Below are 133,544 nucleotides of genomic sequence, written 5' to 3'. Positions count from 1 at the left end.
ATGACACTGTCGACGACTGACTCGTTCAGTGGTAGCTTCGGTCGAAATTCAGAAGAACTTGAGAAAACAAATCCAAATTCCATCAAATTGGATGTTTATCTTGAGCCGATGCCAAAATAAAAGATGCCAGGCTCGAGATTATCTTCCAACTCTGTTAAAGCACGGGAGGCCGTTGGATTGAGGATCGACCACCAGATGCTTCTGAAGATCACGGGCGGGAGGAGCGGTGACAGAGCACCCAGACGTGTCGCCGCCGCCGTCGTCGGTAGTCCGCCAGCATGACTAGCTAGGCCACCTCCTCACCACGCAAGCCTAGAGGTAGACCACGGTGGCAGCCATGCGCGCGGTGAAACCCTTGAATGTTTACTGTTCCCGCGCCACCGTTTCACTGCTCTTCTTTTTACCGCCGCCCACTCTCCTCTGATCAGTATCACCGCCGCGCAAAATTCTACCACCTCCCAGTAGCTTCCGTTGATTCCTCTCGCCCACTCCTCCACAGACACCCCAGCTACACCCTGAGCCAGTCGTTGTCCCACATCCTTGCCGGGATAGCCGTGCTCACCGCCGCTTCTGTCCGCCACCGTCGCGCCGCCCGCTCACGGTGAGAACCATCTTGCGCCACCTCTTTTTCTTCCTAAGTAGTTGTAATCGAGTCCTTAGGGTCCCAGAAGGGTGTAAGGGTAGTTGTTGGAGTAAGTTTTGCCGTTATCGCAAGTAACCACGGCCGGCCGAGGGAGTCGTCGCCCGTCGCCGTGGAGGGGATAGCTCCGGTCATCTCCGGGGAAGCTGTTGCCGCGCACGGGGTCGTGTAGGTCTAGGGTTGGTGTCGTCGCCTGGTCCCGCCGCCGGGAGGGCGCCGGCCGGCGAGCCGCACCGCCCCCTGTCACGGGCACTTTTGGCGGGAGGAAGGAGAAGAACCTGGACGCCGGGGCCCGCGGGGCAGTGAGAAGATAGAGGAGGAAGAGGGCCAAAGCGGTGCGGCCAGCTGATGGGCCAGCGCAGCAGAGGCCCAGTAAACGCGCGCGCGGTTCGGCTGGGAAAAAAGAAAAGAGGCCGGCACGATTCGTGGGCTGATGTTGCGGGGGCCCAGGGAGTCACGCGTGCGGGCGATGGAATAAGAGAAGGGCCGAAGGCCCAGTGGAGCTGGCCGGTGTTCGCAAAGAAAAAGAAAAAGAAAGAAGGCCGTTGGGCCGAAGCTGGGCCGCAGAAAAAGAGAGAAAAAGAAAAATCGGCCCGCGGGGCCCGTCGGGGGAGAGAAAAGCCGGCGGGTAGAAATGAATAGGAAGGTGGGGTCCGCGCTGTGGGGTCCAGTGGTTCGTGAGAGAGGGTAGCGCGTGGGTGAGTAAGAAAAGTTTTTCCGGGGGAAATTCGGGAAAAGTTAGATTTCCTTAGCAAATTAATTCGTTTAAATTCGTTTTATACCATTTTAATCACAGAAATTTGTAGGAGTGTCCAAAATTAGTGAAACCAATTTTGTTAGGCTTATTTTATTTTCCTTTATGCATTAAAATTTTTACACCCTAGGAAAATAATAAAAATTTGGGTATTTATTTAATGCCTTCCTTTTAAGGTAATTAAATAAATACTTAATATTTATAAAATGTATAAAAATATGAATAATACTTTATCAATCACAAATAATTCTTAACCCATAGGAAATTAGATTTTCAAGTTAGAAATTATTTACCACCTTTTCTAAAAATTAAAGGAAAAGTTATAGGAAGGGTTAATTAAGAAAAATAAAAACATAGGTTAATCTTTTTAGATTTTGTGTGTTGACTTACAACTTTATCATGATAAGTCGTATAGTCCTTGTTGGCTTGCAACTTTATCATGAAGGAAAGTTGTATAGTCTGTTATTTAAAAAGTTTGCATTCTAACCCCTGCATATATTGTGCCGTAGATCCAGAAGCACCAGAAGAAGATTACTAGGAATTTTCAGAAGGACCCTTGGAGTCCGACGAAGTGTTTGAATTTGTTCCCTGTGAAGCAAATCCGCCGGCTTCTACTAATCTTTTTAACGATCAAGGCAAGCCCCGGTGCATTTATACCTATCTATTTTGGAATCGTTATTTCATGTGACTAGTTATAGGTTATTTGTTTATCGCATGCACTAAGTCTAGGAGTTGAATGAAACCTATTCTTGTGTATGATCATGCCTTGATTTAAGGACATCTTTGCCACTTGTTCAAATCTTAGAAACTACCCAAGTCTAGAAATGCTTATTTGCTTACATGATTGGTTTACCAACCTTAAGGAAAACTCTTAAGTCATACATGTTGCTTATGAAGGATAGTTTGGAATATGAAAACGGACAGAAGCTGGAGATGTAGTTCTGTCTGCTAGATTAATCTGGTTAAGGCCCGATTCGTGTCTTAACCGCTGATCAAGTGATAACCATCTGATCATTTACTGGGTATGGGACCAGTAAAGCCCAGTAGATTAGTAAATTCTATGACCAGGAATGTTTCGTACCCGCGCTTGACGTGCTGGAGATTGGCAGGGGTGTAGCCTGAAACTCACATGGAGATCAGGCCAGACGTGGGGTCCCATGTGGGGGTGCATCCCTGGGTCCGGGTAGTTGTATTCCTAATCATTGACTTTACTAATCGAGAGGTTGTTAGTACGACCTGGACAGTCGTATGATGCTGGTGATCGGGGTGCTCTCCTGCAGGATGTAAATTGATCCGGATCGCCGCAATTCTCGGTCATGAATGCACTTGATCACTGTTGAGCAGCGTAGTATAAACTCATGTGATATAAAATCTCCTGTTGCCAAGTACTGTATGATTTAAAAGCTATGATTGTTTTACTTCTGTTATCATCTAGAATGGTTAGGTAATGACTTAACTAAAATAAAAGATAAAACTAAGGCCTCACTCGTAGTAAGCTTTTTCGGCAAAATTGTGTCAACCAAGCACACCCAAAGGCTGACATGCATTCCAAAGAAAAACTATTATATTGGTTAGTCGGGTAAGACTTGCTGAGTACCCCGTACTCAGGGTTTTTCCCCTTGTGGTTATCTTTCAGAAGCTCCACCGGAAGCTACCGAGGAGGAGACCCCGAAGACCTAGAGTATTGACCTGAGTCTCACAATACTCTAGAAAACAGTTTATCGACGCATCTTCTCCTGAACTATTTATGTTTAATCTTAGAGCTTGTCTAACACTGCATCACTAAGTTTGCCTCAACTTATGTCTTGTAATAACTCGTACCTCTTAATTATGTATGTAAAAATGTAATATTTGTTGATATTATCCCATCGCGGATATTATCCTGATGTATGGTAATGAGACACGCCGTGGATTCTTCGAGGAGTCCCAGGGACACTCGACGGACTACCGGACTTATGCTGTTTTAAGTGCGTTTCGGGTAATTGCCATTCCAACGGCGATTAGGCGCACTTAAACCAACTTAAGTTGGGCGGTTCCGCCACAGCTGGTATCAGAGCCGTAGGTTGGGATAATCAACAAATATTACCTTTTAAATGCTGAGACTCTATTTTAAAAATAATAAAAACAAGAGTCATAGGTGGCAGTAGTATTAACTGGTTGATTGTTTTGCAGATGCTAACTGTTTGCTGTGTGTCGCTAGTATTCGGTAGTTTATTATTTAGGGAGAGATTACGATGCCACCAATTTTTCTACGAGTGTGTATATGAGTCTGAAGGTACGTAGGAATCGTTGCATCATAATTGCATTGCATGTTTAAAACTTTTGGGTTTGGTGAGTGCCGCTAGACCTGACCTCGTTTCTTTTATAGGATGTTCGAAGAAGCTTACACGGATAGGGATGGGTGGACCCGTGGTCGTTATCTGGACAAACCGGGGTTCGTGCAGTTACTCTGGAAGACACTACAAGAGTTGGGTTTTCATAGTCCCCCAGAGTATTATTGGAGAAAGGAAGATACCGGCCATAAGCAATATTGCACGGTGTATGTGCATATCCCAGATGATGATAACCGATCTAACTGGCGTTTGGAGGAAGTAATGGAATCGGGTTTTGAATTCAATGATACTATAGAAAGGGTAGCCATGACAGCTCTTACTGAGCTGTGTGAGAATCATAAGGTGGAAATAGGGTCGAGCTCTGCTCGATTCTATCCAATTAAGCATCAAGATGACGGGATATGGAAGCGGAGGATTAAAGCCTTGAAGAATACATCTCGTGTGGAGCACGATGTGTTGGTGGCTGCTGCTTCTGATTACATGACCGCTATGTACAACTTACATCAAGCTTGTATCCGGGAGTATTATAATCAGAGGCAGAAGAACGAAGATACTAGAATGGAAGCGATGGGTGCCCGGTATGACAAGGAAATGTATAAGAAGGCGGCAACGGCAAGGGAGCATGAGATGGAAAAGGCAATGCGAGAGCAGTCCAGGCGGATTGAAGATTATGAAGAGAAACTTCGGGAAATGCAAGGGTTCATCGAAGCAAGTCGAAGCATGGCGGATAGAGCAAGAGAAGAAGCTGAATCCAATGTCCATAGGCTGGAGGCGGAAAGATTTCAGCAGCTAGACGAGATTCTATCACTTCGTCTAGCCCTGGAAGAAATGCAAGCTCAAGCACCTGCGCAAAATATTGTCAATGTTCCACCACCTCCCCCACCAGAAGAGCCTCAACCACAGAACCCGGAGGAAGCGGATCAACTAGCGCCTGTGATAGAAATGGAAGAAAATCCAGTGCCACCGGCAGATCCTGAATTAGATCTTTATGCTCACGAGAATCTGGAAGGCTTTGATGTGGACATGGAAGATGATTAGGGCGAAGTCCCTGCGGGCAATCAACAGTTTGCGTGGGCCAACGCCAATGCCGATGGACTAGATCCTCAGGGTTATGGTCCCATGCAGCAGTGGGGAGAAGAAGAACAGGAAGGCGAAGAAGAAGAGGAGCCAGAAGAAGTGGAAGGAAATTCTGGAATTAGCACCTCTGACACTTCCCGCACTTGGAGTGACTACGGACCGGAGTCCGGGAGTGAAAATTCTGTCAATCAAGCTCCACCTGTTGCTCCCCCAGGGCAAACTTTGATGACCGTGGACCAAGACGTCCTGCAAGAAGCCATGGCATGACTGGGATTAAATGCCGAAGAACTGGGCATTTTCCCTTATGACGGTTGAAATGGACTTGGTTTGAAAGTGTTGTAATATATTCTTGTAAGATCTGGGTGATGGACAAGTGGCACTAAGGGATTTTGTAAATATTAACTCCTAGGCATGTAATATAAATAAGTATGTATATAAGTATGGTTTGTGTGTGAGCATGCTGTGATGTGTGATATGTTAGTATGCCGAAAGTTGTTGATAAAAATGCACCGTAGATATTAATGTCTTGTTACTCTTGGCAGCATGACGGATCCCAGAGAACCCCGAGCTTCAGGTTCCGGAGGACAGGAAGAGGATTTACCCAGAGCACCTACATTGGCTGACGCAATAGCCAGTTTGATGAATTCCGGGGCAGAGCAAGCCCGATTACTTCAGATGATAGTGCAGAATACCGGCAACGGTGGACGTAGGAGGGATCCGGAGCAGGGGGTGTCCTACACTCAATTTCTGGAAACACGTCCCCCAGTCTTCTTAAAAGCTGAGCATCCCTTGGAGGCTAACGAGTGGCTTCAGGCCATGGAGCAAAAATTTCGAGTAATTCCCCAATGTACTGCCGTTCAGAAGGCCGAATTTGCGGGGCTTCAGCTTCAAGGTCCCGCAGCAACTTGGTGGACCAGTTATCTGGCCAGGCAGCCAGTGGGAAGGGAAGTCACATGGGAAGATTTCAAGGAAGCCTTTCGGATGCAGTTTATACCGGAAGGTGTCATGAGAATGAAGTTGGAACAGTTCTTGGGACTGCAACAAGGAACTCGCAGTATTCTGGCATATACCAATGAGTTCGATCACTTAGCTCAATATGCTCCAGAGCATGTTAATACTGAAACCAGAAAGAGGGATTGTTATCTCCGAGGACTTAATACAAGAATGCAGGAAAAGTTATCCACCTGCACGTTCGCTGATTACAGTTCCGCGGTAAGTACAGCCATTACCGCAGAAGAAAAGATGAAAGCATTGGATGAAACATTGAAGAAAGAAGAAGCATTAAAGAGGAAGGCTGTTCCTTCTGGAAATTTTGGAAATGCTCCTCAGAGGATGAGGATGGTATATAGAGGTCCTCCCCGACCCATGTATCGTCCTTCATTCCAGCAACGGCCTTTCCAGTCCTGGAATGCTAGAGCTCCCAGTGCTGCCCCTCGTCCTGGAACTGCACCACCTTTCGGGTTTCGTAACCCTACTCCTTCAGGAACCCCACAGGTTTGTTTCAACTGTGGGAAGCCAGGACATTTCGCCCGAGACTGTCGTTTTCCCAAAATTGGGGGAAACGCGAACTTAAAGGCTCAGACCTCGGGCCAAGGTACTGGACAAAAGTTTGTCCGTCGCAAGTTTGTCAACACCAGGACAGGACAGGCTCACTATATGACTGTAGAAGAAATTCCAGAAGGGGAGCCAATCCTAGCAGGTATGTACCCTGTTAACAACTATCCTGCTATGGTTTTGTTTGATTCCGGTGCATCGCATACTTTTATAAGTAAAAAGTTTGTTACCCAACATCAACTAGAAGTTCATACCTTAGATGTTAAATATGCTATTCAAGCTACTGGTGCCACACAGAATACCAATCAAGTAGCTCGCAATGTGATTTTAAACCTAGAAGGAAATAGAGTGGGAGCTTATCCTTTAATTTTGGAAGATCAAGGAATAGATGTTATTTTGGGAGTAAATTGGATGAAAGCACATGAAGTTCAAATTAATGTGGTTACACGGGTTGTTAGCCTGAAAGATGACCAAGGCCACTTTTTCGAACTCCAATTACCCGTTCAACCTTGTTTGGACCAAATGGTCAAAAAGACTAGAGCAGTGACTCTAGAATCTATTCCTATCGTTAATGAGTTTCTAGATGTATTTCCAGAAGATTTGCCTGGGCAACCGCCTGACAGAGCGGTAGAATTCACTATTGAATTAGAACCCGGCACCGCTCCTATCTCTAGAAGACCGTATCGAATGCCACCTAAGGAGCTAGCAGAATTAAAAACACAACTCCAAGAATTGTTGGATAAGGGTTTCGTCCGACCCAGTACTTCACCATGGGGCTGCCCAGCTCTCTTTGTTAAAAAGAAAGATGATACATTAAGGTTATGTGTGGATTATCGCCCTTTGAATGCGGTAACCATCAAAAACAAGTATCCACTACCACGGATTGACTTGTTGTTCGACCAGTTGTCTGGAGCTAAGGTCTTTTCAAGACCTTCGGTCAGGGTACCACCAGATTAAGATAAAACCCGAAGACATACCAAAAACAGCTTTTTCAACCCGATATGGACTATATGAGTATTTAGTTATGTCTTTCGGATTGACAAATGCCCCAGCGCATTTTATGTATCTCATGAATTCAGTATTCATGCCGGAACTGGATAAATTTGTGGTTGTCTTTATAGACGATATCCTTGTCTTTTCTAAAAATGAAGAGGAACATGCGCAACACTTGCGCATTGTCCTAAATAGACTCCGGGAACACCAGTTGTATGCCAAATTTAGTAAGTGTGAATTTTGGTTAAAGAAAGTTCCATTTCTTGGGCACATACTATCCGAAAAAGGAATTGAAGTAGATCCCGGAAAAGTCAAGGATATACTGGATTGGAAATCACCAACTTCTGTTCATGAAGTAAGGAGTTTCTTGGGAATGGCTGGCTATTACCGTAGATTCATTCCCAATTTCTCTAAGGTTTCTAAGCCAATCACCAAGTTATTAAAGAAGGACATGAAATTTGAATGGAAACCTGAGTGTGAAGAATCATTCCAAGTCTTGAAGAAATTATTGACTACAGCCCCAGTGCTAGCTCAACCTGACATAGAAAAACCCTTTGATGTATACTGCGATGCCTCAGGAACAGGCATCGGGTGTGTTCTAATGCAAGAAGGCAGGGTTATTGCTTATGCTTCTCGTCAGCTGAAGCATCATGAAGAGCATTACCCTACTCATGACTTAGAGCTTGCTGCCGTAGTGCATGCACTAAAGATATGGCGACACTACCTTTTAGGTAGTGAATGTCGTATCTTTACTGACCACAAGAGCTTAAAGTATATCTTCACTCAGATGGACTTAAACATGAGGCAAAGGCGGTGGCTAGAACTGATTAAAGACTATAAACTAGAGATTCATTACCATCCTGGTAAAGCTAATATGGTGGCCGACGCCTTGAGCAGAAAGGCCCAATGCCATTGCACTACCGTCCAGTCTAACCTGAAGACCCTGTGCGAAGAAGTAAGAGAATTAAGTTTGGAAATAGTAAAACAAGGCACCCTCCAAAATGTTATGGTTCAAGATACCCTAAAAGAAAGAATCATAACAGCCCAAAAAGAAGACCCATGGATTAAAGCACTTTATCAGCAAAAAGCCGAGGGAAAGATTCCTGAACTTAATCAAGAAGAAGACGGAGGACTATATTTCAAGAACAGGATAGTAGTTCCGGAAGATGAGAACCTGAGAAGATTAATCCTAGAAGAAGCACATTCATCCAAGTTCTCCATTCATCCCGGAACTAATAAAATGTACCAAGATTTAAAACAAAGATTTTGGTGGGCCAAAATGAAACCGGAAATTGCAAGATATGTGTCAGAATGTGACACTTGCCAAAGAGTTAAACCCATATTACAGAAGTCGGCAGGTTTGTTACAACCCTCAAAAATTCCTGTCTGGAAATGGGAAGATATTTCTATGGATTTCATAGTAGGATTACCTACTACTTCAAAGGGGTATGATTCCATCTGGGTTATTGTCGACCGCCTTACTAAGTCAGCTCACTTTATTCCAGTTAAGACTACTTACCACGTGTCGACATATGCCAAACTCTATATAGCCCGGATTGTATCCTTGCACGGAGTGCCAAAAACCATTATCTCCGATCGAGGTTCCCAGTTTGTCTCTAGATTCTGGGAACAATTACAAAAATACATGGGTACTACCCTTATTAGAAGTTCTGCTTATCATCCGCAAACTGGAGGACAGATAGAGAGGGTCAATCAGATTTTAGAAGACATGTTAAGAGCATGTGTCCTTACCTTCTCTAAGCTTTGGGATGAATGTTTACCCCTAGCCGAGTTCTCCTATAACAATAGCTATCAAGCTAGCATTAAAATGGCACCTTTCGAAGCCTTGTATGGTCGAAGATGCCGAACTCCTCTAAATTGGTCAGGAGTAGGAGAAAGGACACACCTGGGATCGGACTTGGTTATGGAAACCGAGGAGAAGATCCAGAAAATTCGCAAGCACTTGGAAATAGCTCAATCCCGGCAAAAGAGCTATTCAGACAAAAGAAGACGGTTCTTGGAATTATCTGCCGGAGATTTTGTATACTTAAAGGTATCCCCAATGAAAGGCGTACAACGCTTTGGAGTAAAAGGTAAGCTAGCCCCGAGATATATTGGTCCCTATGAAATTCTGGAACAAAAAGGTCCCGTGGCATATAAGCTATCATTGCCAGACCAACTTGCTTCTATACATGATGTATTTCATGTATCCCAGCTTAAGAAGTGCCTCAGGGTTCCTGAAGAAATTTTAGAAGATCCAGAAATCGAGCTCGAACCAGATCTCACATACGAAGAGAAACCTATTAAAATTCTGGATCAAAAGACACGCGATACCCGAACTCGGAGTATCACGTTTTATAAAGTGCAATGGAAAAATCATACTCCGGACGAAGCTACTTGGGAAAAAGCAGAAGACCTAGAGTCTAAATATCCGGAGTTATTCGAGACTGTCAGGGACAGATGAACAAAGACCCCCACCCCACTATCCTTGTACAGAAAAAGAGGGAATAAGTGACCTGACGCAGTTTCCTTTCCATTCCAAAAACCAAGGATTTAACCCCGGGAATCTCGGGATGAGATTCTGTTAAGGGGGAGAGGCTGTAATAAGTGCCATTTGAAGTATTACAGTGACCATAAAAATTTAGAAAGAAATCCAAAAGAAAAAGAAAGGAAATTGGCAAAAATTCCAAATTCGGCCAAATTTTGACCGAAATTTGAATTTCAAATTTGAAATTCAGAAAAATGTGACAAACATAGGGGATACAAGTGTAGGAGCATTTAGAATTCAGGAATCAAAAAGTGGGAACTAAATCAGTGCTAATTATCTCAAAGAATCAGAAAAAGGAAAAGAAGAATGACGTTTACTGTTCACCGTCCGAAAACAGCAATTCAGAAGAACAGCCACAGAGTCTGTTTTCAAAATTCCTTTCTGGAGAATTTTGCAACTAAGTGCACTATGACAACTATATCATATTGAAGTGTGAACTTTGGACTACAATAATCATGTGTTGTTGGTCAGGAACAGTAAAGGGAAGGAAGCCAAACTCGAGCTCAAAATCAGCACAAAATCACAAGTGACTGAAACTCTGAATTTTTGCTAAGTCTGAATGACAGTATGACCTCAACTTTGGGATTAAATTCATAGCAATGTAGCTAAAAGAGGGTACTCGTTCATGAGCAAAATGGAACATTGGGACAATATAGAACATGTTTGAGGAGAAGTTGGACTGAGGGCAGAAGAATTAGATCACGAAATCGAGTCATTAAGTGAGCTCCATGACACTGTCGACGACTGACGAAACTGAATAAAGGTTTCGATCGAAATTCAGAAGAACTTGAGAAAACAAATCCAAATTCCATCAAATTGGATGTTTATCTTGAGCCGATGCCAAAATAAAAGATGCCAGGCTCGAGATTATCTTCCAACTCTGTTAAAGCACGGGAGGCCGTTGGATTGAGGATCGACCACCAGATGCTTCTGAAGATCACGGGCGGGAGGAGCGGTGACAGAGCACCCAGACGTGTCGCCGCCGCCGTCGTCGGTAGTCCGCCAGCATGACTAGCTAGGCCACCTCCTCACCACGCAAGCCTAGAGGTAGACCACGGTGGCAGCCATGCGCGCGGTGAAACCCTTGAATGTTTACTGTTCCCGCGCCACCGTTTCACTGCTCTTCTTTTTACCGCCGCCCACTCTCCTCTGATCAGTATCACCGCCGCGCAAAATTCTACCACCTCCCAGTAGCTTCCGTCGATTCCTCTCGCCCACTCCTCCACAGACACCCCAGCTACACCCTGAGCCAGTCGTTGTCCCACATCCTTGCCGGGATAGCCGTGCTCACCGCCGCTTCTGTCCGCCACCGTCGCGCCGCCCGCTCACGGTGAGAACCATCTTGCGCCACCTCTTTTTCTTCCTAAGTAGTTGTAATCGAGTCCTTAGGGTCCCAGAAGGGTGTAAGGGTAGTTGTTGGAGTAAGTTTTGCCGTTATCGCAAGTAACCACGGCCGACCGAGGGAGTCGCCGCCCGTCGCCGTGGAGGGGATAGCTCCGGTCATCTCCGGGGAAGCTGTTGCCGCGCACGGGGTCGTGTAGGTCTAGGGTTGGTGTCGTCGCCTGGTCCCGCCGCCGGGAGGGCGCCGGCCGGCGAGCCGCACCGCCCCCTGTCACGGGCACTTTTGGCGGGAGGAAGGAGAAGAACCTGGACGCCGGGGCCCGCGCGGCAGTGAGAAGATAGAGGAGGAAGAGGGCCGAAGCGGTGCGGCCAGCTGATGGGCCAGCGCAGCAGAGGCCCAGTAAACGCGCGCGCGGTTCGGCTGGGAAAAAAGAAAAGAGGCCGGCGCGATTCGTGGGCTGATGTTGCGGGGGCCCAGGGAGTCACGCGTGCGGGCGATGGAATAAGAGAAGGGCCGAAGGCCCAGTGGAGCTGGCCGGTGTTCGCAAAGAAAAAGAAAAAGAAAGAAGGCCGTTGGGCCGGAGCTGGGCTGCAGAAAAAGAGAGAAAAAGAAAAATCGGCCCGCGGGGCCCGTCGGGGGAGAGAAAAGCCGGCGGGTAGAAATGAATAGGAAGGTGGGGTCCGCGCTGTGGGGTCCAGTGGTTCGTGAGAGAGGGTAGCGCGTGGGTGAGTAAGAAAAGTTTTTCCGGGGGAAATTCGGGAAAAGTTAGATTTCCTTAGCAAATTAATTCGTTTAAATTCGTTTTATACCATTTTAATCACAGAAATTTGTAGGAGTGTCCAAAATTAGTGAAACCAATTTTGTTAGGCTTATTTTATTTTCCTTTATGCATTAAAATTTTTACACCCTAGGAAAATAATAAAAATTTGGGTATTTATTTAATGCCTTCCTTTTAAGGTAATTAAATAAATACTTAATATTTATAAAATGTATAAAAATATGAATAATACTTTATCAATCACAAATAATTCTTAACCCATAGGAAATTAGATTTTCAAGTTAGAAATTATTTACCACCTTTTCTAAAAATTAAAGGAAAAGTTATAGGAAGGGTTAATTAAGAAAAATAAAAACATAGGTTAATCTTTTTAGATTTTGTGTGTTGACTTACAACTTTATCATGATAAGTCGTATAGTCCTTGTTGGCTTGCAACTTTATCATGAAGGAAAGTTGTATAGTCTGTTATTTAAAAAGTTTGCATTCTAACCCCTGCATATATTGTGCCGTAGATCCAGAAGCACCAGAAGAAGATTACTAGGAATTTTCAGAAGGACCCTTGGAGTCCGACGAAGTGTTTGAATTTGTTCCCTGTGAAGCAAATCCGCCGGCTTCTACTAATCTTTTTAACGATCAAGGCAAGCCCCGGTGCATTTATACCTATCTATTTTGGAATCGTTATTTCATGTGACTAGTTATAGGTTATTTGTTTATCGCATGCACTAAGTCTAGGAGTTGAATGAAACCTATTCTTGTGTATGATCATGCCTTGATTTAAGGACATCTTTGCCACTTGTTCAAATCTTAGAAACTACCCAAGTCTAGAAATGCTTATTTGCTTACATGATTGGTTTACCAACCTTAAGGAAAACTCTTAAGTCATACATGTTGCTTATGAAGGATAGTTTGGAATATGAAAACGGACAGAAGCTGGAGATGTAGTTCTGTCTGCTAGATTAATCTGGTTAAGGCCCGATTCGTGTCTTAACCGCTGATCAAGTGATAACCATCTGATCATTTACTGGGTATGGGACCAGTAAAGCCCAGTAGATTAGTAAATTCTATGACCAGGAATGTTTCGTACCCGCGCTTGACGTGCTGGAGATTGGCAGGGGTGTAGCCTGAAACTCACATGGAGATCAGGCCAGACGTGGGGTCCCATGTGGGGGTGCATCCCTGGGTCCGGGTAGTTGTATTCCTAATCATTGACTTTACTAATCGAGAGGTTGTTAGTACGACCTGGACAGTCGTATGATGCTGGTGATCGGGGTGCTCTCCTGCAGGATGTAAATTGATCCGGATCGCCGCAATTCTCGGTCATGAATGCACTTGATCACTGTTGAGCAGCGTAGTATAAACTCATGTGATATAAAATCTCCTGTTGCCAAGTACTGTATGATTTAAAAGCTATGATTGTTTTACTTCTGTTATCATCTAGAATGGTTAGGTAATGACTTAACTAAAATAAAAGATAAAACTAAGGCCTCACTCGTAGTAAGCTTTTTCGGCAAAATTGTGTCAACCAAGCACACCCAAAGGCTGACATGCATTCCAAAGAAAAACTATTATATTGGTTAGTCGGGTAAGACTTGCTGAGTACCCCGTACTCAGGGTTTTTCCCCTTGTGGTTATCTTTCAGAAGCTCCACCGGAAGCTACCGAGGAGGAGACCCCGAAGACCTAGAGTATTGACCTGAGTCTCACAATACTCTAGAAAACAGTTTATCGACGCATCTTCTCCTGAACTATTTATGTTTAATCTTAGAGCTTGTCTAACACTGCATCACTAAGTTTGCCTCAACTTATGTCTTGTAATAACTCGTACCTCTTAATTATGTATGTAAAAATGTAATATTTGTTGATATTATCCCATCGCGGATATTATCCTGATGTATGGTAATGAGACACGCCGTGGATTCTTCGAGGAGTCCCAGGGACACTCGACGGACTACCGGACTTATGCTGTTTTAAGTGCGTTTCGGGTAATTGCCATTCCAACGGCGATTAGGCGCACTTAAACCAACTTAAGTTGGGCGGTTCCGCCACATGGCGGAGGGCGAGGGTGGCGGGGGCAGGCGCTTCTGGGCGGGCATTGGGGTGGCCGCGAGCGGGGTCGCGTGGAGCGGCGGCGAGGTGGAGAGGCCGGGGGTGATGATGCGCGGAGAGGCGGGGGTGATGATGCGCTCAGGAAGAATGGCATTGCTGTTGGAGGGGATGGTGGGCTCCCACTCCCAGCAGAACCAAGGCTTGTCGTAGACGTGCGTGGGCTTGGACGCCAGTCCGACGACGGTGAAGGTGTAGGGCCTGCCGCAGTAGGCACCCATCTGCACGAGGAGGAGGAGGCGGTGGAGTTGGGAGCGTGAGCATGATGAGCACGGCGAGGAATGGCTTGACGTTGAAGCAGAGCAGCGCGGGTATGCAGAGAAAGAGCAGGGGTAAGAGGGAGGGCACCATGGTCCTTTTGCCACTGTATTTATTGCCTTTAGTCAGTTTAGGAGGTGGAACCAAATACTCTTTTAGTAGCTTTTAGAAGGTTGCCTAAAATTTTAGGAGCTTGGAACCAAACAGGCCCTAAGGTGCCAAGCGTAAGATAGAATGCGTTGAAGGTCATAGATCGCGCCTAGTTGCATCAAGCATTCTGCTTCTGTTTCTTGCTCTTGGTTGTTTCGATGCTAAGCGTCTAGTGGTTTGATCCGATCATCCGAGCGAGGTGCAAGGTGGACGCCTGAAACTTTGTCTACTTCATTTCAGTCGATGGCACCACCTAGGCTCAAATCGTAAACCCAATTCCTAAGGTTTTGGTAGAATTCAAATTCAAATATTGCGTATGTATTTAAGAAGGCAAGATCATTTTGAAGTACCTAAGGTAACATTAAACAATACGAGTACTAAGGGGGTGTTTGGATACCACGTGTTAAAGTTTAGCACATGTCACATCGGATGTTTGAATACTAATTAGGAGTATTAAACATAGGCTAATTACAAAACTAATTGTACAGATGGAGTCTAATTCGCGAGACGAATCTATTAAGCCTAATTAGTCCATGATTTGACAATGTGGTGCTACAATAACCATTTGCTAATGATGGATTAATTAGCCTTAATAAATTCATCTCGCGAATTAGCTCAAGATTCTGCAATTAATTTTATAATTAGCTCATATTTAATTTTTTTAATTAGCATCCGAGTACTCGATGTGACACTGCTAAAGTTTGGCACCATACAAACTAAGGTATCGGGGGAATTCATAAACCCAGTCATTCAGTGGGCTCATGCTCTGCTTTCTGATGGCATGATTAGCTTGCTCATTGCGAGCCTGCAAACCGAGGGAAAAAGGCCATCATTCTGGTTGCAGGCGGTCAAGCACGCGCACGGGACAAACGAAAACGCACGAGCCTCAGGCGTGCTTCCCTAGCCAGCTTTACTCATGGCATGGTTAGCTGTATAGTATAGGTATACGCATTAAAAATTACAGGCATACAAGTTACATTAGCGAACTAATCAAATCAAATCGGTTCAAAACCAAAAAGAAAAACCAATTAAGCTACTTCTGTTCATTCGATTCCACTGTCATCCGAGAGCACACCATGAGTGGTCCTGCAGTGTGCTGCCTGTAGGTGCCGTCCATCGCCGTGGCCCGTGGGCGGTGGGCGTCGTCTGAGGCCGAGACGAGACGCCGAGCAGTGGTGGCTCTGCAGGAACGAAAATATTCTGCCCTTGTCGGAGCGAATTCCCGACAGCCATCACCACGGGCTGCATGCCTGCGTGGCTGTCGGCTCGGCAGGCGCAGGCGCAGGCGCGCGCGACAACTGGTTGCAAGCGCAGTAGAAAAGCAGCTAGCTGCCTAGCTCCACGGCAAAGCCGAGCAAGCAGGAGCTAGAGCTAGCAGAGGAGGCGAAAGAAAAGCGATAGAAAGGAGAGCGAGCTGAGCTGAGCTGAGGATGGCGGAGGGGAAGAAGGCGAGGCCGAGGGAGGAGGAGCTCGTGGAGGCCGCGCTGGCCGCGGCGGCGGCGGCGCTGCTCGTGTCGGGCGTCAAGAGGCTGGTGGTGGCGCCGGCGGCCGCGCTCGCGGCGCCGTGGTGGTGGCCCGCGCCGCTCTCGGTGCCGTCGCCCGCGCTGTTCCTGCTCCTCAACGTCGTCATCGCATCCATCGTCGTGGCGTCTGTGCAGCCGCGGCGAGGCGGCGCGGCGGCTTCGGCGGGCGCCGTCCACAGCCAGGAGGAGGCAGAGGCGGCGGCGGCGCGGCTGGGAGACGGCGCGAAGAGGCTGAAGAGGAGGAAGAGCAAGAAGCGGACGGCGGCCGTGGCTGCCGTTGCGGATGGCCGCTGCATGGCGCTGGTGGCCACGGACGGGGCGGTAGAGGCGCCGCCGGCGGCGAAGGTGGTGGAGGAGCTGACGGCGGCGGATGAGGAAGCGGCCGGCAACGCGGAGGAGGTGAACAAGCGGGCGGAGGAGTTCATCTCGGCGTTCCGGCACCACCTCAGGGTCGACTCCTTCTCGTCGGGAACCGCCCGGCGAAGCAACGCTAGAATGGAATCATGCCTTTGACTGGAACGAATTGCATGCATTTTGTGTTGTGAGCTTGCAAACATATGTTTTCATCCTGGTTTCAAAGAACCTTTTATTTTTCCATTCCAGGATTTCTTTTTTCATTTGAGATGTAGTTACTCTCTTGAAGTCGTTTGATGGGAATTGGCTTCCTCAGTGAACTGGGGAAAATGCTCAAGAATTTTCCATCATTATGCATAGTTCTAGTCTGTATCAAATCATTAGGATTTCGACCCCGGAACTGCCACAATATAAGAGCAACTCCAACGGATTGATTGATTTTTCCCTTTCTCCCCCTAAGGGGAATCCCCTTTGACAAATTCTGCATTTTGAAGATGGATGCTACGGCAGATCCCATTTCCCCTTTCTATCCTCTAACCATGCGGGGCCCACCTGTCAGCGACCAAAACATCTTCTTCCTCCTCTTCCCTCTCCCTCCTCTCCTTGCTTCTCCCGTGACAGTGGGGCAGTGGCGGCCGCTTGGTCTGCTCGCGCGCGTGGGATGGCCACGGCGGCGCTCGGCCTGCGCGCACGCGTGGGAGGGACCAGGCGCCGCTCGGCCCCCCGTGCGCGTGAGCAGCTGGCGTGCGGGGAGGACTGGGCGGCACAGAGCGGCTGGCGCGTGTGCGAAACTGCGAACGGCGCAGCGGCGGCTTGGGACAGGGTGTCGGCGCCCGAGGCAGGACTCGCCGGCGTGCGGGCGGACGGCGACAACAGGGCCCGCCGTTGTTGGCGGCGCTTACCGGCCCGCACACGAGCGGATTGGGCAGCGCCCCCGGCGGCGGCCCAAGCAGGCCGGCGAGCTCACGGGCAGAGGGGCGGCGCGGATGGCAGGCGGCCGGTGGTGGTGCGGATGGCTGGCGGCCGGCGGTGGCGCGGACGGAGGCCGGCCGGCGGTGGTGCGGACGGAGGACGGCCGGTGGCGGCACGAACGGATCGAACGATCCAAAATGGATATGTCGAGCAGATCTTGTGGTTGGAGAGGAAGGGGGAGGAAAGGGAGACGGTAAGGGAGGAGGGGCAAATCAAGGGTGGACCGGGAGGATAAAGGTGATTGACAAAACATAAAGGGGAGAGGGAGATGGAAAGGGGATACGTTAGGAGGTTTCTCTCATCTAAATTTCCTTTAGGGCTTATTTGGCAGTCCATTTTCCTACCGGATTCTTAGCCTTTTTCTTGCGGAGGAAGCCCACGCGGAAAGTTTCCACGAGCTAATTTACCGACGCTTTTGGAAGGCTGCTAGGCGGGGCAATCCGGCCCGTCTCAGCCCAATATTCCGCAGAATACCTCCCGGCCTCCAGGCATCGGGCGCCCATCCCCATCCTCATCTCGCCCGCCTCCCCCTCCGCCAGAAAGCCGTTGCCACCACCCCACCCCCCTCCCCCCGTCTCCTCCTCCTCCTCCGCCCCCCGTCTCCTCCGCCGCTGCCGCCGCCGACTCGTCCGTCTCCCCCGCCGAACGCCACCGCCGCAGTCGCTCGCTCCTCCGCCATCGCCCTCCCGCCTGCTTGGCGCCGATGACCTACCGCGCCTCCACCCTCCCACTTGCTCGAGTAAGTCCTCCGGGGTTTCCAAACACCAACGGGGAGATCCTCCCAGGAAATCAGAAATCCCCACCGAGAACTTGATTTGCCATCAAAATCCCTAGCGTGGGAATTCTTCCCTAGTTTTTTCTACCCTCGCTCTCAAACTAGCCCTTATGGTTTAAAGGACTAAAGGGGAAAGGAGAAAAGGATATGCCTCTATGAAGATTTTTATAAAATAGAATGAAAAAGCGCTCAAATACAATGAAAACAGCTAAGCCCATGAAACTTTACGGGCCACATGATCCACTGCTCCAAGGCCCAAACACGGTGGCATGGTCTAAGATGTTTTAACTGGGTTTCCCTCCATTTCTTTTTGGAAAAAGTCCTCTTTGACGTCCCTCATCTATCGCCTTAGTCTGAGTTTCGTCCCCTATGTGCAAAACCAGGTATCGACTGTCCCTTAACTTTAAAATCCGTTTAGTTTTGGTCCTTCGGCTATTTTAAGAGTGGTTTTGCATGATGTGGCGCTAGGTCCCACATATCTAGCGGTGGGCCTCACATGCCAGTGGCTTTCTTCTTCCCCCTCTTCCTACTTTCCCTCTCTCTTCATCCTCTCTCTCTTCTATGAGCGGGCACGATAGCCTGAGCTCCGCCACAGGGTGCCGGTAGTTCCCATCCTTCCAAGCACTTGGTGAGCATCGGGCTAGCCACAAGAAGCCCCACCTGGTGGACGGCGATGCTAACGGCGCCACGGTAGAGCTGCCCAAGGCCAAGGTGCTCGGCTACTGCATCTGCGGGCTCAAGTTCGTCATCGACCAAGTGCTCAGGCTTAGCTTTAGTCGCGGCAGCGGGTTGGGCAGAAGTAGATAGACGGCTATCTTTGTGCCTCCCATTCTTCTTTCTTCTTCCTTCTACTCCGCACGGACCAAAGCCGAGCATGAGCTGAGCTTTTCCGACCACCCTACACGAAAACCAACTTGCCCCCACCAAGGCCACCGTGGCCCCATCGCGCACATGCCTGAGCCGCTCCTCGGCCAAGCTGAGCCTTTCCACGCCGACAATCAATGGAATTACAACCGCTGAGCCTGCTCACACCACCATGGCCACCTCTCCTCCGCCGACCAAATTCGTCACCAGCGCACCACCGATTCCCAATCCCCTGCACCCGAACCTCTCTCACCTAGCGTTCTACCTCTCCGACCTATTTGTTGGCCATGCGAGCTCCACCTCGTTGGAAATCGGCCTCTTCCCCGGCTGCTTGTGCACCACCGCCCGCCATGGCCACCCTCCTGTGGACAGCCCGCCTCGTGCTACCTCCACCCTAGCTCCGCGCCGCCAGGTACCTATGCATGAGCCGCATCCCCGACACTGACACCGCCCCATACAGCATCCCGCACGCCTCCAGTGTGTCCCTCGTGTCCCGGCCGCTGCCCTTGGTGCCACACGCCATCGCTGCCGCCACCGCACCATGTGTCGAGGCCCCGCTCGCAGCTGCCATCGGAGTTTGAGGATGACAAATCGAGATGGGGATGACGAATTGGACGTCGTTGTATGGGAGGATGAAGAGAGAGTGGAAGGAGGAAGAGAGAGGAGAAATAAAGCCACCTGGCATGTGGGGCTCACCGTCAGACATGTGGGACCTAGTGCCATGTCATGCGAAACTACTCTCAAAACAGCCAAAGGATAAGAAATAAACGGATTTTAAAGTTGAGGGATACTGAGGCGATAAATGAGGGACATCAAAATAACTTTTTCCTCTTCTTTTTAGATAGACATGCACGGATTCTAATATTCAGATTTCTCAAATATATTTACCAATAATCAACTTAAGAATTTGTGGGTTACAGCATAAGGATTAGTGTAATTGAATGCAGATTTCATAGTGTCATTTTGGTGTCAATTTTGTGGCCATGACCATGAGCATAAAATCGCAATACCCATGAACTATATGGTACAAGAACTATCAATCATTGTTCAAGTTTGAGGTATCATCTAAAAATTCATTTATTTTGTTCGTACCCATGTACTATATGGTACAAGAACTATCAATTATTGTTCAAATTTGAGGTATCATCTAAAACTTTATTTATGTTGTTCATCCACTATGTTGCTATAATTTGTGCATCATATTAATGTGATTGGGGGTGTGTTTGTACTTTTTGTATAGTTTTTTTTGCTACAATTCGGCCCACCTATAAAATTTTTCGGGTTCCACCACTCATGAAAACATGAATACCTTTCTCTTTGGTTAAAGGAGTAAAGGAGTGGTTATTACACTTAATATATATGTGCATGAGCATGTAAAACTATGCATTTTCCAATCTAAGTGCAGTAAATTTGAAAACCAAACGAGCATGTGCCCTGGTGGTTACTCGGGCTATCGTGCATGCCCGCGACTCCTGTCACTAGTGTCTCTCACCGTACTTGTTCTGAACATAAAAATATTGCCTCATATGAAGCGTCCCTACATAAGTAGAGACTAAATGTGACACAATTATTAGTCCCAGGAGACTGATAACACATTTATTCAACAGATGGTTCAAATATCGTACAACTCCTGGGGGAGTGGGCGCGAAAGCCATGCCAAAACGATAAGTAAATAAACAACAACAACAAGCCAAGCTACTGTCAAGAGACAGCACTCAAGACTACACGGCAACAGAAGCATCCTGCAAAGGATAACACCACAAGCAGCGTTGGGTGCGGAAGCGACCTCCTACTCGAAATCCTTGACAACGAAGTTCGGGTCTTCCTCTGAAGCAACAAAACAAGGGTGAGTACAAAATTACTCAACAAGTCCAACCCCATCCACGGAGGGGATACAATCAAGAATATGCAAAGGATATATTAAGGATAAGGCTAAGGTTTATTTGCAATAAAGCTAGATTTTCAACACTTGCAAGGGTTCATTTTTTAAAAGGTTTTCACAAAGTATTTTGTTTAGTAGCCAAATCAATAGGTGGGGTTGATCCTACAAAAAGGATCCAAGTTTTAATGCTACCAGACTCCCCGTCCGCAGTAGCTCATGGCACAACTACCGGACACTTCCAAAATCCAACACACGCCATGAAAATTATCCAGCTCCAAGCACTAGTTATGTGACCAAGCCGTAACTTATCCAATACCATGGTCACGGCTACCCGGATAGGTTCTTAACTCTGCAGAGGTTGTACACTTTTCCCACAAGTAGGGTACCGCAGCACGATCACCTTAGTGCCGGTGCAGATCCTATCAAAGCCATTACCCACCTTAGCTAAGCTTGACTAGCCAACACGGAAGCAACCAAGGGGTTAATGACCTACCAACGAGGTCTTAATCGAGACCTAAGTCACAAAGATCTTACTCCTTCTCCGTGGTCTCCCGTTGCTCACCAGCTCTCCTGATGACTAACAGACTAGCTAGTAGGATTTATGCTAAGCTGTTACCTCATGGATATCTCCCAACCTTTCTCAACTACTCACACAAGAAACACCCACCCATTTCATCTAAGCCTTTCCTTCCTTTATTTTCAAAAACCCATTTTCCTTTTTTTAAAATACTCACATATTTATTCTTTCACAAAACACATTGTAGTCACGATTGAATTGTGTAACAAGATCCTAAGCATTCTAGCAGTAATTATCATCCAAATAGAGCAAATCATATTTAGAGATAATTATAGTACATCAAGGAATAATCATAACAATCAAGGGGTGGCTATCCAACCATGTTTCAGCAGTAAAACAATATGCAATTTTATAAAATAGGCTAATAGGTTGTGTTTGAAGAATTAGGATAAATATGCATCAAAGGGTGAGATTGGACTTGCCGTCCTCAAAGCCTTCTGGAAGTCCTTGCTCGCGGTGCTAGTCTTCGGGCTCGGGGTCGCGGTCAAACTCCTCCTCAAGCTCCTCCTCAGGTACTCCACGATCTACAGCACACACAATCGGGCACACAATAAAGAAAATAAAAATAACATTTTACCTATCGAGCTCGAATAGAGAACGCGAACGAAAATTAGGAGGAACGAGCATTTTTATGGAATTTGGAGATGACTCGGCGGGAATATATTGGAGGATGCCGTGGTCAAATTTGGGATTATTTGGAGGAAGTTTGGCGCATGAAATAACAAGATAACCATGTATTAGGGGCGTAAAACAAGGCTTAGAACTAAACTGCGAGAATCAAGGACTTGTTTGTAATGATTTCTGGGAGGTGGAAGGGTATATCTGCGAGAGAAACTTTGAGAGAGGTGGGAGGGTTGTTTCACGAATAGGAAGAAGTAGGGGGTTAGATCGAAATTGGGAGGTTTCTTCTTCCTCTATACCGTGCGTTACAGGGATTCAATGCTTCAACCGCTCCTCTATCAAGACACTGCTTGATGTTTGAGTCGGCTTGAATCAAAGAATCTCTAGTGTCGCTCTTCACCGCTCCGGCGAGGTGAGCACAAACCCCTCACAAGAATAGCCAGGGCTCCTTCACAATCTTCCTTGAAGGGCTCAACGGCTCCACAATCTCCAAGCTGTTTAGGAGGCGGTAACCTCCAGGAGTAATAAGCCAATAACACTTGCTTGAAGACTCTCTAGTGCCACAAAGCTCAAACTCTTGATGAATGCACTAGGATGCTCTCAATCTCACAAGAATGCAATCTCTAAACAAAGTGAGTGAGTGAGAGGTGGAAGAAAGTTTAAGAATATCACAAATGCTTTCCAAAGTGCCAAGAGAGCTCACCCATGCCCGGGGGTGAAGTATATATAGGCCCTCTTCCAAAAGCTAGTTGTTAGGTTCAAAACTCATGAAAATAGGGGACTGGCGGACCGTCCGCCTCCTAGGGCCTGGACTGTCCGCCGTTCAAGTCCAACGGCTACTTCAGCATTTAATGCGTGCCAGACTGTACCATTGTAGGGCCGGACTGTCCACCTTTATGCGGTCAGCACTCTTTTAGAACATGTTTTTCTTCTCATTTCTTTCACTTTCTCAAACTATGTTGGTCCATATGCATGCAATGCAATTGTTTGAGCAAAGTGGCATTATAGAACCGTCAAGTAGATGAAATTGATCCCTCTTGATAGTTGTAACGACCTTGGTTAAAAAAATCCTTCGCGTCAATCTTAATCCGAGTCCCTTATCACCTGTCTCAGTTTACCAAGCCTAAGTGCTCAACCTCCAGATCTCCCGACCCCCTTCGATCCGACCCCTCGCCGTGTTTCTCCCAGTTCCGACCCCGCCGACCCCCAACCCACCGTCGGATCTTTCTAAGTCACCCCACAACGCCGCCCTTCAATTCGAGCCGTGGACCACCGAGACTGACAGAGGGACCCACAAGATCTTTCTCCCAGATCTCCCGTGATAGGCGCACTCGAGTTGCATGCCCGCTTCAGAGTCCCCTAGCCGCGTGGTTCAACACCTCCGACGCCCGCCGCTCCGCCTCGTCGCCGGCCACGACCGGATGGATTCTCGCGCCCCCTTCCCCAATCGCGACGGAAGCTCCTCTGCTACCCTTTCTGCAGCACCTCGCCGCCCGCGCCCATTATCACATCACCAGATCCCGGCTGCAGAGCCCGATGCCGCTCGTCTTTTCCGTCACCTCTCCACAGTCGCGCCGCCCCGGTCCTCGCTACGCGATGATTCCTCCTCCGCCAACCCAGACTGCGGCAGCGATAGCTCCTTTTTCACCTTGTCAGAAGCCCCGCCCCGACAATCTGTTGCTCCGCGCTCGCCCGCGCGACCGCAGCCGCCTGTCTTCTCACCTGTGCGCCCTCGTTTCTAGCGCTGTTTCCCCGGTCACTTCCATTAGATCCACCGCACGACGACGCCCACCTCCACCAAATCTCAACCACCGGCAAACCCGCGCCTGCGCCGCCCTGACATCGGTACCCAATGACCGCCGGTGTCATCCCCGAAGTCCTGCTCCACCGCCCTCGTCGCTCAATCGCCGCCCCGACAGAGCACTCCATCGCTTTTTTCCCGGCCTTCGCGCCGCTCCCTCTTCTCGCTTGCGCGTAGCTATAAAATGGAATGCCGGAGCCCCGCTGGAGTTCCCCTTTGCCATCGCTGCCCTTCCGTTTCCTCCCTGTTCGTGCTTACAGCACCACCGCCTAAGTCTGAGGAACTCTCCTCTCCGCTCAAACACCACCTTCCCCCAATCCACCAGCCACTGCTCCCCGTGCTGCACAAGAGTTTGCTTGTGATCCACCAGAAGCACCGCCGCCGCCGGAATACCACCGGACATCCTCACCGTTGTCCGAAGCCCCTTAGTTTTTCCGCTTAAGCCTCATCTGTAAGAAGGTAAGCTACCGACCCTTGTTCGCCTCGTCCGACCCCTCCTATCCGCCCGACCCCGGTTCCATCTCGCCCGACCCTTGTCTGTTCCGCCGACCTTTTTCCGCCTCGCCCGAGGGCTCGGCTGTATCTTTTTCCTTGAACCGAGGGTATATGTATAAAACTTGGGGACTTTTCAGCGTTACGTCTGAGGACCCCTAGCACCTCTATTCCTCTAAATTAAGGGTCAGATCATAAGTTTCTCCCCGTCCGACCCTTATATCTTGATCTCCATCAACTCCATCGAACCTCCCCACCCTCCTGTAGCTTGCCGCAAGTTTCTGGGCTCAAACTTGCAAGTGTTGCTGTTGAAATAACCGTCTAAATGCTAACCAATGCATTGCATTCATGTAGAGTTGCGTCTCGCCGACGGCTTCTACGAGCTGCACTCGGTGCCAGAAGATGAAGGTGTAGCCAAGCTCCTGCCTCCAGAAGCCAAAGCCGCCCAAGCAGACGAGCAGTTTCCCTCCTCCTTGCTCGAAGGCAAGCCCCGGATGCATGAATCCCCTATGTTTTACCAAACTTGCGCATGCCTTCTTTAACATGCTTGTGCATTTACGTATAGAAATTGTTTGGAACCATAGCTTGCATAACTTAGCTCCCTTGATCTGAACACTAGCTGTTGGACCGAGTAGATGCTTTGCTTAAATAGGAAACGGTAAAAGCCGAGTGATTTCCTGTTACTCACGAGTTGTAGGAGTTGGTTGTTTCCCTTCTGTTACAACTATAAGGACGATGGACGGGGCAGGAATTTGGGTAATTTTTTGGTGGTCGGCTGATCGCCCCGTCTATCTATGAAACTTGCTAAGGCCCGACAGTGGTGGTGTTCGTGATCAAGTGTTTGAAAGTACTAATCTCATACCTAGTATGGGATGGGGAAGCCTAGTACCTGATTGAACTAGGGCGTGGCTTATACCCCTGCTATCCCTGGAACGAGGTTCCCATGGTGCATCATGTGGGTGCAAGTGCGGTCACAGTACGGTAGAGACCGGGACTGTGGAGCATTGCATGCCAAGGGAAGCTTGGACCTGACACGCGCCTAGGAATTGATGGGGACGGCCGACACAGGAAGCGACCATTGTGGTGCGCGGATGTCGTGAGATTAGGTTCGCCATGCATGGTTAAGAAACCCGAATCGATTCGTCTGCCTCTCACAGTTTGAGACTGCTTGATCGCTATGTCACCCTGAGTAATAAAAGAATCTGATGATGACATGGTCTTGATGATGATGTATATATCTTTGGTTGGTTCTATGTTTGTTTAGAAGTAGGTTGCAAACTTAGACCGGATAGTGAACTTAGAACCTGAGCTAAAACTTGAAAGTAGGAATACGCCTAGCGCTTTTGGCAAACAAACCCCTCAGCCAAAAAGCCTTGCATGTCTAGAAGAGGTGGAGTAGCGTACTCCCTGTCGGTTAAGTTTTGTTGAGCTTAGTAGCTCAGCCTTGTTGTGGCTCTTCTTTTTCAGGTGAAGTTGCTGCCTCTGAGCCTCCCCCTGCTGGCACTTGGCCGCCCCAACTCCCTCCGGGTTGGACGGTTGAGTGGGATCCCTCCTCGGACGGCGAGAAGAGGGATCACTGATGTCCCGGTGCCTCACCAGGGATGTCCGACCCCGACGAGTTAGCTTCCGCTAGTTGTTTTACCTTTTGCTATTTTTTTTCTTCTGAACTTGTAAACTCTGATGTTGTTTTATGGCCAAACTAAATGGTTAATTTGTTAACTCGGTGGACTTGTTGTATTATCTGAAACCGCTCACCTTCGTGTGGGTTTGCTATTTGGTCCTGTTCAAGTGGTTAAATCGGATGGAATCCGATGGCACTTCGTGTTTACTTGGTTTAGGCATGAGTGTCGCGTATCATGCGGCTTAATCATGTTTAACCAAGCAAATCCGAAGTGGATCCGCCACAATAGTACGGCTATCTAGCCTATTAATCCGGTCAATATATATCCGCTAAGCACCTCTTGACCTGTAAAATAGAAAACCCTATCATATACCTTGCCTTGAGCTTTCCAACGTACAAACCATCTAAGTTATCACCATAGTGTCCTTTGATGCTCACTTCAACTATGGGACTAACCTATACTCATATTATTAAAGAAATTATTAGTCCACCAAGGCTATCATTAATTACAAAAACACAAGTTAGGAGCCTAGAGCCGGTGCCCTTGCGCCATCCCGTCACCGCACGTATCCCCATCGGTGCCGCCCCCTGCGCATCCCTACCGGCGTCGCCCCCTGCGCATCCCCGCCGGCGGACGCCCCCCCCGGATCGCACCGATAAATCCCCATTCGCCACCCCCTTCTCCATCCACTGCCACCCCCTAGCCGCCGCCCCCTAATCCACCACCGCATGCTCCATTTGCCGGTGCCGTCCTCGAATCCGGCCACCCCCTGTTCAATCCCCATCCGCCACCCACAGCTCCTTTCGCCACCCCGTGTCCATGGACGGTTACCGTGATTGGTTTTCGCAAGGGGCTTCATCCTCGACGACTCCATCCTTCCCTCATTCCGCTGCCGTCCCTGACCCCGACGGGTTGGAGCTGCTGTCCCAATTCCTGGCGCGGGCACCGGCGGCTCCAAGTGTATCGGTTGGGAGGGTTGGCATGGAAAACCTTGATCTAAACTCCCAGGATGAGGTATCCCCCTACATCGATGAATACTCGGGATTACTTGTGGCAGAAGGTAAAAATCCAGGGAGTTGGGAAAAAGGGAGGGGTACCAATTATTAGGGGCAAATAGGTTATTGTTCAGCATAATAAATGATGTTTAGCTCATGAATCCAAACAGCTAGGACTAAACTTTAGCCCATAGAGTTTAGCAACTTTTAACCCCTAATGTTTAGTAGGCCAAACCAAACACGTCCTAAGTCCGGTAAGGAGAGCCAAAAACCTAAACCCCCTCCCTCGAAACATGGCTTCCTATGTCTCTATCGCCATCAGCCAGAGATGGAGGAAGAACGTTGAGCCGAAGCTACCTACCCTCCTTGTTGTACGATCAAACGTCGCGACATATGCCGACCGGGTTGAGGGGAAGATTCAATCGACCGATGCTTAAAATTTCAGGGATATTTGTGCCTTTTCCGAACATTGCCACACCATTAGAAACACCATAATTTCTCATACTGCTATTTTGTTTGCAATTTACTACAGTTTTTTAGCATATATCTCAGACGTCATAGACATAATTTGTTGCTAAACTTTTGCAAGATTACGGTTTTAATTTTATTGGCCACACTTCCTTTAAAAACCACAACTTAGTTAAAAAATAAATTTGTAAGAACAAGTTTTTTTAACGACTTGTATTTTTTTTTTGCAAAGAATGACTTGTAATAATAATATTAGACACTTTTTTTTTCTCTTTCTTTACTCAGCCTTACGCAAACCCAAAAAGCCCAGCACTCCAGCCCGTCCGAGGCCCAAACAGAACATACCGGCCCAGGAACAGGTACCGTCTTCTAGAGCCTTCTTCCCCTCCGCAGCGCCGGCAATAAAGCCGCAACCCGTCCCCATTCCCCTCCATCGCGATCGCTTCGCTTCCGCCGCCTAGGGTTTTGCCTTGCAGCTTCCACTCCACACCAATCGCCCCCCACTCCGACACCTCTTCAACCCGGCGATCGGATCGATGGCGGCGGCGGCGGCGGCGGGTAAGGACAAGATGCTGATGCTGGTCAGCTGCGACAAGGAAAACTTCGAGGTGGAGGAGTCGGTGGCGAGGGAGTCGCGCACCATCTTGCACATGATCGAGGACGGCTGCACCGACAACGGCATCCCGATCCCCAACGTCAACGGCAAGATCCTCGCCAAGGTCATCGAGTACTGCAAGAAGCACGTCGAGGCGCGCCGCGGCGCCGATGGCGATGGGGACGCCGCCGAGCCGACCGCAGCGACCAACAAGGCCTCCGAGGATGAGCTCAAAACCTTCGATGCCGACTTCGTCAAGGTCGACCAGGGCACCCTCTTCGACCTCATCCTGGTGAGGCCCCCCTCCTATTTTCTCCTCCCGTCCCTACCACTTCGATCATTGTTTAGATCTGTTTGTACCCTCTACTGAAAGGTTGATGATTGGGTTGCTGCCTCCTTGTTGAGAGTAGGGTTATTTTGTGCGGAGATTGGCAAATACTTGGAATTATTGCTATGCTATTCTGTGCTTGTGTTGCTACTGTTGCCTTCGGGGTTTATGTGCGCAAATGACTAGTATAGTGGTGATGACTAGGGACGCAAGTGGGCTCCGAACCCCCTTAATTAAGCCTATATGTGAGTTTGTTGGCTGACCCACTTTTATCCCTAGCGATGGTATGTCTGTCACATGCTTCTGGCATGTTTTAGGTCAAAATTCGGTTACATTATATCTGATTTTGTTGAGTTTTGTTAATATGCTCCTTCTAAAGTTGTATCATCTTTCAAATTAGTTTTGTATATTATTGGGTCAAATTCCTGTGGTACCTCAATTGCTATTATGTAGGTATGAGAAGAATTTGTGCACCAGTGCCTATTTAAGGGTCTTGAACTGTCCAGAATGAGTTCAGGATATCATCATCTGTTCCAATTGCTAGAATGGTTTGTTATGATAAGTTTGTTAGAGATTATGAGGGGCATTGTTGTGGGTTTGGTGCAAATTGTTTGTCTGTCTTACTGCTATTTACTTTTTATTGTTTCCTTTCAAACAGCATATGTTATGTTACTGTAAGCCAATGTTTAATATGATTGTCCTGATTTGTCTCCTTGTGGTATTGATTTCTGTGCTGTTTAATTAAGATTTTGAGTAAGTATTAAATTCGTGATACTTTTATGGATGCTGCAGCATGTTTGAAATTATTGGATTGGTGCATCAGACAGTTTAGCTTATTGCTTGATGCTTTGATGCCTCTGCTGTACTTGCTGAATGGGTATACATTGTAGGACTGGCACACATCATTGATTTGAGGTGCTCTGGAAACTTGGTTGTTTAAACTTACCATCGTTCATTCATGTTGCTATATAGTGCATATATGATCCTTTCTTGATGTCACCATGTGCAATATTGCAAGTAGATTAGAACTGAGTATGTTTATTCTTCACTGTTGATTGTTTTCCTTGAGATGTATGATTTTTTAGACATGTTCGGCTGTTTTCAATGTTTAGGTTGTCTTCTATTTGCTTGATCTGTATATTTTTTATTAGATATCTTATTATGTGATATTTGAAATTGTTCAGTTGGTAATTATGAATGGTTTGGCTGGCACTTAACTGTTAACTGTAATTTTTCTATGATTCTGCCATGATTGCTATACTTGCACAGTAGAAGGCATGGATAAACTTTAGGTACTGTTCAATGCTGGGATAATACCAGCTTTGCCTTGGATTGATATATTTAACAGGTTAAATTTGATGCACGTTGTAGGAATGTATTGTGTACTTGTAGATATATATTTATCGACTTCATTGTTTCATTTTATCAATTTGTCTGGCTTGTCCATATTGCTGCATTCATGAATGTTTGACAAGAACCCCTGACATATGTTGGTCTTGACAGGCTGCAAACTACCTGGACATCAAGGGGCTGCTGGACCTGACCTGCCAGACCGTCGCGGACATGATCAAGGGGAAGACTCCGGAGGAGATCCGCAAGACCTTCAACATCAAGAACGACTTCACACCTGAGGAAGAGGAGGAAGTGAGGAGGGAGAACCAGTGGGCCTTCGAATGAGGCTGAGGCTGAGGCTCTAACAACAGCAACCTCCAATAACCAGGCCAGCGGGAATGTGCTTCGTCAGGAACTCAGGATGTCATGAGTTTGGAGCAGCTATAGACTGTCGCGGGTTTAACAAATCGCTTAGAAGGTGTATGTAGGTTCGGTTGGTTGTGAGCAGACTATTTTGCTGACTCCAGTAATTTTGGTGCATTGGTGGATGCTCTCTGGATCGTTAAGAGGCCGGTTGGTTATCAAGCATTGCTGGCTATTCCTCGTTCCCAGTTTCGCTTTCGCTGGTTGCTTTGCATTGACTTGCCCCTCTTGTTTTTCCTTTGTGGTGTGCTAAGGGGCTGTTTGGTGTCCTGCACCGGTGTGAGCCAGGCTCACCGTATGCCAGCCTCCTTTAGTTTGGATGCCAGCCTCCTTTAGTTTTGGTTGCCTGTTTGGTGAGGGTAATTAATTATGGGTAATTAACCATCTAATGATATTATTAATGTATTATTAGCACATATTAAATGATATTAACATATTTTGATTAATATTAGAAGTAATAAGATAAACTAAGAGTTATAAGATAAAGTTTCTCGTAATAAATATCATTACGATAATTATTTATATATTTTAATTTCATGTAACCCGTCCTTATATAAGCAACCATCTGGCTCTTGCGAACAGGTCCTTATACGAGCTCCTACATGCATTAGGTCTGGCTCCTGCATTGGGTCTGGCTCCAGCATGTTTCAGAGCCTCGCTGGCTGGTGCAAACACAATGCTCCTACGTACATTAGATCTGACTGGCTGGTTCGAGTCAGGCTAGGCTCCACAAACAGGCCCTAAAACATGCTGGATCGCAGTCTACCTCGGGCGTGCAGCGGTTTCGGTTTGCACGGCTCTTCTGGTTGGAGGCAGTGGCTGCGCGGTCCATGGTGCCTTGATTTGGTTTGGTGTCAGGCGTTGCTTCGGGATGTGTTTGGTTCATGGTTCTTTCGCGATGCTGGTTCTCTTTTGTTTGGTGTTCACGGTGCGAGTTTATCGCATCTAGTGATTAGTGATTGGTTGTGTTTGGTTTGAGTATATGTGACTTTTAAATAAACTATCGCGTGGACCTGTGTCATCCACGGTTTATCCCCTCAACTCTTTTCCTCTCTCATGAGAGGGTCCGCTTTGTCAGCCCCTTCTTCCTCCCGCTAGCCATCATTAACTCCTGCCAACCTTAGCCGTCTGGCATCTCTGGACAGCTCAATCCTCGAAGATTCAAATCACAATGTAAACAAAAACGCACGCGAGACGAATAAATCGAGTTGAAATCGAAATCATCGATCGATTTCATTTTTCCGGCTCCCGTATCCAACAAGCCTGCAAAAAAGAATCCTCTGAGGTCTAAACGCCGTGCACCAACCGCGCCTGCGCGTTGCTTCTGCTCCTCCTCCCCGCCATGGCCGTGCTCCTCCACGGACAAGCCGCCGCTCGCCGGCGGCCAGCAGGCCACCGTGCGGCTGCCTCCGGCGCCGTACCAGCCGCGCTTCGCCGCGACGGCGGTGGTGCTCGATGATGCCCGGGGCAACCGGCGGCCGCCTGGCTTCGTCGCCGCCATGACCTCGCGCACTTCCAGGCATCCTCCCCGTCGGCATCTGCCATCACATGCTGCTCGGGCGGCGGGCGGCGAGCGGCGGCTGTCCGGGGGCGGCGGGAGGAGGCGTTCCTGTGCGGGCGAACGGGTACGTTCGTAACCAGGCAGGTGGATAGTTTTTGGTAAATTTTGCCCCAAAAGTACTGGTCAATCTCAAAAGACGGACGGTTCATGGTTGGCCTCCTCTTTGGCCGGTCATCAAGGCACTCACAAGCGATCTTCAGGTACTGGTAGAGCTCAGCTTCCCCTGACTTTGTGTTTGTCAGGGTAGGATCGAAAGATCCCACAGCTTCTGTTCTCCTTCACCATCTGCTTCACCCACCCATCCAACAAGGTTGTTGTCTCCAAACTCATTAGGATCAATCGGCTTCTTCCCCGATAGGAGCTCCAAGAGCACGACACCATAGCTGTAGGCATCACCCTTGGTCGTGCACCGGAACCCCCCTGCCGCCGCCACTCTCCCTGCCCGCGGCGGCGGCGGTTTCGCTCTCCATCCCGAGCGCCGGCGGCGCGCCCAGGTCGAGGCCGCGTGCGGAGGCGACAAGGAGCCTGTCCGCGCCTACTTCAACTCGACGGGCTTCGAGCAGTGGGAACGGATAGCACGCAGAAAGGAGCAGTTCTGGCGATTGGGGAAGCACCGATCTGTGTTTTTAACGTCTGCGTATTTTTACTTTTACGGGAAGGATGGAGAGGCTGTTGGAGGTAAAAAAAAATTAAAGATTTTGAAGTAATTTTAAGGAACTTTTAGAGTTGCTTTAAGATATGTATTTACAAGTCGTGCTCAACGACTCAACGTAACGTGTACTCCTAGGTAATTCATGAATCCAAGAGACCATGTAGCACAACGAAAATTCGATCGCAAAGTCAAAAGGCAAATGCACTTGTTCCGAAAGGGGCGCACCGCCCAATCAATTATGGCCGCCCAATGGCCAAACGCCGGGGGTCTACCCGAGCACCCTTGTTGCTGTTCAACAGACAAACAGGTGAAAATGACGAAAATTGACGAATCTTGTACAGCACAATATACTATACAGAAAATGATGGTTATCTGATAATCTGTCTATTCCCTGGGTACAGCATGTGAATGAAATATTCCTGAAAACTCTTGCTTATACCATTTTTAGTTTTTTTTGGAAACTTTATACCATTTTTAGTACATTGCCATTCCTAGTACATGACTCGACAATCAGCGTCGCAGTACTATATTGATCTCATCATCGTCTGAGCTGACTGCATCAAGCTCAACGATATTCTCTGGTGGATTATTCACTTTTCGTCTCTTGAAATCTTGTTCTGGCTTACCCAAACCCTGCATGGGTGGTCCTTTGGCGCCAGATGATGACGAACTACAAATCACAAGCTTGTTTATTTTGATGTCACTGATGACTAATAGAAAATTGAAGACCATTTTAAGCAAAGCACGGCATATTGTGACTGACCTTTTGTTCAAGCTGAACTTTGATTTCTGTTGCTGTTGGTTTGTAGAACCATTGCTTTGGACAGTTGATCTCCTATTGTCCATATTAGCTGATTTATTATGCAGATGGGAGTTTATCAGTCAGTAATAGGCGCCAATCTGATGACAGTTTCTTTCATGAATTTGGTGCTAAGTTCAATTCTAATTACTTGTGAAGGGGAAAAATAGGTTACCTGTAACATGGGAAAGAAATCTTATACCCTGAGACTGGTTCTTAGTAGTTACTCTATCTGCATTGCTGCACAGAAAAATCAGAACTTAAGCATGACAACATCAATCATTTCATACTATTTCGAAGGCTACTGCAGTCCTGCATACTTTAATCAGAAGCTGGATTACATTCATCAAAGAATCCTGTAAGATGTCACAAATTTAGGCATAGAATTTCGTTCACAATTATATAACACTAGATAATCTCCAAAAGGTGTAACTGCAGAATTGGGTTCTGTTTATATTTCCTTTTGAATGACAGGCTCTAAATCCAACTCCCTCCATTTCAAATTGTAGGTCGTTTTGACTTTTCTAGGTTCACAGATGTTTATATGCATCTAGACATACACTATATTTAGGTGCATATGCACCTAGAAAAGCCAAAACAACCTACAATTTGGGACGCAGGGAGTATACCACAATCCAAATGCAAATAACCAGTGCAATGGCCATGATGGAACAGTGGTAAATTGGTCTTTTAAGGAAACACGACAGCATTCATTTTTTTTAGTCATCACCAAACAGAATTGAAAAGAACAGTAAATACAAACTAGTCAAATATCAGGCGCAGGTGAACAACCAGTAGATTAGGTAGACGGAGCAGCTAATGTCAAATAGCTCTTTACAAGTTTACATACCTTAAAGCCCTTTTTAGCCCATCGATTGACATTACTTTAACTGGTTGGAATGGCTTTCTTGGGTTGGGTTGTTCTGAGGACCGGTTGACCATGTAAATCCCTTCAGATCGAAGTTTGGAAGCAAATTGAAAGTTTCTGAAAGGAAAAAGTCATCGTATATAATGACGCATGGCCCAAAATGATACTGTGTAATTATATCAGGACGAACAAAAGAAACATAAAATGCGGAGCCATCAAGGAAAGGACTAGTACTCCTTTTTAAGGTTTTCCTTACCCGCCCTTAAGCTCCACTCTGCCAGTAGTGTACTTCTGTGATGTCTTCTGCAAAAATGAAAGAAGCATGATGAATCATGCAACATGCATATCCAATTATTCATATCAGTTGCTGAATGTTGGGTATATCCTTACCGACGAATGAAATTTGCAATATGCTCCTTTGCTCCTGGAAAAAGAGAGGAGAATCTAGTCACATAATGGCAGCTTTGATACATTCTTGTAGTTGAGACATAATATGCAGGAGATGCTTTAGGCAATAAAAAACAGTAAAGCTCATCTTGCTAAGAGTCTGAGTCCGAGAGCAAGAAGACAATCACATAGCCACATGCTTGAAAATGTGCCACATTAGCGCATTATACCTTCTGCTGATATCTGTGAAAAGCTGTGGCAATCACTGATCACAAAAGCTTCTCACTACTTTTGTGTACATCGTTGTTTCGGAATTTTCCAAAGTTTACTGATAGGAAGCTACTGAAATGACAAGACATTCCATGGGTTTGAAGACACTTACTTATTTATCGCCATGGTGCAAGCCACCCCGTCTTTCCTCTTCCCTTTGCAGAGACTGAAGTCCGCTGCAACTCCCATCTTGAACATCTGCCCCACTGAAGCAACACTCACAGAGAACCCTTTGCCCTGCACAGCAACATCACCAACACATTGAAATCAGCAACAGAACAGCTGACAAGCGACCAAAAACATCAAAATGCCAGCCGAGAAGTACCCCATTGTCCATGCGAACATTTCCATTCAGCAGCGCGAACACGGAGCCAACGGCAGCGCCGGAGTAGTGGACATGCGCATCCCCAAACAGGAACAACGATACCTCGGTCTCGTCCAGGGCGCCCATCTTCCAGATGCTGTAGCTGGTCCCCTTCGCGCTCACCCGCGGCACGCCCTTGTCTAGCAACACCCCCGCCGTCGCCCAGCAGCCCGAGAACCTGTCGCTCCCCACAGAGTTCCTGCACACACGCACAGGGAAAAGAAAAACGCCCAATAAATCGATGAGCTAAAAACCTGAATAACCCAGCAGCGGGGTGGATCGGGAAAAGGAACCTCACTTTATCGCGGTGATGCGCACGAATCGGATGTCGGCGAAGCGGTTGCTGATCTCGAGGGGCGAGAGCGTCAGGTGCTTGATGCGGAGGCCGGAGTACTTGTCGACGAGGGTCTCGGTGGCCTTGGGCCGCTTGGGGCGCTCGGGGAGCCGGGAGGTGGATTCGGGGGCCGCCTCGAGGTAATCCTTGACGGCGTCGCGGAAGACGGACATGTCGGTGCCGCCGGGCCGCGCCGTCCTCGGAGGTGTGAAGGCGCCGCCGGACCCGGGGCCATCGGCGGCGCGCGGGGAGGAGGGAGGGGTCTCCGGGACGGCCTCGCCCAGGGAGAGCAGGAGGTCCAGGTCGTCGGCGGCGCTCGCCATCTGGTTATGGCGAGGCGGGTGGGGGGCAGCGGGGTACTGGGGAATCTGCGTGTGCGAGGTGACAAGGGCAAGAGATGTAGGTGGAGGAAGCGAGGGAAACGAGAATTCGTGAGGAAAAGAGGGAATTTTTGGAGGGAAAAGGTACAATTTGTAGTTATGTTTGTGTAAATAGAATACAAACCATAAAATATCATCTGAGGGCGTTTGGTCTAGTGGTATGATTCTCGCTTTGGGTGCGAGAGGTCGCGAGTTCGATTCTCGCAACGCCCCCCCCCTTTTTTGTTCGTATTTTCCAACGTGCCCACGTGCAATAAATCAATTACAAAAGCAAATCTTTTGATAGTTAGCTCATTGCAAGAGGTAATACAGATCATTTGTCCTTCATTCATTGTTCAATAATTTAAAAATTGACATATTCTTTTTTTTAAACGATGCCCACGTGCAATAAATCAATTGCAAAAGCAAATATTTTGATAGTTAGCTCATTGCAAGAGGTAATACAGATCATTTGTCCTTCTTTCATTGTTCAATAATTTAAAAATTGACATATTCTTTTTATATTAAAAATAAGATGAAACCCAGGCTGCGCGAAAACAACAAATGGGAACAAAGCAACACAAACACATAGCGCACCATACCATCGCAAATCAACTTAACTCAACAACATATCACCCGATCAGATTGGGACATCAACACGCGTCGAACTCAACTCATCTCAAGCGAATTTTACTCCGCCTGACAACGGCAGTAGAACCGAAGCCTTACCGCAGCCCCCACCAACATTCTCACGCTAATGTAGTCACCAAAACCTTCACACATGGCCCTGTGTCAGCAGGGAACCGAGAGAAACAGACCGCACCGCACCGAGCAGGCCACGCCATGCGGGATCCTCCGTCGTAATGCCGCTGCAACACCACACTCCACCTGACAGGGTGATACTACCGAATCTGGACCTTTCGCAAGCTGCCTCGCAGTCGCCACCACGATAACATAACGCGCGGGACCTCGTCACATCCGCCATTGGACCCCACCTCGCTCTCATCGCCTCAAAGAAACACCGCACGTGGGGGTCTCGCCACACCCGCCACAGTACTCCACGTCACGGATCCGTTTCTTTTGTTACTGTCAGAGTGGTGAGCAATGTTGCCTTACTCCCTAAGATCTCCATCAATCAACCAAGCCGCCACCGCAGGTCGACATCTCCTCGTTACTTCACCCGCGCACATAGCCTCCGCCACCGTGCTAGCAAGCTAAAGAAGTCGCTTTGCGCCGTCTTTGAACGATGTACCGCATTAGATAGCCCAGCGAAGCTGAGCAACCCGCCACGGTCCGCTGCAAGCTTAGTCGTCCCACGATGCCATTACTGCAAGCGTCGTCCTCCGATGATGTCCCTCATCGCACTGACCGTTGCCAGGCAACGCCAACCGTCGTGATCCGCTACAAGCAGCCAAATCCAACAACCATGTGACAACCCCTGGTTGCGACCATAACTGCGACCGCCTCCACGTGGGCTCGGCAACACCTGTCCAGCTTGCCACGCGGCGGAATTGCCGCCACCGGATGCGGCCACCCATAACCAATGGACCAACAATGCTACAAATCGAGTTGGGTCTCTAGAGACGATGCCTCCAAGGAGGGCACAACGCCAATGGCGCCACCGTTGCTCATCCAAGATCTAAAGAACGTTTTCACCCAGAGAACCCCGTGCAGCAGGGTTGAGGCTACAACATGACGTCCCCAACGGGGAAAATTATGCCCTATGGCTCCGCCGTCATCTCCACGAGCAAGAACGTCGGCGAGGGCTTTTGCCCGGAGCATCTCGACCCTCACTGCACGCTCCACTCCCGGACCACAACCACGGCAGCTCATCCGGGGCGGTGCCGCCGCCGCGCCTCCACACGCCACGCTGTTGTACCTCCACCTCCGTTGTTGGGGTCCTCGCGTCGTCCCTGCTTCTGTGGCCTGCTCGCTCCGCGCCTGTCCGCTGCTCGTCCCACGCTGGGCGACCGGCCTCACACCGCACCAACCGCTGCCGCTGGCCGGTCGTGTGCACCACGCGCCTTCACGCACGCGCAGCCACCTCTCGCGGCCTTCCCCCAATCGACCACCGCTCCATGTTGCATCGCCGTTCCCGCACTGAGCCGCCACCGCGCCGTCGGCCCTCCTTCTGCTGCAATTGCCTGCGGCCGCCGCCTCCGCAGCCTCCCCGATCCGCCAGGGGTGAGCCGCCAAGGTCGCCGCGTCCTCCATCCCACATCGGCGCGCGGCTGGGCCGGCCACCGCCGCCTCGCCTCCGTCTCCGCCTCGCGCTCAGGCCCGGTCGCCGCAATCCGCCGCGCCGCTCTTCCATGGCCTTTGCCTCCGTCTCCGCATGGATTTAGCCTCCAAGGCGCCGGATTCGCCACCCCAAGCCGTCGCTGTCACTAGTTCCGGTGGATCCGCCATGTCCCCCGCCTGGGACAGACACCCACAGCCAAAGCCGGCAATGAAAACCCCGCCGTCGCCGTCCTAGGGGCCGACACGGGCTTCCAACAGGCCCCTCCGACAGCGGCGAGGGGAGGGAAGGAGAGGAGGGGGGTGCATGGTCGCTGCCTGAGTTGCTCAAGCGGGAACGACGCGGGGCCGGTTCGTCCGGTCCGTTACGTCAAAGTTGTAAAATTGACATATTCTGTATACAAAGTGGAAGAAAGGTCAGCATGCACAGCATTTGCAGTATCAAAGTTGTCGGATTAGAGTCACAGCACTCATCTCCATTTTTTTTTCTGAACGGGAACACTCATATCCCCGTTGCAGGAAGCAATCCAGTCAGTCCAATCTCGAACAGTCTTTTGCTTAAAAGTTGGAATGCCCTAAGATCTATACTATCAATCATGATTATTCAACATCTATATATTGTGATGGTTACATTACATGAAACAACATGACGCGGAAGGAAAAGAGGGGGAAACACACATCTTCGGTCTGATCAGCATCTACCCTTTCACTCGTTTCATTTTAGCTCCCAGATCAAGCAATGTTCCAATCACATTTCAATCGCAGCGGCAGACCAATGGGGCATAAGCGTCATTGCTGAACCGAAGGGGATGAACAAACAAAAACGCTGAGGCATCAACTGGCAGCATCCATCTCGTTATTCTCAAGCACCCTTCTTCTCCCAACTGCATCTCACCTGCACCCCCAGTGTGGCAGTTGTTGATGGGCAGTTGATGTCTGCTCCGTACAATGTGTGCTCCACCGGCAGCACGCAAGACGGCTTGCCGAGGCATTCCTGTCCATTCCATTCCACAGGTCAGTATCAGTCAAGAGTCGAAAACGTTGTTTGTGGTTGTGGGTGCGATGGAGTAGGTTTAAGAAACACTACAGATGGTAACATGCATCAGCACGAAGAAGTGTGTACCTTCTCAACGACCTGCTTTGCATTGGGAGTGTGGCAAGTGCCTACAGTGAAGTTGCCGCACATGCCCTCCGGGTTGCCAAAGCTGGCAAAAACGACCTCCTGGATTGTCTTCTTTGGGGGGCACGACAATGTGCCCCGCGTGCTGTGATCTTCTGCAATGAGCTTGATTTTGTCACCATCCGTGTCCCACGTCTTGATCTGCGCTGGGTTGTGCTCCGAGAGCAGCACGCAAATGTCGTCTCTCGTCACCGTCTGGACAAGGATGCCATCCGGCTTGCCCATCTCCTCCTCGAACACAACCAAGAGGTTGTCCTTGGATTTCAAGAAAGGACGAGGAATATGGTACCTGAAGGGAGGGTGGGAGAGGAAAATGAAATGAGTTTTGTTTCTGCAGGTTTGTAGGCCAAGAACTGTAGGCCTGCTTCAACTGAAGGTGAACTTGCTTACAGACTTACAGTGCTTGAGAAGGAGTTCCATCAAGAGTTCTGTATGAGACCCAGTATCGACCTATGCCTTCACCATTCACATAAATCATGCCCTTGCTCATTGAGCTCATATCAAGAACAACCGGGTCATCTCCATCTGGCTCATCAAAGTATCTCTAGCATGGCAGTGAAGATAGTAACACTGAGGATTGCAACAAAAATCGAAATGGATGTTTGATGTTTCCAAAATCTGAGGTGTTCCTATTCGTGATTCAACTTACCTTATACCAAGTGGCCGGCTGGTCATTCTGGGCCGGTTTCCACTGAACTTTGCCCATACCTTTTTCCGAATAGATCTCCTTGTCCTCACCTTCCAGTGCAGCCTATTTGGAACCAAGTGTGTGGAGGATTTCAGGTCTTACCACACGGTCGCATTGTCCTTCCAAGGAAATGAGTATCTTTTCAACTTACCTTATGGCCCCAGCCATTGACCTGTAAATCCAACGTCCCAGTGTTGAGACCTTGGATTAGGCACTCCTGAATGCCTCCCTTTACTTCAGCAAGTTCGCCACCACTGTCCTGCAGAAGATAGCGAAAAAAATGCAAATTTGGAGCTGATGGCTCAGGATTATTGCATTAACTGAGCACACCCATCCCCTACCAGTTATGATATAAATTACATATGCCCGCCTTTAAAGAAAAGTGTCTGTCTACCTCCATTAGACCATTACAACCAAATCAGCCATTCCAAGTTGCAAACTGTGACCAAAACTATGAAATTTGTTTGCAAACATATTTCATAGTTTCGACAAATTCTTACCTTCATTCCCATCGCTGACGACAGCAATGTGATATGGTTCACACCTACTTTCAGATCAACAGGTTTTTCGAACATGAAACCCTTTACCTGCTTGCTTCCACGCCCACTTCCTACGAAGACGGTGATTTTGATCAGTACAATAATTTGTACTTGCAACAGGCAAGTGTCTTTGGAGGAACAAGATTGTTACAGAGTTGGTCCAAGTTACCTACGAAGGCATCATTGGCAAATCCAACCATCGAGTGTGCAGTACTTTTGACCTGAAGCACAGGCCGGATATCACCTCTAAAGGGCAAATCGTCTGACTCCAAACGAAAGCTGCACATAATAACAAACAAAAATACAGCCAAGTGAATTTTCTGCACGTTGAGCTAAAACTCTAAGCACAATAGACGGACTGATACCTTGTGGTGTACCACAAGTAGTCACTAGCGTCCTTTGTTTGGTTATATTGCTCCAGAGGTTCCTTTGTCCTGACTTTAGTCTTGTGAAACTTCGGAATCTGTTCTGAGTACATTTCCCACGATTTGTTCTTGCTCGTCACCTCTGAGGTATGGAATGACCTTTCACTGTGTTGTACAAACACCTGCCAAATAGTCATAATATGAATCAAAGCCCTATGTTCACCTCAAACCTAGGTCCTAATTCAGTTGCGGCTAAGTGTAAGCAAACATACTCTCTTGGTATTGTAAACCACGTTCTTGCACCCTGCAAGAATGGAGACAGAACGGCTAGGCACATAGTGCTTCTCCCCTCGGAAGGTCACCGTACCATCTTCCCCTGTGTTGTTGTTGGAGAGGAAAGAGAGGCACAGGTTATCTTCAGGCAACTCGAAGGTGTGTGCCTGCAATAATCACAACATGGAAGATTATTGATTTATAGGCCATAAAACAGTGTCAAACAATAATCTATGTTTTCAGGTTCTGAGATGATGGAGGAAGTTATTCCCAACCTCATACCCATGACCCAACTTCTCAGATGAATGTTCTCCCGTGAGGAATGCTTTCTGGTATGACCTTATTACATTGTGCAAGTCCCTAAGATGCCCAAATTTGGGCTCCTTGCACATACCTGTGAAAATACATGGACCATATTAGATATTTCTTAAGAGGACCATTAATGAAGAATATAAAAATTAATACAGAAATGTTATGGTGATACGATCTAACCATATTCATCCATGGGAGCTTCATCATAGTATCCGGTCAGCACATAAGAAGCGCCAGTCCTTCCAAAATTTGTTCCACCATGATACTGTTGACAAGTTAAAATGAAATTCCGTAATAAATCTCCATACTTCCCTGTAAGTATTTGAAAATGTATTCAAAAGTTAAATGAAAGTACGTACCATGTAGTAGTTAACCAATGACCCACCCTTTGCAAAAAATCGTAAGACAGCATATGCAATGTCCTCAGCTGAACGCATAGCTAATTGATCACCATATGCTCTGAATCTGCGTATGCCAAGGAAAAATAGAAGAAGATATTACTTCTTCATGTATGTAGCTTTCGTGTGTGCAGGGATGGGGGACCCATTGTTTACAGAACAGAGAATAGCCTTTTTATTTTAGGCAGTGCAAAGCACTTATTTTTTTCCTAATTTAGAATGCACTTGTTAGTTAAGAGGACCATTTATGGAGATTAACAGAAAAATGTGCTAGAATTAGCAAACATTGCACTAACTATATCCTAAAGCACAGCAGACCTTTAGCTTTCAGGTTATTAGTTTTGCTTTAGTTGGTGCATAGGGCAGTTTACTTTGTTGTTTATATGCAGTCCATCTGCTAACTGGTGGTGCAATGGTGCTTCATTATTCAATTATATCTTTCTTACTTCCTATATTCTAATATGTAAGTATGCGTACAACGGTTTCCTCAACGAAATAGGGGATGGAACTTCTGATTCGGAATTAAATACAGAGTGGCCAGTTCTTAAACAAAAAGGGAACATGGCTCAAGGATAGGATGCTGCAAGAACCTAATGGTAACCACACAGATGAAAAAGTGCAACATGATTGGGTGGTCATAAATCATTTCATTACAGCGTTAGAATTTTTTTTATTAGCAGTGCGACATATTCCATCCCACTCCATTCTTTCCATTGTGCAATTCCATTGTTAGTTGTGTTGGCTAAAATAGTACTTACACAATTGGTGAAAAAAGAATGTTGAGTGTGAATTACTTGAACTTACTGTGCAGTCCAGTTCTCAGTCCAAAGCATAGGCTTATCTTTGTCAAGTAGTGTCCATGTGTCTCCACAATGCCTTCCGTTGCAAGTAGGGATCTAGTGAGAGCGAGAAACAAATTAAAAGATTAAACTGAACTAATTCAACTCTTTCAATAGAAAAGAGCATGCCACTTCTAAGTGATTTAATGTTTTTTTAAGGGAAAGCGATATAATGTTCTTCCGGTTCTGAATAGTATTCATTAATACTTTCAAGATAGACTTGCAGTAAAAATCTTCTGAGCCATTAAAAAAATTATGTACAGATATTCACCACTGATCAGAAAGTTACCACTTCACCAGGAGCTGAAGACTGCTTGCACATTATCCATGGAACTCCGGTTTGTGTGCTAAGGGCCATTTGAGCCGCCCATTCAAGGTATTTGTCACCCTCTGTTTTATGATCTTTTTTTATGTTCCCATACTCATTCTCGATCTGTGCATACATGCAAAGAGTGAATCGTGGCATGTGTTGAACATATGTAAATAGAGCCTTTTTACAGTCCATCAGAAGGTAACAAGAGCTATCAAAATTATAACTTTGATTTTGGTACGTAGATACCAAAAAATGATACCTCGGTACCAAAAACTGGTACCTCCTATGTTATAACCAGTGGTGCCCATTGGTACCTTCCGATGGACCATAAAATTAGTTATGTGAATAGGGTAACGATAACCATGTTTAACAAATGACGCGACTGAATTGGAAATTAGTGGACCTGTGTTAGAATGATGGGTCCTCCTTGAGATGCAAATAGCTCAGCATCCTTCAACTTTTGCACTATGAATCTCACGAATTTCTCCATTTCTTTCTGCATGAAAAGTCCAAATCCATCAGTCCACAACTCCTGAGTGCATTGTTACAACCATTAGATTCTTTGATTACCTTGAATGCTTCATTGTTTGCCCGGAATATTATGTGGCCTATCTCTCTGAGCCAATAAGGCAAACCACTGGGAGAGAGTAGAGAAAATAGAAGACACACGAAACAATCAGATGATATGAGCATACTGGACAGCAGAGTGACAATTAGTTGGACGCACTGACCCGTGGTTCCATTCTGCCTGGATGAAAGGCCCAATGCGCACAATTGCATACATGCCGTGGTCCTGGATCATCTTGATGTACTTGATCAAGTCGAGCCTGCCTTCGAAATTGTACTGCAACACGTGCAACAGATGAGCTACAATTAGCATCTGACTGTCTGTCTAATATACAAATACAACACCACCAAAATTAGGATCTTGTTTAGTTTCCAATTTGGGAGTGGCAAAATTGGCATTTTGTCATAAATGCGCAACTGTAGCATTTCGTTTGTATTTGTGAATTATTGTCCAAATATTGACTAATTAGGCTCAAAGATTCGTCTCATAAAGTACAACAAAACTGTGCAATTAGTTTTTTATTTCGTCTACATTTAATACTCCATGCATGTACCGCAAGTTTGATGTGATGGGGAATCTTCTTTTTGCATAGTGCCAAAGTTGGGAATTTGGAGGGAAGTAAACAAGGCCTAGGACGGCATGCTCCTTAATTTTGCTGCGGCTGATTGCCAAAGAGTCCATATGAACATTTGTCCTTTACCTTGCCGGGCTCAGGCTCGTGCGCATTCCAGAATACGTACGTCTCGATCGTGTTGAGCCCGCCCTCCTTGGCCCGCTCGATCAGCTTCGGCCACATCTGCATGACAACAACAAATTCCAAGATCAACCACGACCAGCCGACCCGCACAAGGACTGGCGCTGGTAGCAGCAGCGGCACGCCGCTACAGCATTTGGCTCGGCTCATCGGGAGAAGAGTCGCGCGCGCGGGAGCGTACCTCAGGCGGGCTCCTGGGGTAGTGGATGGCGCCGGAGAAGAAGAGGTCCCGCTTGCCGTCGATCATGAGCGAGCGCCCGTCGTAGGTGACGATGCTTCCCTTCTTCGTGAGGCTCCACTCCGCCGCCGCCCATCCCGGGAGGAGGATCGCGAGCGCGGCGGCGGCCACCAGCACGGCCGCGGCCCGGACGACGGTCATGTGAGCCGGAATTGCGGGGAGGAGGAGAGGGGATGGGGGGAAAGAGGGGAGGTGGTGGAGGGCAGGGTGGGGGAGGCGACGCTAGCGAGGGGTCGGGGGAGGAGGTGGCCGCTTTGAAGGGGACGAGCTCGCGGGGCGTTGCGGTGGAGCGGACGCGCGGGAAAGGAGGGGCTGCGAGTGGAGGTGGACGGCCGCGCGGCCGCGGGGCGCTGGCTGGGTCGGGGAGATCCCTGCAAAAGCTTGCAAGCGACGACCGGTTCGCGGCGAGGGAGATGGGTTCGGCACTTGGCCCGCCATGGCCCAGCTGGGATTAGATTGGGCCGTAGCTGTCGGTGTGTGTGTGTGTGTGTGTGTCTGTCAGTCAGCAGCAGCGACATGTTATTGAGCCGGAGCCCAATAGGCTCTCTGACCGACAGGTCCCAAATTTGAAGTGTCAAGATTTGTATTGGTGGAGATCAACAGTTTGGGTCAACTTTGGTCTTTGCCTCTTTGGTACATTCGAAATGCAAAATACTGTCAGGTATCTTCCTAGGAGAAGGCAAGGTACTACTATGACTTTCTCTAATTATTGAGTTAGTGCACTATCCATTTTATATAAGAAATAGTAAAAGAAATAGTAAAATGTTAACTTTCTAATGATTTGTCTCATAGCACATTGCTCAAAGTATCTTGAGTGTGCAACTCACTTTCTCTATATGACCTAGCTCTTAAAGAAGAGATGGTATATTTTGCAAAAAAAAAAAAGATAGTACGCTCTCTCTCCTCACCTTCTCTCTTTCATGTAAGCAAAGTGGTAAGGTGGATTCACATGAGCTAGTTGAATTGACGTTGTCGGAGGAGGCCCAAGACATTTCCAACCGTTAGAGCTACATGGTAGGTCTGATGCTCATGTGTTAGGCCTCCTCCAACAGTTGAGCTAGCACACTAGCTCTAAGGCCCTGTTTGGATACACCTTCCTAAATGTTAGGAGTTCACTTTTAGGACACTTTTAGGACTTGTGCATCCAAACATGGGTCCTAAAAGTGCACCTCTAAACTTTAGGAGGGCCATTTTCATTAGGAGGGCCAAGGGGTCCTAGGGCGTGTTTGGATACAAACTCCTAAAGTTTAGTAGTGTCCTAAACTTTAGGAGCTAGAAATTGGTAGTCCTAAAATTTAGGAGTGGGCTGTTTGGATGGAATCCTAATCTTTAGGATGTTAGAGGGAAAATGACTTTTGTACCCCTAATTACTCCTAACCCCTGCTCTGTTTCTGGCGCGCAGGTTGCGCTGCTTGCTTCTGGTGCGCAGCGCTTCTTCTGGCACAAAGCACTTCTTCTGGTGCAAGTGCTACATGCCGTTTTTTTTATTTTGCCAGCCCTTTTTCTTAACTTTATCAGCAAAATATTTTTGCAATGTCCAATAAACATTAAGCACAGTCCATCGTCAATGTCATTACAACTCAAAAATACAAAACCTCTATGATCTATTGAACAAAGCATTAGCTATATTATCACTGAATTCGTTCATATTTTGGTCTCTGTTTGACTCTTCGGTATTTCCCTCATGTCCTTCAGAGCTTGATTCTTCGGCCAAAGGAACAAAATTTTCATCACGATCACACATATGAAAGGCCCTATCCGCATTATCGTTCTCCCTAATGAAATTGTGAAGTGCCATACATGCTACTATTATTTGTTTTGCTTTTCCATTGGAAAACTTGGAATTCCTAATAAAATCCTCCATTTCATCTTCAAAACTCCGAACGACCTCTCAATTACATTTCTAAGTGATGAATGCGCGTAATTAAACGTCTCTTTCATACCTTTCGGATTTGGGCCACTAAGAAACTCAGTAAGGTGGTACTTCGTACCCTTGTATGTTGCAAGATACCCCGAGTGGTTAGGATATCCAGAGTCTACTAGATAAAACTTTCCTACAAATGTACAGAGAATACGGTTAGCAATATTGCCATATAAATGATTTTGACAACATGTTGTGAGCAAAGTTGTACCTGGAGGAGGGTGTGGATACTTGTTAGCATATTTATTTATGGCATCAGTGAATACTCTCATATCATGAACTGATCCAGGCCATCCACTAACAACAAACGTGAATCTCATGTCGAAGTCACAAATGGCAAGCATGTTCTGTGTAGGATATCCATGTCTGCCCTTATGCTGAACCATCTTATTATTTGGCACCACAACTGGTAAATGAGTCCCATCTATAGCTCCTATGCAATTGTTGAAATATGGAGCATACCTAGGGTTTCTCAACCTCTGGTGAATGGTTGTAAACTGAGGGTCCTTTGGCCTAATTATATCTACTGCTAGCTTAATAACACATGATAAAACAATATCAAATGTGCGGCTTATTGTTTCCAAAGACCTTACAAACCGATCCGCAACTTGTCTTAGTGATTGGGGCGCACCATTTATCCATAGGAACAGCCTCCATCGTTGACATTCTTCTAGTTGCACTCAAACTATAAGACTCAACCAACAGGTCATGAAGTTGATGAAATAAAGTGCAAGACATCCTAAACATGTTGTAACATGAAGTTGCATTTGATAGTGTCTCTTGCACCCATTGTATGCCTAGTATAGTGGGTACCCTAGGTGGCCCTTTGTTGAAGTAAGTATCATAGTACGTACCAAGCATTATTGAGGACTCCATAATCTCTCGATTCCTCTTTTGACGAACTATTTCCATCTCCATGAACTTGCACGCCAAATTTAAAAATTCTTCATCAGAATCTCCTTCGTGACCATCATCCTAATTGACCATTGCAAAATAAATCAGTCATACATTATTCAAACAACCAAATAAGAGGCACATTATTATTCAAACAGCCACATATAGAAGGTTCAAACAACCACATATAGAAGGTTCAAACAGCCACAATAACATGTTCAAACATGCACAATAACATGTTCACAACCCACAGGGGGGAATTTGTGGATCGGCCTGGGGGAACAAATCCTCCAATCCGTCATTGCCGTTGCCCTCCATGAGGAACCGACGGATCTTTGAGGGCACGGCGGAGGACTGGAGGGGTTGAGGAAATCGTGGATCTTGTGGACGGCGTGGGGAGCCCCTGACCTCATGGATCTGCGGGCGGGTTGGCAATAGGTTGAGGAGGCGACGGCCGAAGGAAGAGGCGATAGCAGGAGGAGATGGCGGCGGTGGAAGGTGGAGGAGGCGGCGAGATTAGGAGGCGGCAGCGAAGGGAGAAGATGGCGGCAGCGAAGTAGATGGCCCAGAAGGATGCGGCGAAGGGGGGAAATGGCGGCGGCCAAGGAAGGAGATGGTGGCGCGAAAGGAGTAGGAGACGACAGAGGGAAGAGGTGGTGGTAGGAAGAGGAGGAAGCTGCGGAGGGAGGAGGTGGCAGCGGAGGGTGCAGATGTGGTAATGGATCTGCGGGAGGTGGAAAGACAGAGCCGCGGGAGGAAGGAGAGGGTGCGGCCGTAGAGAGAGAAGGGGAGGGGCAACTGGGGTAAAGGATGGTTTGGGCACCACTTTTAGGAGAAAAATGACCCATTAGGATGGTTTGGTCCTCCTAATGAAAACAACCCTCCTAAATATTATGAGTGCACTTTTAGGACCTATGTTTGGATGCACAAGTCCTAAAAGTGGACTAAAAGTGAAGTCCTAAAGATTATGAGTGTGTATCCAAACAGGCCCCTAATGGATCCTATTTCTCCTAAAAGTGGTCCCCAAGTCCCTCTTTACCCCTATTGCCCTCGCATGCATTAATAATGTGAACAGTGCAGGGGTAGTTTAGAGGAGTAATTGAGGGGTAAAAATGACATTTTCCCTCTAAGGTCCTAAAGATTAGTAGTCCATCCAAACAGCCCTGTACTAAACTTTAGGACTAGCAATTTGAGGGTCCTAAACTTTAGTACACTACTAAACTTTAGGAGTTTGTATCCAAACAGGGCCTAAGTCTGTCCATCTCATAAAAATGATAGCTAAGAGATAACTTCTCCAATGACTTTATTTCATAGCACATTGCTCAAAGCATCTTGGGTTATATATCCTCTCTCACATCCATAAAGTTTGGGGTCCATTTTTTTCTATGAGCTATCTCTTGAAAAAGAGATAGTACACACTCTTTCTCTCTCCTTGCCTTCTCTCTTTCATGCATGCAAAATGATGAATTGGACTCCTATAAGCTAGGTGGTATTGTTGCGCATCAAGAAGAACAAGAATAAAAGCTCACTTCTATGATGACATAGCCTTCACATATCGCCTAAAAGCTAAATTGTGTGAGATAAAAAAATTAGCATGGTCCTCAAATAAAAAATAGAGATAATTAGATAAGGTATAGGTGCTGGGCCCCTAGAGATTGTGAGGCATTGTAGAGACAACTTCTTCACGAAGAGAAACCTCTCCTCCCTCTTCTCCCTATCCTCATGTTTTGATGTTGGGCTATCTAAACCTTTCTCCGAGGAAAGTTGTTTGTTATCCTTCATTTCATCTCATTTCATGTATGATTCTTCCGATGTCATCTCGGAGCAACTTTAGCGTACATTTTTTACTAAGATGCAAAGGAAGTTAGGTCATGGTTAGCCGGTCTAGCAAAACATACTCCAGTGGTTAGCTTCTTGTCATGCACGACAATGGGCCCCATTAGAAATTTAAAAATTTAAAGTACTACTCTAATCAATAACTTTTGCCTCCTTCCTCCGATTTCTTCCCATAGATTCATGCGACGTGTATACTTTTTCTAACAACGTGCTGCATTTTTTTTCTCCTTTTGCACCGGGTGCTCGATTTGGCTTTAGATGTTAGGGTAGCATCCATGAAAAGGTTTTTCTCTAGTACATTGCACCCTTTCTATCCTTTTTTGTCTTCTACTAGCACCACCTAAAAACGCACACTGGAGCTGCCCTTACGGGTTGTGTATGGTGTAACAATGTTCTAGTCCCTCCATCCAAAATTATAATTCATTTTAGCATTTCTAGGTGCATAGTTTTTACTATGCACCTAGATACACACTATGTCTAGATACATTGATTAGGACATCACCTGCTCGGATATAACCACATTGCCAACTTTTGATTCACAGATGAAATAATTATTTATCATGATTGTATTTGATACATTTGATGAATTGATATTGCACCATGATGTGTGTTCATTGTCATTTTCAGAAATACATATGACGGGTCCATAGACCCGGGATCCCCAACGGGACTACATTCCCGCGACACTTAGCACAATAAAGGGCATAACAACAAACATATACCTGGGCCGGTCCAGCTACGCACAGCCAGGTCGAGACCACGATTCGGCTGCCGACTGGCCCCTCCGACAAGGAGACCTTGTCGATGCCCTGAACTAGAGGGAGCCAGCCGGGGGTGGGGCCACAGTCCGACCCCGACTGAGTGCTCCCGACAGAGTGCTCCCGACCGACCGCTCCCGATTGAGTGTTCCCGACCTAATCCCTTGATTGGGGACTCGCCGTACCACTTGCACTGATCTCCCTGCCCGGGGACGCCCGCCTGGAATGGGCCCAGGGAGCAGGTAGGGCGGATAACGAGGCAGCGCCCGGGTCAGCCGGCCGTACGCGGAGCCGTATCGCGCCACGCCCTGCGCACATCTGCATAGTGGCGCCGTAAACCTACCCGCTTGTGACATCCTGGTCCAAGGCTTAATAGGATTGATAGAATACTCATACCAACAAGTTGCAACTTCTTTTCCGGAAGCTCATCCTCAAAGAACTCCGGGGTTAAGCGTGCTTGGCCCGGAGCAATTTCGGGATGGGTGACCATTCTTCCCGGGTGCGCACGAGTGAGGACAAAGTGCGCAGAAAAGATTTGTGTTGTTTTGTAGGGGATTTTTGGATATTGGAGAAAGCTCCCAGGTGAAAGCGGCCCCGGCTTGGGGGGGGGGGGGGGGGCGGGACACCACACCGCTATGGCGTAGTGGCCTGATGAGGAGAACAAGGACCAAGGATGGAAGCCATACCGTATCCACCGACGTAGGATTCGACAAGACTAGGCAGCGCCCGTACACTCACTCTATTATCCTCCCCCGACCTGTAAGGGCTGCCCCCTTGTACTATAAAAGAGGACGGACCCCCACTGCTTCTAGACAGACACAAGAGACGTGATCTCAGACGTTCACACACACACAGAGAGCTCTTATTTGAACTCCTGCCACTCTCTTCCGCAGAGACGAGAACAAGGCTAGAACTCAGACCCCCCTTTCATACTCCTCATGTTTGTACCCCCACTGCAAATTTTGAGTATCTGGGCTCAGGAATAAAGTCGACCGTCTAACCCCAACTGGACATAGGGCGCGTTGCCCGAACTAGTATACATCCTGTGTCATTGTGTGTAAGCCATATCCGATCTAACACACGACAAAACTACAAATAATTACTTGTCGGCTAGATTTCGCACCGACAACATACGTGGATCAAAAAGAGTGTTAAACATACATGGAAGGTATGGAGGATTAAAAAAGTTGATTGGGGGCTAAGTATAAATATTCTCAACATTCTCCACCAGGCCACCACGTCACTTTTGGCCCAAGGAAAGAAAAAGATCAAATCCAACATGTTTTGGGGCTGGATTCGGATTGCAGCACTACACCAACTTGTGACGGCCACCACGACTTCATCTGAACTCCGTTTTGGGTGTTCAAGTACTCCATAGAATCCTTATGAAGTCTATTTTCATATGAATCTAAACTCATATCCATATCTATTATGAGGCAGTCGCAATGATCAAAGTATGACCGAGAGGTTTTTCTATCCAAGGTGTTACGTCGCCTTATTTTGGCCCAATGGACCGTGTATCAAGTTGGGTCTAATAAGGATACATCCTAGGGTTGGAGCACAACCCCAACACCCTTGTGGTCATCCTTCCACGTTCTTATACCCCTTAGCCATCACTAGGAACACTTGGGTTTTGTTTAGATGTAAGTTTAGCTATTGCTACTTCCTTGTAGACACGTGTGTCGACTAAACCATCCATTCTACTCGATCCAAGACCCTAATTTTGTAATTTCAGTTTGGTTTTTATCTCCATATTTGCAATTGAGTTGCTTGTTCTACTTGTTCTTACTTGTTTCTCGATTGCTTGCAAGAATTACCCTAGTAGTTTGGTCGATCATCCACAAAATCGCGGCGACTATTGGAGGTGGTGTATCGGTTGCTAAGGCGCAGTATCCTTGAATGGTTGTAGTCGAGTCGTAAACGTCATCTCCTTCCCCAAATTGAGTTATCCCTCTTCTCTCGTCGAAAGATCAGGATTCACAACTAACGGGTTTCCTATCAGTTGGTAATCAGAGCAAGGTTGATCGGTGAGAGACTTCTAGTTCTTTTTTATTTTTAATTTCCTATAGTCCAGAAAAAGCTAAAAAAATTAGTAGATTAGTTTCCCTTATTCCTAAAGACCATTTGAGCCTTTTACTAATATTGCTTAGTTAGGGCTTGTTGAGTTTGCGGTTGTATCGGTTATGTCAAGTTGCTGGTCTTAGTGTCTATTCCTTTAGAGTTTTGAGTTCTATCACATTTTGGTCACCACTCGATCCACCATCACCATATATATCTTTGCTGCCTTTTTGACACCACGGATCCATATGATGTCCAATTTTGGAGTTTAAATACAATCTGGAAAGATGAAATTGTTTTCTTTCCAACGGATCTAACCTTGCAACAAAATTTGTTACGAACGCTCCACAATCTTCCAAGAGATTTCCGCATCTGTTGTATTCACAAGAGTTGTTAAATCTAAATTCGAAGGGGTTGTTTGCAATAGCCTTATTGTTTGGATTGTCATAGTACCAAACAAAAGATTTAGGCGCCTAAAAAAACAAAAAGAAAGAAGAAGAAAAAAAAAGACAAGAGAAAGAGAAGAAAGAAGGGGCTGAATCTTTGAATCTGTTGTTTTTCTTCGTGATGTGCTAGTTGCTCTTTTTCAGTGACTACCTTTGTGCCTAGGCTCACGTCTCTAGTATGGTTTAACCTAGGACCAGCATAGTACCACCGTTGAACAATTACTCAGCTTGCTTTTTATGATTAGCGTGGTGCTAGTATTTTCTCTTGCTTAAGCCCACCTATAGCTCCACATATTCGACTACAGCTTGATAGGTTTTTGTTGCTGCGGCACCGATACACTTCTCTCTATGGTTGCAGAATTGTTAGTTGCCGTCACCTGCTGTTTGGCTTGGTAGGAACTTGTAAGGAGTTGTTTTAAATAAGTTGAGTTTGAGAGAATTATAATCGACACATCCTACTAGTTGATAGGAGGATACATATTACTTTTGTGTTTCTGTGACGACTGACCCCAAATCTCTCGAGTTAATCTTAATCCGAGTCCCTGATTCCTATCTCAGCCTTCCCGAGTTTAAGTACTCAACCTCCAGTCTGGTCCCGACCCCTGAGAACCGACCCCTCCTTGCCGTTTCCCCAGTTCCGACCCTGCCGACCCCAACCCACCCCGTCGGATCTTCTAAGTCTTCCCACAACACCTCCTCCTTTCAATCTGAGCAGTGGACCAACCGAGACTGACCAGTGGACCCGCAATCTTTTTCCCAGATCTCCTGGTGCAGACACACTCGAGTGGCATGCTCGCTTCAGCGCTTTTCCGCCGCGTGGCTCAATTCCTCCGACACCCGCCGCTCCGCCCCGTCGCCGGTCGCGACCAGGTGGATTCCCGCGCCCCCTTTCCTCAATTGCAGCGGAAGCCCTCTGCAACTTTTTCTGCAGCGCCTCGTCGCTCGCGCCCATCATTACCTCACCGGACGCCCGGCTGCAAGGCCTGATGTCTCCCGGTTTTTCCGTCGCCCCTTCACAGTCGCGCCGCCCAGGTCCGCGCTACACGACGATTCCTCCTCCGCCAACCCCAGTCTTGGCCGCGACAGCTCCTTTCCGCCTCGCCAGATCTGCGCCCCGACAGAGTGTTGCTTCGCGCTCGCCCGCGCAGCAGCAGCCCGCCTGTCTTCTCACCTGTGCGCCCTCGTTTCTAGCGCTGTTTTCCCGGTCACTTCCATCAGATCCACCGCATGACAACGCCCGCATCCACCAAATCTCAACCACCGGCAAGTCCGCGCCTGCGCCGCCCTATCTCCAGTGCCCAATGACCGCCGACGTCATCCCCAAAGTCCTGCTCCACCGCCCTCATCGCTCAATCGCCGCCCGGGCAGAGCACTCCATTGCTTCTTCCCCGGCCTTCGCGCCGCTCCCCTTCTCACTTCCGCGCCGCTATAAAAGGGAATGCGCAAGCCCCGCCGGAGTTTCCCTTGCCCTAGCTGCCATCTCTCTTGCTCCCTGTTCGAGCTCACAGCGCCACCACCTAAGTCTGAGGAACTCTCCTCTCTGCTCAAGCACCATCGCTTTTCTCCAATCCACCAGCCACTGCTTTCAGTGCTGCCAAAGAGCTTGCTTGTGATCCACAAGAAGCACCGCCGCTGCCGGACATTCTCGCCGCCATCCCAAGCCCTCAGTTCTTCCGCCCAAGCCTCCTCTGTAAGACGAAGGTAGGCTGCCGACCCTTGTTCGCTTCGCCCGACCCCTCTTATCCGCCCGACCCCGGTTCCGTCTCGCCCGACCATGTCTGTTCTACCGACCCTTGTCCGCTTCGCCCGACCCCTCTTATCCGCCCGACCCCGGTTCCGTCTCGCCCGACCCTGTCTGTTCTGCCGACCCTTGTTCGCTTCGCCCGACCCCTCTTATCCGCCCGACCCCGGTTCCGTCTCGCCCGGCCCTGTCTGTTCCGCCGACCCTTCTCCGCCTCGCCCGAGGGCTCGGCTGTATCTTTTTTGTTTGAACCGAGGGTGTATGTGTAAAACTTGGGGACCTTTCAGCGTTGAGTCTGAGGACCCCTAGCACACCAAATCCTCTAGATTAAGGGTCAGAACATAAGTTCCTTTCCTCCGACCCTTACCTCTTGATCTCCACCAACTCCATTGAACCTCCCCACCCTCCTATAGCTTGTCGCAAGTTTCTGGGCTCAGACTTGCAAGTGTTGCTATTGAAATAACCGTCTATGCTAACCAATGCATTACATTCGTGTAGAGCTGCGTCTCGCCGACGGCTACTACGAGCTGCACCCGGCGCCAGAAGACGAAGCTGTAGCCGAGCTCCTACCCCCAGAAGCCAAAGCCGCCCAAGCAGAAGAGCAGCTTCCTCCCTTCTCGCTTGAAGGCAAGCCCCGGATGCATGAATCCCCTATGTTTTGCCAAACTTGCGCATGCCTTCTTTAAACATGCTTGTGCATTTACGTATAGGAGTTGTTTGGAACCATAGATGCATAACCTAGCTCCCTTGATCTGAACACTAACTGTTGGACCGAGTAGATGCTTTGCTCAAGTAGGAAGCGGTAAAAGCCGAGTGATTTCCTGTTACTCGCGAGTTTATAGGAGTTGGTTGAGTTCTCTTCTGTTACAACTGTAAGGACGATGGACGGGGCAGGGTTTTGGGTAACTCTTTGGTGGTCGGTTGATCGCCCCGTCTGTCTATGAAACTTGCTAAGGCCCGACAGTGGTGGTGTTCGTGATCAAGTGTTTGAAAGTACTAACCTCATACTTATTATGGGATGAGGAAGCCTAGTACCGGATTGAACCTAGACGTGAGCGGTCGCCCCATTGTCCTTGGAACGGAGTTTCCCCTGCGGCCGCACGTGGTGGCAAGTGTGGTCACAGAACGGCAGAGGTCGGGTCTGTGGAACCTTGCACCAAAGGAAATGGGCCCGACACGGGCTAGGGAATTGATGGGGAAGGCCGACACAGGAAGCGACCCTCGGTGGTGCGCGGATGTCGTGAGGTTAGGTTCACCATGCATGGTTAAAGAACTCGAATCGATTCGTCTGCCTCTCACAGTTTGAGACTGCTTGATCGCTATGCTACCCTGAGTAATGATGGAATCTGATGATAACTTGGCCTCGATGATGTTATATACCCTCTGTTTGGTTCTATGTTTGCTTAGGGTAAGTTGCTAACCTAGACCGGATAATGAACTTAGAACCTGAGCTAAAACTTCGAAAATAAGGATCTACTTAGTGCTTCTTGGCAAACAAACCCCTCAACCAAAAAGCCTTGCATGTCTAGAAGTGGTGGAGTAGCGTACTCCCTGTCGGTTAAGTCTTGTTGAGCTTAGTAGCTCAACCTTGTTGTAGCTCTTCTTTTTCAGGTGAAGTTGCTGCTCCCGAGTCTTCCTCTGTTGGCACTTGGCCGCCCCAACTCCCTCCGGGTTGGACGGTCGAGTGAGATCCCTCCTCGGACGGCGAGGAGAGGGATCACTGACGTCCTGGCTGGCCTCACCAGGGATGTCCGACCCCGACGAAGTAGCTTCCGCTTGCTGTTTTACCTTCTGTTGTTTTCTTTTGAACCTTGTAAAACTCTGATGTTTGTTTTATAACCAAACTAAATGGTTAAATTGCTTAACTTAGTGGACTTGCTGCATTCTCTGGAACCGCTCACATTCGTGTGGGTTTGCTATTCGGTCCTGTTCAAGTGGTTAAATCGGATGAAATCCGACGACACTTCGTGTTTACTTGGTTAAGGCATGAGTGTCGCATATCAGGCGGCGTAATCATGTTTAATCAACAAAATCCGAAGTGGATGTGCCACACTTTCTTATTTTCTATTAATCAAGACAGGTGATACGAAGATTTTTGGACTGATGAAATTACATCCTTATATTCAGGATGTTATTCAACACTTGCCGTTATATGCTAGTATGTTTAATCCTAAAGCATACATTGATTGGGAGCTAGTGGTAGATAAAGAGTTTAGAAAATATGATTTGTTTGAAGAGCAAAAGGTGATAGTTGTTTCTACTATTTTAACTGATTATGCTTTGACTATGTGGAAGCACTTGTTGAGACATGTCAAAGTTCCTAAAACATGGAAGGATATGAAAAGAATTTTGAGAGAAAGTTATGTTCTTGAATATTATGCTGATCATATGCTTGATAAATTAAATAGTTTAAAACAAGGTAAAAACTTTGTTGATGTATACTACCATGATTTGAAATTTCATATGTCGCGTTGTAGTTTGGAAGAATGTGAAGAATCTACTAAAATCAGATTTTTAAGGGGGCTTAATATTGACATTCTCTCTCTTGTTTGATTGACCTTGCTTTAAGAATTGAGATTCAACTTACTAATGATTTGAGTGAAGAGAAATTACCTGAAATGTTACCCACCTGTGAAAATAAAAATTATATGGATGTGAAGCAATTTCTTATGTGGTCTACTATGACGAACTTCGTACAAAATACAAAGGAATTAACTGCACATCCATCAAAGAAAGAGAGTGAAGGTAAGTCTTTTTATACTGAAGTTAGGTGTGTTCATTGCATTGATGGTGAGGAAGAAGAGATGAAAATCATATCTTCTTTAAATTGTTTAGGCTATATCGAACTTGATTTTCTTTGTGACCTAAATAGTTTAGAGAATGAATTATCTAGGAAATCTAATTTGCTATGTTTGGTCATACAATTGGCAAATATGATGATAACAACAAAATTTGGTGCATAAAGTTTATATTTGTTCTAATATGAAATATCCTTTTGGTCTGCAATACCATGATCAAATAGGGGGTTGCACTAACACTAATAATGTCTTGCAAAGTTTTTCTAGTTTTTTCCTTATGCAACAGGGTAAACCCGAAGAAGGGGAGGATTGCTGGTTGTGGCTGTGCAGCATAGCCGTCACTCCTGGTTGTGGCTGTGCAGCATAGCCGTCGCTCCGTATTCCAGCGTAGAGGCAAGCACCTTTGAATACCATTGGAGCAAGTCGAGGACGACTTGCAGCCAAGAAGGAGAGAATGATGAGGACAGCACCAGCTCGCATACAACCACATTGGCAACTTTTGATTCATAGATGAAACAATTCTTTATCATGATTGCATTTAATACATTTGATGAATTGATGCCGCACCATGATGTGTGTTCATTGTCATTTTCAGAAATACATATGTGGATCAAAACGAGTGTTAAATATATATGGAAGGTATGGAGAACTAAAGAAATTGATTGGGGGCCAAGTATAAGAGTAACTCCAAAAGGCTGCTAATCTTTACCCCAATACTTTTTAGGGAAAAAAAGAAAAAAGAACTCTAACAGTCCACCTAAAACTTCCCAAAAGATTGGTGACGCGAAAAAACACCCCTTACCCCGCATATTTTCGTGTCATGAGCCCTTCCCCAATCCGTCCCCCCGACCTCTTTCCCGCACCTATTTTTTTCCCGAGCGCGCGCAGGGGCAGCCTCGCAGCGCCCGCCGACCACCGTGCGCCGCGTGCCGCCCCCTGGCCGGCGCCTTGCGCTGCCCGGCTGACTCATGGTGAGATCTTTGTCTCCTTGTACTGGAGCTCCTTTCCCCGGCCGAAGAGGCCTGGCGCGTTGCCGGTGAAGCGGTTGCGTGACAGGTTGAGGTGCGAGAAATTGGCGGCGGCGAACTCGGCGGGGAGGGTGCCGGACAGGTTGTTGTGCGACAACCAGAGGTAGATCTGGTCAGCGGACTTGCTGAGGAGCCGCGGAGGGATGGAGCCGGTGAGGCGGGTGTGGCTGAGGTTGATGATGGAGAGGTTGGGGATGGCGGCGAGTGAGGTTGGGATGGTGCCTGTTAGGGAGTTGAAGGAGAGGTCAAGGAAGGTGAGCTTGGTGAGCACGCCGAGGAAGGATGACACGGGCCCGGAGATGGCGTTCCAGGAGATGGTGAGGGAGGAGAGGTTGGAGAGCTTGGCGATGGCCGGAGGGATGGGGCCAGATATGCCAGGAAGGTGGTGCCACGTGAGGCTTTGGAGGTGGACGAGGCCGGCGATGACGTCAGGGATGGTGCCCATGATGTTACCGTCCTGGAACACGGAGAGGCCGACGACGCGACCGATGGAGTCATCATAGTCGACGTCGTACCAATCGCAGCACGTGTAGTCGGGCGTCCAGGATGCGAAGTGGTAGGGGTTGCCGAGCGCAGCCTTGATGGCTAGCAGCGCCGCGTTGTCTCCCCGTGGCTCAATTAGCTTCTCTTCCGAAGTCAGATTGCAGATGCTGATTCAGGTATCGCTCTCTGCTGCAGGTTCTTTGGTAGCACATCATTGCATCTGGCAGCTCGCCTGGTGTCATGGGCCGGGTGTAAATGGGCCACATTATAACGATATGGCCTTTTTTGAATTATTGGGGGTAGTTTTTAGCGTTCTGCTATGTCCTGATATATTTTTAGGGGAATTTTTTTTAGCATAGCCTCCGATACCTCGTTTTGGAGAACTCTTGGAGTTGCTCTAAGTATTCCCAACGTCCTCCATTAGGCCACCATATCACTTTTGGCCTAAGGAAATAAAGAGATCAAATCCAACACGTTTTGGGGCTGGATTCGGACTACAGCAATGCGCCAACTTGCGACAGCCAACACGACTTCATTTGGACTCTGTTTTGGACGTTCAAGTACTCCATAGAATCCTTATGAAATCTATTTTTATATGGATCTGGACTCATATCCATATCTGTTTTGAAGCGGCCGCAATGATCAAATTATGACCGAGAGGTTTTTCTGTTCAAGGTGCTGTGTCGTCTTATTTTGGCCCAATGGGCTGTATATCAAGTTGGGTCCATTAGGGACACGTCCCAGGGTTGGAGCACGATCCCAACACCCTTGTGATCGTCCTCCCATATTCTTATACCCCTTATCCACAACAGTTACATTCGGTTTTGTTTAGATGTAAGTTCAGCCATTGCTACTTCCTTGTAGACGCGTGTGTCGACTAGACCATCCGTTATACTCGATTCAGGACCCCAATTTTGTAATTTCAGATTATTTTTTATCTCCATATTTGCAATTGAGTTACTTATTCTTACTTGTTCCTCGATTGCTTGCATGAATTACCCTAGTGGTTTGGTTGATCGTGCTCCACAAAATCATGGTGACTATTGAAGGTGGTGTATCGGTTGCTAAGGCGCAGCATTCTTGAATGGTTGTAGTCAGGCCGTGAACGTCATTTCCATTCCCAAATCGAATTATCCCCTTCTCTCATCGAAAGATCGGGAATTAACCTTAGGCCCCGTTTGGATGATTGGAATTGAATTCCATCCTAATAATCATAATTTAGACACAAATTAATTAAGCTAATATAATTGTATGTGGAATATAGTTGTATATTATAGTTGGTGATATGGGAGAGATACTTGTATGCTGCACTTCTACTATAGAGAAGCGAGTCTAAGAGCGTGCTATAAGAATTGAATTCCATCTAATAACCATAATCTATAGAATCAATTTCCATCTCCCACCCCATGAATTTAAGATAGGCTTATATCTAAACTTTGAAAAGTTGTGGAATGCCACATTCCAACATAAATTAGCCTACTCCATTAAATAGATTCCAATTCCTTGGACCCAAACGGGGCCTTAGCGATTTTCCTATCGTACGTATTAAAAACTATGAATCTAAACATGCTAAAATTATCTAGGACGGAGGGCAAAAACACATAAAAGGAGTTTCCTCCGATCTGAAAGTAGCTTGGTTGAGAAATATGTTTGAAAATAGACTTCTCTTCTTAACGTTGAATGGTGCCGCTTTTAGTGAAAACCATAGCCGCCATCCTTCAAGCCACCTTCGCCAACCATCCTGCCACGTCGACTCACCTTCCCCGTGCGGGCGTGCCCCATGGCCGCACCATCCCCGCCCACCAACCGCATCAACATCCCATCCGTCCATTTCTCAAACCAACTGCCCAGATCGATCCGTCTCGCTCCCCGTGCTCCTCCGGTCACCCCCCACCTACCGCGCCACACCTACCTCAAATCCCGGCCCATCGGACACAACCGCCGATTACAACACCCCCGCCGTCGCCGTCGCCGCCCCGCTGCTTCCCGAGCGATCTCATGGCGGCGTCCGCCTCGTCCCTCCTTGCCGCCGCAGTGTCCTCATCCTGCGCGGCCATCTCCTCCCGGCTACCCCGCGGAGCTCCGGCTGCCGCCTCTGTTCCTTCGCCGTCGCGTCAATCCTGCTCTTCCCTCCGCGCTTCCCTCGCGAGGCGCCAGCAGAGCCGCTTCGTAGCCAGCGTCGCTCCCACGATGCAGCCTCCGGCGGAGTCCAGGGTCTCTACGGTGGTCGACGTCGACCTCGGCGACCGTAGCTATCCGATCTACATCGGCGCAGGCCTCCTCGACGAGCCGGACCTGCTGCAGAGGTAGTCGAACTGCAGATTTTCTTTCCTCGATGGTTAGACTTGTGGTCACTCTGTGATCCTGATTTCTGTTTGCTCAGGCATGTTCATGGGAAGAGGGTTCTGGTGGTGACCAATACGACCGTCGCACCGCTTTACCTGGAGAAGGTGTCCTGGGCACTCACCCACAATAACCCGAACGTGTCAGTGGAGAGCGTGATCCTGCCCGACGGTGAGAAGTACAAAGATATGGTGAGTTCGAGTGTGTGATTCAGCTTTCTGGGAGAGCCGAGAGCGTACTTATTTTTCAGTTCATTTCGATTTAGCTGACTCGGTTGTATTGGCAGGACACGATGATGAAGGTGTTTGACAAGGCAATCGAATCCCGCCTTGACCGCCGGTGCACATTTGTAGCACTGGGTGGTGGTGTCATTGGGGACATGTGTGGGTTTGCAGCTGCTGCATTCCTCCGTGGTGTCAACTTCATACAGATACCAACTACTCTGATGGCTCAGGTCATAAGCTTGATTTACATTTTACTACGATTGGGCTATATATGGTCTGGTGCTGATGGTGGACTGGATGACTGCTTTAGGTGGATTCATCTGTTGGTGGAAAGACTGGGATTAACCACCCACTTGGGAAGAACTTAATTGGGGCATTCTACCAGCCGCAATGTGTATTGATAGACACGGATACACTGAATACGTTGCCTGACAGGGAGCTAGCTTCAGGCATTGCTGAGGTAGTGAAGTATGGGCTCATAAGGGATGCACCATTCTTTGAGTGGCAAGAGCAGAACATGTCGGCATTGTTAGCAAGGTATTCAGCTTTTCCTCCATTGATGTTCGCATAAATACTATCATCTTCTTTCTATTCAGGGAGGTGTAGATACTTGACAGCAGTTTAAAACTGCATTAGACTTGTTGTTCTTGTAGACACTATAGTCTTAGAGGAAAGCGTAGGCACCACAACATCCAACTGTTCGCTTTACCTAATCTTGTTTGGGGTTCTAGAAAATACAACCTGTTAAGACTTGTTTTCACTTCCCAATTTGACATATTCAGATCCCTATAAGCTTGAACATAGCGGCTTTTGGTATTTTATTTTCTGAAATGGCTAATTGATGAGTGGCATGACTAGATGAAGGAACATGGTTATCCAACTTTGAGGAAGTTAACCAAACTCTAAAGAGCCAATGTCCAAAAAGTCTTTAATTTCATTTTTTTATAGAGCCATTGCGCTGTTCAGTACGTCAGTTCCTATGTTACTCTTTTAGCTGAGAGAATTGTTCTGTTAACGGTAATTGGGAACAAGGTTTGCTTTCCAGTTTAGCTGTTACGATATTACATACAGCGTAATTGCTGAACTTTTGTCTTGTTGAAAAATGAACAATATTCTTTTTGCCAATAACTAAGCGTATCATTTTGCTGCTAACCTTTAGTTTGAAATGCGTATCTGTAGAGAACCAAGTGCTTTGGTATATGCTATTAAGAGATCATGTGAAAACAAAGCTGAAGTGGTTGCACAGGATGAGAAGGAAAGTGGTCTTCGAGCGACACTAAACCTGGGTCACACATTTGGCCATGTATGTATTGCCATCGATCATGTCTAGATTTTTATGTTCAGTTAATTTATACTGGCATTGATAGATTTTGGGTGCCAAAACCTCATACACCTTATCACAACAGCATCTATCTGAATTTTAGCCACCTTATGTTATTGCATTGCACCACTTATTCACTGATCCTCACACTCAATTGACAGGCTATCGAAACTGGGACTGGATATGGAGCATGGCTCCATGGGGAGGCAGTTGCTGCTGGAACAGTAAATCACTTGAATATTTTTATACAGCCTATTAGGGTTTTTCTGCTCATTTTCTTACCTTTTGCTTATGTTTTTGTTGTGCCACAACCTTAGGTTATGGCAGCTGATATGTCTCACCGCCTGGGGTGGATAGACGAGTCAATCAAAAAACGCACAGTTGACATACTAGCGCAAGCCAAGCTTCCCATTACACCTCCGGAGACTATGACTGTGGAGAAGTTCAAAAGTATTATGGCTGTAAGTACCCTGAGATAGCTAACAGCACTTTTTAATTAGAATTGAGTCAGTTTCTGCCATTGCGTATATTACCATGTTCTTTCAGGACTTTTGTTCTTTCAGGACTTTCGAGTTGTTGATTCATGCTATTTCAATGCATTCTAGTCGCACACTTGAACACATCTCAAGATTGCACCTTTTCTATCTATAAAGAAATATTCTTACTGGATTCCTGGATTACACATCAGGTTGACAAGAAGGTTGCTGATGGTTTGTTGCGGCTCATCCTTCTGAAAGGACCTCTGGGGAGCTGTGTTTTTACTGGGGAGTATGACAGGAAAGCACTTGATGAAACCCTTCATGCATTCTGCAACAACTGATCCTTCTAGGTTTTGGATTTCGCCTCTGTATACTAATAGGCTATATTGATCCTCAGGGAAGAGAGTGCATTGTATTTATACCCATTGAATTTTGTGTCAGGAAATAATGCTATCGTTAGGATTGGTTTGAGTTTGTAGGGAACTATATCTGATCAACTTTGATCAGTCATCTTCTAGTAATAAAGAAGTCCTAGTGCATCCTTTCTGCCTGTCCCAGACTCCCAGTTACTGTCAAGGTCATGCTGTCCAATCAGTTTTAGTTGTCCTTGTAAAACTATTGCAGTTTCATAAAAATTACTGCAGTACACATCGTTTGTTGGGAAAAGCATAAGATCATTCCCGGCTATGGCAAACACGATGGCGTGTTGGGTAATATTTCAAAAACTTTGCAATCTAGCTGTTTGTTTGCGCTTACAATTGTAAAATTGCAATTTTCACAATCACAAGCTAAAACATACCTCTCGTTCTCTGATTTTCAAGATCTGTGCAAGTTGAAAGCGACTAGATTGTTCGATTGTTATAATCTGGAGGCTAGATTGTTATAATCTGGAGGCTAGATTGTTACAATCTGATCGTGCAAGCTGACTGTTTATGGTTACAATTGTTTCACAATCACAACCCAAAAGCCCAGAACAAAGAGGCGGCCCTCAAGAGAGGTTGCAAACCTGCAACTCAATTCTTCCCCACTTAAATTTCATTGTCTGATATGGACTGAAATCCATGTCATCGCACCTCTTGCTTGCTCCAGTCTTGCAGTTCTTGTAATCGTGTCAGGTACTCAGGTATTCCATGTTGCTTGTTGCAAGCTTGCGTTTCTTTGAAAGAAAAAAAGATCTTTCTGGTGATCTGCCACTCTGCGGTTCAGCTCAACGAGGAGTAAATTTCGTGAAGCAGAACATGGGATGGATAAAGAAATCAACTCCACGCACCTCATAGTGAACAACTGAACATACATGGCACGTGACACAAGTACACGATACATGAACACAATCGATTAGTAAAATACAACAACTTGGAGACGACCTCATCATGCTTCGTTACATCCGGGCATGTTAAAACCACCCGTGAGGCCGTGAATGAACGCAGCACGCTAGCCCTTGCAATTGCATGCGCCAGCAGTAATAGAGAACGGACACACGGATCACATCTTACTGCCGTAGCCGCGGCGTCGGATCGGAGCTAGAGGCGGAGCAGCCGCCGGAGCTCGTCCGTGGCGCCGACATCCACGCCACCACAGCCGGCGCCGGCCACCTCGACGGCGCAGGCCGTCGGCGCCTTCCTCGCCGCCGTGACGGTGAGCAGCAGGGACGTCGGCATCGGCACGCTACTCGGCGGTGGCGACACCGAGTAAAGCGAGCCCGTCCCCGTCCACTCCACCTCCAGTCCAGTAGCCGCTGGCGCCGTCCTCTTCTTGGACGGCGCCGCGACGGTGATGGGCGCCGAGGTCGCAGGCGCGGCGAGCTTGTTGGGCCCCGGCGCGGCGTCGTAGCAGCGCGGCTTCTTGGCGCGCGACACCGGACGGCTCCAGCATTGCGGCGGGGCCTGCGCCGCCGGCAGCGGCAGGAGCGGAGGCTGGGGCTGCGGCGGCGGTCGTGGAACTGACGTCTGGTGGCTGGCGTAGCCGTTGGTGTTGTAGCACGGATTGTAAGCCATCGAGATCAAGGATTCAAAAGCGCTACGGAATCAGAAAGTACAAGATCTAAAAATAGTGTTTCTCTGTGGGACGTGAGCCAGCTGATCTGAATATCTTATCGATAATACAGCTAGATCGACAGAGTTTGAGAGCAAGTCTGAGCTGCAGAGCTAGCTACAACGATCAAGCAAAGAAGACTTCAGCCAGCAAAAATAAGTGGAGATAAAATGTATCAAAGGAAAGACGGCAGGCCTGTGCTCGCTGATCTTGATCGAATAAAACAGATCAAGATAACAGCAGCTTGTTGTGTATGCGACTACAACCGAAAGGAAAAAGGTTAGTTCAAGTAAAAGATGACGAGAGGTGTGGCTATAGTATCATGTCAACTAGTGCTCCAAGATCTGGAGAGTGGAGGAGGCCCCTCTATGAATAGCGACGAGCAAGAGCAGGGCCGTGTCGATGGATGGCAACGAGCCGTTGGGTCCGTGTCCTGGCATTGGCCCCGGGACCGCCGCTATTATATAGCCGCAGGCCGGGCCCGGGGGCGGCGACAAGCCGGCCGGTACCACGGTACCACCACCGCCCCAACGGATAGTAGGCGTGCGTGCGTGCGTTCGTACCGTGCTCCCGGCTTCCTCCCTCTTTCCTCGACTCTGACGGAAACGGCTTGTTTTTTCCCCGGCACGGCGCGGTCGCGTGCGCGGTGCCGACAGGTGCCGTGGCGCCCGAGGCGGTGGGCGGCGGCCGGCCGAGCAGCGCGGGCCGTGCGATGGGCGCGGGCGCCGCGATGGCAGCCGCGCCGGTCGGGCGCGTGGAAGGCCCCTGCCGAACGCTTGTTTTTTTTATAGCTTGCCCCACCGCCGGCGCAGCGCCGTGCGGTGTACGGGCGAGGACGACGACTCGACGAGCGGGCGATGCCGAATTGCTGATGCCTCGCCGGGTCGTCACGGTACTGTGCATGCATTGTGCTCCCTTTCCTGACTTTGGGGGAAGGGGGAAGGACGTGCAGACGTGGGAGAAGGTGCGGCTTGCGCGTGTGCGTTTGGTGCGCGCCTGCGTCTGCGTGCGCGGTCCACGGGCCCGTTTGCTCATGCCGCACAGGCGCAGCGATTCTGGTCTGATCATTTCGTTCAATCATTTTAGCCCACTTGGCGATCTCATTTCCGCACCGCTTGTGACTTTTGTGAGGGTGACATGGATACGACGCGAATACAACATTCACAAATCACAACTACTACTTCACAATAGGATTCAGTTTTTTAATATGAGCCTGCTAATGTTCAGTCCGTGCTCTTTTGTTGTTTGTAGATATCAGCAGTTAGCAAACCCGTATAGGACTAACGATACTTGACGCCTAATCATTTTCTCTCGTACAGACTCCAGTTAGCCAAAGCAAGCGTGCCACGTACATATCAGCAGTTTAGCTTCAGTTGCTGGACAAGTGGACAGGAAGTACATAGTAGACCGATACAGTGAACGTGCACGCGCCAGTGCGCCACTGATTCTTGCAGAGATGCTCGGCCTGAATTTGTATCGTCCGGACGCGCGGACAGTTCGAATCCGACGTCGTTTTCAAAAGACTCGTCCAACATTGCCGACACCGGACAAACGGCCTGAACGTACTGCCTGCATGATTCAAGCAATCAAGCAAGGGAGAGGGAGATTAGACAGCGAGACCCACCCAACCCAGTTTTCGTCTCGCAGACACACGCCAAGCATCCGATGAAATCACGCAGACCACGGCAGCAGGCTCCAGTCAAGGGGAGCGTTAATTCCGTTGGGGAAACCTCAGGAGGAGACTCTGAAGCGTCCACGTGGTCCCTGGCCTGCCTCCCGTGGTGACACGCGAGTGGCCGTGCGCTGCCAGCATGCTGTGTGCATGCTGTGACCGGCAGTTGAATCTCATGGACGCGCGGCAGCTAATCCCGGCCGGCCAAGCCATGCACAGAAGTACAGAACCGGCCAGGTTTGGTTTGGAGCAACCACGGGAAACCAAAAAACTCTGTCGTTACCCCGCAGCGGCCTCAGGTGAACCGTTGCAGCAGCTTGTTCCCAAGTCCCGACCACACAGGCCCGTCCCCATGGGCGTGCAGCGTGTGCGGATGAACAGGGTCTCAAATTTTCAGGGGCCTCCAAATTCTAATCCATCAATCTCTGATCCAAATTTATTTTCCTGTTAGCTGTTACCTGTTGCACTTCCGAACGAACAGCAAAGCATCGTTTCTTTTCCTTCCGCCGCGACGCCTCCTCATCTCTTCATCTCTCGCTTGATCGCTCGACTATCACTGTCGGGCCGTAGGGCGGCGGCACGTGTGTCATGAGGGACGTACCAGCCAATCCGTTCCTTCAAGGACGCCTGAGCCTTTGATGGTTGGACGCGTTCAGCTTGAGCCATGCAGTAGGAGGAGTAACAAATGTATTTCTTTTCTTCAACTGATGAATCGATTGATTCTAAATATTAGTAAATCCTTTGTATGAACTAGTGCCAGTTTGTTGGCTGATAGGTTCACCCTTAATTTTGTCCCATTTAAAACAATTGGTCTTAGGGGGTGTTTGGATACGAGGTGTTAAACTTTAACAGTGTCACATTGAATGTTCGGATGCTAATTAGGAGAACTAAACATGAGCTAATTATAAAACTAATTGCAGAACCCTGTGCTAATTCGCGAGACGAATCTATTAAGCCTAACTAATCCATCATTAGGAATTGGTTACTGTAGCACCACATTGTCAAATCATGGATAATTAGGCTTAATAGATTCGTCTCGTGAATTACACTCCATTTGTGCAATTAGTTTTGTAATTAGCCTATGTTTAATACTTCTAATTAGCATCCAAACATCCGATGTGACAGGTGTTAAACTTTAACACATGGTTGCCAAACAGGCCCTTAGTGTTATTATTTCACTATCCAAGAAGTCTTTTGCAAATCGATCTAAACCAAAGGTACTAAAGTCTTACTTGCATTCTACAATGACACAAGGAAGACTTAATGCTTTAGCCATGATAGCACTTGAGAGTTGAGAATAATATGTTGGAGAAGATTGATTAATAATCTAGCATTATATTGAATATTTCATTTCAAACTAGGAACACCAAAAGAATGATGTATGAATTGAATCATAATGTATTACAACCATATCCATAATTTTATTGTTTTATTTCACTAGTATAGTAGGCCTCACTTAAGAGCATTGTACAGGGCCCTGGTGTACGCCGGGACGGCCCTGCGACCACACATGCCGAAAATTGGATGGTCCTATGCGGCAATTTTTCGTGACGTTCGGATGAATTTTCCACGGTACCAAAACTCGTACGAAGTTTTCAATTGCCTTGCCATTCGAATTCACAGACATTCATGATCTCATTCATCCTCTCGCTGTCGGTCCGTGACCCATGACGCACACGGCAGACGGCAACGGCACCCTGCCGGTGCCACGTCCAGCAAGTGGACGCACCCTGGCCCGCATGCCAGCACTTGACCACACAGGGCCAGTGGAGAAGAGATCTCTCCCCTCGCCGTCTCGCGCATGCACAGCTGCGCACTTGTTTAATGACCTTAATTAGGCGCTTGCTCCCCCCGGATTCATTGTTAACCCCACCTTGGATCGCGGCTGCCGCGGAGACCCCTCCTCCCCACACCAAAACCATTCGATTCCTCCGCCCCCGCCGGCCTAATCCAGCTTCGGGAAAAAAAATTCGCCGCCGCCGCCGCCCGGGCCGGAGCCCCGAGTCCGACGAGCGTTCCATGGACTCGCGCCCCGGATCAGCGAGGGATTAGCCACCGTTGCGATCGCGTAGCGCCACCCCGCCCAGACTCCTCGGTGGTTCGTATTTTCTCTTAACTCCCCTCTTCGATTGGGATTCGGTTCCCCCGACGAGTTCGTGCCATCCAGGTTTCTCCGTTGTTCGGAGTTTCCGACCTTGATTGGATCGTAGGATCGACGCTTTCAGGTTTTGGGGTTTGCTCTCGGCGTTCCTCCCGCCGTGAATTGCTGTAGGTTTTCTCGCGAGAACAAGGCGCAGGAGCGCCGACAGAAAAAGCTTGTGGATCCTCGCTTGATAGTGCATTTCTGTGTGTGTTTTTTGGAAAAATTTCTGATGCGTCGATGGGATAACACAACTCAAGCGCGTGGTTCGCCTATTTATTAGTGCACTTCTCGGCGTTTTTTAAGATTTTTTTCAGAGGCGTTGTAACTGGGATACTTGATTTTCAACGCAGTGATCAAGCCATATTTAGCCAGAATTAGCACGCTCAAATTTATGCGCTGCATCTGTTTCGTTGTCCATTTCAGCGAGTTTTCTTTAACATTATGAACTTTCTGTTTAATGACTGAATGCAACCTGTAGCTCTTGAATCCGCCCACTTAAAAAGTTTTAGCCTGATTCGTCTTTTGGGTCCTTCAACTCAGAAGTGTTAGTCTGTTACACCCCCATTCTCATACCTTTAGTTGTAGCATTTTGTTTTCGGAAACATACTCAAAATTTTGGTTGTGCCTAAATATACCCCTTTACATTATGTTGAATTTTCCTCGGAACTGTTACACCCCCATTCTCATACCTTTAGTCCACCAGACCACCACTCTTTATTTGATCCAATCCGAAACCTGCCTCAAAAGCAAAGATTAAAGCACCGACGACGCGACCCACAAGCAAGAACAACCATTAAAGATGTCAGAATGCCACCCTTCACGATCTTTTCCTCCACTAGTTGCATTCGCCTTTTGTCTTTTCAGCTAATAGTTAATAGTGTACAGTAATGTGGTGCCACTGCATTAACCCTATACCTTCGTGATCAGCTTGAAAGTTACAAGTATTCTCCTTGCCCCCAAGGTCCTAATAGTCGTGTTATCAAACCAATTGACACCCTGTCGCTTTCACTAAAATTTTAAACACTTTAGATGCTATTCTTTTGAGATGTGGTCTAAAGCATTACTTTCATAGCTGGTGGGAACCAATTGATGGGTCCCTCCAGTTTCTAATGTGGGAAATTGCTTTTTCCTTCTGGGGGGAATTCGTATAAATATGTTTGACTAAGGATATATGATCTTGGTGTTGTTTTATCCGGTCTTATGCATCAAATTGAATAGGATCTTTGCATCGTTAGGAAGTCAGATCACTCTAGTTGTTTCCTTGCAATTGTTTTCCGTGAGTGCAAATTTCAATTGATCATATCCTTTCTATGTTTGTTTTGCAACTTTTGGCTGAAAGCTGGTGTCTACCTGAAGGTTTTGGACAGAATCCAAGATGGGTGTAGTCAGCACAGTGCTTGGTTTCTCTGGATTTGGCTTTGGATTCTCGGCTGGTATTGTTATTGGGTACTTTCTCTTCATCTACGTCCAGCCAAATGATGTCAAGGTGGAGACTTTCTTTTGTTCTTCGTTCATTTTTGCTGCATATGATTTCTATTGGCTGCTGTATAATGAATAGTTAGATTGTGGATAGCTGCTTCACCAAAATGCTTCTGGAATAGTTTAACCAAATGAGGTGGGGATAATTTGAGATCTTGCAATTAAGACGAAACAAAAAGTTCTGTGATCAATGTTGAACACATTTGCCTTTTCTGCATATCCCATTGCTATTCATTTCCTTCTGACTAGAATTGTGGACATAAGCCATGAGCATTACTATATTGTTTGTTGATTATCTTTTGTTGCCATGTATTCCATCGAACTCTACATTTGTATGTTTAATGTACATTTCATGCCTTATGTACTGAAATAGCACCGGCAAATGTTGCATGCACCCGCAAAGGGCCATTTTGTGAAGGAGATGCAGACCTAGACATTTTCAAGTTCATATTGTCCTTTACTCCTTTGTGCAATATTTTGTAGTTCTATTAAATTTGCAGCATTCCGGTTTGAGTAATACTGGCATGGATGAGTCAAGTGGTTTAATCTAAGAAGCCATATGTTTTGTCTTTCTCTTGCTTATGCTTGTGATGGATCTTCTATGTTTGAGGTTGAATTCAATAATCATGGGGATACTTTTCTTTCTCCCTACTTGCCTGTCAGGAAGTGAAAGTTCGTCCGCTTGTGGAATATGATTCAAAATCTTTGGAGGGCATCCTTCCTGAAATTCCTTTGTGGGTCAAGAATCCTGACTATGATAGAGTATGCTTCTCCTTCAATAATAAGCTAGCAAGAAACTATATTAATCCTAATTGTACATTTAGAGCCTCATTTTCTTCCTCGCCTCTAGATTGATTGGCTGAACAGGTTCTTGGAGTTGATGTGGCCCTATCTTAACAAGGTACTCGTATCTTCTCGTCTGCTATCAGCATGAAATCACTATCTCTGATTGACGTTGAATGCTTTGTGTTTTTTATCCTGTAGGCTATCTGCAGAACTGCACAGGATATCGCAAAGCCGATTATTGCTGAGAATACTGCAAAATATAAGATAGACTCTGTTGAGTTTGAAACTCTTACTTTGGGTAGCTTACCGCCAACTTTTCAAGGTCAGTGGTCTTGCATTCTTATGTTTTCCTTACATGCATGCATATGTATTTCACATGGCTTGAAGCCTTACTTTGAACTGGAATTTTTGTTAGATGCAACATAACGTGCATGACTTTACTGTAAACAATTGTGTGCCCTTTGTGCTGTTTTTGTAATCTGCATCTTGAGTTAGCATTTGGAGGTTCATGAGGAGCCAATTAACCCTTACTGTAAAATTGTTGTGGCTCAAAATTTTGTATCCTGATGATATGGGATGTGGTCATATGGAGACATTGTTACATCTGTGTTCCAAATAAGCTGTTATATATTGAGTTTATAATTGGACATTTCATTCACTAGTGATACATCAAAGTTGGCATGTCTTCCAGTTGGCTATGTAGAACTGGTGACGTTTTTGCATCAACTTTCCCATGTAGAGCATGTAATAATGTGAGCAACCTCTGTTCACACACTGGCTAACATTATATATGACTATATGTGATGCTGATTCTCTTACAACTGGTGCTGCAATGATGTATCTTGAAACAATCCATGCCTTTCCCTCCCAGGGATGAAAGTATACGTCACAGAGGAGCAAGAGCTGATAATGGAACCATCTCTTAAATGGGCTGCAAATCCAAATGTCACCGTTGTTGTAAAAGCTTATGGTTTGAAAGCAACTGTCCAGGTATAAATTATTCTGTCACGAGCTAGATTCTTGATTCTATATGTACTTCATGACACGTTCAATCGAACCAACTGAAATCTGTTTTTTCCCTGAGATATTTCAGATTGTGGATCTACAAGTCTTTGCTTCACCTCGTATTACTCTGAAGCCATTGGTGCCTACATTTCCTTGCTTTGCAAAAATCCTTGTCTCTCTCATGGAGAAGGTATGGCGACTGATTACTCGCGTTTGAATTATTTTGCTGCACCACACTTTGTTAACTGGGATTGGTTTTGCAGCCACATGTTGACTTTGGGCTAAAACTTCTTGGAGCAGATGTAATGGCTATTCCTGGTCTTTACAGATTTGTTCAGGTATTCCGGGTTCCTGTTCTGAACATTCTCATGTGAATGTTTGCTCATTTGTCACTTTGTTTTGAACTAAATGCTGAATTTTCATTTATTTTTTTCTAAACTTGGTAGTTGCTAAAGTTGCACTGTCATGAATGGTTCTATTTTCAAAAAGAAATCATGAATGGCTGAATAAATCGCTTCTAATATTCACATCAGTCTTTCAACTTCTTGGCTTGTCACGTTTATTGGCCTGCATGTGCTCAGATGCATTGATTGCATACGCATTTGTGTATTGAAGGCAACCTTGCTGTAATTTGATGGTTGATCACTTGGAGTTTAGACGTTAGTGTTGTTATTCTTCTGTAGTATCTAGCTTGGTTGATCACTTGTATCTAGCTTTCTCTTCACAGTGGATGTTCCATGTGGTATCTAATTCACTCCTTCCAGTACAGTTAGCTCATTTTGTTATGCTATATTTTTGATCGTTTTCAGGAGACCATCAAGAAGCAAGTAGCGAGCATGTATTTGTGGCCGAAGACATTAGAAGTACCTATAATGGACCCCTCAAAGTAAATTCTTTATTACCTTTTCTATTTTGGTTTTTCATACATCGAATCATAGACCTGATGAGAAATGAGTATCACTGATGGTTTCCACATTCCCAGAGCATCGAAAAAACCTGTTGGAATTCTACTTGTGAAGGTTGTAAGAGCCCAAAATCTGCGAAAGAAGGATCTGCTGGGTAAATCAGACCCATATGTGAAACTTAAGATGTCAGATGACAAGCTTCCATCCAAAAAAACAACTGTAAAGCGCAGCAATCTCAATCCGGATTGGAATGAAGATTTCAAATTTGTTGTGACAGATCCAGAAACTCAGGCTCTTGAAGTCAATGTCTTTGACTGGGAACAGGTATGTTCCTTTTGGAATCTGCAGTAGCTTTTCTGGTGGCATATTTTTATCCAAGAATATGCAGTTAGTTTTTGTTTGATATATATAGGTTGGAAAACATGAAAAGATGGGCATGAACCGGGTCCTATTAAAAGACCTCCCAGCAGATGAGACTAGAGTTACTACCCTCGACTTGCTTAAGACCATGGATCCAAATGATGTACAAAATGAGAAGTCTCGTGGTCAGCTTACTCTAGAGCTTACATACAAGCCTTTCAAGGAAGAAGATATGGAGAAAGAAGGCACAGAGGGTACTGATATGGTAGAGAAAGCTCCAGATGGTACTCCAGCTGGTGGTGGCTTGCTTTATGTTATTGTTCACGAAGCTCAAGATCTTGAGGGGAAGCACCATACAAACCCATATGCAAAAATAATTTTCAAAGGCGATGAGAAGAAAACAAAGGTATTATGGATACAAATTATGCTTCATCAACATAACTTCATGGAATGGCTATGCTTGACTGATCTCTTTATTTACACCCCCTGTACTAGGTCATCAAGAAGAATAGGGATCCACGATGGGAGGATGAATTTGAGTTTGTGTGTGAGGAGCCTCCTGTGAATGATAAACTACATGTTGAAGTCCTAAGTAAAGCCCCAAAGAAAGGGCTGATACATGGCAAGGTACATCCTCTTGATTTGGGAATGGTGATAGTAAGCATTATGACTGTACATGGTCACTGTTAGCCACTGCCTCTGCTTTTAAATATGACATTTTGGACTAGGTGTCGTATATTTTAAAAAGGAGGGAGTACAAAGTCACTACTTGTTGCATTGCTTTTTGGGACCTCTGCTGTCCAGTAGTATGTGAAATTCGTAACGGTTGGGTTATTTTAAGGGACAAACATCAAGTGTCTTATATCCTAATGCCTGTATTTTCTTGATTCAGGAAACTTTGGGATACATTGATATCAGCCTTGCAGACGTGATCAGCAACAAGCGGATTAATGAGAAGTACCATCTCATAGACTCGAAAAATGGTCAGATACAAATTGAGTTGCAGTGGAGAACTTCCTAGACAGCAGAAAGAAAAAAGAGTGCCGAAAGTAGTACATGAATGAGACATGAATGTTCCTCCTATACTCAGTTTATGGAAATCTGTAATTGAGCTCGTGTAGATATTTCCTTCATTTCTAGACATCTGTCGTTGAGATTTTTTTCCCCTTAATTGCTCAAATTTCAGGAGACGTACCATGTATTCGTGTCACTAACCTTGGAAACAGAACTCGGGACTTATTCTGTGACTAATGTCAGATCATACAGCTATACAAGTATCCTCAGCGTTCTTGCATATTGAGTGTACAAAATGCTCCAAGCATGCTTCGGAAATATGTTTTGATGGTATGTTTCGATGCTATGTTGTGTGCGAAATGTCTATAGAAATGTTTAATCCTAGTGCTGATCGTACAAATTTGCACTGGAGAACTACAATCGCGACAGGGGCGGCCCATTTCTGAATTGCAGAGACGCGGCTGTTATCGGTCGGCAGTCGCCATCCAAGTTTCACATAATAGGTAACACGTTCTGATTCAAAAACCAGAGCCTTTTGAACCTGCCAGAATTCGATTCCTACATCAGAGCAAGGATTTATCGCTACCAAAAAGGAAAGAACAAGGCCTCGAGTTCATTCACAAGTAAATGAACTCGAAGGCATAGTTGCTCCTAACCATAGTGTGCCATTAGAACCTGATAACAGCCACACAGAGGTTGCAAGGTAAACTCTCTTCCACCCTACTATTGTTACTAGAAGTCTAGAACTGTATACATTTTATACAGTGAGGCAACGTTGCTTCAGGTCAGCAGCCTCTTTGCGTCGAGGATCCGGTCTGAGCTTCTCTTGAAGTTGTACACCATCTGGAACGCCTCCATGCAGACACTGGCGAAGCCTGTCATCGCCTGGAAAACGTTAGGCAAACCAGTCTGCAGGTTATTCAAGGTCATTGCTCTTGTGACCCCAATGCTCTTCTCATACTTGCTCTTCTCCTCATCAGCGCGGCTCCTCAGGGCCTCCACCTTTGCCCGCTTGTCAGCTACTGGTGATTTTCGCGACATTTCTCTGTAACCTTCAGCACCAATATATGGCCCGTATTTTGACTCTAAGGATCTCAGCTCCTCTGCCTTCTTCTCGAATTCTTTGAATGCAGACTCTGACTTTTTCTTCAGCTTCTGTTCCTCAGCTTGTTGAATCACAACAGCATGGATTACCGTTAGGAGAGTCTTGATCCCTTCTGAGGCCACCTTATCTGGGATTCTATCGATGGCTAGCTGCCATTCCTCACACAAACTGTAAATATCAGAGTTCTGGGCTTTGGTCAGCGGGTCGTGATGGCAGAATAGCGATAGGCGAAGCCAGCCAGTCAGTGAGTACACATAATCCCTCTGGGACGTCACGAGGCTACAGAAGGCCGAATACCATCTGTCAACCTCTATCTCAAGCTGAAGAGCTGCTTGTCGGTGGACATTGGAAGTTGGGTTCGTATTCCGAGCTTTCAGATACTCAAGCTGTTGCACGATGTGGGTCTGAACTTGATGACACTCGTACATGCCCCTCCACATGCTCATCAAGCTGAAAGAGAAGCACACATAAGAATGGTAAAAACACTAAATTCTGAATAAAGAATGTGTGCTACCAGAAATAACACTGCTTTACAAAAATAAGTGCGCATGAGAATGACGAAAGCACAAATTTCTTTAGAAAGGAGAGCTACTGCCTGAAACTATCTCAGGCCACAACTAGTTTGAAACAATCAGCATTGATAAACCAAAAGACAAACAAGCGCAACTAGCAATTGATGGTTCTACACCAATGCCCCAAGTTGGTCAGGCAATGATGCCAAAGATCTCCCAGGCAGGTCTAGTCTGACCATATCAATGATCAGAAGATTCAGTCAGAAACTCAGAACAGTCAAAACTCTAAGATCCCACTAGCTCTGCACTACTAGCTTCTTCCAAACTCACACTACTTTAAATGTTAGCTCACTTCAGTAAAAAGTGCCTTGTACATTGACAAAGTTACTTCTACAAAAGTAAGAGAAAAATAGCAACATGGTGTGAGGCAGTGGCTGTGAGAACCCAAAGAGTAAAGAACAAACATCATTACTGTTTTCCATAGCTAGCATACACTTGAGCATGGGTAGAAGCAGTACAGTGGCCCATACGCCCATCCTTACTCATCTCATATGCAATGCAAAACGACAGGAACAAGTGGAAGTAGCTAACATGTGAAGCATCCTACATTAGAATATTACAACCACTAGATGCATATGGGAAGAATGACGAAGGGAGCATTTGTACTAACCCAGCAACCAGCTCAAGAAGCTGGGGAAATAGCTCTGATTCTCTGAGCCTAATTATCTCAGAAGTGGTGGTTTCGATGGACTGGTTAGCAACCAGCATTTTGGACTCGAGGCTCTCAATCTCCATCTTGTTCTTTTCCATCTTCAAGTAATCCACGCCCTTGACCTCCTGCTTCCTCAACAGACTGACCTTCTTGTCATGCTCTTGCTTATACCCCTCGTAGCTCTGTTTGCAGTTAAAGAAAAGTCATAATCCTATCAAAAGGAGCACAAAGATGCCATATTTAAAGCTGCAGATAAAGCTACAATAACATGATTGCTTAACAGATGTGAATATGTGATCAAAGGAGTATAAATATTCCATTTCTACAATGACAACAAAATAAGAAAATCAGAATTCAGAACTCAGCAGATCAAGGATTATGGATAGCAATGGTTATCATCAAATTACAGTTGAACATGAAATCAAATCTTCACAGCCCCATTGAGACTTAGACTAGCATGTTTGTACAGCAAAGATAAAGTAAAGAACCATGAAGGTGATCTACTGATCTTTCTACTTCGAAAAAATCCAAAAGCGTGCTGAGAATCTTTACAGAAGCTCCTGACAGAGGGGAGAAATAAACTAAAAACAATGCAAGCAGCATCCATGTGCATTACCCACTACACGTCCTTGTGTCCACTACCTTTCTTCAGACAAAGCCAATTGCCACCCCATTGAATCCTTGTTATTTTCATCCCTCAGCACAGGTCACAGGACAACAGATCAAACCACGAGCAACAAAACAAAAGGACCCTCAAAAGTACCACGCCACTCCCTCACACAGTCACACTCGAGATCTGAAGAATCAGGCAGTATGTTTGGATCATTCCGTATGTTCAAGCTAATACTAAATGAGAAAGCAAAGTTAAATCCACTGCCACTGCTAAAGTTAAAGCAAAGAAAGCACTACTCTCACCTTGACCTCAAGAAACAGCTTCTTCTCCCATGCGTAGAGCTTCTCCACGGTGGATGAATGGCTGAGCATTCCACCGCCTCCGCCACTGCCCATGCTCATCCCTCCGTCTCCTCTCCCAAACCTTGTGAACCCATTGCTACCTTTCCCATACCCTCCTCCTCCACCACCCCAGGTCCATCCCATGGGCTTCAAGCTCTTGCTGTAACTCAGTACCTTCCCTGCAGCAGAAGTTAACAAAAAGGATTCGCCAGCAGTAAGCGAAATGTGGCCAAGAACAAACAACCAATTGATTAGTTAACTGATTTGTAGAGGTAAAGAAATGGCTTGCCTGGGAGGCTGCTGTTGTTGGCGGTGGGCTCGGGGGGCTCGCAGATGGGGGCCTCGAGCAGTGCAGCGACACGGGCGCCGGCTTCGGCTGCCTTGAGGAAGTACTCGTCGAGCTCGGTGGCGATCTCGGAGAGGTCCTTGTTCCCGGCGCCGACGCGTGGCACGGCGACGACGGTGAGCTCGCTAGGGGTGGTGGAGGTGGTGGTTGCCGTGACGATGGACGGGGGCGCGGCCACCGCGGCGGCGGCCGTGACGATTGGCGGCGCGGGCGCGATGGGAGCGTCGGTGACGGTGGTGGCGGCGTCGTCCCAGTCGGCGTCCTCGGTGGCGGAGCGGGAGGAGGAGGGCGCGAAGGGGTCCCAGAAGTCCCAGCTGGACGGCATTGGCGGCGGCGGCGGAGGGGGCAAGATCGCGGACGCGGAGATCGAGGAGGAGTTGGTGGTCCAGGACCTGGCGGTCGGGGTCGGGCTGAGCGGCGGCGGTGGCGGTGGCGGCGGCGGCGGCGTCGGGGGTGGCGGCGGGGACGGCGGCGGCTGGTGGTGGTGGTGGTGGTGGTGCGCCGCGGACGAGTGCGGGTGCGGGTGCTCCGCCTCGGCGCTGGAGAAGTGCAGCAGCGAGGCCCCCGTGGCCCGCAGCGCGCGCAGGTAGAGCGCGTGCGCCGCCGCCATGTCCCGGCGCGCCTGCACCAGCTGCTTGGTGTACCGGCGTCGCGCCTTGCACCGCGACACCGCTTCCAGCCGCTCCAGCCGCGACTGGCAGCAGCCCATCCCCGCTCCGCTCCGGCGCCCGCTTGCTGATCACACACCACTCCTCTCGCCTCACCAACTCTTCCTCCTCCGCTCCCTCACTCTCCCAACTAGTAACCGTTGTGCGCCCGGCCAGCGCGAGGAGGCTGCTGGAGGAGCAGCACGCCAGCACCCACTACCCAAGTCCCAACAGTGCCCTTGCCTCTCTCCTCTGCCCTCCTCTTCTTCACATCTCACGCAGCTCTCACACTCCCCTCGCCCCCACTTTTACTGTCTTGCCATTTCCGCTGCTGCTTGGAGATAGAGGCCTTGTTTAGTTAGGGAATTTGGGAGGTGCCAAATTACTGTTACAGCACTGTAGCACACTGTAGCGTTTCGTTTGTATTTGTGAATTATTGTCCAAATATTGACTAATTAGGCTCAAAAGATTCGTCTCGCAAAGTACAACAAAACTGTGCAATTAGTTTTTAATTTCATCTACATTTAGTACTCCATGCATGTACCGCAAGTTTGATGTGATGGGGAATCTTCTTTTTGTATAGTGTCAAAGTTGGGAGTTGGGAGTAACTAAACATGGCCAGAGATGGAGATCCTTTGTACGCGTGTTGCCTGTGACAACAGGTGTGCGGTGTGCCGCAGCAGCCCTGCACCAGCAACGGCGCACGCAGCCAGGGGCCCCGAGTGAAAACAGCGGGGCGTGAGGTTTCGGGCAGTGTGCGCGACCTTGGTCTTTCTTGGGAACCCAAATCCCCGAACCACCCCCGCCTTTACACCCGCGCCCGGCGGCCAGACCGGGGGCAGCGTGGGAAAATCCCACCACTCCAACGGTCGCGCCGCGCCGCTTGGGGGTTTTGGGAGTGCGGCAGGGCCGTGGCCGGACGGGCGGCTTCGGCTCGGGCGTTTTGGTGCGGAGCCGGCCGGGGTGTGGAGCGGGCGGGGGGGCTTTTTGGTGGGCCGCGGAGGCGTTTCGGCCTTTCGGGGCTCGGTTTCGCTCTGGTTTTGAGCCGCGGCACGCGTCTTTTGCAGCAGAAAGCGTTTCGAAAGGGAGGATGGTGGGGGGAGCAGATGGAGACCGAGCGAGCGAGTGGGGTATTCAATGGCCTTTGCCCTGATCGGTGATCGCGATTGGAGGTTGCTCGCGGTGGGTGCGGGGCTCAGAGGCCGCGCGCTCCGGTGTGGCAACGGCATTTGATGATTGACTGACCGCTTCCTTCGGTTGGGATTTGAACCTGGGGACGACGGGCTTGCTGACTGGTGATTCTGTTCGAATTCGAGGGGATTTGGCCGTGTGGCGTCGGTCATAGTGAATGCCTTGGGCTCCGGATGGTAAAGACATGAATACATGATGTCCCGGCTTTCTTTTCTCCTGCTTTTCCCTCCAAGGGGATGTTGAATTCTGCTACCATTTGTGAGATCATATGTGAGATCTCGTATTCATCCTATGTACAGGCAAACAAATCGAACCTCGTAGGAAGTTATCCACTAAATTATAAAACTGAATTATAAAAAGAGTACGCCATTGCAGATTGCTATTTATATTTGAGCCCAGTTCGCCTCACACACGAATGTGCATAAGATCGCAGGCATGGATTGAAAAAAAAATGTAATTCCTCTTATTTTACTCAGACTGGAACTACACGTAACTAACGTACTCACACTCTCCTATCGAACTGACAATTCCTCTTATTTTACCCATGCTGTAACTACACGTTGTAACTAACGTACCCACACTGTCCTATCGAACTGACATGTTAGAACTTAAATTAAGAGACAATTCCAATTAAGAGAACGAAAATCACAATCCAAAAGGCATGTGACCAAATCACCTACTTGCCTTCATCTGGTTCACTTTGCCAAAAAAAAATAATAATCAATTATATTAAATGTTACAGCTAGAACCTAGAAACCATAATCAGTGCATGACATCCATCAAAGTGTCAAACAATGTTGCAAAGTCAAAAGGTAAGGGCCAATCACTGAGTGTTTCAGAAGATAACTGACAGCCAAGCTCATGGTATTCCATCTATGTATTATTTTTAGATATGGTTTTTATGACAACTCTTGGAATGTCATGCACTATTTGTCAAAAAATAGTTCTCGTGCATTCATCTCAAATTTAAAGACCGAGTAGCAAATAGAAAACTAATCACACAAATGTTCAGTTTCATATGTAAATTGAAAATATTTCTTTTTTTATGCTGAGGGTATAAACATCATATACCCACTGCTTGGAAATGCTTACTTACCTAAGAAAGACTGATAAATTGGGTCAGTGGCAGATCCAGAAACGAGCTCCGCCCCGGGCTAACAAATATAAAGTTTAAAATCTTACTAGCCATACACTATTAAGATATAACATATTTTTCAAAGAATACAAATAATTATATAATTTCCTAGATTCCAAGTGTTCAACCAATAGACTCAAACAATACGTAGAACATTGAAGATTGAAGATAGAAAAGTACCAAATCAAGAGTCTTCCATGATAAAAAAAAACTATACATGTCTTCATGATTTAACACCACTTGTGCTGACATCCTCAATTCAACATAAAAAATTTAAAAATCTCAGCCCTTTATAAAGTAAGATAACATTATGTATTGAAATATACTAATACAAATAAACGACATGCACCTTGAGCCCTCGATTGGCAAATTCATCTTACGATTTCTTAAGCCTTGAAAGCGCTTTAGAATTTTTTCATCTTCAATCGATGCAAACAAATCCCGCTCAATATAGCATATCATGCTACTATTCATTCAATCATCATTCATTTTATTTCTTCGTTCGGTCTTGAAAATATTCATAGCAGAGAAGGATTTTTCAACTGTTGCTGTTGGCACTGGCAAAATCAATGCAAGTTCAATAAGATGATACACCAAAGGAAAAGTTGTATGTCTATCAGTCTGAACCATCTTCTCAGCAAGGTTACCAAGATCAGTACAAGTGCTAAAATTATTATCATTTGTGACTTCACCAATGAATATAGGAAGGTCGCCCGCAAGTTTTATGCAGTCATAATCAGAGAAGTCATCTTTATAAATCTTAGCAAGCTCAACTAACTTCTCTACCTCAAAGTTGGCAAAAGAATCTCTCGGATCAAGACAACCAACACATCTCAAGAGTTGAGTTAATCTTTCTGGAAATCGATTGTTTAACTCACAATAAACTTGATCAATCACAACATTGAAAATTCCATGATGAAAATGATGGTAGTAACTCACTAATTTAGCACCACAACATCTCGAACGACCTCTAACTAGTATCATATCTTCCATATTAGGAATGTCTATGTTGTTGAGGAGGAAAAACCCCTTTACCTCTTCAAAAAGAGCATCCCAATCATTTTTCCTCATTTCATTCATATTTATCATCACAGAGCCAATTAATCCTATTGCACGAACAATGTTTTGATTTTTTTTGCAAACATTGTGACAGGTCTTGAGTCATCCCCAATACTCTAATCATAAGATGTAATATGAACACAAATTCAAATGACTCTATTCTTTGAATCAATCCAGAGGCCGTAGTTTTCTTTTTCCCATCAGTTCCATCTTCAATAATATTCTCTAACACCTCCAGTACAGAGGACCACATGATCATAAGAGGTGCCAATGTTTTGTGATGTGTACCCCATCGTGTATCACCAGGCCTAGCAAGATTAGTTTCTTGATTTTTCCCTCTCCCAGAAAAAATAGCACCACTATCTAACTGCTCAAAAAGTTTATCATGGTGACTTTGAAGGAGTTGATCTTTCCTATTGCAAGAAGCACTAACAACATTGATAATTGAAGTGACATAATTGAAGAAATTAAAAGTTAAACCACAACACTTGGCTACAGAAACTATCACAAGCTGCAATTGATGAGCAAAACAGTGGATGTAAAAGGCATATGAGTTTTCATTCAATACCAGTCTTTGTAACCTATGAAACTGTCATCTCATATTTGAAGCTCCATCATATCCTTGCCCTCTAATCTTGGAAATAGATAGACCATATCTTCTAAGCATAGTATCCAATGCTTCTTTTAGTGAAGGTGATGTGGTGTCAGAAACATGTTCAATGTTAAGAAACCTCTCAATCACACCTCCTTTATTATTGACAAACCTACAAGAGAAAAGAGAAAATAGTGTTACTTGAAAGCAACAAAACAAAACCAACGAAATAACCAAATGGAGAGGAGATATATACCTCACAACCATAGCCATTTGTTCCTTAATAGATGCATCACGAGCCTCATCAACAAGCACCGCAAACCAACAATCTCCTATTTCACTTTTAATTAACTCACTTGTCTTCTCTGCATAAGCCCTAGACAAATCTTTCTGAACCATTGGACTACTCATGTGATTATTCCCTGGTGCATTTTCACCGATCACAAGTGTAGCCTTACGATCCTTCTTTTTGTACCATTCAAGCATCTCCTTAAAATTCCCCTTATTTCTTGATATTTTAGACTCATCATGTCCACGAAAGGCTAGAGCTTGCAAAATAAGAAATCTAGCAATGCCTAACATGATAGTTAAACGAGCTTTATATGCCTCCTCTTCTGTTGCACTTGTAACAGTCCACACATGTTGAACACTTGGCCTCTGATTTTTGAAATCAAGTGCATGCTTTCTTGCATTACTATGGAAGCCATCAATTGATTGAGCATGCTCCTTGAAAGAATCCTTTGCATTCTTCCAATTTCTAAACCCAACTTTGGTGAATGTATCATTACAATGAAACCCAGTTTGTTGTGGCTTAAAGAGATAGTAAATAAAGCAATAAGCTGCATCCTTGGCTACACTATACTCTAACTAATCAAATTGATCAAACCATGATCCAATAAATCCTCTTGATTGGCCTTTACCATCTTTTTTCATTTTTGGAAACTTATGACCAGCTGGCCTATATGGACCTACTTGTAGATATGCTCTCCTAGCCTCATCCCTAATGTCATGATGAAAATCATCAATTGGCTTCCTGTCTCCTGGATCAGCAACTATATCTCTCATACCAAGTTCAATCCGTGATCTTTTTTGCTCAACCTGACTCTCTATAGTTTCGGCACTACTCTTTGACGCATCTTTTTTAGCATAGTACCTCTCCATTCTAAGGTACGAAATGTTGCAATTGCAAACTAAGATTCAAATACTCAATGACGGTCCTACTCAACGAAATGAAATATTCATTATTTTGCAATGTAAAAAGTAGCAATCATGGAGAAATTTCAAAAAGAAATGGCATCTGATCTTTGAATCACAAATAGAGCCAAAACTCTGTGAGGTTGTTTCTCACTTACCTGCTGCTGCCACTTAGCCGGCAGCCGATGGGGGTGTGACCACGCGGGGCCGGCGGGGGTGTGACCGCGTGGCCCGCGTGGCGGCGTGAGGGCATGGGCACGCGGCCGGTGGGGCCACGGGGGCCAGGGGTGAGGGCGACCTGGCGCGCGGGGTCGGCGGGGGCGTGGGTCCGCGGGTGGTGGCGCGCGGCTGATGGGTGGATGCGCACGGCTGGTGGGGGTGCGGGGCCACGGGAGGTGAAGGCAGACTGGAGGCGCACGGCGTGTCATGAGTGCCGAGTGCGGATGGGAGGCGCGCTCAGCCGGGTAGTGCTAGGATTCCGGCCTGCTGGGCTCACTTCGCATCGGGGTGGACTAATGGGCTACTTGACCTTTTTATGCTATTTTTATGAAACATGTTCCCAGTGTTCTTGGGCCTCACCCCGGGCTGCAGCTCGGGCAGCCCGGGGCCCAAATCCGCCCCTAAACTGGGTCATAGAGTAAGGAACAGATCAATGCTTTGATTATCTATGGTGGTTCATCCTGATAATAGCTGGAGAAAAAAATTAGAGAATACGACAGGAGGTTAGGAACAAATGTTTCTACTGAAACCTAACTGTACCCAAGGGGGAAGTAACCACACATGGTTATCAGAAATTAACCTATGCAGATCCAAAACATGAAATCTTGATTAGAAAAAAAGTGGTAAATTAGTTTTTTTTAAAAAGGTAAAATTTACCATATCCTAGTTCCCCTACGTTCTAAATTGTAGATCGTTTTGGTTTTTAAGGTTCATAGATATTATTATGCATCTAAACATATTTAGGTGTATAATAATATCTGTGAACTTAGAAAAGCCAAAACAACTTACGATTTGGAACGGAGGGAGTAGTAAATAATATTTTCAATGACATAGCCAAAGAAATACTTGTGTTTATACTTGCTGTGTGTTTGGATGGAGGGACAAGTGGGACGGGACAGGATTATCCCCCTTTTTTAGGATGAGATGATCCCACTTGGTGTTTGGTTGGAGGGATGGGGGCGTCCCAATTTTGTTGTTTGGTTGGAGGGACGAGGATAGATGAAATAAACGGTGTTTGTATTCCGTTAGCCGCGGGGCCCACTGTCAGCCTCAGATGATCCCTCTTTTTTCTCTCTCCTTTTTATATTCGACCATGATCGGCCTCCTCCCGAGCTCCTACTCGACCTCGTCTGGCTGTGCCCCCGACCAACGCCTCCTGGCCCCAAGCCGCGCCATGCCCGCTGCCCGCTGCAGCCGACCCCCTGCGCGCCAAGCCGCCCCACCACCGCCACCTAGCGCTCTTGCCTAGGCCGAACGTCGCCCCTGCGCCGCTGCTTGCTGCCCCTGCGCCGCCGCCCGTCGCCCCGCGCGCCTGCTGCCGTGCTCCTAGCCCACGCCGCACTGCTGCCGCCTGGCGTGCCCCCTGCTTCCCTAGCCACCATGGCTGGATTTCCCCACGCCGCCCGCCTCGGCAACCCCGGCCGGCCGCCTCGCCCTGCCCCGCTCGCCGGCGCCGGTGAGGGGCGGCAGAGACCCGCGGTAGAGGGGCAGCGGTGAGACGAGCGTGTGCGGGAGGAGCGCTTGAGGGGGACTGAGAGAAACGGCGTCCGCGGGGGACGGATCGGTCCGAACGATTTGGAGGGACCGTTCCATCCCTCTTTTTCGAGGAATATTTTACTTTGATGTCGTTCTCGTCCCACCTGACCTCCAACCAAACACATGTAAAAGTGGGATGATCCCGTCCCGTCCCTCCATCCAAACACACCCTTGGTTTCAGTTTTGATTTAAGTGGGCCAAACAAGATAAAAAAAAATAAAGTACATGGGACAGCACCAAGCTAGCCTTATCTGCATCTCCCTCCGTTCAGCTCGTCCGCACAGACCTCCGTTCAGCTCAATAGCTCCTCCGAGTGCCTTATCTGCATGCGAGGCTAGCACATCTCCTGCGGCCAATGCGTGCGGGGCGAGTTGTGGCTCTAGCGGCCGGCAAGCGAGGCCAGCTGCTGACTCCGGCGGCCAGCGAGTTGCGGGTATGGCAGGTGGCGCGTGTGGAGCAAGGTGCGGCTCCAGGGGACGGCTTCAGCGCTGGGGCAGCTAGAGAGAAGAGGGCGACGGAACATGCAGGAAAGCAGCGCCACAGCGAACTTCCTCGCTGGTGCGTGCGTGCAGTGGCTCACGTTGCGCAGCGCTTCGTCGATTTGGTCTCACGTGCTCGACGCGCAAGAGATGAGGCTCGAAGGGAGCTGTGGCGATGGCGAGACCCACGCTCAGCATGACGACTCCGACTCTCCAGAGGATGGTAACGGCAGCGACGACCCTTTTGTCAAGAACGGCGCACCCAAGGCACAACGGCACCTAATGCGGTGCTGCGGGTGGTAGATCTGCTTAGTGCAGATGGTGCTCTTGAGCACTTGATGCATTAGGTACTCCCGCTGCCATGAGCCATCAAATTGGTTGGGATTTCTCAAATTTGGGCATTTCAAGGGATTTGGATTTTGTTAGGATTTCGCTAAAATCGATTTGCAATTCTCCTCCTTCCTCATCTCTGAACCAAAACGCTAGCCATCCAGTGTGTTTTAAGCATGCTAATTAACAACAATTAGTCATAGACACATCCTAAGTGTGAACAATTAGCGCTAACTGATTGATAGACTAACAACAATTAGGTAATTAATCAACCTAACAGAGACGTGATCTAAGGTAACGTTGGATTTATAAGCCCGGCAATCCACGAGGAGGTTACTCAAGTGGTTGATCTATAGGTGAGGGCGATTGCGAAACCAAGAACTCGAACGTAATCGCAAGAACACGAAGGGGTCACAAGTGTTTAGACAGGTTCGGATCTCCAGTGAGTAATACCATATGTCCTGTATTTAGGTGGATTGTATTGCTCAATGGTTTAGATGATGGGATCCCCTCGGGGTGCCCTTGGCCACCTTATATAGGCTGGCGACCTAGGGTTACAAGTTAGTTTGAATCTAATCTGAGTCGGACTACAATACGCGTTCAATGATATCCGGGCAGATTTGAACTGTCTTGTTGCCTTGACATGTACTCCAAGTATCTTCATATCCTGGGCCCACACGCTCTGGTCGAGCGGGCCTACTTATCAAGTTCGGCCAGTATCCTGGTCGGTAGGAACCCATGGGGTACCTATATCCCTCAAACCTCCGAGCAATGTGTAAGTGAACAAGAACTTGAGGTCATCACAATGAAACTTGAAAATAAAGTTGGTTGAAGCTGCGATGGCGTCACGGTGATGGAGAGGCTGCGTAGTGTTAAAAAAGAAAAAAATCCGAGCGAATGCAGACCCAACGCACAGAGCAAAGTCGAGTACCAAGTTGATGGATGCTGGCATCCAGTAGGTCGAAACAAAGGTTACGGAGGACGTTGCAAGACGCACTCCGTAGGAGTAGCCCCTGAGCATTGAAGCGATTAGTATAATCGGTCCGTAGGAGTAGCCCTCGAGCATTGAAGCAATTAGTATAATCGGTCCAATTTTCAAAGAGAAAAAAAGGTAATTCTTGAAGTGGATCCTAGTGCCCGAGCACAAGGATAGGTGCAGCCACGGAGGCCTGCCGACCAAAAGTACACACCCAAATATTTGAAGATAAGGACTAGTGCAATGATAGGGACACAACAAAGATGCCTGTCCACAAACACTAGGCCGCTTGAGCGATTGCAAGATTCCTGCCGACCCTTACGGAAGTCAGGCCAAGCATCACGTGAACACTGTGGAGCCATATCAGTACGGGAGAGTCTTATCGTGAACCCTCACAAGTCCATTCACGAGTCCACTGTAGCACCTTGGCGGTATAGTAGCCATCCTGCTATAAATAGACCACCGTTCATTACAAGAACCATCGCCCAAAAAATAGCACTCGTAGGCTGGAAGTTGTAGTCTTTGATAGGAGTAGCACCTGCCTAGAAGCCTGATGCTAGAAGAATTCTCGTGAGGAAAATCAGGATGCTCCTTCCCTTCGCATTCTCTTCGATGAAGTTAGGAGGTGACAATGCTAGAAGAATGCTCATGAGAAGGCTGTATCGTGAACCCCATCACCTTCTCGAGCACACCGTTGGGGAGGAGGTGTTGTGTGTAACTTTTGTTTCTATTGTACTTTCTTAGCCTGTATCCTGAGATATCAACTATCGTAGATTTGCTATAGGCATTTGTAATACGTAACGCTAGTAATCGTTCTAGGAAATATGGTTGTAGCTGAGTATATACATGCCCCTACATCCGAATGTAGGGTTTGGCAGGGCCACAGAGGCACACCGACTTGAACTAGGGACATTCAGCCCTGAGTACGAGGACTGACGGAGCCGCGGAGGCACGCTGACTAGAAGTAGGCGCCCAACCCCCAAGGACGAGGACTGGCTAGCCCCCGGGGACGAGGACTGGCGATTGGCGGAGCCGCGGAGGCACGTTGATCAAAATTAGGCGCCCAGCCCGTGAGGACAAGGACTAGCAGTGCCGTGAAGGCCCACCGATCAGAATTAGATGCCCAGCCCCCGAGGACGAGGACTGGTGGAGCTGCAGAGGCACGCCGACCAGAATTAGACGCCCAGCCCCTGAGGACGAGGACTGATGGAGCTGCGGAGGCACGCCAACATGAATTCGACATCCAGCCCCCGAGAACGAGGACTGCCGTTAAAAACGCAACGAAAAACCCGCAGTTTCCGTCCCGCGCATGCCGTGCTAATGGAAAAATCCGCAGATTTCACCCGTCGCGTTGCGTCGCAATAATGGGAGGCCTGCAAATTCCGTTCGTAAGTTACACCGTCACACCCCTAAAAAATGCAAGGGGTCACATTGCCGTTGCATTCCCATATGAAACACTCAACGCTCCTCCGCCTCAGTTTACTGAGCTCTTTGCCGCCGCACTCGTGAACCCTAGGCCACGCTGCTACAAACCCCATTCTGCTCGCGCACATTTCGCCACCACTGCCCGAACCGTCGCGCTGCCGTATGTGCATCAAAACCCTAGCCACCATCAGATCAAAACCTGTCGGCTTGGAGATTGAAGAAATGGTGTTGGGGAACGCTCCAGATCTGACAACGGTGTGGATGAAGTTAGTGATGACCCAAGAGCACATCCAGGCACTTGTTGATCGGGGTCTCGTAGGGCCGCAGGCACTGCCAGACTAGAAACCGACCGCCAACTAGGAGTTCCCATCGGAGGGCAAGACGAAGATGGTGGTCTTCGCACCATTCTTTGAGCGCGGGTTCGGGATCCCGTGCAGAGACTTCTTCCGAGGTCTTCTATACTACTACCGGATCGTGTTGGTACATCTGAATCCCAACTCCTTTCTTCATATGGCTGTCTTTATCCACCTGTGCGAGGCGTATCTTGGAATCCCCCTGCATTTCGATCTGTGGCGTTATCTGTATCTACGGAAGCTCATGTCTAGCAAGGGGAAACAAGCTCGGGTCATTAGGGGTTGTGGATTTTTGCTGCGGCCCAAGAAAGTACAAGAATATTTTGATCTACAGCTAAAAGATTCCAACAAAGGTTGGCATAAGGAGTGGTTCACCATTGCCATTCAGCAGCCCGAGCTGCTGCCACGTACAGGATATGGGCCAATGGTCATGCCCGAGTGGTCAAATCTGCCGACCTCAAAGGAGCAAGTCCACGTGAACGAGGTACTGGTGAAGATCGCCAACCTAAAATCACGGGGACTGACAGCCGGGGCTATAAGTATTAACTTTAGCAAGAGGCTGATCCAACCAATCAAGTACCAAGTTCACCCGGCGTATGAATATTCAGGGCCAGAGGAGTCGACCCGGGAGGTCCAGCGGAAGGTGCCCAAGGAAGAGATTAACAACCGGGTGTCTAAGTTCTTTGGGGGCATTATCAGGAACAGGAACTGCCCCAAGGCGTATTCGTTGAAGTGGCCGTCATCCAACCCGGTAAGATTGTTGACGGCATTGAGTTGGCGTACTGCATATCCTTGTGTGATGTTTCTGAATAAACCAATGAATTGTCCACGACAACGTATTTATATTCTTTTCCCTGGCGCCGATTCCTGGAAGGGTTGATCAGCGACGACCCAAGATCCGCCCGACTGACGAGCAGAACGTGCCACCCATCGACCTTCAGTGGGAGATTGACTCCTCCATTGGGTTGGACATGGGCGTGACAGAAGAGGTCGGCTAGGCCCAAGGCTCTGAGCCGGTTGGGCATCAGACTTGGCAGGTCGTGCGCTAACACCCTGTTTCCAAGTGGCCACAACCAAGCGAGAAGAGGAGGATGATGGCTGGGAAGAAGAAGGAGAAGGCTGCCTCGATCACAACCTCCACCGCCATGTCAGCTAGCGACGCGGACGAGGAGTCTAACACACTGAGCTCGACTGCGTAGAAGAAAGAAGTTGGAGCTCTAGGAGACCACCGCGGCCGACGTGGCGCGCGTCAAGGAGGCGCTGAAGGTGAAGATCCGTGGTGGGTCCAATGAAGATACATCAGCGCCGACGCCACCATTGTGTCCCAAGTACCGAGTGAAGAAGAAGAGCACCCCGTAAGTGCCGTCTGCTTATGCTGTCTGTGTTGCAGTTATGTTTGCCGACCGAGTTGTTTGAATTGCTTGTTGCACTTGGCGTTAAAGGACTGCCGTGCTGGCCGATGACGCTGGCGCCCAGCTGACCAATTGCTCGGCCCAAACCGAGGCAACGAGCGGGCACACTGTGGAATAGTCGCCACCTCTGAAAGCCGAAGCTAATAAAGGGGCTCGCACCGGAGAAGTCATGATGACCCTAGCACCGCAACACGATGAAGCTAGCTCCGGAGCTGCAGATGTTGCCATGGTCGACCCCGAGGTCGAGAAGGCGGCTGATGAGGGAGCTAGAGTCGAACCTCAATAGGAGGAGCTGCCGCTAGAGAGGTTCACTGAGGATGCCGATCTTGGTGTACTCCATGAAGATCAGTCTATCGCCGAGGACTTCTCTGACATGGACTTAGCTGAGGATGCGGCGCGGGATAAGGAAGACCTTCTCAAGTTGCGGAAAGCATCCCTGGACATCGGTGAGCTGGTGTTTGTAAGTATATTAGCTAACTTGTATTTGAATCCCAGTTTCCTTGCAAAACTCATAATGTTGAAATGTAAACAGGGTCTAGCCGCACGTGCGCGAAAGAGGGTGAAAGGGACCTGCTGGGCCGAGCACTATCGCCTGAAGGCGGAGCGCCGTGAGGCCGAGTGCCTTGAGGCCGAGCTCAAGAGAGCTAAGGAAGACGTCGCCGACCAGCTCCTACTGAAGGACCTGGAGAAGGGTGTTCTGACTTCACACATGATAAGTAGGTTGTGCCGACCTGTTTACTCAGCTTTGTCCTTGTAATCTTGGTATTATTGTAAACCTGTTTGGGTAAGCGGATGTCACGATGAGAGAGCAGAGACTCCAGCGATACCTCAAGGAGTGCGAGGACTCCAATGCGTGCCTTCAGCAAGAGCATGACGTAGTGGTCAAGTGTGACTATGCAGTATCGCAGAAGTAGGCCTGTGAAGCCAACGCCCGCAAAGAAACCGAGCGCTGCTTAGAGGCTGATGTGAGTAATCTTTAGAATGACCAATGTGTGATTGCAGGGCTGGAAGTGGAGTTGGAGGATCTGCGGAAGGCTGCCTGCTATGTGATGGACATGGACCAATCGGACGCCAACCCAACCGTGCCAACACCACTGTTGGACCGTCTCAAGGCCGCACCAGGTCAGCTCAAGACACTGCGGTGGAATGCGTCAACAATGCCTTCGCGCTGTTGGCCTCAAAATTTCCGCGGCTACCCTTGGAGCGTGCTACGACAGGGGTCGCAGCACGCGTACATGATTCCCGATCTGGCGGACCAGTAGTAGGATGTGACGGAGAATATTGTAAATGATTTGGACCTGTAAAAATTGAACTCTACGGTGTATTAAAATGTCTTAAAAGACAAGTGATGTAATTGACTTGATGCATGCGAGGAAAGAGGGGCTCCATCCCTCCCTTGGTGTATACTATAAGACAACGTGCGGCTGAGGCCTGTACTCGCTAAGCGTTTAGCCTTACCTTACCAGCGTTTTGCTGAGAGAGGATCTCGAGCTTGTAGGAGGGATGAACGCAAGGTTTTCTAGGTTTCGCAAGCTAAGACGCCGACCACACGAGTTAGTCGTATAGCCTCAACAGGGGGAGGATAAAGATGTGAGACCCAGAGTTCGGCGCCCGGGGGAAGCCCTCGAGCTTGAGAGCAAGTGGGCTGTCGAACAAGTCGGACAGCCCCTGAGTGTTAGGAACAGCTCGGGTAAGGGAACAATAAGGTAGTAGGTACGCAAAAAACCTTGTAGGTTTCATTCATTCAATGGAAAGGGAAAACTAGAATACATAGCTTGTGAATCCTAAGGGTAGAAGCGTCGTAGGTGCTCGATATTCCATGGATTGGGGATGCCTGAGCCATCCACCCATTGGAGTTGATAAGTTCCTGACTAGATGACTTCTTTGACGATGAAGGGGCCTTTCTAGGGGACGGCCAGCTTGTGCATGTCCTTGGTGGACTGGATCCGGTGAAGCACCAAATCACCAACGTTGAAGGAACGTTCTCTGACATTCCGATCGTGGTAGCGCCGAATCTGCTGCTCGTGGTGTACGTGCTGGATGAGGGCCGCCACGCGATGCTCTTCAAGTCTTTCGATGTCAACCCGCCGACTTATTTCTGCCTCACCTTCCTCGTAGTACTGGATGTGGGGGCACCAAATGCCACCTCGGATGGCAGGACGACCTCTGCGCCGTACACCATAAATAAAGGGGTGTAGCCAGTAGCCCGGCTCTTCTATGTTCATAGGTACCAGATGATATGGGGTAGCTCGCGTAGCCCCTTGGTGGCGTACTTGGACGTGTCGTCGAAGATGCGTGACTTGAGGGACTGGAGGACCATCCCGTTCGCACGTTTGACTTGACCGTTGTAGTGCGGGTGCGCTATTGAGGAGTAGTACACATCGATGAGGTTGTCTTGGTAGAAATCCCAAAACTCGGAGCCTGTGAATTGCTTTCTAAGGTCGGTGATGATCATGTTTGGCACTCCAAAACAGTGTGTAATTTCTTCCATGAATTGAGCGGCTTTAACTGACTCGATGCTGATGATAGCCTTGACCTCGAGCAGGCTTGAAGGGTCCGACCATGTTCAGCCCCACAGCATGCAAAGGGCTAGGATGGTAGGATGGTGCGCAAGGCCTAAGCTGGTAGATGCTGCTGCTTGAAGAATTGACATGCTTTGCACCGTTCGACGAGCTCCTTTGCATCGGCTACCGCTGTTGGCCAATAGAAACCAGAGTGGAAGGCTTTGCCGACCAAAGTGCCCGAGGCGGCGTGGTTGTCACACGTTCCCGAGTAGATTTCATGCAGGAGTTTGAGGCCCTCACTACGCAGAATGCACTTCATCAAGATGACTGTAGATGCAGCTTTCCTATAGAGCTCCTGCCGATGACGACGTAGTTTGCACTGCATCGAGCTAATTTTTCATGTTCTACTTTACCCTCTGACGCCATCTGATCGCTGATCAAGGCTATGAACAGGGTGCGCTAGTCTTCTTCTGCCTCAATCATCATGACGTCAGTGGATTTTGGGTAGGCTGGAGCCTGAGCGCCAGTGTCATTGACCTGGTCCAGGTCCAGAGTTTTGATAGAAGGTTTTTGGAGGTCTTGTACGAATACGTCGACCAGAACTTGCACATGCTTGGAGCCGATCTTGGACATGACATCAGCGGCAATGATATGGTCCCTGGGGACATGGTGGAACTCAAGGCCATCAAAGTGAGCCTCAAGTTTGTGGATTTCTATGCAATAAGCGTCCATGGACTCCTTGGTGCAGTCTCAATTCTTGTTAACTTGCTCGATGACAACCTTGGAGTCGCCAAATAAGCAAGGATGCGTTTGATTCTGAGGGAGACGGCGATGCGAAGGCCGTGGATGAGGGCTTCATACTCGGCGCTGCTGTTGGTAGCCTTGTAGTGGATCTGGAGCACGTATTTGAGTTGCTCGCCTTTCATGGATATAAAGAGGACCCCCACTCCGGCTCCTTCGAGGTTGAGGGTGCCATCGAAGTACATAGTCCAGGGTTTAGGCCTCTCCAGGAAGGGCGACTTTTGGATCTCCGTCCACTCGGTCATGAAGTCGGCTAGGATCTGCAACTTGGTCGCGTGACGCAGGCAGAAATTGAGGTGGAACTCACCGAGCTCCTCGGACCACTTGACAACTCGGCCGTTGACGTTCCTGTTGTGGAGGATTTCACCGGTGGGGTATGATGACACCACCCGGATATTGTGCGTCAGGAAGTAGTGGGGAAACTTTCTTGATGAGATCAGAACTGCGTAGAGCAATTTCTAAACCTATGAGTAGCGAATCTTTGTGTTGTTGAGGACCTCGCTGACATAGTACACCGGTCACTGCATCATGTGTGTATGGCCGGGCTCTTGGCGCTCCACAACTAGCATGGTTCGGCAACATGCGTTGCTGCAGAGATGTACAGGTACATCATTTCTTGGTTGGCCAGGGCCGTCATAACGGGAGGAGTGGTGAGGAAAGCCTTGAGCTCTTCGAGTGCCTTGCTGGCCTCGTTGTCCCACTCAAATTTGTCTACGTTTTTGAGGAGCTTGAAGAATGACATACCTTTTTCTCCAAGTTTGCTGATGAAACAGCTAAGGGCCACCATCATGCCAGTAGGCTTCATGATGTCCTTCTTGTTAGATGGTTTCTCCATGTTTCTTATTGCATCCACCTTGACGGGGTTGGCTTCGATGCCACGCTGGCTGACCATTAAGCCCAGGAGCTTTCCAGACGGGACACCAAAGACACACTTGCCGGGGTTGAGTTTTCAGCGATAATCCCGGAGGCTATTGAAAGCCTCGGCGAGTTCAGCTATGAAACTTTCCTCGTCCTTTCTCTTCACCACCACATCGTTGACATAGGCCTCAACGTTCCTGTGTAGCTGTGTTGCAAGGCAACCCTGGATTGCCTTCTAATAGGTGGCACCAGCATTTTTCAACCCGAATGTCATGGTGTTGTAGCAGTAGAGGCCGAAGGACGTTATGAATGCCGTCTTGTCTTGGTCGGCAGGATCAAGGGCGATCTGGTGATAGGCCGAGTAGCAGTCAAGGAAGCAGAGCAGGATACTCCCAGCCATAGAGTCTACGACTTGGTCAATGCGTGGAAGAGGGAAGGGGTCCTTAGGGCAGTGCTTGTTCAAGTCAGTGTAATCAATGCACATTCTCCTTTCACCGGTTTTCTTTAAGGACTAGATTTGCTAACCAGTCAGGATGCTTACATTCATGGATGAATCTGGAAGCTAAGAGCTTGTTTAGTTCTACCCTAATGGCCTCCTTGTGATCTTGGGTGAAGTGGCGGAGTTTCTGCTTTACCGGCCGTGCAGTCTTGCTCAAGTCCAAGGAGTGCTCAGCCAGCTCCTTGGGGACATCAGGCATATTAGATGGCTTCTATGCAAATATGTCCAAGTTTTCTTGGAGGAAAATGGTGAGCGCAAGTTCCTATTTCTCCGAGAGGTCTACCCCTATGAGGGCCGTCTTGGTCGGGTCTTCAAGGCCAAGGCAGATCTTCTTGCCTTGGGGTCGGGCTGCAGCACTGTCGGCGTCGGCTCCATCTCAGGGATCGTGAGCTGGTTCTTGTCTATCTTCTGGGCCTCGGCCACCATGGGGGTAGCCTTGGCCGAGTACTCCAAAGCTTCCACGAGCTAAACTGCCTCGGTGTCACACTTGTACAACATCTTGACGTCACTGTAGATGGAGAGGACTCCATTTGGATCAAGCATCTTGAGGACAAGGTAGGTGGTGCGGGATCGCCATAAACCTCACCAGCATGGGTCTACCAAGGATGGCATGGTAGGAAATCTTGAAGTTTGCCACCTCAAATGTGAGGTACTCTGTGCGGTAGTTGGTCTATGTGCCAAAGGTGACGGGCAAAATAACTCGGCCAATCGGGTAGGACCCTTTGCCGGGGACGATGCCATAGAAGGGTTCTTCATAGGGCTAGAGCCGCTTGAAGTCGAAGTCCATGTGCTTCAAGGTCTCTGTGAAGATAATGTAAGGCCACTGCCACTGTCGATCAGCACTTTAGGGAGTAAGGCCCGGTCTATGGTCGGGCAGACCACCAGCGGGTAGGACCCGGGATCTGGGATGTGGACCCAATGATCTTGCCTGGAGAAGGTTATGGGTTGCTCTGACCAGTATAGATGCTGGACTAGCTGTATGGAGACAAGGTGCACCTCTCGCTCACGTAGCTTCTTGCGGTTGCTGCAGAAAGCGTTGGGGTCGCCTATGGTGATGTTGACCTGCCACTCCGGTTGCTGGAACTCCCCATTCTGGTCGGCACCGGGACGGTGGACGTCTTGGTGTGGCGGGTCGTGGCGTTCCTCTCAGTTTTGGTCGTCGCGGTCGTCACGCCTGCAGTTGTCATGATCGTTGCGGTCGTCACGACGGTGGTCGCGGTCGTCGTTGTAGTGGTCGCCGCTACGGCGATCGTTGCAGTCATCACGATGGCGGTAGTCGTGCCTGTGGTCGCCCTATCAGTAGTCATTGCGACGGGGTCGCTTGTACTCCACCGGGGAACCGAGCTCTTTCTTGAGGATTATGCAGTACTAAAGATTGTGGCGTGCGTCCTTGTGGAAGGGGCATAGAGCGTTGAGGGCCCTTTTTCGGAGTCAGGGCTCCGGTCGTGCTTGGTGTTCATCATGGGCTAGCTGATCGTACTCGTCGTTCTAGCGATGCTGGACGCCCTGGAACTATACTTTCGCTGTCTCCTCTATGTCTGCTTACTTGTTGACAACTTCCATCATCTGCTCGACCGTCTTGGGGGCAGCCTCGTACATCTTGCAGAACATGGTGCGATTCATCAGGCCAGAGCGAAAGTACATAATGATGTTGCGGTCTTCAATGCCGGCCAGCCTGTTGCGGTTCTCAAAGAAGCGGTTGGTGTACGTTCGGATAGTTTTGCCCGACCTCTAGTGGACTTGGTCGAGTTTCTTCGTGTTGCCAGGTCTATTATAGGTAGCCTAGTAATTCTGAGTGAAAGCTCTAGTGAGCTGACCCCAGCTGTCGATGCTGTCCGGAGGAAGATGCTCCAACCACAGGAGCGGAGCGGGACCCATCACCACCGAGAAGTAGGCGGCCATCTGGTCGTAGTTGCCATTGGCGACTTTCACCACGGTGCTGTACGTCTTGAGCCAGATGGTGGGGTCGAAGCGACCATCATACTTTTCATTGATGGTCGGCTTGAATGTGGCCAGCTAGTCAACAGCCTTGAGGCGCAGAGTGAAGGCGGTGAAGCCATCGATCACCGTGTCATCATCGTCGTCGAGGTAGTACTTGACGGGTGGAGCCCTGGAGCGTCTGCCGTTGTCGCACCTGGGCGAGTCGTAAGCGTCTTTAGGGGCGCCAAACACGCGATCGTAGTCGACGCGGCGACGCATCTCATCCTCCTGATGACGGCGATCCTGGCGTTCAGCATCATGGTTGAGTCTAGGAGCGTCGTAGTCATGGTCGTACTCAGCGTGGCGGCGGAACTCGTTCTCATCATGCTCACTGTGGCGATTGTTGAGGTCAGGGCGAAGGTCGTGGAGGTTGCGAAGATCACGGAGCTTATCACGGAGATCACGTTGTCAACCTAGTCGGCCGCGGTCCTCATCATCGCCTCTCCTGCCGCGGCGGCAGTTGTCATTGTTGTCGCGCTGATGGTTGTTGTTGACATTGTCGTTGGCAGGTGGGTTGGTGTTCTGCTCCACCTCTTCTTTAAGGATTGGCTCCATCCGACCTCCCGCGTGGTCGCCTCGACGGTGGTCGGATCTACTATGCTCGAATCGGCTTCGGGGGTGCCGGGTGGCTGTGGACCGAGAGTGTGCGGGTCGGCTGTTGGCCTGCTCCTCGATCTGGGCATTGGCGACTTGGAGTCGCGCCTGGATCCATCGAACTTGGTACGAGTCTGGGAGATTTTCTAGGTCGGCATACACAGCCCCCTGGTTGCCCTGGGGTGTAGCGAAGACGTTGTGGCCAGCCTCCTCGAGGTCGGCTAGTAGATTGAGGGTACATGCAGGGCGCCTGCGTCTGTCCCGGGCGCCGCCCTGGTTGGCATTGTTGCGGTCGTTGCGCGGCGGTTGGTGCTGGTCGCCTGCTGCCTCCACGTTGGCAACAGTTTGCTGTTGGATGTTGGCTTGCTCCTATTGGCGCTGTGCTGCGCGGTCCTGGTTCCTGGCATTACTGCCTCCTTCCTGAGAAGAAGTTTCGCCATCCTGGGATGGCTCACCAGTGGAGACCACGAGGGCTTCACGATCTGGCATGGAGGAGTTGCTCTCGTCGTTGCTTCCATGGGGATTTGGCGTCAGGATGATGCGGGGCACTTGGAATCCATCACAGTCCAAAAACTGGGTGGGTCTCCAGATGGATCTGGAAAGCTTGGTTGAGTTTGGTGGAGTCCACGACAGCTGAGTTCCGCAGATCAAAGGGGATGCGGGATGGACCTACGCCGACCTTGTTGAACCTAGCACCACCTTAGACAAATCTATGCACTTAGCAATAGTACTGCTGATGTGATCTAGCCCCACAATCAGGTCGAAAAGAGATCAAGTAGATCTAGAACCCTCTCGGAAAGAGAGAGATCGCCGACCTGCTGGGCAAGCAGCATGACGATCCTGGGATGGAGAACTTATCCCGTTGAAGCAGATCCAACGGAAACTAAACTGGCGCTGGACGCTGAGTCGACGGAAGGCGCCGAGTCGACGAAAGAAGCGATCGGATCGGAATCCGCCGCCATGGTCCCGAAGCGAATCGGACCAAGTTGGCAATGTAGTCCTTCATGCTCCCGGGGAAAACAACGCTGGGACGGGATGCCATCGAGGTCGCTAGGAGGATCTCACAATCACCCCCACATGGCGCGCCAACTGTCGGATTTATAAGCCCGACAGTCTACAAGGGGGTTACCCAAGTGGTTGATTTATAGGAGGGCGATTGCAAAACCAAGAACTCGAAGGTAATCGCGAGAACACGAAGGGGGCACGAGGGTTTTAGACAGGTTCGGGCCTCCGAAGAGTAATACCATACATCCTGTATTTAGGTGGATTGTATTGCTCAATGGTTTAGATGATGGGGTCCCCTCGAGGGGTGCCCTTGGCGGCCTTATATAGGCTGACGACCTAAGGTTACAAGTTAGTTTGAACCTAATCTACTCGGTAGTTATATGGAAGGTAATCTGAGTCGAACTATAATACGCGTTCCATGATATCCGAGCAGATTTGAACTGTCTTGTTGCCTTGACGTGTACTCCAAGTATCTTCATATCCTCGGCCCGCACACCCTGGTCGGGCAGGCCTACTTGTCAAGTTCAGCCAGTATCCTGGTCGGTACGAACCCATGGGGTACCCATATCTCTCAAGTAATTAGGCCCTAATCTAAACATTAGAAATTAACCTGGGGGAGAAGACATCGGGTGATTGCGTACCTCCAATGATTTGGACTGCGCACAATCCTAACGTTGGAGATGAGCTGCCTCTCGTGACGAGCCCGTTGATGGTCAAAGTGGTGGTATCGTAATAGACGGTGGCGTGGAGCTGTGGACCAAGGAGGTGTGGGCGTGCCCTCTTGGCTGGAACCGCGAATTGGTAGCATCTCAAGGCCTGGCGAGGATGGCGGCGACGGTGGCGCGGTGCGAGCGCAATTGACGATGAAAAGAGGCAGCGGCGGTGGCTCGAGACAAACAAGAACGTGAGGAGGGGAAACGGGAGGGGGAGGGATCGATTAGAGGGCTACAAATCACCGCAGGGTCCTGGTAGGCGCGGAGGAAGGGAGAGAAGGAATTGGAGGGATCGGTCCGCGATTGTAGATTTCCTCCGAGGATGCCGCGGTCACGGACGGTCTCCAATCGACTCGTTTTTTATTTTTTTAGCTGTAGAGAAGCGTACGTTTTTACTTATTTTTTTTTAGCTGTAGAGAAAAGATAGGGACAGACACAAACATTTCCTCGCCGTTCCTCGGTGCTACTTGTGCTGGCCGCAGCTGCAGCTGCAGCAGCCAACAGCACTAGCATGCAGCGAGCTCGCTGCAGCTTCTACAGTGACCCACAGCTGGCACGAACTTGTAACTTCTTTTTTAATGAGAACTTTCTATCCACATAATGTAGTAATTTCTTTTGCATGTACGTAGTCCTTATTAGTAGCATGAACCGCAATGCCACCTCATATCGCCTTTTATCTCTACCTACCGATACTTGGTGTAGCCACTAGCAGGAGCGGACATACGTAGAGGCGAGTGAGGGTACGGGCCGCCACTCACGTTTATATTTTCATTGGACATAGATCTGGTTTATTGAAATTATAAAGGCTCATACACTAACAGGCCGCCGCTCATTTTTCGAGCTAGGTCCGCCCCTGGCCACTAGCATCCATGCCACAACAGCTTTTGTTTATTTTATCACTATAGCTTGACTAATGCGGAACTACCTATTTGTTCTATTAAAAATATATAATATGAAAAATATTATGCTATGTTATTGCCCTATTAACATTAATTTCCCCACCTCTTGTACCTCAAACCTCATATTACTTTGCACAACCTAGACACTTGCCGTTTGTCTAGTCTCCTGAGTGGGGCGAGCAAGAATCATCACTGGTATCATGTAAGGCTGCTTCACAATTTGTATTGTTTTCTAAAGAAACAATGCTTCACATCCATCCGATTTTTTCGATTCTCGTAGAAAACTAGAAATTGTGCTAGTGGGAGTGTGGGACCATGGCCTTGCTCGCTGCAGTAATCGTCATCAACAAAGTCAAACAAGTCAAGTACGTATGACAACATTGTTTAAAGAACAACAGTACTGCTCACGCATACGAGCGTACACACATGCGCCCCCCCCAAAAAAAAATCTAATCTTGCACCTAGTAGTACTACTACTTATGTGTGGACTACAGAAGAGTGACTGCAGATCTTCCCACGAAAAACAATGATGCGAAAGTACCATACGTACGTATGAATCATGACACCGACTTTAGATGGAGTATTTGCGAAGGCTCTCGTAGATCTGTAAAATCAAATTTTGTTTTGGGCTAGCGGACTAGGCCTGCAGCCAGTGGGCCTAAAGGGTAAGACAGGCGGCCTTATAAAACCACTCGACCGTCCGCCTATTAGTAACTTGGGCTCTGATCTGAGCCCAAAACTCGACGCTGCGATCTGGAAGCTTGCGCCCATTAGCGATTGTTTGTTCCCATTTCCACATTAAAAAATAATGTTCCACCTAGAAAACTATCCAAATATACGGTATAGTTTCGAAGATCTCGTGATATAATTGGAATTTGATTTGGATATCTAGTTTGAAAACTACAGATTTATGCGTTTCAATCATCTCTTGCCGAGCTTCTGGTTTGCTCGCACACGCTGTCGGTGGAGCACCCCCATCAAGTCTCATTCTACAATTATGTTGCGGTTGACTCCGATCAATTTCATATTCGATTGACTAATAAAACGCAACAGTTTTTGAAGTCAGTAACTTGCTTCCGTAAATTAGCGGACGCAGAAAATTGCCCTCGAGGTCACATTGTTCAGTCATCAGCATTTGCAGTAAGATTGCAAGTAGTAAACCTATTGCTTTCATGGTTGCAGTGAACAAGTCAAAATAACAGATGAGTCACACCAGACGAGCAGATAAATAAACGAACTTTGTTATTCATTCAAGTGTTTGACCAAAGGAAATTAGAATAGGATGCAGTCCACTTCTATTACAAGGAGAGCCTTATGGCAAAGAAAGCAGGAAAACACACGCTTCCTGAAGTGCCAAGCTGAAGAAGCGAACAAAAGAATCAGCTGTTATTTTGGTGTGTTAAAAATTGAATTGGAAATCAGCATCATATTAAACTTGAATCGAATCGAATCGAATTCCTGATTAACTTAGTTGCCAGACAGGAGCTTCCCAGGAGAACAAGCCCATCTCCTTCGCGGCGTCGCCACCTCAAGCCTGCCTGTTGTGAGTAGGAAAAGTGAAGAAAACCAAAACGAATCAGAAGTTGTTCACTGTCTGTGTGATGTCCTGGAAGATCCTCAGCCTCTTGCCGATCTTCTCCTTCACCACTGGGCTCGTGCCGCAGCTCGCCGGCAGCTTGCCATGGCCGTTCCCTTCGGTGGCTGCTGGTTCGTCGTCGAGCACCGGGGCTAGGACAGCCGCGACGAGAGCCTCGTCGAATGCGCTGTGGTCGGGCAGTTCCGGCCATCTGTCCTCAGCCGAGAGCGACTTCCTCCTGCCGCTGTTCTCGTCGGTGCTCTGCTCCTTGTCCACCACTGCTCCTGCCTTGTCCATGCAATTGCCGGACCGTGTCCTCTTCAGGTTGCCCAAGGGATCATGGACGGGAGTTGGCTTCTGCTGCGGCTGCTGCTGCACTGTGTTCTGGGGCTTCGTCGCAAGTGGCGGCATCCGCAGAGAGTAGAAGGGCTGCGCGTCAACATTGAGCATGTTCGCCTGGAGCGCCGCCAGCTTCTTGCTCACGCAGGCGTTCTCATCGGCGAAGTGGTCGCGCCGCGCCGGGGCCGGGGCCGGGACAGGTGCCGGAGCTGAAGGTGGCAGCAAGTGGTCGATGCACGGCTGCGGCTGCCAGATACTTGACGACGATCCCAGCAGCAGCGCGTCGAAGAGCCAGCTCGTGTCGAGCTGATCGGCGCGCGGGCGGCCGACGAGCTTGGCCTCGAGGTCCCGCAGCATCTCCTGCGCGCGCTCGTAGGCCTTGAGGTGCGAGTCGGCGCCGCGCAGGCCGTCGACCGCCGCGGGGCGCACCTGCTTGAGCACGTCCTTGGCCTCAAGCACGCGGCCCTGCTTCATGAGGCAGATGCCCAGGTTGCACATCTTGTTGTTGTCCGGCCCGATGAGCAGCGCCCGCCGGTACGCCCCCTCCGCCTCCGTGTAGTTCTCCTTCTGCATCAGAGCCCATCCCAGGTTACCCTGCACAATACCAATGGCAGGATTGATCAGCGAACAGAGATTGAGCAGATATGAGCTGCAGATATGAATTGAAGCTTTAATCTGCAAGAAGCTACAAGAAATGCAGGCACTTACGAGGAGCCTGGTGGCTTCTTGCTCGAGGGTGACCTGGAACTTGCGGCCCTGCGACCTCGCCGTCTTGGTGCGCTTGCCGTTGAAGGCATGGCCCTGGTGGATCAGCTGCAGCTTGTGCTTGAGCAGCGAGATCTGGTCGTCCAGTCGCCCGCATCTCTGCGTATCGCAACAACAGCAAGAACGCACTCAAATTCAGTACAATCTCAGATGCACCAATCGAATTCGAATACATACAAGGTTTAAATTGATCGATGCTTGGGAGGCGAAGGAGGACGCGAACCTTGTAGAGGTCGAGGAGGATGTTGTCGAGCGACTCCTGCGCCTGGTCGGAGCATCGGCTGCGCAGCGACTTGATGGCCTCAATGGCCTCCTCGGCGCGGTTCTGCTGCTTCATCACGATGGCCATGTCCTTGAGCGCGCTGTCCACGCGGTCGCCGGCGTTGATTGCCGACCAGAACAGCGCGATCGCCTTCTCCGGATCCTTATCCACTAGCTGCATCATCGATGCCGGGCACGGCAAAATCCAATCAGATCGAACCCAATCGTCCGCACAACGCCATCAGCCGAAATAAGCGCACGATTGCATACCTGGACGCGCTTGGCGCGCACGTAGGGCGTGTCGCCGACGGGCACCTTGTGCGCGACGTGGAAGGAGTCGGAGTGGGTCCGGACCATGCCCGCCGCTGCCGCCGGCTTGATGGGCGAGCAGGGCGCCGACTTGGTCGGCCGGAGGAGCCCCACGGCGGCGGCGTTCCACGGCTCCTGCTGCATCTGCTGCATCATCGTGGCCTCGATCTCTCCTCCTCCTCCTCAGTCCTCCCTTGTGAAACGAGACGATCCAAGAACGGAGCTGAGCAAGAGAGAGGAGGGGAAAGCGCTCCGGTGGCAGTAGGCTGGTAGCGGGGCATTGGATTCCGCAGGAGATATATGAATCGGTTTGAGGGGGTCCGACCGTTGGAGGAGCTAGCCGTTTGGGGGAACTAGCCGTTGGGAATTGCTGGGCCTCACCTCCTTCAGTTCTGACTATAGCTGTCACGGCCCACTGATCCTTCCTGGGCCTGGTCAAGCCAAGTGGGCCGAGGCGTTCATTGAGTCGTGCGTTCGCGTGTCTCGTTTCGTCGTCGCCGGCTGATCCCGTGTCGTCGACGCCGTCCTCCCCGTGCGCTCCGCTCACCGTCGCAGCTGGAGCTGGGTTCGACCGTCGCGGCCGCGTTTTACGGTGAAATTCCTGAATGTGTGGAGCGGAAGGTGCGGATGTGTGTCACTAGTCGCTGTTTCCTCTGTCACGTGGCGGCGCGGGCGGCCGTGGCAGTTGGACGCCGGGTGTTCGATGAAATGCCGGAGTGATGCTGGACGAAAAGCTTTGGGTTTAGGGCGATGCGTTCATCTTCTTCATCGATAACCGATACGAAGCAGCGTTGTATTGGTGCCGGACGGAAGGGACTGGTCAGGCGATCTGTCCAGAATTGGGACGGGAGCCATTGGCAAAAGGGGCACCGACACACCCAGCGTTGTAAGTGGTTCAGATCAGAATCTCGGTGATGCCTACATGGCTACCTACATCTCTCGTTCCATTAGAGGCGTGTAGTTCTTATGCTGCTTTCCTGTATATTGTTAACTTGTCAAGTTGGATGAAGTGCGGTTGTCTTTGCAAGGTGTGCAATTGTGCATTATTTACATTGTTTTACTCTCTCTTAATTGATAGAATATGCTAGTGTCATAATCTGTTAGCACAGTGTACAGTGGCTTTCATCATGCTCTACTGTAGCAATTCATAACATGAGATTATCACTGGTCTGCACAAACGTTTTATCTGTGTGAACCAAATTTCTGAGCAAGTTGCATGAATTGTGGTTGTCTTGCAGCTGTACTATACATGACTCTCTAATATATATGATAACTCTAATATGATTCTTAATAACCCAGATAACTTATGGCCATAACCTACAATCATGTTTGCATTTAGTGGTATACAGTATACTACACTTCGGTAATACCACTATACCTTCATTAAACATTGCACTAAATTGTAAGAAAAATAAAAATCACCTTTTATTTTTAGAGTTTTATTTACTTAACTTACCCAAGACTGCTATCTGATATAAAGGCTCTTGTGACTCGATCACTTGATATTACCATCACCTCTGACCCCCAGGATCGCTACTGCTGTACCTCAGAGAAGTTCAAGAGATATGCCTTGCACGGAAATTTCTTGCACCAGGAAGATATTTCAGGTTTACTAAAGCCTTTTCAGAGGCAATGCTACCAGTATCGAGATCGTATGGATGCCAGTTCGAAGGGATTGATCACTCTTTCCTGTCCAAAATCAGTACAGGGGTGGTTCGTAAAAGGCACCAACATTATGGCGTTCAGTTCACAGTATTGTAAGTGGTCCAAATTCAAATCCCAGTGATGCTTACATCTCTCATTCCATTAGATATGTAGTTCTTATGCTACTTTCCTGTATGCTGTGACATTATGGGTGCAGATTCTTTGCGTTTCTGGATGATTAACAATAATTTTGTTGAGGATGAATAGTGGTTTGGGTCCATAGTCATTTTTCATTACTCTCAATGTCCCTCTAGTACTGCTACGCAAACCTTATGCAGTTATGCTTCCATACAGGGACGGAGGTAATGGGGGAACCAGGGTGCCATGGCTCCTCCCATGCCTATGCAATTTTACTAATTAGCTCTTTAGGTCTCTAAGTAAACAAAGATGAAAACCATTATTTAGCACCCTTTATTATTTGCATTAGCTCTTTGGCCCCCCTCAAGAAAATTTCTGGCTTTTCGTCCCTGTGAACACCCATTTGTAAACTGGTAGGGTGCTGGTCTAGTGGTAGTTAAAAGAGGGACACTTACAGGCAAATAGGTGATATGTGCAATTGGTATTAGATTGCCAAGGGAACAAGGGATCAGCCTAATTGTAGATAAATTTGGATGTTGGCTTGTTGGGTATCTCATTTTTTGTTTGCTGTGATCTTTTAAGTTGATGGAGTTGTAAAACTTGATCCTCTTCAGCAGACCAAATAACACCAGAGCCAAACGTTGGGTATTCCAGTTTTTGTTAGCTGTGATCTATTAAGTTGATGGAGTTGTAAAACTTGATCCTCTTCAGCAGACCAAATAACACCACAACCAAACTAGTCAGTAACTCAGTATCAGCCGAGGGTGGTGTATTTACAGAAATTACAAACCCCTGGTACTAAACTAGATATGTCAAGGCACTGCTTTTAGTTTTATTTGAAGGTGATTCTGTACAAGATAAGTTGAGGGGTACATGGTGGAACCTTAATTGTTTCTTTCTTTACAGAAATCCACTGATTCAAACAGAATCAAAGGAGCATTGAAAGCATTTTATGTCATCTTTTGGTGGATCCACTGGAAAAAGGAACTCATCGGACATGGTAAGCATGCTAGCCTGTTGGATGTAAGCACCAGATTCTAAACTTGTTTTTTATCTGGTGCCTATATAGAATTTGTGCATAAAGTGCTTCTAATATTGCAATGAAATGTTTAGTGAACAAAAGCAACATATGTTTTGACATGAGTCTAGGATGATAATTAATATAACCAACTGTTGAAGCATAAAAAGATTATCACCTTCACACAAAAAAATTAGGCCTTTTTAAGATAAACAAAATAAATTTTTGAATTTTGATTTTCAAGAAAAACAAAAAAACGTGTTGGAGTGCCAATTCTTAAGAGCAGCACCATTTCATTCACGGGTTCAAGTTTCTGCGGTGCTTATCTCTTTATGTCTTCATTTCAATGACAAAGTATTATGTCTGTACTGACTTCTGATTGAGCTCTGATTTGGAATTATGCTCATATAAGTCTAGGACATAGGTTTCTTTCTCTTTTTTTTTACCTCATGCTTTTCATATCTATTTGAAGACAGTCAAAGTCTCTGGTTGTCAGGCAGTGTACTAGTGTTGAAGGTTTTCTAGTCAATTTCCTAATGAAGACTGGAACAATGCCTGTTGAAGCTGGAATATCACGAATTCAATGATTTTGAGGCTAAACATAAATCTTGACAGTAAGTTTGTAAAGTAAAACTTCCAGACCTGGTTCTTGTATTTCAGTATGCTTTTATGTACTTTACTGCGTATGCAAGAGTAGGACTTGGTAAAATTTGAAATCCATGGCTAGAAAATGGAAACTGCTAGCTAATGGATTCGCGTTGAAGTCATGGAGACTATCACCACACCTAACCCGATAATAGCCAATCGGCCATAAGAATGCGAGGACTGGTAGGTAGAGAGAAGATTAAGGGTGTGAAAGGATGATGCCTGCAGAAAGTTTGGAGCTTTATGCAGGCCTATAAGGGGCATGTAGGCTGGGGAAACAACGAGGGAGTTAGGACACAGGAGTTATGGATAAGTGCCATTTGTGCTTGTGCCGTGTGGTGGGGATGGCAAATTTGCCCATGAGTCCCTTGAATAGACGACAGCAAAAGAGCTCCTTGACCTACCTCTCTCCTTACCTTCTTTCTCCTTCCCCCTAACCCAAAACAGCCCAGCTTGCACTAGGAGGCTTGCACCACAAGTGTGTGGCTAAGAAGTGGAAGGTAGAACTAATGCACATAACCGACACCACATCTCAACTACAAACCATTTCCCTACCTTCCTCTTGCCTGACTCCATGCTTTCTAGAACCAGTGCCTACCATTTAACTACTAAAAGTTATTATGCTAGTGCGTTTTGTTCAGTGATTGCACTCCTTTTGCTAGTCAGGGTGGTTATTAGGGTACAACCGAAGTGGTTTACTAGATATAATTAAGTGCACCAAAGAGGGAGCTATTAAATATGTATAAAATCAGCCGGTAACAAACTGACAGGACTAGCTCGATTTATAGCTTGTTGCTGTCTAGAAATAAAAATCAAGACTAGTTACTCATAGCTAATTAGCTGTGTGACAAAGCAGTTTGGCGTCTAACACACCGACTCACAATTGTTGCCTGCACTTTGTTGAAATGCTTTGTTTCAAATAAAACCTCTTGTCATATAGATGTTCCATAAACTTGTACTGCCAAATGATATAAACTGTTCATCTATCTGTTATGAAATTTATGAAATGCTCAATTTTTCATTGATTTTTGCCAGAATAAATCCATATCTATAGACCATATGTATCAAATCAGTAAGAAATCTCAGCTATAAAATCAAGTCGGCCTGCCCATCTGCTAAAAAGAACAAAATTTAGAGTTAGATCTGGAGCTATGGTCACTCAATGGCAACAAGAAAGATATAAGGGAGAGACACCAGAAACATAAACAGTGCATATGGAGGACCATTATGGAGTGTGGTGTCCCAATCATTCTGGCCCCAACCAAAACTAATGGTTAGGGATATTTCCTCCTTGCTCCCAACCAACTATGGTCCATAGTTTGGTAACCATCTGGAAACGAATATATTAGGTAGACAAATATAATGTAAGCCCATCTGGATTTTGTCACAGATATGTAAGTTCCTCCTAACAAGTAACAATTAATGGTCCACCTCACGAACTCATAATTTCATCTGCTTCCCATCTTCCGCACAATGCAATGCCCACAGCCATTAGTAATGCAGAATATATCCTAATTTTGTAGATAATTCAAACCTTGATAAATTCAGTATTCGTATTAATAGCTGATGAGCAATAGAATACACACATGTTAAATAATTGGAAGAGGTCCTAATCATAGTTGATGTATTATTAAGGATCACAGATAAGGTTTAATTATTGCCATGTTGATTTGTCCATATAAATACGATATCCACACGATCTGCCTTGTTGCGGAAAGATAAACGATACAGATGCTGGAGTAATGCGTTTGGTGAATTTTTAATCTATGGTTGACCAAACTGATGAACTAACCTATATGATAGTACTATAAAACAAATGTTCCACACGGAAGTAGGTTGATCAGCGTGTGACAATATCTATGATTCTGGAAACAAAATTATTCTAGCCAAAATAAACTAAACAATACGGTGGGTGGCCAATAACATTCATTTAGGCAGTGCCAGATGCCAATTCCGATCGACTCTATTTTATTCAGGAATAAACAATGAAAATGTCCATGATTAGGGCTTCCTTAGTTTTGGACCTTGTCCCTTTTTTTAGTGCAGGTATCAGCATATGGGTTTCTGGGTACACCAAAAACATTTGCCTTGTTCAACAAAGAGGTGTCAAGATGAGTAGAGCTAGTGAGATCAGGCTGTAGAATCATTTTCATGTCGACATAATCGTGCCCGAGGATAAAAATACCTGCATGGACTCCATGATCAAACTGCACTGAATCTGGTATTACGGTTCACTTTGACAAAGGGGTGAGCCAGATGACACCCCCCATGCGTGTAATTCTCATGTTTACCTCCTGTGCAGGGCATCTGTGTTTCACGGGGTGGGGGCCCTTGGCAAATCGGCATCAGCAACAGGGAAAGGGAGATGAACCTAATCCATCCATCGCCCTAACCATATCAGCAACAGGTTTGCGTCAGGGGTGGTGGTGGCGGCGGTGCGGTTTGTTAGCTGTTAAAACCCCCGCGCGTCCATCCATCTTGCTGGAGAGGAGGTAGGCATCGGCACCCGTCCGTTCCGTCCGTCCATCCATCCATCCATCCATCCATCAGCACCGCACCAGGCCACCACCACGAGCCCCCACACACGGTTGGCGCGCGCGTCGCTTGCCTCACTTTACACCTACCTGCCTGCCCGAGGTTCCGTTCCACGGCCGTGGCGCGGTGTCCGGCCTCCGGCCGGCGCCCCCGTGGCCTCTTGCTTTGGTGATGAAACTGGTAGTAAACCAGTGGCAGTGATGAGGTCATTGGCCTGGGGAAGAGGAAAGCCTACCGGTCCGGCCTAACCTTTTTCCCACCAACTCAGCCTCTCTAGAAGACCTTCCCCGATCCAGTCAAGTGCCTATAAAATCCAGGCCCCCTCTGCACCCACCCTTGGCTCTCGCAGCACCGTAGCAGCAGCAGCAGCAGCAACAACCTCCACTGCCGCAGCCCACCGAGAGGGGAGGGGAAGAAAGCGGCGGCAAAAGCACCGGGAAAAGCAGCAAGCAACATCGGCGGCCTGGTTTGGTTTTGGTTTTGGTTTTGGTACGGTTTTCCTCTGGCCGCCATGGGGAGGTCGCCGTGCTGCGAGAAGGCGCACACCAACAAGGGCGCGTGGACGAAGGAAGAGGACGACCGGCTCGTCGCGTACATCAAGGCGCACGGCGAGGGGTGCTGGCGCTCGCTGCCCAAGGCCGCCGGCCTGCTCCGCTGCGGCAAGAGCTGCCGCCTACGGTGGATCAACTACCTCCGGCCCGACCTCAAGCGCGGCAACTTCACGGAGGAGGAGGACGAGCTCATCATCAAGCTCCACAGCCTCCTCGGCAACAAGTACGTCGCGGCATCCCTCTCCCATGCCTCGTCACACATACCCTCGCGGCATTTACACCATTTCCTGACCTGTTCTCTGCTATGTCTCTGTTCGCGTACAGATGGTCCCTGATCGCCGGGAGGCTGCCGGGAAGGACGGACAACGAGATCAAGAACTACTGGAACACGCACATCCGGAGGAAGCTGCTGAGCCGGGGGATCGACCCGGTGACCCACCGGCCGATCAACGAGCACGCGTCCAACATAACCATATCGTTCGAGGCGGCGGCGGCGGCGGCCACTGCACGTGAGGAGAAGGGCGCCGTGTTCCGGCTGGAGGAGCCGAAGGCCGCGGCGATCGGCCGCGACCAGAACGCCGCCGACTGGGGCCAGGGCAAGCCGCTCAAGTGCCCCGACCTGAACCTGGACCTCTGCATCAGCCCCCCGTGCCAGGAGCCCATGATGAAGCCGGTGAAGCGGGAGGCCGGGCTCTGCTTCAGCTGCAGCCTGGGGCTCCCCAAGAGCGCGGACTGCAAGTGCAGCAACTTCCTGGGGCTCCGGACCGCCATGCTCGACTTCAGAAGCCTCGAGATGAAATGAAATGAAATGAGTTGGTTTTTGTCACCCTCGATATTTGGTTAGCTCGTAGGTGCAAATAGTAGCCGAGTGAAAAGAGAGATAAGAAGAAAGAAAGTGAAGATTTGTGCCCAGGATCTTCCCTGCTCTCTTTGTTGCTCCGTTTTGTCTCTCTGCTGTAATTACCATCACCCCTCAACTGATCATATCATGGGCAATAATATCTGCTGCTAGCGTAGGTCTCTGTAACTTGACAACCCCGTCTCCAGGAGACTAGCAGGTTCAGCGCCCCCGTGCGCCCGTGTGGGTGTGGTCTCAAAGGCACTGCCGCTGGACCATGTGTTGAGGCGTGTGTGTGAGCCAGATCTTACGTTTACCAAACCACTAAAACCGGCATGTGACCGTCGCCTAATCCTGCAGTCTCGATAAAGCGCCTCGTGAAGTTAGACCACGCCTTTCTTTCTTTCTTTCTTTCTTTTTTTTTGCCTTCCAATCTGACCCTGCTTTACACACGCGACACACACAGGCACACAGCACCAGAAAGATAGGCCATACGTGTTTGCCTCTTTTCTACCGGTGTGGTATTAGCAGCAATACACTGCTCCTGTTCGTCATGCCCACACCACAAAGAGAAAAAGCGACGGCCCGGCTCTTCTTTAATCCCCGTTGCTGCGCTGCTTCTTATCCTCGCCGATCAAAAAGGGGGTTTGGTTTTTACCACTGTTGGTAATGGAGGAGTAACCAAAACCGAGCGTAGAAGGCAGGCCGCCCGGGCGTGAGGTCATGCACGCAGGGGGGGCACCGGGAAACCATTTGTTTATGGGGTTTGTTAGGTAGGAGGAGGAGGAAGCCGCACCTTTCCTGAGCCCGCCCGGCGACGCGATGCGATGGGGGCGGCAGGGCCCTGGCGTGGCCTGCGGAAAAGGCAGCGGGGTTTGGACGGACCCCCCGCGCAACTTGCCCCGTGCGCCGCTGTGGCCTCCGGCATCATGAATGCCATCGGCGGCGGGCGGCGCTGGCAGCGGTGGCTCGGTTGGGTTGGGTTGGTTTCGTTGGTTTCCGGGAATGGACGAACAGGCGGGCGATGCTGAGCCGAGATGACCTTGTGGTCTGCTGTTTTCTCGCGCGAGATTGCGGTGGGCAACGCGGCTCCGCCGGCCGCCGGCTGTTGCTTCTGCTGCTCGTGCTAGCTCGGTGCGCGTGGCGTCTGACGGCAAAAGCGCCCGGTGACGTCTGCTGCGCACAACGGCATCGTCCCGGAGACGAAAGTATACGCTGGTTTCCGGAAACACGCACCACGTACGTCCACAGAAAATAGCAGCCATGGGGAGTCTGGAAGATGGAAACTCTCTATAATTATACGGCCGCCGCCGGCGGCTATAAAACAAGGTACTGCTGCTGATGATATAATAAAAAATTAGCTTCTCGCCTGTGATGATCTAAGCTCGCGTAAGATCGGTTAAAACTTGCGGCTGGGTCGTTACAGAGAAGAGCCACTGCTGATGAGGCTAATGCTTTGGTATGCCGAGTTGAAAAGATTATCACTACCGCCTCACTGGTTTTGATGTTTCTAGCCTGCCTCACGTATCGATTAGCGGTTTGGAAGCGTGTACCAAGCTCCAAACGCCGACCTATGATCGATGATCCCCGTACATGGACGGATAAAATTTCCCCGGGTTGCCATTCTAAAACATTTACTGTCGCCATGTTTAGTTACCGCACCAGTTAGTTTACTGAGCGGTGATGTAAAGCGACGCTATATGTTTTGGCAGGTTCTAACTGTGAGTTTCCACTGACGATCGATCACACGTCACGGTCCGAACTGATTAAAAAAGATATCGAGTTACCTTGGTAACAAAAAGAAGAAGTGGGGAGGGATTTATTTGTATCTCCCCCACCTTATCTATCGTCGCTACTCGCTAGCATCTAATCGCTGTCATCACTTTCCACCGAAAGCAAACCGCCAATGCCTATCCAACATAACACACCCGCTAGTTTATGGGGGTTACTGTGGCCGCCTTCTTGTTCTCTTGCAGGTTACAGCTGCTGCTACCTGCCAAGCAAAGATTAAACAACCCGACTAATTCTGAAAAGCACATATGCACGCCAGTTCCTAATGCAAGTTTTGCTTTTTTTTTTCCTCTCTCTTTCTTACATTTAATTTCTTTCCTTTTTCTTCTCTTTCCCAAAAGGAATGAAAGTTTTGCTATTGATGTGTGTCTCAGGGGAAAAAGAAATACAAATATGGCTCAAAGCAAGATGCAAACATGCCAATCTTGGCGAAAAGAAAATCTGGGCAACCACGGAGAGAGACAGCGGCGCGACGATTGGCTGGCTCAGGACAGTACTTCCATGCAACAAGTGCCAACGCTGTCAGAGCTCAGAGCAAGCTTTCACAAGACGGGCGCAGCAGCAGCAGCTGCAGTCGGCGCACAGCGTATCATGGCGCTGTGGACCGGACGTACGGGGAGGATCTCCCCGATCGGGTTGAATGCACGGGCGGGAGCGGCGCACGGCAGGGGTAGGTGGCCAATCCCCATTTATTAACTGCCGACATGGATGCATCCTCCTGTCCTGGCCGCTCGCTAGCTCTACTGCTGCTGGATGATCCGCCGTTCTACTGCTGCTAGATAATCAATTGATTATCCTGGTCGAGCTGTTAGGCTGGGGACAGGCTCTTATGGGGTTTGATTAGTTTAGTCCCCCATTAAACAAGGACTTGTGCTGGGCTGGGACCCCTCGCTTGTCAGGCAGGGTTGGGTTGATGGAAGTACCAATTCGGCAGCTCCCCACCATCATTGAGTTGATGGGGTTACTGTATAACGGTAAGCTGTTCATGAGCTCCACTAGTGATGAGGAAAAGGTAACTTGTGAAAAATCTTAGAGCGATTTCCTTTTAAAAGGCCTTGATATAGTCTTGCACAAAAATCTCCCCTAAAAGTAAAAGTAGGATTGCACAAATTAAACCATGGGGCCATTGCAATTCCTACCTTATGTGCGGTTATATGAATATGATTATATATATTTCTGGTGCTTATATAGAGCAAAATGGTGTTAGATTAATAGACGGAGAACTGCTACAAATTAAAATGTTCGCGGTTTTTGCTCTCAGCTCGTGTACTCGTGTACTCCACCAGAATTCATTTCTGGTCAATATCACTATTAATTATCACCCATCAAATCATAAACTTGTAAAAGGCCTTGATAGTCTTGCAAAAAAACCTCTCCTAAAAACAAAAGTAGTATTGCACAAACCAGTTTATGAGGATCAATATGTAGGCCATTTCAATTCCAACCGTGATACATAAAACTATGTATGAAGAGTCAAGACATAACATATATTTAGATGCATAGCAAAATCGATGTATATTAAAGTTACTTGTGATTTGAAAAGGATAGAATATATGGTCTTTTGTAATGCCTTTGAGTAATGGTGATGTATTAATAGATGAAACTACTACAAATTAAAATGGTCGTAGTTTTTTCACTCAGCCAGAATTCATTTCTGGTCAATATTAATTATCAGCCATCAAAACATAATCCTACGAGCATAGCGTACGTGGCGGAGCCAGCGGTCGAGGGGGGGCTCAACCCCCCCCCCCCCCCCCCCCCAAAAAAAAAAAATGGAGCCCCCATTAGTGCCCCCTCCATTTTTTAGGAGAAAGGAGGAAGAGGAAGAGGGAGGAAGAATAAGAGCCTCCCTAGTGATCATGGCTGGCTCCGCCACCTTGCAACAATGGATGAATATACTCGCTTCTTGAACTATACCAAGTTTTGAACAGTTGAAAAAATGAAGCGAAATTTTCATATAGATTAAGTATCACAGGATCTTGCATATAGATCAAGTTGAAAGTGATTGGCAAGTAGACCAATGCAACTAAAACATTTCACTATTTGCATTGAGTCTTAGTTTCTGTACTATGGATCATAACATTTCCCAGTTGTGCGGTTGGGTTTGTTTGATCAAAATCATGTAATTGTTATCCCTGTAGATACTAAATACAAGGAGTTGCTACACAAGTAGACGTGCACTCTACTCCTACAAAATTTGACTAATCTTTCAGGGACAGTACAATCCAAAATTCTTGTAAATTGTAAGTGCCTGAATAAGGAAGCGTGATTTCAGAAGGCATCGACTTGATCGGTCATTTTTTCTCTTAATTTCTTGCTGCATATATAGTCATTGGTGTTTACTGGACTCGAGCCACCTCCAAATAATGGCATCGGTCCTCCTTTTATAAGGTACCATTCTCCAGGATATATAGTACAGTGGTCATTATCTCCGAGTGCTAAGCATATCCAAATTAAACAGATTCTGTAGCATCCATACCCGCAACAATGTACTATCATGCAGATAAATAACAAACTAGTGTTCATACCCAAAAAAATAACAGTGCTCATACCAAACAAACAAAAACGATTGGAGGTTAGTACAAGGCGGTATATGGAGAAAAATGCAAGATAATGTACAAGCGACATGTCATTTTCTTGTGGCTACCTACCAATACATCACTCCGAGTCGTCAATTTTGGGCAAGTTCGGTAGGTAGCAGATCAAAGCAAACCCCACGTTGCCTAGCGCTCTTTTCCATCTCTTGCATTGGTCACTTCTTTGTTATCTCTTCCAGCAGTACTCTCAACTGAGCTATAAAATACGCGTACGCTCGCGTCACGGCATCCCTGGTAGTTGATCCGTGTGAAACTATTATACATGGATAGGTAAAAGAGAAAGATATAAAGATAGTACATATATACATAGCCGTCAGAGGTCGCTGTCATGACATACTAACGGTGGAATAATCAAGTGTTGATAACTTGATATCTGCCTTCGTGTCAAGTACTTGCTCGTGCACGTTGCTAATCGATAAACAAATGGTTTAACAGTACACGATCATCGATCTGAAGACTTTTTATTCCGTTTTCCTATACTAAACGTCCCTGTGATGTGTGCATGCATTGTATTTCGGTGGTTGAATAAATTCAATGGAACCAAATAATGCTGCGCCCCCGACCTGACCGACCTGTGAGCAAGTGTGCCGATGGTGACGGCAGGCCACCCTTGATTCCTCCTTTGGTAGGTACCAACAAAGCTTCCAACTGTTGGAGTACCATGCGGTTTTATTGCTGCGCTTGGTATTTGGTGTTTGTTGCGGCCGTTTCTTGGAGTTATTCTCCTCTCCTCTCCTGTCCATCGACTTTCAGCCTGTTCGCTTCAGCTTATTCAGCCGGCTTATCAGCCACCAAACAGTATTTTCCTCTCACAACAAATCAGCCGTTTCAGCTTTTCAGCCGGCTTATAAGCTGAAGCGAACAGGCCCTGTGTGAGCATGATTTGTTAAAATGTTCAGTCATGTGATTTAGGGTGCAAAACAATTAGCCAACCGGCGACGGGTAATCCAATCCATACGACAAGAGAAGTATTTTTTTACTATATGTAATGATGCGAACATCCAGCAAGAGAAGTATTTTTTTCCTATATGTAATGATGCGAACAACCGGCAATAATCTAGTAATCCAACCCGTACTATATCAAATATCTTTTTTTATGCCAACAGTCACCATCCAAGTCCCGCTTAATAGAAGCAATAATAATTTTATGCAGAGCAATAGTAAGTTTAGCAGAAACAATATGAAATGTTGGTTGTGACGGTACACCAACCAACCATGGTGAAGTGACCAAGCAAGGGTGCCGCTGCATTTAAAATGCGCAGGGTGGAGCCGTCCAATGGGGAAACGGATAGGGAGGTCGAATCGGATGAGGGGCCAGGGGCATCTGCCGCGGCCATGGACGCAGCTGTTTCAGAATTCAGAAAGCATAAAAGTCCAGGTCACATGGCCTTTCAATCTCGCTGTTTTTTTCTTCGTCGGAACAGGGAGAGGGACATTCTCACTGCTCTTTTGTCACAGGGCAGTACTGTTCCTGTCAGTGAGAGCTACGAGAGCTTGGCACTGTGGAGAAACCTGGATGCATGAACGGAGTCTGCAGGTGATGAGATCCTCTCCCTGGCGTGGAGACCGAGGGAGAAGATCGAGCTGTTCCGTTGCTTGCCAATCATTTCGGCCATCCATCACATTTTCATCACTTCACTCTCCCGGGTGGATCCCGGGGGCAGGGCCGGGTTCAGCCGGGCGTGCGTTGAATGCTCTGCTTCTTGGGACTTGGGATGCTGAAATCTTGCACACGTTCACACCGAGTTCGCGAGCATCTGTACCGTAACATCATCTTCAGATGAGATTATTCAGGGTGAAGTCGCACGCAGAGAGATATTTTCAGACAGGTGGTGGTAGAAAAAAAGTGCCTGTGTACGTGACTCTTCCAACAGCAACAAGTTTTTGGTACTGTACCGAGTGACAAGCGACCGGTGAAAGCCGACGGATCGCTTCGCCCGCGGTGAAGTTTTCCACGCATCGGACATTCAGGCCGGAGCCGGATCTCGACAGCCAATCGATCTCCAGCGATCAAGATTTTCCGGCCCCGTTCACTGTTCTTACCGTTCATCAGCAGGCCTATCCCCTCCGTACAACAGAAACAAGCAAAGCTGCCGTTACAATCCTGCGCCGATCACGATCGCTACGTGCTCTGGCGCTCTGCATTGCAGGAAGAGAAGTGACGCCGGTGGCGGGGCCAGGGCACCCGGCTCGTCGGAGAAATATCTTACCCTACTACCCCGTCTCGTCAGAGCAAAATTAAAGTATCTAGCGTCTGGCAGGGGGAAAAAGAGCTCGCAGGTGACGTGCGCTCGGCACCGGCTCGATCGTGCTCGCTTGGCAAAGCGCGAATGCCACTCACAAATATCTGGCCCGATGCCCACAGTCTCGGCAGCACCAAAGCCACCACGCGATACCCCACCACCTCTCTCGTTCAGTGCTGCGCGCGTTACCGGACCTCCCTGTCCCGGTCGGGAGCCGGAAGAACGCGATCGCGCGGCGTCAGCCACTCAAGCCTACGTGCGCTGCGCCCACGGCGCACCTCGTCGGCGCTAGTCGCCTTGCTCGCCACCCTTAGTCCCCTTTGTACATGGAACACGGCCGGCCGGGCCGGGGCCGACGGAAAAAGACTCGCCGCGCCCCGCGGGAGCGCGGGACCGAGAAGATCGCACCGAGCTTATCTTCTCGGTCTCGCTCCCTCTGGATCCCCAAACCGTCGTCGCACTCGCACGCACGGGCGCACGGCCCGTAAAGGCGCCCGAGGTCGCCCTAGTTTTCCCCCGTTCGTTTTCCTCTTCCGCGGTGGCAATGATTGGCGCGCGACACGGGCTTGAGTGCCCGACTGCGGCTGGGCTCGGCGGCTTTGCCTCGGTTGCTGCTGCTGCTCATGGAACGGAAGTCCCTTCCTTTTCATGCATAGATTTCCTGATCGCCTTATCAAGTATAGGACTGTAGGAGTAGTAGCTACTAGGACTAGGAGCTTGGTCGATCGAGCTTTTGACCACTGGGCGTGAGAGTGATCCGACGGATGAGCTTCCAGATTCCTCTCCCACATAATAACTGCTGCTGACTTTGTTTCACGTAGCATTCGCATGCCTACAGCCCGAGGTTACGAGACCGGCATGCGTGTCCAGCAGTGTGAGAATGAATAGAGGAGTATGGCCTGTGCCAGACTCAGTTGGCAAGTGTAACCACTAACCACCCATGATCGTATCGCTGTCGTGTCCAGGTAGGCGATGGCAACTGGATGAGGCCGCCTAGATTAGGTGGTTGGTACTTGGTACCGTCCGCAACTTTCCCTTTCCGTCCCTGTCCTGTTCCGGCGACGGCAGGGCCCGCGTGACATTGGAGCGAGGCCGATCGGGGCAGTGGTTGGTTGCCAGCATGGGGCCCCGTCTCTCGCCCAGGGAGCCTGCCTCCTCCGCCTCCTCCTCCTCCTCCTCCTCCTCCTCAGTCTTATCCGAAACCATGAGCTCCTCCCTTTTCCTGATTTGGCAAAACTGTCAATCACTTCGCTAAGCGCCAACGATTACCCTGAACAATTATAAAATTGGGAAAGGTTAGCACCCATTTGCACGAGGCACATATGATGGGGCACACCTCCTTCCCCACTGCCTCCAAGCCCCATGGGTTTGCTTTGCCCCTCTTGGTGTGGTCAACTCTAGTTGGCTCCGACGTGTGAAGATGAAGACTAGCTCTGAGGGTGATCGATCTCTCTTTTCAGATTGCTTTACCGGCTTATTGGCCAGGCTAAGAATGTTGCTGTGTGTGATGTCACAAATGGCAAAAAGGGCCGCCAGGGCATCCAATCGTTGCGGGTATTCGTTCATGCGTTTCTAGAAAGAAGCGGTGGCAGGGTTAAGTCGTGCATGGTGAGTAGGTGGTCATAGTGCAAGGAGGAGCCGGTGCCGGTCATGTCGATATGATAGTGGCGAGGCCCGAGTGCCCAGCGGACAGCTACGTCCCAACCTCGCCAAATGGTACAGTGCGAGCGTGGTATGTCGCTCCATTGCGCTGTGCACATGTGCTAATCCAGTCGCTAACAACCGATGCTTTCATGATTACAACTTTTCTAGAACGCAGGGGTGTCTCAAGCAAGAAATAGTTCAGTTGCTGCAGATTGAAGTTCCTACGTTCCGAATTGTTAAAGTATAAGTGAATTGACTATATTTTGCTATCAGCTTGATGATTACTGCATACAACTCAACTATTTCTCGTGAACACGCATTTTTCATCACCTGAGGAGATTAAAAGTTCAGAACATATAGCATATCCAGAGATGATCAGTCTCCCTGTTGATTCAGAGATTTGACAGCCGCTTGCTCCTCTTGGAGCTCTGAGCAACCAATAACTCGCTGCACACACCAAAGAGTTCCAGGTCTTCATCCGCTCATCGTGGACCGGAAGATGAGATGAGCAGGGTGACACTTGAAGCGTGTGCGCACAGCCCACGGAAACGAGGCTAGAAATATGCGTGCCGCAGCACATGGGTGACGCTCCCTGCTAGTGTTTGTGTGCACGCCTGGTGTACATAAACATGGGCGCCTACGTTCACGCCGTTTTTTTCTTTCTTTCTCGGAAGCAGTTAGCCGCTCGTGTATTGGGCACGTCACAGCCTCACAGGTTAGTGTTCTTCATCTTTTCAAAAAATAACAACTGGCCATATTTGACAGCAGAAACAAAATGGCAGCCGGTGATGCGCCTGACGTGCTCGATCAAGAAAGAGAGGTCCACCGCCTGACGAAGCACAGCAGTTCTGAATTCGTTGCTTCCTTCCTGCACCAGGACAGGTAGGGAAAGAGTCCGCAAATCCATTCTTGTTCTTTTTTCTGGAATCAACAACGATGAAAGATAAAAGAATAGTGCACATTTATCCCGTTTTTTGTTCGTGTTTCTGGAATCAACAATGATGTAAACCCGACAAGAATAGGGTGTCCTGACGTGTAGCAGAGCAACTGGTCAGTGATTTCTCTGCATCAGGTTTTGCTCGTGCTGTATGAGAGCAGCAAGAGACTACAGCTCGCAACTTGTTGATTGACACTTGGAAGGCAAATACGACAGGCAGAAAGCAGCAGCGTTATTGGTTAATAAAAAAATTGTCAGCCAACGTGACATTACCAAGAAAGCACCATCGTTATCATCTGAGATTACCATGAACCAAAATGACACACCCGGTACGACTAGAGAAACCATGGTATGTCAGCGTGTTTAAATATTTGCCAGATGCGTAAGGCTCAGCTGGATAAATCTGCTCTAATCCATGGAATCACAGCACCGCTGGTAAAGCACATATAAATAATGCCCAGCCCACAAGACACCAAGGCAAGATAATCCATTACTAAGGCCTGGCTGTTTTTTCTTCTTGTTTTCTTTCTATCTTCTTTCCTTTTCCTTAACCAATAAGCAACTGATGAACGATCTCCGTCTGCAATGATTTAAAATCCAGACCACAGCTCCACCGAAGTCATTACGAGCAACGGAATTTGGTGAACAAGGATTGAACTTTCAACTGTCCAGCGGATACAGTAGATGAAATTGAAGCATTCCGAGGAAGGCATGTGGATAAGCACATTGCACAGCATGCGACTCTACAGGCATAGAAGCATACAGTTTCACCTAACAATCTAGCGTTCCTCTAAAACAGTTAATATAGTGCATGGAATATGATAAAGACAAACAAAGTGTTGATTGAAGGTACAGCAGAAGCCAAGAATTAGGTGTCCTTCGGGGCACCCTTCTTTGCAGCCTCAGCTGCAGCCTTCTCTGCCTCAATCTCGGCAACATATTCATCAACCTCAGCCTCCTCAAGTTCACGGAGACCATCCTTCTTTGTCATCACTGCAACCTCGATGTTCTTCCCACCACTTTCAACAACCTAAAAGGATTATCAGTATATTAATAGTCACTAAACAAAAACTGAACTGAGAAGCTGAACAGAAGATTACGAGTCAAAACACAGCAACAAGAGAGCTAAGAACGCTAAGGGGAAAAAACCAAGCAGTTCCCTTTGGAGTTTGGGGTATCCATGTTTAAAAATAAAACTGGATACAAACAAGCAAGCTGCAGCAAAAAAACATCTAGGTGAAGAATATAGGGTTGAAAATAACCTATATTTTCTTGTCGAACGCTCAAAACAATGATGCTGAATTGCTGAATAACATAATCTACATATACTCATAGAACCCTTAATACAATGATGATGAATTGGATAACATCCTTGCACCAGGTACTGGCACTAGTATCATTACATTTCAAACCACAACTTCAAATGCATAAGAGTACTTGACTGATTACATTTATCAAGCTTCCTAAAATCTGAGGTAGTCATTCTCTTTGTTCCTATAGGATTGGAATCCTTCAAAAATCCTATAGTCTTGCTTTGTTCCCAAGGTGGCTCAATCTATTTCATTTATATGGTGTAAAACTAGGGACAATTGCATTGCCACTACTTTATACCCCTAACTGGAATTTGCCATTGCAAAACAAAAGGAACTGCAAATTTGCCATCCGTACCAACGGGTAACTCCTGCCGTTTACTACTACTATGCCATCCTGGCTAGAATAGTTGAAATTTTTGCACAAAAATTAACTTATATGAAAATCCTAGCTTTTCTGATCAAAGGTAGAACTTAAAGTGTAAACCTAATTAAGCAAGCTTTTAGCAGTCAAATAGAGCCGAGTAGTTCAACAAAATTCTTTCAGAAGACAGGGAGCTGGATTTGCTCACAGGGACAAGGTAGTGATTAGGGAGATGCTCGATAGCTACCCCAATAGCTTTCATTAACACCACTAAGTCATACCAATTGCTATATTTTTATTAAACATCATACTACTTAATTTGACAAAAGAGGGTTAAGAAGATAAACATAATCTGACACAAAATAAATCCAGTTTCCTTGATTCCACAATTGCCTTCCATACTTAGCAAACATCTAGGAGAAATACAAAGGATACTATGACCATCAGCACAAATGACTAATCTGGTACATCATTGTTCAGATCCTTCATATTTTGACCAAAGTTGTTTAGAGGATGTGCTACCGGATATGATTGTAGTTGTGTGTTAGGTTACCCTTCATATAACTCAATGAAAACATAATCTACCAGACAGACTACTCCAGTTTTTTAAAAGAATCTGACTCCAATAGCATATGAAATGACTGTGTAGAAAACCTGAAACAATGTCTTAGATTGACAATCAAGAGGTACCTCAAGCAACTCGTGCTTAATTAACAACTCAAATCAGGAAATCACAGATTTATTTTGATAACAAATTGCTCCTAGATCTGGCTATGATTGCCAGCACCAAGCATTACGAAGGAAGAATGACATCACCTGATAGGAGAGAACAAGGATGGAAATCGAGATAACATTTGGCATGAAAACTCAGTTGAGTCTCTCTAATCTTTGGTGGAAAAGTAGGACCATCACCATCGATTATTCCTGATCATGTTAACTGTGCTCTACAGGCTTTTTAAAAAAAATTGTGCTCTACAGTTGTCTTATTGCAGTCATCCTTAAGCAGGAAAGACTCAAAACAATGAATCAAGAAATTGGCATAACCTGGACTCTATCAGGTCTGTAGGCTGTTGTGTAGCAGAGAAAGTAAAGGCAGCATAGATAATATACCTCTAGAAGTGCACGGATGGCGAGCTTGATAGTCTCCTTGCCGGAGGTCTCCTTGTAGTTCTTCTCGAGGAATTCCCGCATGGAGTTCGAGTTCCTCCCCGTGGCGTTGGCCTTCCAGGCAGAAAAGGTACCGGATGGGTCGGTCTGGTACAGGGCCGGCTTGTCGGTGTAGGGGTCGAAGCCGACGATGAGGGTGGAGAGGCCGAAGGGGCGAACACCACCACTCTGTGTGTACTTCTGCTGCAGGCCGGCGATGTAGCGGGTGATGTACTCGACGGTGACGGGGTCCTCGACGGTGAGTCGGTGGCTCTGGCACTCGACCCTCGCGCGGTTGATGAGAACGCGCGCATCAGCCTTGAGCCCCGCGCACGCCAGCGCGATGTGGGTGTCCAGGCTAGCGATCTTGCGCACGGACCTGGGGAGGTAAAGAGATTCGGGCGGAGGGGATTGAGTTTGAGGGCGGGGGATCGTGAGATCTGGTGGGAGGACCGGCGGGGAGATAGGGAGGGAGGGCTATCTACCTGGAGTCCTGGAGCTTGGGGGTGGACTTCTTCTCGACGCCGAGGACGACTGTGTCGGTGCCGCGGACGCCGACGGCGGCGTTGCCCTTGCGGACGGCCTCGAGGGCGTACTCGACCTGAAAGAGGTGGCCGTCGGGGGAGAAGACGGTGATCGCGCGGTCGTAGCGGGCCATCGTGCTGGCGTCGCCGGCGGTTAGGGTTTGAGCTTGCTTCCCGGCCGGCGGTTAGGGTTTGAGCTTGCTTCCCGGCCGGCGGTGGTGGTCGTGCCTTTCTGGGTTCAGGACTCCAGGGGCGTCTGCGAAGAAGAGGGCTGTCTGTTACTAGTTGGGCTTCGTGTTGTTTCGGGTTTGTACCCTTCTGGTCCGGCTGATTTTGCCTCAGAGGCCCTATTTGATATCTCATCTTCGGCCGGGCCTATGAAAGGCCCATGAAAGGTACACCCTCTCGCTTCGAATCGACTTTACTATCATTTTTTTTTCATTATTAAAGCCTTTGACTCTTACCCTTCGTTTGTGTAAGGCTTTACTTATTCCCTGTTTGGATAGGGTGTTAACTTTTAATATTTCTTTTTATCATATTACCTCCCAAATACATGTGTTAAAAGGGATGTGTTAAAATTTAACACCCTCAATTTCATAAACACCTCAAGGGGTGTTAAAAGTTATTAAACTTGTTAAAAGTGATCCCCCTCTCCACTTTTTCCCACAATTGCCTCCTTTTCTCTCCTCCCTCTCCCTCCGCCGGCCATAAATGAGGGGACAATGGAGTCATTTCGCACCAAAGGTGTTAAAGTTTAACACACCATCCAAACACCCCAATATGTTAAACTTTAACATAGGGTATCCAAACAGATTTTAATCCAATACTTACAGTTTTGAAGGACATCACATCTCTTTTTGCAGCAGGGTCACTCTTCTCACCAAGGCAAAAAAATTATAATATGTTCACCATTACTTTTAATATAGAAAATTTATTTTACTCCCCCTCACCTATCCACACCTGTGACTGTATGTGGCATATGCGACAGTTTTCCGTTTGTCGCCCACGCCCTGCAAACTATTGTTTGTCGTTAGCTTGCATGCACGTGTTTTGATGTTCCCGGCTCATGTTGGTCCACGTAGCCGGCAACTGCTTCCCGGATCGTGTCACGTGCGCTTCGAGAAGGACTGTTGTAACGCTAGTCGTATGGACCCCCAACAGCGCTCGTGATCCATCTCTTCCGATGCATGCTCCCGATATTTTTTTTTCATTTTTTCGTGAGCGTTTTACTACGCTTTCTTCTTCACTCTTTAACGTGGGTTCTTTTCCCTTTCTATTTCTTTCCTTTCTAGTTTCTCTTTTCTAATCTCTATTATTCATTTAGTAGGATTAGGACTCTTTAGATTTTCCTATTTTTCCTTATAGGACTACAAAATATATAGGAGTAAAATGGACTTTTTCCTTTAATATATTCATGTGTCCCTTCTCACATGAACTACATGCTTATTCTTCATTATGCTTTGCATCTTAGTTGCATTGCTAGAATGCATAAAATTATCATGCTTCATATACTATTTTGTCACATTCTTTTAGAATTTTTACCATCAGGTTATTTGTTCTCTCCCCGAAACCATTGGTAACTAGATGGACTTTAGGTTATCTCAATCTTTTATTGATTTGGAAATGGCTATGCCATATCAACCGGTTTTATCTTTCTGTTGGCCTTCGTTGATTGTTTCAAGTTTGTCGCTAGCATTGTTAATCTATTGCCATTTTGTTTTAGACTTCGGTATCACTTGTTTTCAGTCATCCCACGATACTTTTGTCATACAAGAATAGTTTGATTCAACATAAGGTAGTGCCTCACTTATCTTGCTAACCCTTCGCTTTCACTATCTTACCAGAGCATCCATACATTCATTCTTTCATTGCGTACATGCAAGCATTGCATTGAATATGCTGAAGACACTATCATGTGGAAATGCCATAGAGCTGTAGCACCGAAGAACGACTACGCTGAAGTCTCTATTGAGCAGAGAAAATCATAAAGCCAACGCAAAATGCGTATGAATGGCAAAAAATACCAAGAGGCCCTAAATATTGTAATGCCAAGTGCGATTACATCTTTTGGAGCTCAAACAGCTAGAGAGGAAAAATGCCTACAGTGCATATGCATTATCCCTATGCCTGAATATATTACTCTTTTGCAGGCACACTTGTTCAAAAAGGAGTTAACCTTCGTTGGACAAAGGAAACTGTATTGTCTTTTGTAGCCCAAAAAGCTCGCTGAATAGAAGATAGTGACCGAGGGGAGTTCACCGTCAACTTCACCATCATCTTCAACTTCACCGTCAATCTCATCAACAAAGTCTGACACGAGTGGCTCGCCATCAAATTTGCATCAATTACCACTTTGACTCACCTCTCAACATTGACTTGAGGGCTTGGGGATTTGAGATTTGGTAACATGTAATTTCCATAAGTTCTCGTATTTTGGAGCTGGCAAGACGGCGCAAAGGCTATCTGATTTCACTGGATTTTGCTTTGCATAGAAATCCCAGATGAGAGCCCACGAAAAGCCGTAGAGCTGTGTTGGGGAACCTTCGTCATGAACACCAGCCAATAGGGCTACAGTGGGACTGGGCTAAACGAAACCACCCCGAAAGACTAGGTCTTTCCTGACGCTCGTGACCCAAGGCCCTTGGGCATGACTGACTGCGGGTGGACCATGCCAGGGGCCTATCTACTCTGTCTACTACTTTTCCCTTGTCCTCAATCCTCATCGACAACTTTTGGCTGATCGCCATCTACCTCGGCAACGTCAACTACTTCGCCCTCATCCACGTTGACAACATTCGGCTCGAGGGGTTCACTGTCTACATCGGCATTGTCAACTATTTCTCCCTTGTCCTTATCGTCACGAGGGCAAGCGATGAAGCTTCTACCCATCATCGTCGCTGAAAATCCGCTCAGTCATGAAAACTGAAGGCACTAGTTTAGCTATTATCGTCATGTATGTACTACCAGGCGTGCGTGCTCTTTTCTCTATCTCTTTCCCCTATTGGATATTTGAGATGGAGTTTTGTAGCAGAACCGTCCGACTTGAACTGGCTTAAGTGCGCCTAATCACTATCAGAACGGCAATTATACGAAACACACTTAAAATAGTGTAAGTCCGGTAGTCCGTCGAGTGTCTAGGATGCCTCGAAACATCCACGATGTGAATCGTAGCCATACATCAAGATCGCTTCCATGAAGGGAAATCATCAACAAATATTACATTTTTACATATATATAGGAGGTACGAATTATTACAAACCGTAGATCGAAACAAACTTAATAGTGCAAGTTAGACCAGTGCTAAGAGTTTTGAATACTAAACAAGGGCAAGTAATTATACAACTAAGTTTCACTCTAGGGTATTACGAGACTTGTAAAATACCCTAGTTCTTCGGGCTTTCTTCTTCAGTTGACCCTTGCTGCGCTTCTGAAAATAACAATAAGGGATCCCCTGAGTATGAGGGTACTCAACAAGAGTGACCCAACTAACCAGTATAGGTAGGTTTAAAAAATTGTTCCAAGAAATATGATAGCTTTATGGTGCACTGGCTGACTCACAATTTTACGGAAAGCTTACTACTAGTGGAACCTTAGTTTTATCATTTTATTTCAGATTAGTTTTTACCTAACTAGTCTAGGTGATTAAAATATTTTGAGCAACCAGGTGGAACTAAGTCATACAACATATTAATTACGGGAAAACATTATATTCAACTTGATTACTCCATGATGCTTATGCGATGATCAAGTGCATTCATAACCGAGAATTGCGACGATTCGGACCGATTTACATCCTGCAGGAGATACCTAACCAGCTATGCACAACTGCGCGGGTTGCACATAACAACCTTTCGATTAGCCATACACAAAGATCGGAAATATAACTACTCGAACCCAGGGACGCACCCCACATGGACCCTATGTCTGGCCTGATCTTCATGTGAGTTTCAGGATACGCCCCTGCCATTCTTCAACACGACAAGCACGGGTAATAATATTTCCAATCAGAGAGCCAACTAACCTACCGGGCTTGCTGGTTCCTAATAGCAGTAAGCAACTAGGTAATATCACTTGATCACTGGTTAAAACAATGAACGGTCCTTAATCAGATTAAACTTAGTAGCTTGCTTGTTCCCAATGGCACTAAGCAACCAGGTAATATCACTTGATCACTGGTTAAAACAACGAACGGTCCTTAACCTGGTTAAACTTAGTAGATAGAATTACCATCTCTAGCTTATGTCCACCTTTCCAAAATTTCAAGCTATTTTCCTTGATTAACATGTACGACACTTTTAACCTTAGGTGATCAAGTAACAAAGTTACTTCAAAGGGAATCTAAGCATTTTTTGTGAATCACATTGCTCAAGCTGAATACATGATTGAAGCATTGAAATTAGGTGACATTGAAACCAAGCAAGGTTTGAATCAAGAGATGGACTTAGCAAGGCCAGGTGATACACGATGGGGATTTCACTACAGAACTGTAATGCATATTATGTTCTTGTATCCTTCGATCAAGAAAGTTCTCTTTAGGATTGGGAATGAAAGTAAAGGGGCTAAGTCTAATGGAGCTCAAACTATGCTCACAGTATTTAAGTCCTTTGAGTTTGTTTTCCTGCTACACTTGATGAATGAAATATTTGGATACACAAATGACTTGTGCAACGCTTTGCAAAAGAGGGAGCAAGATATCGTAAATGCAATGGATCTTCTAGAGTTCACAAAGGTAGAACTGGATGTTTTGAGACAAGATTTTGGATGGCAAGAATTCCTTACCAAGGTCACTTCTTTTTGTGAGAAGCACAATGTTAAAGTTGTTGACATGAATGAGAAGTATATTCCTATGCAAAGATCAAAGCAGTTCTACAGAGGTGCCATTAATTATCACAGATTTCATGCTGATATGTTTTTGGGTGTCATTGATAGGCAAGTTCAAGAGCTTAATAATAGGTTTGATGAGGTAAACACAGAGCTACTTAGATGCATGGCATCATTCAGTCCAGCCAATTCATTTTCTACTTTTAATGTTGAGAACTTGGTTAAGCTTGCTGGGTTCTATCCACATGACTTTGAATTTGAAGAAATGAACCAGCTTCATTTTCAGTTACACCACTATCATTGTTAAGATTAGCGGATCAAGACTAAGACTAGTGAATTTCTTTTATGTGCGTAAGGCTTTGGATGGTGGCGTGAGAGACACGGGGTTTAGACTGGTTCGGGCAAGGGAAAGCCCTACGTCCAGTATGAGATGCTGCTCGTGTTGCCCACGCGGGGTCTGTAGTAGGGGTTACAGGAGGGCAAAAGAGGGAGCTGGTCCCAAGTCTCTTGGGTGTGCCCTGATGCTCTGCAGGGGAGTGTGCGTGTGTTCTGATGGCTTGAGCCGGTCCCCCATCTCAGGGCTCCCGGTTCTCCCTTTATAGCGCAAGGAGGCCACCGGGGTTACAAGTGAGACCCGATGTGAGGAGAAGTAAAACAGATAAGCTAATTTAAGTAAAATACAATACAAGGGGAAGGACCAAGTTCCAGGACCGCCGCCCCCCGCTCTGGCCTTCGGCTCCTGTCAGCGCGTCCGCCGGAAGAGGGCGGCTACCTTCGGATCCTGTCGACGATCTCCCTGGTGGTCGTTGCCGCCAGGCATGATGATGGTGTTTGGCCGTGGCATCTGTGCCCGTCGAGGAAGGCGGCCGGTCCTGTTATCTCGCTGATGGCCCGTGGGACGCGGACGTCGCGTCCCTGTCGCCGGATGCGCGGGGCGCGAGAACGAGCAGGGCCTCCTCCTGTCCCGGGCGGCGCAAGTCATGAGTGCCCTGTAACGAATCGGGGAGAGCCACGGCCACTGTAGCCTGCGTTGTGCGGTCGTGCATGGGTACTTGTGGCGGGTCGCGTCGGGGGCGCGGGCGTCTTTCTACGCGCCAGAGCCGCGGCACATTTATGGCGAGCTCGATGGGGGGGCCCACGAGATCCGCGCTCCCTTTTAGTCTGCGGCCGAGGCGGATACTTGTCTTGTGGGCCCGGATGAGTCCGACCCCCTGCGCCCTGGGTTGGGCGAGGCGGAGTCTTGCAGCGAGGGGTCGGGCGCTCCCGACCCAGGGTCCGTGGGTCGAGCGAGGCGGAGCCTGTCTGTCAAGGGGTTTGGCGAGGCGGAGTCTGGCCATCAAGGGGTCGGGCTCGTCTGACCCCGGAGCACTGGGTCGGGCGAGGCAGAGCGGGGCTCTCCCTTCCCATGTTGGGCCGACGGCAATGTTCATTACCTCAGGTGGGCCTAGGCCTTCACGATTGATGTTTTAATGGGCATTAGGAGGTCGCTAAGATTTCCCCCCAACAACCACTATATCAATGATGTCAGAAATGATGAAAACTTCAAGAATTTGAGAAGTCTAGCATAGTTGTCTATGATGCTAGTTAAACAAGGAAATGTTCCTTAGTATGAAATTGTTTATTAACTTCTCAAATTGGTGCTTGTTCTCCCTGTTACAATTGCTGGTGTTAAGAGGGTCTTTTCTATAATAAATTTGATAAAGAATAAGAGAAGAAGCAAGATAGGGCAGAAATATTTGAATAGTTGCTTGATCACATTGATTGAAAGGGAATTCTTCCTGCAAGCTAAGGATAAAAGGACATCATCACGCATTTTCAAAGCATTAAGGATCGGAAAATTGTCCTGTAGCTTGTAAGTTGTAACCTTTGTTACCATTTTGCTGTTTTATCCTCTATTTATTTTACATGTTGCCACCTTGATGTGTTTATCATTAGTAGCTGGACAATTTCAAGTTGTGATTAATTTTATTAATCAATGATGCTGTTACTTAATTCTATGTTATAAAACTATAATTTAAGTTGTCAATTTTTTTTGCCATTTGAAATTTTGAATACCCATGGTCCAAATCCTGCGCCCGCCTCTGGCCGCACATTGCTTCCTCCTCTAGATTGCCATCTCGCACTCACTGGCCTCCATCCCACCTCTATTGCATCTTACTGCAGTACACCTGATGCAGAAGCAACCCGACGACTCTACATACCGGTGCCCCCGCCAGTGCCGGCCACGAGCCCCACACTCAACGTGCTCGTTGTCTTAGCAAGAGGAACATCATCCAGTAGTGATCTAGTCTACGACGTCCGCCGCTGCTGCAGATTGGAACCGGCCAAAGTCCCTAGGGCAGGTGAGTGCTGTACTGTTGTAGTTGTTTGAACTTTCAACGGACCATCCTTCTATGAATCAGTGTTGACTGTTGAATCTAATTGGTTGCATGTCGTACTTTGTGTAGATTTTCTCCAAGAGTTGTGCTTTTTATCTTGCACACACCTGCTGATGAAAGGTACGTCTGAATAAAATTGTCTGATATTGAACACCTTGCTTTCTTGAAACTGTACATTGTCATTTTGTTAATTCTATTTGTCTGAGCATACTCTGAAAATGAATCAGATAGGTAAAGAGATTAAGCATATGGTCTTCATTATTTGGTTACGACTCAACCTTTGGTTATAGTAGGATTGCTTCAATTCATTGTTAATGTACTCTCTCTGTGATCTGCCCTGCATGTGCTTTAGATGGAGTTTAAGCGGAAGCATAAGCCTGGTGAGATGGTGTAACGCCCGTAAAATTCACCAACCAAAATCACTCGCTAAAAATCATTTTAAAAATCTTTCACCGCTTGAGCTCTCAAAAATCCCATCTTCCCAGCGAATTCGCCGTCCCGGCACCAAAGCCGACCACCGTCCGTTACTTTTTCCTTTCCTCTCCACGAGTCACACCGCGTGCCGGTCGGAAGACCGCCACGCTCGTGTTGCGACCGTTTCCTCAATCTCCACCGTCTTCCTCTCTATCTGTTTAACTTCTCACCCAATTTAATTCTACCTTTTACTCTAGTCCTTTTTACCTTAACTTCTTTTCTTTTACCCGTTTTCGTTTTCCTTTCTCTTTTTCTACCTCCCTTCTTCTTTCCTTTTCCCCTTTCTTTTCCTCTTCCTTTTTCCTTCTTCTCTTTTTTTCCATTCCTTTCCTGGTCGTGCGCCTACCTTCCCGACTCCTGTCGCGCACCGCCCCAGCCCCGCTCCGCTCCCGCACCACACGCTGCGCCCGCCCCAGCACCCCGCCCCCCTCCGCCAGCACCCCGCGCACCACGCGCTTGCCCCGCTCGCCACCCGGCCCCGCGCCGCAACAACGCTCCCTCCCCCTGGCGCTCAACACGCGCGCGCCACGCGTCCCAGCCCCACACCCCTCGCATGCAACACGCACACACCGTCCAACCGCGCACGCTTCCCCCAACACCGCCACCCGCATGCGCCCTGGCCCGCTAGCACACGCACACTGCCGCGCCTGCCTCCCTGCGTTCGAGTGCATCCCAGCCCTTGGCCGGCGCACGCCACGACGCCACCCGTGCCGAGGCCGCACACGCCACCCTAGCCTCGCTCCGCGCCAGCACCCCGCACGCCACCGCGCCCTCGCCCGCCGCGGTCACTGCTCCCCAGCGCCGCGCCCTCCCACCACGCCAACGCCTCGCCGCCCCGCGCCCCGGCACGCCATCCACGCGCACCACCAGTCCATCATGCCACCGCACCCCTGTTCACCTCGCCGTGCGAGCCCGGCCCCGCCACACCGCGCACACGCAGCTCCACCTCACCACGCCACCGTCCTGTTGTCGGTGCACCGCCCTGTGCGCCTCCTGTGCCCGAGCATCCTGGACTCCATTAACTCTACCTATTCCTGTGCACCGCCCGTTGACAGCCCCTCCCCCTCGCCTCCGGCCTATAAAAAGGCCCCTGTGCCACCCATCACCTCCACCACCGAGCGCCCCAGCCACCTCCCTTGCTCTCCCGAGCTTCCAGTGCTGCTCCCTCTGTCTCCCGCCCGCCGTCGCGGAGCCGCATCCACGAGCTACCTCAGCTCGAGGTAAGGAGACGAATCAAACCCTCTCAGCCTCCTCTCCGTTTCCCCCCTCTTCCCGGCCGCCGCCATACCCCGGTGCCGCCCCTCCTCGGCCGGTCGTTCTTCCTGTTCTTCCTGTGCGTGACGTTCTATCTCGAGAAAGAAAGGTGGTTTTGCATTTTTTACCCATCCGCTTATTCCTTTTCACATCCAGGCCCTCCCACCTCTCTCTTTGCCTTTTTCATCAGAAGCCCTTCCACTTCCGAAAATAATTATAGAAAAGTCCCTGAATCCTTTCAAACTAGCCCCTAAAGACCATCTTGCCTACATTTTATGCGCCAAATCCCCTCCAATGAACTCCAAATTCGACCACGTCATTCTCAAATATATTTTCGTTGAGTCATCTACAACGTCCCTAAAAATACTCCTCATTTCCTATTTTTAGTTCACTCCTTCTCTTCGAGCTCAATGGGTAAAACTTTATTTTCTTTTATTTACTGTGTGCCCGCTTGTGTGTGATGTAGATCAAGCAGTAACCAAGGAGGAGCCTGAAGAAGAGCTTGAAGACCAGTACCGCGAGCCGGAGCCCGAAGACCAGTACCACGAGCAAGAACTCCCGGCTGACTTCAAGGACGGCAAGTCCAATCGCACCCTATGATGCATATTTATCCTAGTTTTTCAAACACAACCTATTCGCCAGTTTTATAAAATTGCACATTGTTTTACTACTAAAATACGGTTGGATAGCCACCCCTTGATTGCTTGATTATTCCTTGATGTTCCATAATTATCTTTGAATATGATTTGTTCTGTTTGGATGATAATTACTGCTAGAATGCTTAGGACCTTATTACTCATTTTATTACATCCCAATCATGACTAAAATGTGTTTTATCAAAGAATAAATGTGTGAGTGTTTTAAAAGAGAAAAAAGCGTTTTTGGGAAATAAAGGAAAGAAAATGCTTAAATGAGATGGATGGGTGTTTCTTGTGTGAAATGCCAAGTTGGGCTCGTACCTTTGTGGTTGAGCAGGTTGGGAGATATCAATCTTGTCATGGTTAAGGACCGAGTTGATGTGTCATCTTGCCTAACCCAATTTAGCGTGCAACCACTCGACCATTGTATACGGCAACGTCTTAGCATAAATCCCACTAGCTAGTCTGTTAGTCATCAGGAGAGTTGGTGAGCAACGGGAGACCATGGAGAAGGAGTAAGATCTTTGTGACTTAGGTCCTATTTAAGACCTCGTTGGTAGGTCATTAACCCCTTGGTTGCTTCCGTGTTGGCTAGTC

General features: G+C 47.8%; 12 protein-coding genes and 1 non-coding gene across 14 annotated transcripts; 6 read left to right on the top strand and 7 right to left on the bottom strand.

Annotated features, from left to right (window-relative positions):
• The first annotated feature begins 15,505 nt into the window (after window positions 1-15,505).
• Window positions 15,506-16,846, top strand: LOC101783843. Its single transcript, XM_004957438.3, has one exon. The coding sequence runs from the start codon at window positions 15,960-15,962 to the stop codon at window positions 16,563-16,565; it is 606 nt and encodes a 201-aa protein (XP_004957495.1). The 5' UTR covers window positions 15,506-15,959; the 3' UTR covers window positions 16,566-16,846.
• An 11,047-nt stretch (window positions 16,847-27,893) lies between these two features.
• On the top strand, window positions 27,894-30,341 carry LOC101783437 (SKP1-like protein 1A). Its single transcript, XM_004957437.3, has 2 exons — window positions 27,894-28,362; window positions 29,902-30,341. Exons 1-2 carry the CDS (start codon window positions 28,012-28,014, stop codon window positions 30,073-30,075), a joined length of 525 nt encoding a protein of 174 aa, XP_004957494.1. The 5' UTR covers window positions 27,894-28,011; the 3' UTR covers window positions 30,076-30,341.
• A 2,230-nt stretch (window positions 30,342-32,571) lies between these two features.
• LOC101783037 (protein MCM10 homolog) lies at window positions 32,572-35,770 on the bottom strand. Its single transcript, XM_004957436.4, has 9 exons — window positions 35,353-35,770; window positions 35,016-35,253; window positions 34,803-34,927; window positions 34,424-34,457; window positions 34,290-34,336; window positions 34,016-34,150; window positions 33,341-33,405; window positions 33,130-33,217; window positions 32,572-33,036 (listed from the first exon to the last, which is right to left on the bottom strand). The coding sequence occupies exons 1-9, from the start codon at window positions 35,709-35,711 to the stop codon at window positions 32,877-32,879; spliced, it is 1,251 nt and encodes a 416-aa protein (XP_004957493.1). The 5' UTR covers window positions 35,712-35,770; the 3' UTR covers window positions 32,572-32,876.
• A 139-nt stretch (window positions 35,771-35,909) lies between these two features.
• TRNAP-UGG lies at window positions 35,910-35,981 on the top strand. Its single transcript has one exon. It is a non-coding gene; the product is annotated as a tRNA-Pro (tRNA).
• Window positions 35,982-38,426: 2,445 nt separating this feature from the next.
• On the bottom strand, window positions 38,427-44,634 carry LOC101776986 (beta-galactosidase 12). Its single transcript, XM_004959574.2, has 19 exons — window positions 44,396-44,634; window positions 44,161-44,256; window positions 43,624-43,736; window positions 43,463-43,529; window positions 43,296-43,388; window positions 42,869-43,012; window positions 42,545-42,636; window positions 41,702-41,807; window positions 41,523-41,607; window positions 41,306-41,424; window positions 41,030-41,197; window positions 40,758-40,939; window positions 40,562-40,671; window positions 40,354-40,463; window positions 40,005-40,112; window positions 39,815-39,916; window positions 39,564-39,709; window positions 39,109-39,454; window positions 38,427-38,979 (listed from the first exon to the last, which is right to left on the bottom strand). The coding sequence occupies exons 1-19, from the start codon at window positions 44,591-44,593 to the stop codon at window positions 38,848-38,850; spliced, it is 2,517 nt and encodes an 838-aa protein (XP_004959631.1). The 5' UTR covers window positions 44,594-44,634; the 3' UTR covers window positions 38,427-38,847.
• Window positions 44,635-57,870: 13,236 nt separating this feature from the next.
• LOC101776564 (polygalacturonase inhibitor-like) lies at window positions 57,871-60,197 on the bottom strand. Its single transcript, XM_004959573.1, has 2 exons — window positions 60,174-60,197; window positions 57,871-58,554 (listed from the first exon to the last, which is right to left on the bottom strand). Exons 1-2 carry the CDS (start codon window positions 60,195-60,197, stop codon window positions 57,871-57,873), a joined length of 708 nt encoding a protein of 235 aa, XP_004959630.1.
• A 113-nt stretch (window positions 60,198-60,310) lies between these two features.
• On the top strand, window positions 60,311-63,430 carry LOC101782627 (3-dehydroquinate synthase, chloroplastic). The gene is made up of 8 exons (XM_004957435.3): window positions 60,311-60,721; window positions 60,799-60,949; window positions 61,045-61,212; window positions 61,293-61,519; window positions 62,162-62,285; window positions 62,465-62,527; window positions 62,621-62,764; window positions 62,992-63,430. Exons 1-8 carry the CDS (start codon window positions 60,414-60,416, stop codon window positions 63,121-63,123), a joined length of 1,317 nt encoding a protein of 438 aa, XP_004957492.1. The 5' UTR covers window positions 60,311-60,413; the 3' UTR covers window positions 63,124-63,430.
• A 174-nt stretch (window positions 63,431-63,604) lies between these two features.
• Window positions 63,605-65,240, bottom strand: LOC101782222 (wiskott-Aldrich syndrome protein family member 1). The gene has a single exon (XM_004957434.2). The coding sequence runs from the start codon at window positions 64,774-64,776 to the stop codon at window positions 64,303-64,305; it is 474 nt and encodes a 157-aa protein (XP_004957491.1). The 5' UTR covers window positions 64,777-65,240; the 3' UTR covers window positions 63,605-64,302.
• Window positions 65,241-68,292: 3,052 nt separating this feature from the next.
• LOC101781820 (synaptotagmin-1) lies at window positions 68,293-74,457 on the top strand. Of its 2 annotated transcripts, none has more exons than XM_004957433.4 (13): window positions 68,293-68,583; window positions 69,985-70,114; window positions 70,771-70,869; window positions 70,958-71,008; window positions 71,092-71,215; window positions 71,765-71,883; window positions 71,987-72,088; window positions 72,162-72,236; window positions 72,708-72,784; window positions 72,881-73,127; window positions 73,216-73,569; window positions 73,659-73,790; window positions 74,056-74,457. In XM_004957433.4, the coding sequence occupies exons 2-13, from the start codon at window positions 70,004-70,006 to the stop codon at window positions 74,182-74,184; spliced, it is 1,620 nt and encodes a 539-aa protein (XP_004957490.1). In that variant the 5' UTR covers window positions 68,293-68,583; window positions 69,985-70,003; the 3' UTR covers window positions 74,185-74,457. The 2 variants fall into 2 exon arrangements, with proteins under 2 accessions (XP_004957490.1, XP_012699542.1); XM_012844088.3 differs by having other exon boundaries at window positions 69,968-70,114.
• A 184-nt stretch (window positions 74,458-74,641) lies between these two features.
• LOC101781416 (nitrate regulatory gene2 protein) lies at window positions 74,642-78,758 on the bottom strand. Its single transcript, XM_004957432.2, has 4 exons — window positions 77,750-78,758; window positions 77,422-77,639; window positions 76,465-76,688; window positions 74,642-75,732 (listed from the first exon to the last, which is right to left on the bottom strand). The coding sequence occupies exons 1-4, from the start codon at window positions 78,513-78,515 to the stop codon at window positions 74,958-74,960; spliced, it is 1,983 nt and encodes a 660-aa protein (XP_004957489.1). The 5' UTR covers window positions 78,516-78,758; the 3' UTR covers window positions 74,642-74,957.
• Window positions 78,759-101,432: 22,674 nt separating this feature from the next.
• LOC101780611 (protein POLLENLESS 3-LIKE 2) lies at window positions 101,433-103,722 on the bottom strand. Its single transcript, XM_004957430.4, has 4 exons — window positions 103,419-103,722; window positions 103,111-103,323; window positions 102,831-102,986; window positions 101,433-102,716 (listed from the first exon to the last, which is right to left on the bottom strand). The coding sequence occupies exons 1-4, from the start codon at window positions 103,611-103,613 to the stop codon at window positions 101,784-101,786; spliced, it is 1,497 nt and encodes a 498-aa protein (XP_004957487.1). The 5' UTR covers window positions 103,614-103,722; the 3' UTR covers window positions 101,433-101,783.
• A 5,856-nt stretch (window positions 103,723-109,578) lies between these two features.
• On the top strand, window positions 109,579-111,023 carry LOC101781013 (myb-related protein Hv1). Its single transcript, XM_004957431.4, has 2 exons — window positions 109,579-110,211; window positions 110,313-111,023. Exons 1-2 carry the CDS (start codon window positions 109,949-109,951, stop codon window positions 110,788-110,790), a joined length of 741 nt encoding a protein of 246 aa, XP_004957488.1. The 5' UTR covers window positions 109,579-109,948; the 3' UTR covers window positions 110,791-111,023.
• A 9,644-nt stretch (window positions 111,024-120,667) lies between these two features.
• Window positions 120,668-123,672, bottom strand: LOC101780216 (proteasome subunit alpha type-7-B). The gene is made up of 3 exons (XM_004957429.4): window positions 123,344-123,672; window positions 122,823-123,237; window positions 120,668-121,068 (listed from the first exon to the last, which is right to left on the bottom strand). Exons 1-3 carry the CDS (start codon window positions 123,514-123,516, stop codon window positions 120,907-120,909), a joined length of 750 nt encoding a protein of 249 aa, XP_004957486.1. The 5' UTR covers window positions 123,517-123,672; the 3' UTR covers window positions 120,668-120,906.
• Between the last annotated feature and the right edge of the window lie 9,872 nt (window positions 123,673-133,544).

Source organism: Setaria italica, chromosome II, assembly GCF_000263155.2.
Source record: "Setaria italica strain Yugu1 chromosome II, Setaria_italica_v2.0, whole genome shotgun sequence".
Classification (NCBI taxonomy): Eukaryota; Viridiplantae; Streptophyta; class Magnoliopsida; order Poales; family Poaceae; genus Setaria; species Setaria italica.
The sequence above is the reverse complement of the archived record's forward strand: the minus strand, read 5'-3'. Positions and strand labels throughout refer to the sequence as shown.

Coding starts and splice junctions, on each gene's coding strand:
- LOC101782222 (XM_004957434.2), bottom strand. CDS start 64,776: ATGGCTTACAATCCGTGCTACAACACCAACGGCTACGCCAGCCACCAG.
- LOC101781820 (XM_004957433.4), top strand. CDS start 70,004: ATGGGTGTAGTCAGCACAGTGCTTGGTTTCTCTGGATTTGGCTTTGGA. Junction 73,128..73,215: donor ATGTCTTTGACTGGGAACAG/GTATGTTCCTTT, acceptor TGATATATATAG/GTTGGAAAACATGAAAAGAT. Junction 73,791..74,055: donor AAGGGCTGATACATGGCAAG/GTACATCCTCTT, acceptor TTCTTGATTCAG/GAAACTTTGGGATACATTGA.
- LOC101783437 (XM_004957437.3), top strand. CDS start 28,012: ATGGCGGCGGCGGCGGCGGCGGGTAAGGACAAGATGCTGATGCTGGTC. Junction 28,363..29,901: donor CCCTCTTCGACCTCATCCTG/GTGAGGCCCCCC, acceptor TGGTCTTGACAG/GCTGCAAACTACCTGGACAT.
- LOC101781013 (XM_004957431.4), top strand. CDS start 109,949: ATGGGGAGGTCGCCGTGCTGCGAGAAGGCGCACACCAACAAGGGCGCG. Junction 110,212..110,312: donor CACAGCCTCCTCGGCAACAA/GTACGTCGCGGC, acceptor GTTCGCGTACAG/ATGGTCCCTGATCGCCGGGA.
- LOC101783037 (XM_004957436.4), bottom strand. CDS start 35,711: ATGGCGAGCGCCGCCGACGACCTGGACCTCCTGCTCTCCCTGGGCGAG. Junction 34,337..34,423: donor ATTGCAAATTTCATTCGTCG/GTAAGGATATAC, acceptor TCATTTTTGCAG/AAGACATCACAGAAGTACAC. Junction 34,151..34,289: donor AGAGTGGAGCTTAAGGGCGG/GTAAGGAAAACC, acceptor TTTTCCTTTCAG/AAACTTTCAATTTGCTTCCA.
- LOC101780216 (XM_004957429.4), bottom strand. CDS start 123,516: ATGGCCCGCTACGACCGCGCGATCACCGTCTTCTCCCCCGACGGCCAC. Junction 123,238..123,343: donor CCCAAGCTCCAGGACTCCAG/GTAGATAGCCCT, acceptor TTACCTCCCCAG/GTCCGTGCGCAAGATCGCTA. Junction 121,069..122,822: donor CCATCCGTGCACTTCTAGAG/GTATATTATCTA, acceptor TAATCCTTTTAG/GTTGTTGAAAGTGGTGGGAA.
- LOC101783843 (XM_004957438.3), top strand. CDS start 15,960: ATGGCGGAGGGGAAGAAGGCGAGGCCGAGGGAGGAGGAGCTCGTGGAG.
- LOC101781416 (XM_004957432.2), bottom strand. CDS start 78,515: ATGGGCTGCTGCCAGTCGCGGCTGGAGCGGCTGGAAGCGGTGTCGCGG. Junction 77,640..77,749: donor CAACAACAGCAGCCTCCCAG/GCAAGCCATTTC, acceptor CTTCTGCTGCAG/GGAAGGTACTGAGTTACAGC. Junction 76,689..77,421: donor AGCTGTTTCTTGAGGTCAAG/GTGAGAGTAGTG, acceptor AACTGCAAACAG/AGCTACGAGGGGTATAAGCA.
- LOC101776986 (XM_004959574.2), bottom strand. CDS start 44,593: ATGACCGTCGTCCGGGCCGCGGCCGTGCTGGTGGCCGCCGCCGCGCTC. Junction 41,608..41,701: donor CATTGGTTAACTACTACATG/GTACGTACTTTC, acceptor ACTTGTCAACAG/TATCATGGTGGAACAAATTT. Junction 40,464..40,561: donor TGCCAATGATGCCTTCGTAG/GTAACTTGGACC, acceptor CCGTCTTCGTAG/GAAGTGGGCGTGGAAGCAAG.
- LOC101782627 (XM_004957435.3), top strand. CDS start 60,414: ATGGCGGCGTCCGCCTCGTCCCTCCTTGCCGCCGCAGTGTCCTCATCC. Junction 61,520..62,161: donor ATGTCGGCATTGTTAGCAAG/GTATTCAGCTTT, acceptor GCGTATCTGTAG/AGAACCAAGTGCTTTGGTAT. Junction 62,765..62,991: donor AGTTCAAAAGTATTATGGCT/GTAAGTACCCTG, acceptor ATTACACATCAG/GTTGACAAGAAGGTTGCTGA.
- LOC101780611 (XM_004957430.4), bottom strand. CDS start 103,613: ATGATGCAGCAGATGCAGCAGGAGCCGTGGAACGCCGCCGCCGTGGGG. Junction 102,987..103,110: donor TCCTCCTCGACCTCTACAAG/GTTCGCGTCCTC, acceptor TGCGATACGCAG/AGATGCGGGCGACTGGACGA. Junction 102,717..102,830: donor AAGAAGCCACCAGGCTCCTC/GTAAGTGCCTGC, acceptor GGTATTGTGCAG/GGTAACCTGGGATGGGCTCT.
- LOC101776564 (XM_004959573.1), bottom strand. CDS start 60,197: ATGGGGCACGCCCGCACGGGGAAG. Junction 58,555..60,173: donor GGCACGCCCGCACGGGGAAG/GTGAGTCGACGT, acceptor TCGGAAGAGAAG/CTAATTGAGCCACGGGGAGA.